Source organism: Cloeon dipterum, chromosome 3 (assembly GCF_949628265.1).
Source record: "Cloeon dipterum chromosome 3, ieCloDipt1.1, whole genome shotgun sequence".
Lineage (NCBI taxonomy): Eukaryota > Metazoa > Arthropoda > Insecta > Ephemeroptera > Baetidae > Cloeon > Cloeon dipterum.
The window spans coordinates 6,042,360-6,184,184 of record NC_088788.1 but is presented as its reverse complement, the minus strand read 5'-3'; the positions used below and the strand labels follow the sequence as shown (position 1 = coordinate 6,184,184).

The 141,825-nt window shown below is 35.9% G+C and overlaps 11 protein-coding genes, 2 long non-coding RNA genes and 1 pseudogene across 15 annotated transcripts; 6 read left to right on the top strand and 8 right to left on the bottom strand.

Moving 5' to 3' along the window:
- The first annotated feature begins 2,466 nt into the window (after positions 1-2,466).
- LOC135938503 (esterase E4-like) lies at positions 2,467-5,853 on the top strand. Its single transcript, XM_065482166.1, has 9 exons — positions 2,467-2,710; positions 2,882-3,019; positions 3,070-3,220; positions 3,575-3,760; positions 3,959-4,297; positions 4,628-4,794; positions 4,847-5,003; positions 5,238-5,370; positions 5,421-5,853. The coding sequence occupies exons 1-9, from the start codon at positions 2,498-2,500 to the stop codon at positions 5,680-5,682; spliced, it is 1,746 nt and encodes a 581-aa protein (XP_065338238.1). The 5' UTR covers positions 2,467-2,497; the 3' UTR covers positions 5,683-5,853.
- A 2,224-nt stretch (positions 5,854-8,077) lies between these two features.
- LOC135941061 (esterase B1-like) lies at positions 8,078-12,564 on the top strand. Its single transcript, XM_065486287.1, has 6 exons — positions 8,078-8,288; positions 11,167-11,306; positions 11,366-11,516; positions 11,791-11,868; positions 11,917-11,970; positions 12,419-12,564. The coding sequence occupies exons 1-6, from the start codon at positions 8,078-8,080 to the stop codon at positions 12,562-12,564; spliced, it is 780 nt and encodes a 259-aa protein (XP_065342359.1).
- Positions 12,565-13,795: 1,231 nt separating this feature from the next.
- Positions 13,796-17,152, top strand: LOC135940519 (esterase E4-like). The gene is made up of 9 exons (XM_065485439.1): positions 13,796-14,053; positions 14,282-14,419; positions 14,479-14,629; positions 14,975-15,160; positions 15,315-15,647; positions 15,953-16,119; positions 16,174-16,330; positions 16,566-16,698; positions 16,749-17,152. The coding sequence occupies exons 1-9, from the start codon at positions 13,841-13,843 to the stop codon at positions 16,987-16,989; spliced, it is 1,719 nt and encodes a 572-aa protein (XP_065341511.1). The 5' UTR covers positions 13,796-13,840; the 3' UTR covers positions 16,990-17,152.
- Positions 17,153-35,286: 18,134 nt separating this feature from the next.
- On the top strand, positions 35,287-41,475 carry LOC135938501 (transferrin-like). Its single transcript, XM_065482163.1, has 12 exons — positions 35,287-35,444; positions 35,583-35,673; positions 36,859-36,995; positions 37,407-37,659; positions 37,721-37,919; positions 38,222-38,531; positions 38,692-38,935; positions 39,628-39,776; positions 39,833-39,998; positions 40,053-40,205; positions 40,477-40,720; positions 41,214-41,475. The coding sequence occupies exons 1-12, from the start codon at positions 35,363-35,365 to the stop codon at positions 41,385-41,387; spliced, it is 2,202 nt and encodes a 733-aa protein (XP_065338235.1). The 5' UTR covers positions 35,287-35,362; the 3' UTR covers positions 41,388-41,475.
- A 10-nt stretch (positions 41,476-41,485) lies between these two features.
- On the top strand, positions 41,486-44,396 carry LOC135938505 (uncharacterized). Of its 2 annotated transcripts, none has more exons than XM_065482168.1 (11): positions 41,486-41,614; positions 41,664-41,703; positions 42,764-43,011; positions 43,064-43,256; positions 43,316-43,338; positions 43,394-43,432; positions 43,486-43,609; positions 43,660-43,695; positions 43,748-43,839; positions 43,899-43,929; positions 44,277-44,396. In XM_065482168.1, the coding sequence occupies exons 1-11, from the start codon at positions 41,585-41,587 to the stop codon at positions 44,333-44,335; spliced, it is 915 nt and encodes a 304-aa protein (XP_065338240.1). In that variant the 5' UTR covers positions 41,486-41,584; the 3' UTR covers positions 44,336-44,396. The 2 variants fall into 2 exon arrangements, with proteins under 2 accessions (XP_065338240.1, XP_065338241.1); XM_065482169.1 differs by having other exon boundaries at positions 43,397-43,432; positions 44,277-44,395.
- A 659-nt stretch (positions 44,397-45,055) lies between these two features.
- LOC135940501 (uncharacterized) lies at positions 45,056-47,570 on the bottom strand. The gene is made up of 4 exons (XR_010574882.1): positions 47,403-47,570; positions 47,118-47,335; positions 45,891-45,996; positions 45,056-45,830 (listed from the first exon to the last, which is right to left on the bottom strand). It is a non-coding gene; the product is annotated as an uncharacterized LOC135940501 (long non-coding RNA).
- Positions 47,571-51,028: 3,458 nt separating this feature from the next.
- LOC135938508 (uncharacterized) lies at positions 51,029-52,519 on the top strand. Its single transcript, XR_010574662.1, has 4 exons — positions 51,029-51,199; positions 51,254-51,667; positions 51,727-51,870; positions 51,926-52,519. It is a non-coding gene; the product is annotated as an uncharacterized LOC135938508 (long non-coding RNA).
- A 14-nt stretch (positions 52,520-52,533) lies between these two features.
- Positions 52,534-55,347, bottom strand: LOC135938507 (uncharacterized). The gene is made up of 4 exons (XM_065482170.1): positions 55,137-55,347; positions 54,475-54,806; positions 53,851-53,923; positions 52,534-52,975 (listed from the first exon to the last, which is right to left on the bottom strand). Exons 1-4 carry the CDS (start codon positions 55,185-55,187, stop codon positions 52,664-52,666), a joined length of 768 nt encoding a protein of 255 aa, XP_065338242.1. The 5' UTR covers positions 55,188-55,347; the 3' UTR covers positions 52,534-52,663.
- Positions 55,348-55,594: 247 nt separating this feature from the next.
- On the bottom strand, positions 55,595-63,682 carry LOC135938502 (maltase 1-like). Of its 2 annotated transcripts, none has more exons than XM_065482165.1 (10): positions 63,411-63,682; positions 59,026-59,205; positions 58,464-58,636; positions 58,008-58,133; positions 57,699-57,940; positions 57,233-57,431; positions 56,757-57,012; positions 56,027-56,225; positions 55,828-55,968; positions 55,595-55,766 (listed from the first exon to the last, which is right to left on the bottom strand). In XM_065482165.1, exons 1-10 carry the CDS (start codon positions 63,643-63,645, stop codon positions 55,697-55,699), a joined length of 1,821 nt encoding a protein of 606 aa, XP_065338237.1. In that variant the 5' UTR covers positions 63,646-63,682; the 3' UTR covers positions 55,595-55,696. The 2 variants fall into 2 exon arrangements, with proteins under 2 accessions (XP_065338237.1, XP_065338236.1); XM_065482164.1 differs by lacking the exon at positions 63,411-63,682 and adding an exon at positions 61,234-61,540.
- A 1,623-nt stretch (positions 63,683-65,305) lies between these two features.
- Positions 65,306-70,768, bottom strand: LOC135939434 (maltase A3-like). Its single transcript, XM_065483824.1, has 9 exons — positions 70,595-70,768; positions 69,907-70,086; positions 69,691-69,851; positions 68,740-68,865; positions 68,442-68,680; positions 67,755-67,953; positions 66,205-66,659; positions 65,490-65,633; positions 65,306-65,425 (listed from the first exon to the last, which is right to left on the bottom strand). Exons 1-9 carry the CDS (start codon positions 70,740-70,742, stop codon positions 65,350-65,352), a joined length of 1,728 nt encoding a protein of 575 aa, XP_065339896.1. The 5' UTR covers positions 70,743-70,768; the 3' UTR covers positions 65,306-65,349.
- Positions 70,769-74,185: 3,417 nt separating this feature from the next.
- Positions 74,186-77,040, bottom strand: LOC135941060 (maltase A1-like). Its single transcript, XM_065486286.1, has 7 exons — positions 76,887-77,040; positions 76,428-76,607; positions 76,211-76,371; positions 76,010-76,135; positions 75,331-75,569; positions 74,939-75,137; positions 74,186-74,458 (listed from the first exon to the last, which is right to left on the bottom strand). Exons 1-7 carry the CDS (start codon positions 77,038-77,040, stop codon positions 74,186-74,188), a joined length of 1,332 nt encoding a protein of 443 aa, XP_065342358.1.
- Positions 77,041-77,710: 670 nt separating this feature from the next.
- Positions 77,711-82,489, bottom strand: LOC135940746 (maltase A1-like; annotated as a pseudogene).
- A 933-nt stretch (positions 82,490-83,422) lies between these two features.
- LOC135939435 (maltase A1-like) lies at positions 83,423-87,964 on the bottom strand. Its single transcript, XM_065483826.1, has 10 exons — positions 87,770-87,964; positions 87,327-87,506; positions 87,107-87,267; positions 86,874-86,999; positions 86,493-86,731; positions 85,875-86,073; positions 84,452-84,707; positions 83,998-84,202; positions 83,789-83,938; positions 83,423-83,626 (listed from the first exon to the last, which is right to left on the bottom strand). The coding sequence occupies exons 1-10, from the start codon at positions 87,921-87,923 to the stop codon at positions 83,491-83,493; spliced, it is 1,806 nt and encodes a 601-aa protein (XP_065339898.1). The 5' UTR covers positions 87,924-87,964; the 3' UTR covers positions 83,423-83,490.
- A 554-nt stretch (positions 87,965-88,518) lies between these two features.
- On the bottom strand, positions 88,519-132,747 carry LOC135939433 (maltase A1-like). The gene is made up of 12 exons (XM_065483823.1): positions 132,650-132,747; positions 99,599-99,770; positions 92,450-92,634; positions 91,622-91,801; positions 91,400-91,560; positions 91,165-91,290; positions 90,775-91,013; positions 90,212-90,410; positions 89,555-89,810; positions 89,142-89,346; positions 88,935-89,084; positions 88,519-88,756 (listed from the first exon to the last, which is right to left on the bottom strand). Exons 3-12 carry the CDS (start codon positions 92,601-92,603, stop codon positions 88,621-88,623), a joined length of 1,806 nt encoding a protein of 601 aa, XP_065339895.1. The 5' UTR covers positions 92,604-92,634; positions 99,599-99,770; positions 132,650-132,747; the 3' UTR covers positions 88,519-88,620.
- Positions 132,748-141,825: the final 9,078 nt, after the last annotated feature.

Genomic DNA, 141,825 nt, shown 5'->3' with positions numbered 1-141,825 from the left:
TGGGAAAGGCAGAAAACGAGATAATGTTATGAAGAATGTTAAACCAGCCCGTTATTGGCTCGCATTGTTAAGGCATTCTCAGGAGTGTAAAAGCAATGTGAGGTATTTGAGCAGTTTGGAGATCTAATACCGGCTACCCAATGTCAGAAATGGCAAAAAGTGGTTGGTTTATTTACTCGAATTGCTCAAATTGCTCAACGGGCTGGTTTGCACCTTTCCAGCATGCGTGATTTGGCTTCACGGGACGAATGTCTAGCGTTTCAAGCAGCAGTCCTCGGTGCGGAGGCAAGTGGCCCTTGAGTGGGCTGGGTCCCTGTGCGGCCTGGTGCGCCCATTCAATCCGTTCGCGGTGTTATTGGGACCCGGGTTTCAGCATTCGTGCTAGTGCAGTGCGCGCCCTTCCCGGTCCTCCGGTCCTCGGACAGGGATAAAAAGAGCAAAAAAAAGAACTGTTTTCATTGAAATGAGATTGCGGGATGGAGCCAAGTGAGCTTTTATCCCAGACACTTTTTGAACGCAATTTTTCATTGCATTTGGCCTTGGTTTCGACTTATAACCAACAGACGTGGATAGCTTTTCAGTAATATTGACACAGAGCCGCTAATAGAAACTCATTTAACATGGGAAAAGATATGGACGTGGATCTGCGCAGGGCGAACGCGCGTTGGTCTGCTGAACAGCGCGACTCTATATATTAGGACCTATTGCCAGAGACTCGCTCTTTAAAGTATTTTTTATTGACATGAACTTTTTGGTGTATATGAACCATTTACACAAGATTTGGACTTCTTTTTCGGGCGATTTTTGTGTGAAAATAAAGCAAAGCTGAATTATACATTTAATTGTTCACATTTTTAGACAACAAATAGATTTGATTAGGAATATTCTAATGTTATTAATAATCTGGACGATAGCTTTGAGTAAAACAAAATTTAATTGAATTTAACTTGTTCAAATTTAAATCAAGGATTAATTACATTTTAGAAAATCCCATGATACAAAATGTTTGTTTTGATTTTTGCAGTATGCAACGCTATGCCATCAACAACTGAGAGATGAGACTGAAGAATTCAGAATCACACACTTCTTAATTTTCTACAAAGGGAAGCTCTTACTTTTTGCTGGGAAATGAATTGATGGTTTTCAAAAAAATTCCATCACGACTTTACATAAATATTTGTAATTGGATTAAATCGTGTCAATTAAACAAAAATTAAAAAAAAACGAATCAATTTTCTGTCTTGAGTTAAATATGAGGATGTAAATGTGGAAAAAAACTAGGCAACTTTGCTTCAAAGGTAGGAAAGAGCGATTCCCAGATGCCGTCCGAATATTCCTGCAGTGCGATTTGAATCACGAGGAGGAACATTTTAAGAAACCAATATGCTTTTCCTGTCGTTTGTTAATTTATTGAAACTATTTAATTTTTATTTATTTTCAACAGGTATATTCCCTTGATTCCACCCCAGGGATTTTTGCCTCTTGAATTCTTCTGGAAACAAACTCACACTTTCAGGTAATATATTTATATGATTTGAAAATCCCCTGGGTAGTTGAGTTTATTATGGTCTTGTATAAATTTTATTAAATTTGTTTCAGCATTCAAGATGATTCTTATGCATCCTGTTTTCGAAAAAATTGCAGAGGAAATAGCTAAAAGGAAGATGCTAGAAAAGTATGTGAACTCAGACGAATTCAATGATGACTCTGGCTTTTGTGTGATTTGTGAAGAAAACTCGATGGAGATCGAAGAGCACATGAATCTCGTGCATCACAACAAACACAATGATACACCATGCTGCTACAGCATTAATCAGTTTGAAGATAGAAGAATAATGGCACCGGTGGGAGTGTATCTCGACAGTGAACTTTCCAAATGCAGATTATGTAAAGGAGTCTATTACAATCACCGGCTTGAAAACCACAGATGCGGCAATCCTGGTGGCGCGATCGACGAAGGAAGCGGGTCACAATACTGTCTACTTTGTCAATACCGCACTGACGAGCTTGAATTCCATTGGATTGGATCTCATTTTGATAATTATTCATATCACATACGAATCATCAATGGAATTTTAACCCTTCTTCCGAGATTCACACAAGATTGTGACTTGGAACTAATTCCGTCTTGCGAATGTGGCTCATGTCAGCGATTTACCTACATCAAACGCATGAGACGTAAATGTAAAAAATAAGGAAGATCGAGTGGGGGAGGGGCTACTTAAAAATTTCATTTTATAAATTATCAGGTCCAAGTGATATTTAAAATATTAAAACGAAACTTGTAAATTTTATATTTTAATTCTTGGCTGCACACCATATTATACACTTTTTTAACCACTCGGGAATTTTGTTTTTGTCAATTCGACGTTTAGCTTTGTACAAGGTCAGTGCGGTGAACCGCATTCAAAATTAAAATCCGGAGCCACTCACAATCAGCATATAAAGGATTGTTGTTTTTTTTCCGGTCAACTCAGTAGTTGGCTTCTGATCGAAAATGAAGCTACATGGGTCGGTCCTGGTCGCCTTATTTTCTCTGCTGCAGCTTTCTACGCAGCAGAGACCAAAGCCGAGGAACTCCCTTACGGTGACCATTAAGCAGGGCACCCTGACCGGAAAGGTCATGCAGTCTTTACTCAACAAACGAGACTTTTCTGCATTCCAAGGAATCCCGTATGCGGTGCCGCCGGTTGGAAATCTCAGATTCACGGTTAGTGAATAAATAATTAAAAATAAAACAAAGCTTAAACATGAAAACACTATTAACCGCCCTTTTGGCTTTGAAATTATATGAAAACCACATTCGTAAAATAAAATGAACGTCTTTAACCCTTTTCACAATTAACCAAGAAATCAAGGAAGCTGATATTTTTAAATTTAGGACCCGGTTGAGCATAAGGGATGGAAAGGCACCTTGATGGCCACGCAGGAGGGTAATGACTGTTCGCAGTACAACCACATTACCCGAATCTTTTCTGGCTCTGAAGACTGCCTTTTTCTCAACGTCTACACACCCCAAGTGAGTTCAGAATCACCGCCCGCATCATTTATTAATTTTAAAGTCTGTAGATAAAATCTAAACGGCCGCTGCCGGTGATGGTGTGGATCCACGGCGGTGGAATGGTGGCAGAGTCGAGCAGCGCCCAACTCACGGGTCCGGAGATTTTGATGGACAAGGACATTGTCCTCGTCACTCTAAACTACAGACTCGGACTCGTTGGTACGTTAAATTTTATTAATGGGTGGTTGGAAAAATGAAATTATTCAAAAATAAAGGATTGCAATAATTAAAAAATAGAGTTTATACCCTCTAAAATATTCGTTTAACGGATGAAATTTATTTGTTTGGGTGCATTTTTTATTTTCTAAGGGATGAAAAGTTTCAAGAATCTTTTAAATTTTTTTTCTTATGCAAATCTCGTTCGAGTTTCTTCATTCCTTCAAGAGAAAAAAAATTAAGAGTCAGCAAAATAATTTTGTATTGATCTTGAAGGCTCCGTTTGTACTGGGAGTATTTGAATACAAAAAGAAGCAATATTTCCAGCTAAAATTCATGTTTTTTTACTCAATTTAGGTCTGTTGAACCTGGGCACTAAAGATCTGCACGGTAATTACTTAATTAGGGACCAAATCCTAGCTTTGAAGTGGGTTCAGAAAAACATTGCGGCATTTGGTGGCGACCCGAATTCTGTAACACTGTTTGGGTGGAGTGCTGGAGCAGCAAGCATTCATTTCATGCTTATTTCACCCCTGGCCAAAGGTAATACAATCCACGCATCATTTCCTTCCATTATTACGGTCAAATTAGACTCTCTAGAATTTTTATATACTCAAAAAGGTTTAAAATATCAAAAATTGAGATTTTATCTAGATTTCTGAGAAATTTATCGTCTCTAAATTATTGATTAATGAATTGGTTAAAGATTTTGTGTTTTTTGAGCCTACTGTAATTTTTCAGGACTATACCACAAGGCGATTTTGCAAAGTGGCTGTGCGTTGAACGACTGGGCATTCCAGGCGAACGGCTTCCAGGTTTATGCGCGAGCTGTGGAAAATCTGGGCTGCGGGAAAGGTGGGAATGAAGAAAAGCTGAAATGCCTGCGCGGTTTAGACATTCAGAAACTGGTGGACGAGGCGAGCGCCCTGACCGTTCGCGAGAGACGCAGAGACCCTGCTGTCTCGCTCGAGAGTGCCAACAAGCGAGAAGTGCTTTTCAAAAACCATGACATGCTTGCCCTGCCAGACGTGCCCATCATGGCCGGGGTCACCACTCGCGAGGGCATGCTCAACATGATTTGTGAGTCTATTTTATGATAGTAATTTTTTACTAAATGAAGTGAAATGAGTTTCTTAGTTTGACGTTTGATATTAATTAAAATTGCCTAAAATTAGGACGGACAACTCATTCATAAAATTTTAATTTTTACACAATAATATAATATAGTAAGAAAATTTTGGGAGAAAAATTTGTTTCAATATAAACATGTTAAATAAGTTTATTTCGTGGGATTATATTGCAATAGATTTTTGAGAAATTTCGAATGGAACATGACAAACACAAATTTTAGTATTTATTTAAAATTTCCTCCCAATGTTGATTAAATAAATCAAATTTGTGAAATTTTAGTGCTTCGTCCGCTCGACCTGACAAAGGAATTCACCGAAAACAGGGACTTCTATGTTCCTCGCTTGTTAGGACTAAAGAGAAACACTTCCCAGTTTGAAAATGCGTGGAAACAAATATCAACTTACTACAAATCCATGCCTGTTGATGAAACGGAGCAATATCTCCTGGTATATATTTTTAATTTCTAATAATTGAAGTTAAATTAATTAAATTCAACAGATGGCTTCAGACGCTGAATACACGCTTGGAGTGGACTGGCTGGTGAGAGACTTGGTTACCAAAAAGAACAGGAAGAGTCCGGTTTTCTATTATCAGTTATCGTTCAACGGCTCTATCACTAGTTTGATCAAGAGCCGCGTGCCAACCAACAGGACAGGTTCGTATCGATTTTAAATGAAAAATTAATCCAAATAAAATGAAAAAGAGGACAGATAAATCTCAATTAAGCTATTTTACGTGCACTATCTAAATTTGGTTTTGAATGAAAACTGGTTATCCAAATTTTAATTAATTTCTCAAAAATAATAATTCATTTAAGAGTGTAAATTTGTATTTTGAATATTTTTTAATTTTCAAAAACCAATTGTGAAAAATGATTAAATAATTATAGGAATTTCCCACGGCGACGACCTGGGCTATCTGTTCACGATGAACATTTCCGACTCGTGGCAGCGCGCTCCTGCCCGGGACAGAGCCTTCATCAGCCAGATCACGACCCTGTGGGCCAACTTCGCAGAGAAAGGGTACGAGTATATTTCCTCCCTTGAATATTTAAATAACAACACGCATTTAGGAACCCGACTCCGGACGCAACAAGCGGCGTCAAGTGGCTGCCGGTGCGCAAATCGAGCAACGCGCCAGAAAAAATAGTCACAAGCTACTTGGACCTGGGAGAAAAGCTGGTCATGAACGACAGGAGTCTCAACGACAAACGCATGCAGTTCTGGATCAAACTCATCAGGGAATATTCCGTGTACTTTAAAGGCCACGCAGATGTCTCTGACAGCGTATATGATGTCCCTAAACGCGTAAAACGAACAGCTGGGTTTCATTAAAACTAGTAAATCTTTAGCCAAGAACAGGAAAATGTATTATAAAGTCATATGCAAATTATTTTTTCTGAATGTCGTTTATTGTTAAATAATTTTTTTAATTTTAAAAAACGGTCTTTTAGATTAGCTTTTTCTATTCCATTTCAAATAAAAATAAATATTTCTAGAGCATTATAATAATTTGAAGTTTTTGTACTCACCACATTGACAAAGTCCTGAGAGGTGATTGCGGAGGTGAGTCGCTTTTACGCCTTTGCAGCCAGGGTTTGTTCGGCTCCGATTGCGAAACAAAATCCGGAGAGTGCATGGAGAGCGACGATGAAATCATCCCACGGAATTTCTCCAAATCCCGATAGGCCATTAGGTAAAAATTTATAAAATTAAATCAAAGCAGGTGAACTCTCCGTTAATATTTTTATATTAATCAAACTAATAAACGATTGCATGCATAAAAATAGCAATTATGCATAGTTTCATTCTAGTGGCTTATTTATTTTATCATTAATAAAAATATCAGTGAATCACGTAAATTTAGTGCCATATAGTCTTTCCAGATCAAACTATATATTTATCAACAACTCTGAGCCCAAAGTGGATATTTTTCTCTTCCCCGCGCCAACAACTTTTATTTAAACGCCAGACATTTGTCCCTAAAGCCGCTGAAAAGGTGCGAAAACCAGCAAGTGCCAAGTCCATTGAGCTATATTATATTCTAGCGTTTTGAAACAGTCGAACGATTAGTCCCCTTTAGCTATCACTAGCATTTGGCAACCATAGAGGAATAGATTTAAAAAGTACTCAAATATATCACAGCAGAACTTAAGGCGCGCGTTGGGGCAGTTCAAGCCGAGTATAATTTCACGACACCGTTCTAAGAATGCCTTTAACAGCATGAGCCAACGTTCTACTATTAAATAACACAGTTAAAGGATTGAAAATAAATAAATAAAAAAAAAGATAATACAATTTTTGGCAGTGCCTTCTGCGCTGATAATAAGAGCAAAGACCGACAAAAATCGCTTTCCTAATTCGATCGAAATTCCTAAATTATTCCCTAGCATCATTTTTGGTGGTATGATAGAATGCAACAAATTTAAGCAATGGACTTTGCGTAACAGGTATTTTTCTAAAGGGAGGAATCACTATCATTTTCCCTGCAAGAGAGCTGAAGTAAGGAGAAAATAACCCAGCACTACGTCGACATTGATATCCAAGAATAGGTACAGAAATTAATTTTTGAACGTCATTGAAATATTTATGTAAATTATTCTCACAATCAGCTCGACTTTCTGACTTTTTTTGATAATTCTTGCAGACCGTATCACTGGATCAACGTCAACTAGAAAATTCCGGGGATTTTTACCTCTTGAAAGAACTTCTTCTGGGAAAAAACTCACACTTTTCAGGTAATTTTTAAATGATTTGAAAATCACCAGGTGGTGTATAGATGAGTTTATTGTCCTCTATTAATTGTATTAAAAATTGTTTCAGAGTATTCAAGATGAATGCAATGCATTCTTTTTTCGAAAGAATAAACGAGGGTATAAATAAAAGGCAGATGCTAGAAAAGTATGTGAACTCGGACGAATTCAATGATGACTCTGGCTTTTGTGTGATTTGTGAAGAAAACTCGACGAACATCGAAGAACACATTGCTATCGTGCATCACAATGAACACTATGATACACCATGCTGCTACAGCATTAATCAGTTTGAAGATAGAAGAATAATGGCACCGGTGGGAGTTTATCTCGACAGTGAACTGTCAAAATGCGGATTATGCAAGGGAGTCTATTACAATCACCGGCTTGAAAACCACAGATGCGGCAATTCTGATGGCGCGATCGACGAAGGAAGTGGGTCACAATACTGTCTACTGTGTCAATACCGCACTGACGAGCTTGAATTCCATTGGATTGGATCCCATTTTGATAATTATTCATATCAAAAAAAGACGATCAATGGAATTTTAACCCTTCTTCCGAGATTCACACAGGACTGCGATTTGGAACTAATTCTGTCTTGCGAATGTGGCTCTTGTCAGCGATTTACCTACATCAACCGCATGAGACGTAAATGTAAAAAATAAGGAAGATCAAAAGTGGCATGATCTACTGAAAAATTTCATTTCAAAGAATTATCAAGTCTATAATATATGATATATTAAAAATAAATTAAAAACGAAATGATCTTGTAAATGTGAGATTTTAATTCGTGGCCGCACACTATGCACTGTTTTAACCTCTTCCTGGGTATTTTGTTATTGTCAATTCGTCATTAGGCTTTGCTCAAGGTCAGTGGTGAACCGCATTCAAAAATAAAATCGGGAGCCACTCGGCTTAAGAAGGATTTTCGTTTTTTCCGGTCAACTCAGTAGTTAATAGCTTTCTGATCGAAAATGAAGCTACATGGGTCGGTCCTGGTCGTCTTATTTTCTCTGCTGCAGCTTTCTACGCAGCAGAGACCAAAGCCGAGGAACTCCCTTACGGTGGCCATTAAGCAGGGCACCCTGACCGGAAAGGTCATGCAGTCTTTACTCAACAAACGAGACTTTTCTGCATTCCAAGGAATTCCGTATGCGGTGCCGCCGGTTGGAAATCTCAGATTCACGATTAGTGCATCAGATCTACAGCAAACCAGAAATTTAAAACATTGATTTAAACAAAATATAAATATTTACTTTTGTTTTTGTTTTGATCAATATTTTATAAATATATAATTTAAATTGAGGCTCTTTTAAGTGCTGGTGGCATTTAGGTACAAATTTGAGCAATATTACCAGCGTATTTTTTACTCAATATAGGTCTGTTGAACTTGCTGCAAGGCAATTATGCAATTAGGGACCAAAGCCATGCTTTGAAGTGGGTTTAGAAAAATATTGCGTCATTTGGTGGCAACACGAATTCTGTGAAACTGTTTGGGTGGAATGCTGGAGCAGCAAGCATTCATTTCATGCTTACTGCACGCCTGGCAAAAGGTAATACAATCCCTGCATAATTTCCTTTCTATATATGGTCACGAGGACTTGCTAAATTTTTTTCATAATCAAAATGTTTAAAAATCTTATCTGGAATTTCTACAAATTTATTTCCTCTTACATATAACAATTGAAAAAATGATTATTAGTCGATGCTATTTAAATTCTACGAGTTCTTCGAACCAAACGTAATTTTTCAGGACTATATCACAAGGCGATTTTGCAAAGTGGCTGTGCGTTGAACGACTGGCCATTCCAGGAATACGGTTTCGAGGTCTATGGGCGAGCTGTGGAAAACCTGGGCTGCGGGGACAGTTGGGATGAAGAAAAGATCTATAGACATCCAGAAACTGGTGGACGAGGCGAGCGCCCTGACCGTTCGCGAGAGACGCAGAGACCCTGCTGTCGCGCTTGATGGTGCCTACACCACCACATTTGGGTCTGCAGGCACCCGTTTGGGCAGTTCAGACCGAGTATTTATGCGACAAATTAAACACAAAAAAATTTATTTTATATTATTGTTGGTATTATATTTGCTATAATTTTTTGAGAAATAAGATGATACGAAAAAAACACACATTGGAATTTTTTTAAAATTCCCTCAATATTAATTATTAAAAATCAAATTCCGTTACTGATTTGTAGGGTACCTACACTTCTACGTTCCTCGCTTGCTGGGATTGAAAAGGAACACTAAATTATTCCCTAGCATCATTTTTGGTGGTATGATAGAATGCAACAAATTCAAGCAATGAACGTTCCGTAACAGATATATTTCTAAAAGGAAGGAATCACTATCATTTTCCCTGCGAGAGAGCTGAAGTAAGGAGAAAATAACCCAGCACTACGTCGACATTGATATCCAAGAATAGGTAGAGAAATTAATTTTTGAACGTCATAGAAATATTTATGTAAAATATTCTTACCAACAGCTCGACTTTCTGACTTTTGAACTTTGATCACACTAATGAGATACATTTTAATAATTGATAATTCTTGCAGACCGTATCACTGGATCAACGTCAAATAGGAAATTCCGGGGATTTTTACCTCCTGAAAGAACTTCTTCTGGGGAAAAACTCACACATTTCAGGTAATTTTTATAAGATTTGAAAATCACCAGGTGGTGTATAGATGAGTTTATTGTCCTCTATTAATTGTATTAAAAATTGTTTCAGAGTATTCAATATGAATGCAATGGATTCTTTTTTGAGAAGAATAAACGAGGATATAGCTAAAAGGGAGATGCTAGAAAAGAGTGAGTACTCAGACGAGCTTAATGATGCCACTGGCTTTTGTGTGATTTGTGAAGAAAACTCGATGGAGATCAAAGAGCACATAAATCTCGTGCATCACAATCAACACAATGATACACCATGCTGCTACAGCATTAATCACTTTGAAGGTAGAAAAATAATGGCACCGGTGGGAGTTTATCTCGACAGTGAACTGTCCAAATGCAGATTATGTAAAGGAGTCTTTTATAATCACCGGCTTGAAAACCACAAATGCGTCAACTTTAATGGCGCGATCGACGAAGGAAGCGGGTCACAATACTGTCTACTGTGTCAATACCGCACTGACGAGCTTGAATTCCATTGGATTGGATCCCATTTTGATAATCATTCATATCAAAAAAAGACGATCAATGGAATTTTAACCCTTCTTCCGAGATTCACACAGAACTGTGATTTGAAACTAATTCCGCCATGCAAATGTGGCTCTTGTCAGCGATTTACCTACATCAACCGCTTGAGACGTAAATGTTAAAAATAAGGAAGATCAAAAGTGGCATGAGCTACTGAAAAAAAAAATTTTTTTTTAAAGATTTATCAAGTCCAAATGATATTTGAAACATTAAAAATGATATGAACTTTTAAATGTGAGATTTTAATTCTTGGCTGCACACCCTATATATACTTTTTTGACCACTTTGGGAATTTAGTTATTGTCAAATAGTCATTAAGCTTTGTACGCGGTCAGTGCGGTGAACCGCATTTAAAAAAAAAATCGGCAGCCACTCGGCTTAAGAAGGATTTTCGTTTTTTTTCCCGGTCAACTCAGTAGTTAGCTTCTGATCGAAAATGAAGCTACATGGGTCGATTCTGGTCGTCTTATTTTCTCTGCTGCGGCTTTCTACGCAGCAGAGACCAAAGCCGAGGAACTCCCTTACGGTGACCATTCAGCAGGGCACCCTGACCGGAAAGGTCATGCGCAGTCTTTACTCAACAAACGAGACTTTTCTGCATTCCAAGGAAGTCCGTATGCGGGGCCGCCGGTTGGAAAACTCAGATTCACGGTTAGTGCACCTACAGCAAACAAGAAATTTAAAACATTGATTTAATCAAAATATAAATATTTACTTTTGTTTTTGTTTTGATTAAACAAAAAAACACTATCTCCTTGAAGTTTGAAATTATAATAATAACCAAAGATATCAAATTATATATTTAAAAATTTCTTAAGATATTACAATATCAAGGAAGCTGACCAGGTGATGTTTTTTAACTAGAACCCAGTTGAGCACGCAGGTTGGAACGGCACCTTGATGGCCACGCAGGAAGGAAGTGACTGTCCGCAGTACGAACACATTACCCGACTCTTTTCTGGCTCTGAAGACTGCCTCTTTCTCAACGTCTACACACCCCAAGTGAATTCAGAATTATATTCATGATTTGTTTAATTTTAAAATTTAATCAACCGTCGCAGATCAACTCAAAACGGGCACTGCCGGTGATGGTGTGGATCCACGGTGGAGGAATGGTCGAAGGGTCAAGCAGCGTCCAACTCACGGGTCCGGAGATTTTGATGGACAAGGACATTGTCCTCGTCACTTTAAATTACAGACTCGGACTCCTTGGTGCGTCAAATTTTTTAAATTATATCAGTCGGTGATTTTAAATAAGTTGAAACTATCAAAATATAAAAGGTTTCTATTAATTAAAATACATTTTTAAACCAGGTTTCTGTCTGAAATACTTGTTATTTTCAGCAAACGGATGAAATTTATTTTTTTGCGTTGAACAACTGGGTATTCCAGGAGTACGGCTTCGAGGTCTATGGGCGAACTGTGGAAAACCTGGGCTGCGGGGACAGTTGGGATGAAGAAAAGATGAAATGACTGCGCGATCTAGACGTCCAGAAACTGGTGGACGAGGCGAGCGCCCTGACCGTTCGCGAGAGACGCAGATACCTGGCTGTCTCGCTCGAGAGTACCCGAGCACCCGAGCTTTTCAGAAATGATAAAATGCTATTGCCAGACGTGCCCATCATGACCGGGGTCACCACTCACGAGGGCATGCTCAACATGATTTGTGAGTCTACTTTATGATAATTGTTTGGCTAAATGCGTTCTTTAAAAATCATGTTTGGAAACTAATTTAGAAAAACAAAATAATAGGGACGAAATTCTTCATTAATAAAATTGTAATATTTACAAAATTATTTTTGGGAGAAAATTTTGTTTGATTATGCGGCGAACACTGTCGCGCGCCCCGACACCCGGTAGTGGCCGCGCGTTGCGCCTTGGGTCTGCAGGCACCCGTTTGGGGCAGTTCAGACCGAGTATTTATGCGACAAATCAAACACAAATAAATTTGATAATGTATGTTATTGTTGGTATTATATTTGCTATAATTTTTTGAGAAATAGAAGATGATATGAAAAATACACACATAGGAATTTATTTAAAATTCCCTCAATATTAATTACTAAAAATCAAATTCCGTTACTGATTAAAAAATCAAATTTGTGATGTTATAGTGCTTCGTCCGCTCAACGTGACAAAGGAATTCACCGGAAACATGGACTTCTACGTTCCTCGCTTGCTGGGATTGAAAAGAAACACTAAATTATTCCCTAGCATCATTTTTGGTGGCATGATAGAATGCAACAAATTCAAGCAATGAACTTTGCGTAACAGATATATTTCTAAAAGGAAGGAATCACTATCATTTTCCCTGCGAGAGAGCTGAAGTAAGGAGAAAATAACCCAGCACTACGTCGACATTGATAGCCAAGAATAGGTACAGAAATTAATTTTTGAACGTCATTGAAATATTTATGTAAATTATTCTCTTAATCAGCTCGACTTTCTGACTTTTTTTATAATTCTTGCAGACCGTATCACTGGTTCAACGTCAAATAGAAAATTCCGGGGATTTTTACCTCTTGAAAGAACTTCTTCTGGGAAAAAACTCACACATTTCAGGTAATTTTTATATGATTTGAAAATCACCAGGTGGTGTATAGATGAGTTTATTGTCCTCTATTAATTGTATTAAAAATAGTTTCAGAGTATTCAATATGAATGCAATGCATTATTTTTTGAGAAGAATAAACGAGGATAAAAGGGAGATGCTAGAAAAGAATTTGTACGCAGACGAGCTTGATGATGACACTGGCTTCTGTGTGATTTGTGAAGAAGAATCGCCGGACATCGAACAACATATGGATCTCGTGCATCAAAATGAACAAAATTTTACACCATGCTGCTACAGACTTAATCACTTTGAAGGTAGAAAAATAATGGCACCGGTGGGAGTTTATCTCGACAGTGAACTGTCAAAATGCGGATTATGCAAGGGAGTCTATTACAATCACCGGCTTGAAAACCACAGATGCGGCAATTCTGATGGCGCGATCGACGAAGGAAGTGGGCCAGATTACTGTCTGCTCTGTCAATACCGCACTGACGAGCTTGAATTCCATTGGATTGGATCCCATTTTGATAATTATTCATATCAAAAAAAGACGATCAATGGAATTTTAACCCTTCTTCCGAGATTCACACAGAACTGTGATTTGAAACTAATTCCGCCATGCAAATGTGGCTCTTGTCAGCGATTTACCTACATCAACCGCATGAGACGTAATTGTTTAAAATAAGGAAGATCAAGTGGCATGAGCTACTGAAAAATATCATTTCAAAGATTTATCAGCTCCAAATGATTTTTGAAACATTAAAATTGAAATTAACTTTTAAATGTGAGATTTTAATTCTTGGCTGCACACCCTATATAATTTTTTGACCACTTTGGGAATTTTGTTATTGTTAAACCGTCATTAAGCTTTGGACGCGGTCAGTGCGGTGAACCGCATTTAAAAATAAAATCGGAAGCCACTCAGTTTATAAAGGATTTTGATTTTTCCGGTCAACGACCAGTAGTTAGCTTCTGATCGAAAATGAAGCTACACGGGTCGATCCTGGTCGTCTTATTTTCTCTGCTGCAGCTCTCAACGCAGCAGAGTCCAAGGCCAACGCAGTCCCTGACGGTGACCATTAAGCAGGGCACCCTGACCGGAAAGGTCATGCAGTCGTTACTCAACAAACGAGACTTTTCTGCATTCCAAGGAATCCCGTATGCGGCGCCGCCGGTTGGAAATCTCAGATTCATGGTTAGTGCACCAACAGCAAATACATAATCAAAAAAGATTTTGGTTGATGTTTAGTTTGGAATTATAAGAAAACCACAATTTTAACATCAAATTAACGTCTATAAACGAATCCGGACCAATGCTTTCCTCACCAAAATTAACCAAGATATCAAATTATATATTAAAAAATAATAAATCAAAATAATATTTCACAATTTAAGGGAAAAATGCATATATTTTTTAAATTAGAGCCCAGTTGAGCACGCAGGATGGAACGGCACCTTGATGGCCACGAAAGAAGGAAGTGACTGTCCGCAGTACGACCAAATCACCCGACTCTTTTCTGGCTCTGAAGACTGCCTCTTTCTCAATGTGTACACACCTCAAGTGAATTCAGAATTTAATTCATGATTTGTTTAATTTTAAAATTTAATCAACCGTCGCAGATCAACTCAAAACGGGCACTGCCGGTGATGGTGTGGATCCACGGTGGAGGAATGGTCGAAGGGTCGAGCAGCGTCCAACTCACAGGTCCGGAGATTTTGATGGACAAGGACATTGTCCTCGTCACTCTAAACTACAGACTCGGACTCCTTGGTGCGTCAAAATTTATTTATGGGTTATTTGAAGAAAAAATGAAACTATTAAAATATAATTTAACATAAGGTTTCCCCACTAAAACAATCGTTTTTGGTTATGTAACGTACATGAATTTATTTTCTAAGGGAGGAAAAGTTTAATAAATATTTTATATATTTGTTCTGCATGTCAAAAATGTGCAGTCAAAGCTCGGTCAAGTTTCTCCAATCCATCAGGAGAAAAAATGGAGAGCCGTCAGCAAAATAATTTTGTATTGATCCGAGCCTCCGTCTGTGTTGTTGGCATTTGAATACAAAGAGAAGCAATATTTCCAGCTAAAACTATTTTTTCCCTCCAATATAGGTCTGTTGAACGTGGGTAGTAAAGAGCTGCACGGCAATTATGCAATTAGGGACCAAATTCACGCTTTGAAGTGGGTTCAGGAAAACATTGCGGCATTTGGCGGAGACCCGAATTCTGTGACACTGTTTGGGTGGAATACTGGAGCATCAAGCATTCATTACATTCTTATTTCACCCCTGGCCAAAGGTAATACAACCCTCGAATTATTTCTTATTTTCGGTCCAATAAGACTCTCTAGAATTTTTATATACTCAATAACTGAGAATTTATCTGGAATTTCTGAGAAATTCATTTTCTCAAATTGATGCTTATGTTTTTTGAGCCAAATATAATATTTCAGGGTTGTACCACAAGGCGATTTTGCAAAGTGGCTCTGTGTTTCACAACTGGGCATTCCAGGCGGACGGCTTCAAGGTTTATGGGCGAGCTGTGGAAAACCTGGGCTGCGGAAATGGTAGTTATGAAGAAAAGGCGAAATGCCTGCGCGGTTTGGACATTCAGAAATTGGTGGACGAGGCGAGCGCCCTGACCGTTCGCGAGAGACGCAGATACCTGGCTGTCTCGCTCGAGAGTACCCGAGCACCCGAGCTTTTCAGAAATGATAAAATGCTATTGCCAGACGTGCCCATCATGACCGGAGTCACCACTCATGAGGCCATGCTCAACATGATTTGTGAGTATTTTATGATAATTATTTTTTAATTAATAAATTAAATGAAATACTAGGCTGGAGGTGGAAATTAATTCAGATTACCTAAAATTGGGACGAATTCTTGATTGATAAAATTAAAATTTTACACACGAATACAGCAAGAAATGTTAGGGAGAAAAATTTGTTTCAATATAAACACAGATAAACTTATAATAATTATAATGCAATAGAATTTTGGGAAATTTAAAATTACACAATAAAAACACAAATTTCGGTATTTATTGAAAATTTCCTACCAATGTATTGATAAAAAAGTGATGTTATAGTGCTTCGTCCGCTCAACGTGACAAAGGAATTCACCGAAAACAGGGACTTCTATGTTCCTCGCTTGTTAGGACTGAAGAGAAACACTTCCCAGTTTGAAAATGCGTGGAAACAAATATCAGCTTACTACAAATCCATGCCTGTTGATGAAATGGAGCAATATCTCCTGGTATATTTTTTTTTAATTTCAAATAATTTAAGTTGAATTAATTAAATTCAACAGATGGCTTCAGACGCACAATTCACGCTTGGAGTGGACCAGTTGGTGAGAGAAACGGTTGCCAAAGAGAACAGGAAGAGTCCGGTTTTCTATTATCAGCTATCGTACAACGGCTCTATCACTAGTTTGATTAAGAGCCGCGTGCCAACCAACAGGACAGGTTCGCATTCGTTTTTAAATGAAAAATTAATTAAATAAAAAATGAACAAAAAGGACAAATAACTCTCAAGAAAGCTATTTTCCGTGCCCAATCTGAATTTGGTTAGAAATGAAAACTGATGATCCAAATTTTAATTAATTTCTGAAAAACAATATTCATTTCAGAGTGTAAATTTGTATTTTGAATATTTTCATTTTACAAAAACCAATTGTGAAAAATGATAAAATAATTATAGGAACTTCCCACGGCGACGACCTGGGCTATCTGTTCACGATGAACATTTCCGACTCGTGGCAGCGCGCTCCGGCCCGGGACAGAGCCTTCATCAGCCAGATCACGACCCTGTGGGCCAACTTCGCAGAGAAAGGGTACGAGTATATTTCCTCCCTTGAATATTTAAATAACAACACGCATTTAGGAACCCAACCCCGGACGCAACAAGCGGCGTCAAGTGGCTGCCGGTGCGCAAATCGAGCAACGATCCTGATAAACTAATCACAAGCTACTTGGACCTGGGAGAAAAACTGGTCATGAACGACAGGAGTCTCAACGACAAACGCATGCAGTTCTGGGCCAAACTCATCTGGGAGAATTCTTGGATCTATAAACTTACGAGACCTGACCGCGTAAAACGAGCAGCTGGGTTTCATTTAAACTAGAAAATCTTTAGCCAAGAACAGGAAAATGTTTTGTAAAGTCACATACAAATTATTATTTCTGAATGACGTTAGTTGCTAAATTATTTTTTCAATATTCAATTAATGGTCTTTTTGATTAGCTCTCTATTCCATTTGAAATAAAAATAATCATTTTCAAAAGCAATTTGAAATTTTTGTATTCACGACATTATGACAAAGTTCTAAAAGGTGATTGCGGAGGTGAGTCGCTTTTACGCCTTTTCAGCCTGGATTTCTCGTTTGTTTGGCTCCACTTGCGAAGTAAAATCCGGAGAGTGGAGGGCGACGACGAATCATCCCACGGAATTTCTCCAAATCCCTCTGGGTCATACTGGAAAATTCAAAAAAAAATTATTGAATTATATCAAAGCATGCGTATATAAAGCGCTCCGTATATATTTTTTGTATATCAATCAAACACTTTTGCATGCAAGAAATAGCAATAATGCATAGTTTAATTCTAGTAGCGGCCTATATTCTATCATTATAATAAATATCAGTGAATTACGTTAATTTAATACCATATAGTCTTTCTAGATCAAATTATAAATCGAAAATTTTGGGCCCAAATAAGTGGCTATTTTTTTCAGATCCCCGTGGCAACGTTTTTTTTAAACGCCAGACATTAGTCTCTCAATATGTAATATTTTTCAACTGCATAGGAATAGATCCCAAAATGCTCAAAGGTATCACATTGCCTAAAGAGTACGATTAAAAATTCTGCTATTGAGTCATCAATAAACAAATAACAGAAAGGATTGTAAATGGATTTAAATAAAAAAATTAGAAAAAAAATGATTTTTGGGCTGCACTGATAATGAGAGCTCAGACCGACAAAATTCGCTTTCAAAAATCCTTTAAATTTTTTAATAAATATCCTGAGCATCATTTTTGGTGGTATGATAGAATGCAAAAAATGTAAGCAATGAACTCTGCGCAAGAATATTCCTAAAGGGAAAATTACTATCATTTTCCCTGCGAACGCCCTGAAGTAAGGTGGGTGTCTTGGAGAAAATAATCAAACAACACGTCGACGTTGATATCCAAGAATAATAGGTATTATATTTTGCCCCACCGTTGAAATATTATGTAAATTATTCTCAGCTAGACTTTCTAGCCTGGAATATGTTGACTTTTGAACTATATAAACCAAATGCTTTTCGGATTTCAGGTTCATTTGATCGACTTTTAGAGGGAAAGTCAAACCACGAAAGACACCGAAGCAGTTCAGAGAAAATCATGTGCGTTAACTAGTATTTAAATTATTTATATATACATATTAAGATCACTATATTTTTATTAATAGATAAATTTTAACTGAAAATTCTTGCAGACCGTGTCACTTGATCAATGGCTACTAGAAAAAGCAAATCCAACCCTGGACCAGGCGAAAAAAAATCTAAACCGACAAATGAAGTTGGCTTTTGTGTGATTTGCGAGATAGATTCCGTTGATGTTAAGACGCACATGGCTTTGGTGCATCACAATGAACCTAAAGTAAGTCCAGACCGATGCTACGAAGTCAAAGCTTTCAAAGATAAGTACATTATGGTGCCGATAGGGACAATGCTTGAAAGAGAGCTGGTCCAATGTGAATTTTGCCTCGGAATATTTTTCACTCATCGCCGTTTCAACCATAGCTGTAGAAATATGTTAGGCTTAATCGACGAAGGAAAGGGGCCAGAATACTGCCTGTTGTGTCAACTTTTAACTGATAATTTGTCGTTCCACTGGCTTTATGTGCATGGCAATAACACCAGTTATGAGGTGAGATCCATTCATGGTGTGACAACCCTTCTCCCAAAACATAACAAAGACGATTTGGAATTGATGAAATACAACTCCTGCTCTAATTTTAACTCCTGTGTGTTGTTTGGTTATAAAATGCGTACTAAACGGCAATGTGAATGAAAAGTTCATTTGTAAATGAGAAATAGCTCCAAGAAGAATTAATTCAAAAGTATGTGAATAAAGAAATTATATTCTCGTCATCGATTATTTTTATTACGAAAGAAATACTGAAAATATATATTTTTTTAAAGATTTTACGATTTAATTTTAGACAGCGGGGGCGAGATATGCGATAAAATTGGTTCGCACTGCGCAGATCCAAGATGGCGTCTGAATGTGGGAATCAAAAAGCTCTAATTGGATTCCTGTACGAGTGTCAAGAGTTTGTTTGTACGAGTGATGAAAATTATGTCACAATATTGACAAAAACTTAGCTCTTTTCGCGCATTTTAGGTTAATTGACCTTGCTCAAAGTGAATGGATTTTTTTTTCACTGGATGAGGTAAATAATCGGCTGCTATTTGTAAATATAATTTATTTTAACTTGTTGGAAAAATGTAAATAGAAATCAGTTCGTTCAATAGCCAAGCTAAAAATTAAAGCGGAAGCTGAGATCTCCATCAAAAATATATGTGTAATGGCACAATTTGATTTAAAATTTTCTTTCTTGTATGTATACATTGCCAAAATTTTATAAGTAATCAAAACATCTGTATACATAATTAATGTGAGGTACAATAAAAGATCTAGAAAATAAATGCTGCAAAAATGCGTTGCGTTTGATTGAATTTTTTCCAGTAAAAAATCATAAAATAAAATAAGCAAATTAAAAAAGTCATAAAAATGATCGCCCTTTTTCTTTTGAGATCGTGTCTTGTTAGCATAAATAACGACAAAATTCCCAGGACTAGGGATTTGGATGGCCAATATTCCACAAATTTCAAGAAAACACCGTAAATATTTTCCAGATTAATTGATATTTGATGGATTCCAAGAATGCTATATTCAGGTAAGAAATTTTTTGAAAGGAGAATTTTAGGGATAGCAGAAGAGCTCAAGCGATAAGAAACTAATTTCGGTATCACCCTCTGAATGCTTTACGCTGGCTCATCTAGATCATAAAGCTCGGCTGTTGTGACACTCTTTGGCCTGTTACTGACCTTAGAGGCGCCATGACCAGGCGCCAATATCGACAGTCAAGAGCACCGTATATTTTACAGAATTGGCATTTTTATTCTTTTGAGCGTGAGACGAGCACTGTTTAACTTTAACGTGATTTTCGCGCCCTCAGCGCACGATTTGTCTGAACCAACCACTGGCTGACGCGTGTAACTGGCGGCCAAGTTCACCCTCCCCCGAGTGATCGGAGAGGGCTGCATTTGAGCTTCCTCGGAGATGGTTTTCCGACCTCTGCCGAGCAACACCTAGCGTACGCGCCAGCCAGCCACAGTACGTCGTAATATAAGTAAGCATTTTGTCAAAGTCTCGTCTGCGTTTTAATAATTAACGTAACGGTATTTTCATAGTTTGCTAATTTGTGGAGAAAGTGGACTATTTATTTGAGTTTAGAAGTTGCTGAGAATATTTAGTCGCGCGCTCTTGCCAGGCCAGCAAGACGCAGATTTTATTCTAAGGATTTCGGACTGCTCACAAGCAGTGAGGCAATTAATATTTCTAAAGTCTCATAATTATTCCAACTCGCTGCCGCGCATGAGCAGCTGAGTTGGTAATAATTATGACCGATTGTTGGCATTTTTAATCAGCGTAACACCACGAAAAATGTTATGCCTGGCTGTTCCCTGTAACTTCCGGTCCACGCAGAGCCGGGAAGGCTGTTCGACGTGCCGAGCAGAGCTGCGCCTGCGCCGCGCCGCGCCGATATCTCTCTATTTTACTCTATCTGTTGCTTGTCCAAGCGTTAAATCTTGTCGAGACCCTGAGCGCGACCATTTCCGCCCCTATTTCAGGCCATCAATAACCCAGCACGTGTATTGTTGTACCGATCCTTTGTCAACGAATTTTTTTTTTGAAGGGAGAATTTTAGGGAAAGCAGAAGAGCTCAAGTGAGATAAGAAAATAATTCGGTATCACCATCTGAATGCTTTACGCTGGCTCATCTAGATTCGTTTGCAGTTTTAACTCCTGTAAATAATTTTTTTACATAAATTGTGATTGTCCATGCATGATCAATAATTTCATTTTTTGGAATGTGTGAATTTTTGTAAAAAATCACTTTTTGTCTCCAAAAATGTTACACATTCTTTTCTGCTTCAGGTTCTGCCAACGTCTTCACATTTTGGAGGAAGAATTTTGTAGAGCAGTCAAGTATTTCCCTGAAATGAAGCAGCGCAAGAGGTGCAGCAAATGCACTTTCCTTTTTCGCAAGGAAAATGGGCTTTGTTCAAATTCATTTTGCACCGATATGTAAGAACAAAATCCTCAATAATTCAAATTAGCCATCCTCAAATCTCTCGCACAGAATTTCTGATCAAGGAGATGGACAGGACTTGACGAAAAACGAGAAAGTACCGGACAATGCTCAAAACATGCCTGCAGGAAGTGAAAACTCGTCTGAGCTAGGAGCCCAAAGTATAATTCCAGGTGCGTAACTCGCCTTTAAAGTAAAATGAATTTCCAATTAGAAAATTTCAAGAACATACTTTCAAATAGCTATGCATTATTTTCCCAAGCAGGAAGCGTAATTTCGACTCCTCTCGTCACAAGCTATCCTATGCTGTGCAAATTATGAGTTTCCTGAATGTGCAATAAATTATTTTTAATTTGAAGACATAATGTCCAACCGGTTGATTTACATGCTAACTCTAACGGCCATTTTATCTGAAAATTGAAAAGCACAATCTGGATCAGCGGGGACCAGATGTGCGATATAAAATTGGTTCGAACTGCGCAGATCCAAGATGGCGTCTGAATGTGGGAAACAAAAAGCTTTCTATGGATTGCCGTGCGAGTGTCAAGAGTTTGTTTTTACGATCCAAAAGGCACAATTAGTACAAGTAATGCAAATTATACGTCACAATATTGACGAAAACTTGCTTCGCGCATTTTCACGTGACCGTTATTTCGCACCAAACTCCACCGGACGCCATATCTGCGCGTCGCACGAATCTGGCCCCGCTGATCTGGATTAATTTATTGTTCAGTTAGCTTTTAGTAAATTTTTTACATTATTACATAGAAACCACCCTAAAAATCCTTTCAGTTTCTATCGACTCAATGGATGCCCCTGTGCATAAACCGACTCCGACCGTTATACAAGGACCAGCAGGCGAGATGTTCGTCGAGAAAACTAACAGATCCGGCTTCTGCGTGATCTGCGAAAGGGATTTCCCATTCCTCAGATTTCACATGAGCACTTTGCACTTGAACGTTATCAGGCCGCTGAAGAGAAATTGCTATGAAATTTATATGTACAAAGGAAGGCGGCTGATGGCGCCGTGGGGCGTACGTTTCAAAACGGAACTCTCCGTGTGCGAAACCTGTCATGGCGTATTTTACAGTCATCGTCTGCTCAACCACGAATGTGGCAACCCAAGGAATTTGATCGACGAGGGACTGGGACTGAAATTCTGTCTCATGTGCCAGTTGCGCTGCGATGATCTGGACGATCACTGGACCGATGAGCACGAAAGAAATCAGATTTACGAAATCCTGGAAGTAAAGGGCATACGAACACTGCTGCCCAAGCTAACCAATTTAACGGCGGATCTGGAGTATTTTAAACCCTGCAGCTGCGGTGCTTGCCTGCAAATGAAGTACAAAGGCCGCATCAAACGTGCGTGTGGCAAAGATTGAAAACTATGATCGCACGACATTCCAATTTGTACAGGAAAATAGGTATAAGGCAATATAGATTTAATCATAAAATATATTTAGGACAACTGCTTCTTTTAGATAGCGGTAATATTAGGAAATTAATTTAGCGCGAGAAAAAATAAATATTAGCTAAATTTCAAGCGCATATAGTATGTAGATTTAAAAAAAGCTGTAAATTTAAAAATAAATTAGATTGTGTATAGGAAGAAAAATTAGTATATTTTTTCTAGCGTCTGTCAACCCCCAAAAAATATAATATTGTGAACAGGTATTATCTGCGAGTCGGAAGGTATATGTTTTTCTGGAGTAATTACTAAAATACCGACAGTACAAAAAAATAAAATAACACGCAATGGAAAATATGATGGATGCTTGGCTGATAAATCCGGAAATTAACACACGCGCGTCGTTCCAATTTTTTAAATCAACCGCTGCAATTCGTGAATATAAAAATTAATTGTCCTTAGATATAATTTTTATTTTAAATTTTTTAACAAAAGCTAAATACCTACTGGATGCCGTTTCTATTTCTCATCAAAAATATGATTGTAATGCAGTAAATAAGCTTCTAAAAATGAAGAAAATGAGTGTTACAAAAGTTGCTATGAAAGCGATGCAAATAATGTTGAAAAGTCAATCACAAACGTGTTCGGGTTGAGAGGCTGCGCGCGTAATTTGTGCTGCATTTGCAGATGGAAAACCAAATCTGTGAAAACTGCTCTGGAAACATTTGTGACGGAAGAAGCAATTTCTGTGATAGTCCTTCTTGCTTTACAGAAATGAACAATCCGTAAGTCTTGATATTGATTACATTAAATAATGAGTAAAAAAATCTTGTGGCCGTTTTGCTTGCATTGCTAGGCAATGGAAGATATTTGAGCAATTCGGGGATATATTTTCCTAGCTGCCCAATATCACAGATGGCCAAAAGTGGTTAATTAGGGGGCTCAAATAGCTCGCAAAAACTTTCGTACCTTTCCAGCGGGGTAAGAGAAAAATTCTAGCATTTAAATTGAAAGAACTTGGTGCGGGTAGCCAAAAAGACGGCCACGATTGGACCTAAAAGCCAATCTTTGACTACTTTGATATTATTATCCATTTATTGGCCATGTTATTAAAAGTTCAATAAATAAATAATAACTGTTGTTTATTTAGCTTTACCCCGCCAGAAGAGTTATTTTCCTGGCCATCTGGTAATCAGGGATTCCTTACCGAAGGCCAGACACCGGCCCCTGCCAATGAGAATGAAACTGAAACAGCCCAAAGGCCCTTCACTGACGGTAAGGGCTCAATATAAATAAATGTAATTGTTCTACTCTAAAAAAATAGTTGCAGTGTCCATCGCGGAGGGGCCTTCATCTCATCCTAGCGGCCTCAAAGGATTTTGCGTAGTCTGCGAATCCGAAGACAATTTCATCAAAGCCCATATGATTTACAAACACCAAAATGGATACGACCCCATTCCAAATCCGAAATATGAAATTATTATGTTTGGAGACAGTCAAATCATGGCTCCACGGGGAACATGTCTTGAAACGGAACTGATCAAGTGTGAAGCTTGCCTCGGAGTATTTTACGAGCATCGCATTCTACATCATACTTGTGGCATTCCAAAGCGTTTGATCGACGCGGGAAACGGACATCATTACTGCCTAATTTGCCAAATTCACTGTGATGGTATCCATATTCATTGGTACACAGTGCACAACTACAGTAAAAAATATAAAGTTCGATATATTCACCCTAACAATGGTTCAGAAAAAATACTCACCCTTGTCCCTGAACGCATGGGATGCTTCTCAAGGACTGAGTAAGAAATAAACCTATAAGAGTGCATCCATCATATCTTTTTTATTATCTGCTATCACCCACAAGTTGTTTGTTTATTCGTTCATTCGCTCATTAATTAGTCATAGAGACACATGTATGAGAAAAGGCGACATTTCAGGTAAGCAAGTAGATTAAGACCCTTTCCAGGAGGACAAAGCCGATATGTAAGCCCAAACTATAGTAAAACGTAAAAAGCAAAGACATAAAAACACTTTAAATTCTTTTGCTGTCATGTACGCCTTGCACACGGAGGGAAACTGTGCCGCCAAACAGTCAATGCACTCTTTTTAATGAAAGGAAAACCGAACGCATTTTTGTCGATGGGGTGGATTACGACACGGAATTTTAGCTCGATCTTGAAACACTGTTCAATGCCCAGCGTTGCCATTTTCTGTCAAGGTCGAGCAAAAAAACGGTGCCGCAATCCTTCCCAAAGAGCGGCTGCTGCACTCTTGAATCCCTGTGCGCAAACTGCGATTGAATGCGTTTCATAATATTAGATCAAGGTAAAGTAATTGTAAATAGAAGACTTTGGATTACAAAGGGGGTTTTTACTTTATTATTTCCTTCACTTTTGAGGGAGAAAATCTGACTCGCATGAAATTTTTTCAGGTGAAAGGTATTCTTAAAATTAATAGTATTCTCTTTCCGTTCGGTAGATATTGAAGTTTCGGGAGCTTCACAAGATGCCTCGAAAAATTTTAAAGGCATTTATTAGAGCACAAGCGTTCCGATCATATTTTTCAGCATTCGAAGTAAAACAAGAATAAAAACGCTGTCAAAAACAGGTATGTGCACATTTTCTGATACTCCCGAGTTAGATTTAAAAAAGATTCAATTGCGTTGTCTTTGTTTCAGACCAAACAATCAATTTAACTTGAATTAAAATAAAAATAACTGTTTAGCATAGGCTGAAAGCTGCTAAAAAATTAATTTCAATAGCCATCAATTACCATGCAGCCGGGAAATTGATATTGCTGCAGCAAAATTAACAGTTCAAAATATTCACCAAGTTAACTCTGCATAATTATTCAATTGTAATTTAAATTAAACATTTTATACTTTCAGATTCAAGACACCTTTGCACGTCCTGAGATGGAAAGAAAATATAAATTAAGAGGAGGTGACAACTCCTTAGGTTTCTGTTTGGTTTGCGAACTTCTCATTTCAAATATAACGGACCATATGGACAATACGCATCGAAATGATTTATGTGGCGTTTTATGGCACTGCTACGAGCTAAAATGGTTTTACGGAATTTTCACAATGATGCCGATCGGAACACGCCAAGAAGAGCTGTCTAAGTGTGAAACGTGCAAAGGGGTCTTTTACAATCATCGGCTTCTCAACCATATTTGCGGAAATCCAACTCTGATTATTGATGAAGGCTTCGGACCAGAATATTGCCTCATGTGCCAATTTCAATGTGATGACGTTGACTTTCATTGGAGGAATGAGCATTTCAAGAACTGGACTTACAGGAAAGAGAATATCTGCGGAGTCAAGACTCTTCTCCCCAAGTACACCGATTATAGAGAGCTGCTATTTTATAAGCCTTGCGATTGTGGACATTGTCCAAAATTTACATACATAAACCGATTAACGGCTTCATGTTTAGGCGCTGGAGCATATAGTCATGTCTGAAACTCATACCAATTCAAAAAAGTTGTATTACGATAAAGGAAGATTTTGTGTATTCAACGCAATAAATAAATTGATTTGCTAAATATGTATATAAAGGCGAATATGTGAATATAATGTCACTTTGTATGTCATGCCAAATGTGTATTTTTAGCTAGATTTTAATACATGCATCTGTATTTCATTGCTAAGATTCTCTTTTCTAGAAGATACAAAATATCAAAGAAATAAAACACACGCAGGTTTTAATCAATAAATAAAATGTATAATGAAAATGGCTATACACTGAGGTGGTCAGCTGGAAAATTAAATAACCCGCAGAATTGGCACCTTTTTAACTTGAGTTTCCTCATTAACAGTCAATTTTGCTTTTGCCACTTTTTAGCTACCGCATTTATGTGTAAAGTCAATTATTTAAAAGAGACTTGTGAATAAAACGTATAAAGAATATGTTGAAAATCCTTTCCTTTTATTTTTTTAAGCCTCTGCTCAGCACATCCCGTGGGCTATGAGCGCTGAGCGGATTTCAAGTGGCCGCAGAGGACCTGGGGCCCAATGCGGCCGCATCTTTTCGCCTTCCCGAACCGAGGTCTTTGATTGAAACGCCATAAGGCCGTTGGAACGGTGCGAAAACCAGCGCAAGTGGTGAGTCGGCCGGCGCCTGTGCGCCTCCCAGCCCGCGGAGCTATTTTTTCGAGTCATTTAACTAACCACCTTTTGCCATCACTGATATTGAGCAGCCCATTGCTTTGACCTTTGACCCTCCTGAGAATATGTTGTAACAAAGTGAGCCAACGGGTTATGGTTAACATGAATTTCGACTCCGCATTGCTCAATTGAATTATGAAATAAAGTTTTACCTACTTTGTTGAGCTTGACACCAAAAGTTTTATAAAAAAATTACGAAATAGAGGCGAGGAAGGAAAGGTTTTTGTAAAGCCCTGCAGCGATCCTATCGCTCACTCTTTGTTTGGATTTAGTAATGTTCAGTCGACGAATAAAACAGAGTTTTATAAAAATTCAAATCTGAGACCAATGGAAACAGCGCGATATTTAAATGCAAGTGGGTATGTATCTAAATTCATAATGTGTACAATGGATAATTCTCTCTCAGTAGAATTCCTTAAAATTTCTAGAAAATAATTATATTTATTAAAAAATGACAAAATTAAGCATGGTATTGTAAAAAATCGAAACCAATGAGTATTTAATAACTATTAATTGGAATGCTATTGAATGCTCGTGTCCGTTGCATTAATTGCGCCAGCAGGTGCGCCAAAAGCATGTGAATGGAAAAATATTAATTAACATTAAATAGAATAAAATTTATCCATCTTGAAAAAATTTACACAAGACTGACTGAGCTTATTAATTAATAATTATTAAGATTTGAGTGCAATTCTTGCAATGTTTCTGATATGAATTCTTGTAATATTTTTTGGAGCATTCTGGAAATTTATAAATATAATCTTTTCATTTGGAAATTCTATGGTATGCTTGACTTTCTTGAAATTCATGCAAGAAATTTTACTTATTCCGAATGAATCTCAAGAAGTGAGATTGATCACCCGTACAGGAAATGCCACCAAATCAGAGAGCCCACCCATGACAGAAGGACCAGAGCAAAACGAGTAAACCTTCTGCATCCCCCAGATATTGTTATAGGTATTCAATTTTTTATTTATTTTTTTTTAATCGAAGCTAACAATAGATTTGACATTTTCCATCTCTAAAAGATATTGCTTGTAAAATACCACGTTAAAAAGAGGTTCTATTTTTTACCTTTAATAAAAAACGTTTTTACTTTTCATTAAATTAATTTTCTTTAAAATTCAAACTGGGATGCGAAATGTTTTTGTTGATTGGCATTGAAATTCATTTTAACGTCAATGAAAAAAATGTTGCAGCAACGCATTCCAAGGCCTTAAGAGAGACTCTCATCCCTATCCTGACAGTTTATCATATATTTAGGGCTTAACCAACCGAGAAATATTTGGATTATATAATAATTATACAGATAATTATCACCAAGTTAAGGTATGGCGTATTGATTTAAATCAAAACATGTTTAATTGATTTATATCCTCCTTTCACATTTCCAGGTTCAAGAGACCTTTTTTATTCCGAGATATGGCAAGGAGGTATGAATTACCCGTCAACGATTCTCCCCCAGAAGATTCCTTACACGGCTTTTGTGTGATTTGTGAAAAATTTTCTACGAATATCTCAAATCATACAAACAATAAGCATCGAAATGAATTATTTGGTGAAGAATGGCGTTGCTACGCCATCAAATGCTTTGAAGGAACTCAAATCATGGCACCATTTGGAATATTTCATAAGGAGCTGGCTCGATGCGAAAGTTGCAGTGGAGTCTTTTACAAGCATCGACTTCGAAACCACAAATGTGGCAATGGCAGAAAGGACACGATCGACGAAGGCTCGGGAAAAGAATACTGCCTCATGTGCCAATTTCGGTGTGACGATGTTGACAAGCACTGGAACACCGAGCACTTCAATAACTGGACTTATAGAAGAGTGTTCCGCGAAGGGATTAAGACACTTCTCCCTATGCACACCAATGATAAAGATTTGTCATTTTACGAGCCTTGCAAGAGCGGTTGTTCTTGTGCAAATTTTGCATACAATGGTCGCATTATGCGTCTTTGCTCGTTGTCAGACAACGAATGAAGATCATGCCAACATTCTCGGGGAATTTGTTTGAGTGATTGGATTTTAAATCTAGGTTCTCATATTAATTTTACTGGTGTATTTTTGCAATAATTCAAGATGATGAGCTGATATGTAATAATTTTAAGCAATTAAATAATTCCGTTAGGAATGTCTTTTGCATAAAATTTTAATGAAATTGTTTTTGATAAAACGCTGCTATGCTATCATAAAATTCATTATTCAGAGCAATGTACTTAATTGCAACAATATGTATTTGATCAGTCTAATAAACTAAATATTGACATTGCGATTCATTTGATTTATTCAAATTTCACCCTCTGGAATTACAACTAAAATTGCGGCAATTATTTAATTGCAAGAGCTGACTTGGGGAAGTGGAAGAGTTTAAAAATTCACAGGGCCAAAAATGCAAATTTTATCTGTGAACATCCCCTGTTCATCTCAATGCAAACGTTGAAAATAACTCAAAAATTGATTTAGAAATTGCCACGAAAAACAATTTTAAAGTTACACGACAACAATAGCACAACAACCGCAAAATTGAATTTACTTTTTTGCAATAGAAAAGGGCAACAATGAATTCGAGAGAGAATGGGTGTGTTTCAGTTAAACACAACCAAAGGGTTGAATTTTAATTGTAGTTTAAATTATAGAGCGACTCGAATTTGTGTTTCAATGTGTGCAGCACTGGAAATCGCCACACAGCGGTTGTGTTTTGTAGTGCTATGCACATTAATTTGCTGCGGTAAAAGGACTTAACATAAACACAATTGTCAAGCTATGCGGATACCGTCTACCGCATCCTTTTCAGGCAATTATTCTCGCCGCAACTAAGAGTAGTTACTTTTTAATGCAAATTCTAAAATTCAGATTATAAAATACCGAAAAGTGAGCTGCCATTTACATATTTAAATCCAAACTTATGTGGCGCCCAAGCATCTGCGGATACGGATATTTTACGAACCAATCGTTTTTTGGGGTCAAATTAGGTAGCGAGAACTGCGCATGTCAGACGCTAACCACCGGCTGACGTCATCGGCCACATCTGCTCTGACGCATGCGTGGTTCTCGCATTTAGGTTCAAATTTTTTTGGCGGTAAAAAAGTTCTACTTATGCTATGCACTTCACGCTCGACTTTTAGGTCGGAAAAATATCCAGTTTACCCAATTCGACCCTCAAGAATCGATTGGTGTGCTGAGAAACTTCGCCATAGACAGTATTTAAAAATCAGAAATAATGAGTTTAATGCAAGATTATCCTTTTTTATTTTTAATTATAAATGCAGACAGCCAAAACGAATTAATTTCCTTTATTTTTTTAGTTAAAACTCTCGGCAGAGCGAAAAATTGTCCAATTATTTGAAATATGTGGAATAATAGATGTAAAATTCATCATATCTAAGATTCTTTCCTCAATGTTCAAGATTCACAGCAGGAACAAGCAATCCAGGGAATCTGGAATATTTAGCATTTCTTCGGAAAATTGTAAAAATTCTTGCACGTTTCCTCTGACGATTCTCCACTTTAGTGTGTCATCGTCGATGACACGAGATGGATGCATCGAAAATTGTATCTGAAAATATGAAGTCAGCCGAACCCAAACGACTTCTGGCCAGAATTAAATCAGACAGAGAACAAAGATTTCCGAAGTTGGAAAAATCGGCCATGTTCGTAAACATCACATCAAAAGAGATCCAAATGAAGCAAATGGAAGCATTCCGGTTCGCGAACAGTGCGTTTCCTTTCTTCATAAAAATGGCGTAAGTATTCCAACTCACAATCAGCGGGGGCCAGATGTGCGATAAAATTGACTCCCACTGCGCAGATCCAAGATGGCGTCCGAATGTGGGAATCAAATAGCTGTCTTTGGATTGCCGTACGGGTGTCAAGAGTTGGCTTTTACGATCCAAAAGACACAATTAGTACAAGTAATGCAAATTATGTCACAATATTGACCAAAACTTGGTTATTTTCGTGCATTTTCACGTGACCGTTTATTTCGCGTGACACTCCACCGGACGCCATATCTGCGCGTCGCACGAATCTGGCCCCCGCTGTTCCAACTCAACATTTGGTGTAGGTAAATTAACTTGAATTTGAACATAGGCACCACACAATGGATCCACTGCTGAAATCGGAAAATGAAAAGTATAAAAATGGAGAGTACTGGGGTGACGTAACTCATTTCCTGCTCTGCAACAAGGCGCATGGAATTCCATTATGGAGAGAGCTCCAGAAGCAATTAAGATCGATGGATACTACCTTTTCGTGCCGGCCGCATATTTCTACCAAAATGACCAACACCATTTTGAACGTAAGCTTAGACAATATTAAGCAACGCATAAATAATTTAAAACTGTTTTATTTCAGCATTTGCTCCACTCCGACAATGTGGTCGATAAATCATTCTATTTGAGTGATTCTGTTTTGGTTCAACTTCCGTTTCAGCCCATTTTGCTTCTTCAATGGCTTTCTGCGTCGTTGTTCACGGTCTTGGTGTTTGAAAATCAACTAACTGATTTTTACCAGTTTCCCGTTCCTGGAAAATTCAAGAACATTTTACTGAAATTGCACGATCTACTAAATGAGGCGCAAGTTGGACTTGGATATCTGTTTGACTACCTACAGCAGCAAATTGATCGCAAAAAGAACATCTTTGTTGGAAATCTGAAAGTGTTTGAAATGGCACTGAACAAAGTGATTCCTGGCGTACGACTTGGTGTGAATGACAACCTGTTTCAAGCTTTACGTGATCTGAAGAACAAATGCTGGGGCAATAAGGAACAGGAAAAATGCGACTTTGAATTGAAGAAGGGAAAGATGCGACTCAAAAAAAGAAACTTCCTGTTTAACCTAGATTTTTGGAAAGGACCCAACCCTGGCCTAGAAATTTTTGGACGCTCCAACGAACGACTCAAAAAGGAACGCACGAATGATCATGGATCAAGAGAGGTCAAACCTGATGAAATTAAGAAACATTTAGGTTCAGTGTTACCTGGATCACTCAGTGACGTCGAATTCAATGAACTGGAGATGAGCGAAGACTTTAAAAAGCGTGTGAGGAAAATGAATAGTAAGATTGGTAAGTGTATCTTATTTTTGTTTATTTATTTATTTATTAAAATTTTTCAAAGGAGTCTTTCAGTCCCTGATAATTGAAAATGACGACAGTGGAATCTTGTATGACATTTTATCTACAAAGGCTAAAATCGATAGTCAATGTGCAATTAAAGAAGTCAAATGCTGGATACGTACTAAGTTCGAGAAGTCACCGATGATCTTTGGACAACAAAAAAATCGAGAAGGCCCTGAGCCCGTTGATGTCAAGTCTTTGATATCAGAACATCCTCTATTTAGTTTTCAAGAGGCATTGGAAAGAATTCGCAATATAAACATCAATGACAACACCCTGCCTGAATGCGTCATAGGATTCCAGGTTGATGAATTTTTTTTAATAATTTTAGTTCGCATTTAAAAATGCAAACGGATCTAATCAAATAATAAATGTTCGTGATATAAACTGATGAACTTATTTCATGAACAAAAACATATTCTCTGATGGATTCAAAATTTTAATCGCATGAAATATTTTCTGTTGATTATAGAAGCGCATTAAGGATATGGTGCTGAAATGCATTGAAACTCATCTCAAAATGAATAAATTTGAAAAGGAGAAGGTTGTGTTGAGAGACTGGCAAGTGGTCCAGTATTTGCTGCCTTGTTTCGTCGCCTCTTACCAGGATATCTGTGCAAGTACACCGCCAGTTAATAAGGCTATAAAAGAGCGGTACTCTGGATTCATTGGCAAACTTATTGGTATGTATGAGAAAGACGGGATCAGACCGTCCACTTGGAAGAATATTAGGAAGGATGTGAAAGCAAATCCCATTCTGAAAGAATCGTATCAAAAGAAACACGAACGTCTGCTGAAATTCTTTAAGAACGTTTCGAAAAACTTCAACAAAAGGATTGGAATTGATCGTAACTCATCAATTGCTAAGTTCTGCCCAAATTTTGAGCCATTCTACGAAGTTCTGACGGAGAACAAAAACGAAGATCATTCGCCAAGTAGTGACATCGCCACTGAACCGTCCTTCTATTGGAACTGGCTCATGTGGGACTTTTTCAGTAAAATGCAAAAAGCGCTAAATGATACTCCAGAATACGTGTATCTAACTCACAATCAGCGATGAATGAATAAAAAACACAATGATCTTGTAAACATTTTATCATTCAATCACTGCCCATATCGTTAGATTTGTTAATTTTATTTCGTTTTTTTTTTTTAAATCTGCTGCCAATTGATTATCAATTTAATAGTTCAATATTTCAATTAGTATATATTCAAATTATTTTCAGTTGGTTTTTACGTGAATTTAAAATATTTATGATTAAAATTCCTATTTGAATGGTTTAAAACATTCATTTAAGATGCAGAAATTAATTTTATTAGTTTGAAAAATCGCGCACATCATTAAATTTGACCTTTGTAGATTTTTAAAAATATTTCACATATTTATGGCATATATTTATCAAAGGTTAGAAGCATTTGTGAACCGTCGAAACTTCTAGAAAACTATTCTCGAAGTGGACGAAGCTAAATTAAGCACAGTCTCGTAAAATTCGAGGTCACTGCCGTTAGTAAAATTCCCCAAATCTACTAAATTGCTGATATAAAAGCGCCTTTAAACGGTGGGAAAACTGTGCCGATTAGCAGTCGTGTTGCGCGGGTTGCATATTTTTCCTTGTTATCTGGAGGTGAATTTATATTAAACTCATCGGTCTCCACCATGTTGTAGGTGTGTTAAGAAATTTATACATCTTTTACTCATTAAAAAGAAGTGCTGAATAACTATCTAATAGCGCTAATTTCTAGAGAGCTAAAAATCCAAAACATCCGACGCTTCTGTGTCACTTGGTGATGAGAACTTCATGCTATTTTGGCTTTGGATATTCCAGATCGGTGATTTTTGGAATTACTAGAATATCTAGAGCAGTAAATGTTTGATGAATTGGAGAAATTCTTAATATTGTTTAGAAACATCCTCATTGCATGGAAATGATGCTGCTGGGAGTCATATTTAAACTATAGACCTAAACTTATCCAAAAGAGGGTGAGTTCTTCAGAAATGCCATCGAAACCGTGGATTCTGTCTATGATTTCGTATGATCGCGATGATTATTTTTCAGAATTTTTTTATTTTGAAGATTCAGTTTGATTCCAACAATTGGAAACTGGAGGACTTGGAGAGCTTTTATGCTCGTCACTTTCATTTAAGTGAGAGATTACTTAAAAATAATTAAAACTGATTCGAATAAAATGAACTTGGATTATAATTGTTATTAAACATAAATATTTAAAAATAAATTACCTTTGTATTTTTTTTCTGTTTCTTAGGAAGCAATAAAGAAAATTGTCCTGCACTTAAATGACTGGGACTTTTTCAGCAGAATGAAAAAGGCATTGGAGCTCTCCTCAGATACCGCAACCTCCAGTGACTGAAAAACATTGACTCTAGAAAAATAAAAAAAGGATGAAATTAATAAACGTTCACTATTGAAATTATTTTATATCTTTCTCGTCTGTTTGACGTTTTCCATTTCAAATTATAATTTGCTTATAATTTAACTGGGAAATATGGGGTGTTTTGAAGGTTGAAGTGCAGAAATAAAAAATTCCTGCAAATTACTTTTTTTAAATATATGAAAAAGTGAGAAAATAATATATTAAGTAGCTGTCGTGTTACAAATTAATTCACTTAGTAAAAACTAGAGGCCAGTTGGAGCGCGTGCATCCTCTGTTGCAGAATACTATGTCAACAAAAAATGTGTTTTTCCTTTTTGCGTGTCGTAAAAGAGCACAACGATATGCAACCCGCAATGAAATACCATTTGGCGGGGCTTATTTTCATATATTCTTTTAAGGCTTGTGATTTGATCTTCTCTTATCAAGACAAATCAAGATAAAAGAATCTGGTACCGTGACCCTTTCAGGCTGGTTGTTGAAACTTATTGGCAAAGAAATTTAAAATTTGGCAACAATAAAAATCATAACCGAGTACTGAGACGTCATTTCAAAACTAGCTGCCATATTTATTTTTTCGTTCAGCATGCATTATTTTTTCTAATGGCCCAGGATATGTCAAAATATTCTGAATTAATTAGTCTTAATCTCGCTTTGATTACTGAGATAAGATTTAAAATATAAATTTGCATATATTTTGGTTCTTTTTTGTCTCAAAAATTCCTTTTAAGCAAAATGATCAAAACAAAGTTCAACAAGAAGGAAATGACTTATGGGTGCGACGTCAAAGAGGCTGTTTTGTTCTGCGGTTTTGCTCAGCTCGCCTTCTTTGAAACGAAAATTTGTCACCGCACAGGAAAAAGAGCCGTTGGTAAGTAGAGCGGATTGATAAGAGGCGCGAGTGCTGAATAAATGTTTACTCAGTCAGAGAGGAGAGGATAACGGTTGCGTCGCTCATTTGATAAGCCGCACAGTTGATTTTTCGTGGATCGGCGCGAGATAAGTAAGCTTCACTTCTTATTCACCGGCTGCCGCAGCACCATGGCCAATCCAGCCCTTGTGGCCGGATTTCTGCTCCTCGTCGCGGCCAATTTGGCCTATTCGCAAGCCCCAGACCAAAAATGTGAGTATTTCAAAATAATAATATTTGTTTAAAATTATTCAAAATTAAGAAAAAAAAATTTTGTTGCCAAAAACATGCCAATTGGAGAATTTGTTTCAATTAATAATTGAATTGAAATGATTTTGTGATTTGCTTTAGTTAAAATATGCGTACTGAAGACGAAGACAAGGGAGTGCAACAATCTCGATCGAGCTGGGAGCGGTGTTGAGTGTGTGCCAGTTGAGGACAGGTAATATGAAATCCTAAAAATGGACAAATTTTTATCTCTCTCAAGAGAGGGAATTATTGATTATATTTTTTCAGAACAAATATTGACTATCACTACAGCTTGCTGAAATTATTCGTGTCCTTAAAAACTTATGCGACTTTTCACTGAAAGAGCATAACGTAATCGGAATTTCCTAAACATTTTCTCACTCGAAATTGGATCTAAAATGAAAGAACACGAAACTCACTCAAAAATATCCAGCATTTTTTTCGCATATAGGCTCTGAGGCTCACTTTAGGGCCAGACTCTCAAGGTCAGCATTGACCTTAGATGGTCTAATCTCTATTTTCCTTAAGCGTGCGGAACAGGACGCGACGAATTGATTTCCTCACAAATTCAGATCATTATTCTCATGCTCGGCAAAAAGGAAAACTATCGCGATTTTGCCACTAGAAATTTTTTTTTCACAGGCTACATTTTTCCTGCTATTAAATAAGCCAAAGTGAGCTATCACTCTAAAAATTAAAATTTTGCAAAAAATTGCAGGTGACCTTGACATTTGGCCTGCCAATTTTTCATAAAAACGAAAAGATTTCAGGATCATAAATTAGGCTGTAAATGGAAGTTTCATGATGATATCTCTGTGTCTAAAACTTTCGTAATTTATTTTTTCAGTAGTTTATTGGAATTACGAAAAAATAGGAAACGCGTCCTTTCCCAGGCTTCAAATCTGGTACTTTGAGTACATATAATTTTCACCAATCAACCAACGTTTTCGCCTGGAATTGCTCTAAAAGGATGTAAAATGTCCACATGACGGGAAATACGTCAGATTATCAGTCAACTTAAAGGAAATTGCTATTTTTTTTAATTATAAAAATAATTTACTAGAAATTTGTTTCTCGCGGTCTTACAAATTTTATTTCCTTTCGATTTCCCCCAATAACAAAGTATTCATAATGTGATGAGAGATGACATTCCATTTTTAAAGGATGTTAGCAATTTAGTATATATGTTAAACAGCATTAATCTCTTTTTAACCGTAAATATTTTTGCTAATTGATGGATACGTTTTTGCCAGCACTAAATTAAAATCGTCAGCTCCCGCTCCTTTTAAGATACTATCAGTAATCATTTCATGACACAAAATTAAAACCAAGCAGAGTTTAATTTAATTGTTAATTGATTACTTTCCGCATTCAACAGCACTGACTGCGCACTGAAAATGCGGGAACGAAAAGCACACTTTGGAATGTTCAAGGCGGAAGAAGCGCTTCTTGCGTCGCATATCCTCGAGGCAGTCAACGTTATTGGTGACATCAGGCATGAGGAATACATTCATGGTTTGTCAATTTGCTCAAAACAACTTTTAAATTATGAATTTTCAATACTTCCTATTTATTTATTTATTTAGATTTATTCACTTTTTACACTGATTGTAATTAAAAGCAAATATTGTTCTAATTCATAATGATACAAGCTTAGAAAAATCATTGAAGCATTAAGATTATAAATTAATTTTGCAAAAATTCAAAAGGAAATATACCCGCCATAAAAAGGCACGAGGAGGATTTTGTATCTCTACGATATTAATCTAATCTTTAATTGCACCGTCGGGCCACTAAAAACACTCAAAACGACGAATGAGACTATAATATGAAGCAATATCTGAAACGTGCAAAAAAAATATGAAAAAATCCGTTTAATGCAAATCAAAAAATTTTAACACCTAATAAAAATTATTTCATTTGCAGAAAATTTCAGTTTCAACGCGGTGGCGATCGCCCGTCGGAGTAGCGTGCCGAACAACGACCTTCAATATGCGCAAAACCTGTCCCTGTGCCACCCTGGCATGGGCCAGGTGCACACGGGCTGGTCGGACATGATCTTGAAGGAGCTGGACCTGACCTTGCTAGACAAGAAAGGTTTGCTCAAGTGCGACGAGTGGCGCTCCACCCTGCAGAACGAACTCTACTCCATCTCGCAAATGTGGGGCCCATCATGCAGGCGAGTATTTTTATAATTTAATTAATTTAAAAGAGTGTAAATTTTTTATTGGCTCTTTTAGACCTGGAAAGTGGTCCTGGGATGAAGAAATAGACGCGTCTCTAAAAAAGGATTTTAATTCCCTGTGTGCCAAGTGCCCTAATAAAGCCAACTGCGCTTATACAGACCCAGGAAACACGCACCAAGCGACCATCGCGTGCCTCAGAAACGGCGGGGACGTTGCTTATGTCGCTTTGCAAGAGGCCAAAGAATTCTTTCAGGTAAAATATGGTTTGAAAATTACGTCAAATTTGGAAAAAAAGTATAAAAAAATCGCCAGTTAAAAATTATTGATGAGTTAAACTGCTAGTTATCATTAAATTCTGCTCAGAAAATTTAATTTTGGATCACAATAATTTCAATTATTAAATCTAGTTAACTAAATTTAAATTAAATTAATAAATAAATGTAACAAATTCTCAATGAATGGGTGCTTTTATTATTTAACAAATGAATATTTAAAATTTAAGAATTAGGTAAAATATTAAATTTTTAATTTCCTTATTTGTTTTCATTTTTGCAGTCGACTGAGGGCTCGTACAAGGACTTTGGATACGTGTGCAAGGACCTGAAGCTGTCTTCCAACTACAGCGACGAGTGCATTCTGGCGAGGCAGCCGTGGTCTTCGATCGTGGCCGTGAGGGAGGTGTCACGCGAGCTGGGCGCAAAGCTGCACGAGTGGCTGAAGCCGCTCGAGCCGCGTTTGTCCATCGAGCAGGTACCGGAGCGGATGGAGGGCGGCTGGCAGAGGACGCTGATTGACTTGCTGCTCGAGAGCTACCACCTTTACTCCCCACTGCCGCAAATCGAGCTCAAAACCTTCGTAGGCAGAGGTAATTCAAAATTTACATCTTAATTTAATTTAATTTGAGTCCTCAAAAATATTATTAATGTCACACAAAATTAAATTTAGTTTTAGGTTGTCCAAAAATTGTTTTTTAGCATTTTAAATTAGAGCGAGTACAGCTTTTTGAATAAGAACTCATTTTTAAGGGCGCCGGTTGAAGCAAAAGCAAGAAGAAAACGTGGCATGCAACCGTCAAATCCGCTGGTGCGTGGGCAGGGAGGAAGAGCGGGCCAAGTGCGGCTGGATCTCGACGGCGGCCTGGTACGCAGGCCTCGTGCCCGAGATCAAGTGCGTCTACGCCAACGGTTCGCGCGACTGCGTCAACAAGGTGTCCTCTAGCGAAGCCGACCTCACCGTCGCCGACATCGACCTGGCGCATTATGGAAAAAGGTAAGTAATTAAGTCCGCAGCTTTTTCCTGCCCGATTCTAGAACATCGCGATAAGGGAGTTGCGTTTGCGTGCGCCTGTGTGGATTTTTGTACCGGTTTTTTTATAATAATAATAATTTGGTTAGATGGATCAGAGTGGCAGCTCTCAGTTTAGAGTTGGCACTATGCGATATAAGTAAATATGTATGCTGTGCTCTAATTTTTTAATTGATAATCTTGATTTTTAACTGGTTAAATTTTTATTTTATTATAATTTTAAACAAGACAAAATTTACTCAAACCGGAAATCTCTTTTGTAATTCATGACTTTTCGTTTGATGCGGAAACATTTCTCTATTTTATTTTCGGGAAATTTTTATGTAAACATAAATAGAGACGTTATTTGCCTAAATTATCTTCAATTAATTTGGATTCTGAACAACTTCATAAACGCTTTATAATATATGACAAGAATTATAAAATTTCCAACAACTTAAAAAATAATATGTAATAAAACTAAATTGTTGTGTTATTTAATTTCTACAATTTATCTCTAGTTATTACACACAGCATTAAAAAAAAATTTATTGGTCTATAATTAGCCCATTTTCTTTCAACACTTTTGATATTTATAAAAATATATAACTCATCACGTGACAAAAACGTACGTTTTATCGAACATAATTCACCTAATTTAAAAAATTCGATTTTAGCATTAAAAAATTGAAGACATTAAGATTCGTGGAAACCTCAGATGCAGATCTGTCGTCAATCGTGGCGATTGTGAAGAAAGACAGCGATGTCACCAAACTGAGTGAACTCAAGGACAAAAAGGCTTGCTTCCCGTCCTACGAAGGAATAGGTTTGCCTCAACAAAATTTAAATTAAATTCCAAATTTTCTAATTCCACCCTTACAGCGTTTGGCACGTTTTTGAAAGAGGGCGTGGAGCAGTCGTTGATCAATAAAGACACCTGCCCATACGGTGAATCCGTTTCCGAGTTTTTCGGCGACTCTTGCATCCCTGGAGCAAAAGACGATGGCGAGCAAAATCCCAGTATTTGCGCGGCATGTGAAAACAAGAAGTGAATTTTTCATTTTTAGTCGAATTGGAGTAAAAATAAAAACATTTATTTCAGCTGTCCTTCTCCGTCCACGAACTCATCAGAAAATGACGTGAACGCCATGAAGTGTTTGGCCAGAGACGGAGACGTCTCGTTTGTCCGGCTCTACGAGATTTTGAAAGCATTTGAGACTAATTTGCTCGAATTGTCGAGCCAAGCAAATTACGAGTGAGTGCCGCTGGAAATGACTTCAGCTATCTTATCTTTATTTGTCTTCTGATTAAAGTCAGAGGCCAAGGAAAATACCTGAACAAATATTTACTGATTGCTGCTTATGATTAATGCCCATTAAATATTAAATTCGGTGATGAGAATTTTATTTGAACAGCTTTTTAAATTTTTCATATTGAAATTGTCATCATAAATAGGTGAAAATCCCCTAAAAATTCAATTTTAGTACCCACATCGCTATTTCATTAATTTATTTTCGATTTTTCAGGGTTCTCTGCAAAGAAGGCTCAAAAGTTCCGCTAAACGCACAAGCCGTGAAATGTACATTGGCGACAGTGCCATCGCACGCGGTTCTGGCCAAACAGGACGACGAGCTGAACCACGAAAGAGACGCGAATATCGTCCTGTCTGGCCTAGATTCGCTCTTCGGTCTGGAGGAAACGGCTCTTCAGCCGCAGCCACCCTTCTACATGTACCACCCGTTCGGAAACAATCCGAACCTAATTTTCCCGGTAGGAGTTCAATAAATTAAATTAGATTTTTTAATAGAAACACACAAAAACGTTCAGGGATTGCAAAAAGCCTATTTTTACGGAAAAACCCCACTGCATTGCAAAAACTATTTTTGTTTTTTTTTTCTGCAATTTTGCGCATTTTTATTGCATATCAAAAACTCTTATGATGAAAGACCATAAATAGGGATTTTTACATCTTAAGACAAAAATTTTAACGTTGTTCATCGTGATTTTCCAAAATTTCTTACTTTTCTGACGCAAAATATGACTTTTTGGGGTTATAGTCGGAAAAATGTGGAAAACAGTGGTGCATTTTCAAATTTTCAAATTATTTTTATGTTAATATTTATTATTGTTGTGAAATTAAAAGTCCCAAATAGTTTTCAACATATGTTTAACTTTAAAAATCAACGTATTCATATTGATTTTTGCGACTGAAACGTTTTTAATTCAAATTTGATTTGAAATTAACAAGTTTCCCAATTTGTAGAAGTCGGCGAGCAGTTTGATGACCACCAAAAGCAATAACAAAAACGTGGAGCAATTTTTGAAACTAGTCGGATCAGTGCCAAGGCCTTGCGGAATCAGAAGCTCCGGCTTCGCCCTCAAGTCATCGTTCGTGTCGCTCGCACTCACCTTAATTGCATTTATTCTATTCCGATAGAAAAAATATAGTATTTTAGATATTAAAAGTACGTTTGTGATTTTCCTTTGAAAATAAAAATTCGAGCCAACTCACAATTCACTGCCGAGAGTCGATTTTTATTTCCCCACCGTGCTGGCTGGCTTCCTGCTCCACTTCTCTTTTCCTGTTTCACTCGGATTTGAAGCGCTGCGCTCGCTGGTAATGTCGAGCAAAATATGCTTCACATCAGACTGGTGTTCTTTTTGGTGAGAAATATTATGTGGCTTTTGTTTTAAATTTGAATCGAGATTTAAGGTTCTAACTCTGACCATTGCTGGCGCCCAACTGACCAAAAGTGAGATGATTGTTACTATTTTAAATTTAAATTACAAATTAGACAATCAATCAATTTTCACAGTTATTAATTTTAAAAATCGAAAAATAGGAGCCCGTTTATGAAACAATTTTTTTAAGCAAAATAGTTGGATTCTACTCTTTATTGCACCAATATACGCGTAGCTCAAACAAACTTGAAATGCTTTAGTTGCTCATAATTTAATTTAATTTAATACTGCTTGTGTTTTACTTAAATATGAGGGTACATTCTTGAAAAAAATACCGTCCTTTTAAAACTGTAATATGTCAATAAACTGTAACTGTATCACAGTTTTAAGACGTTACCTTGTAATACAATCCATTTTACAACTTCAATTAATTTTAGCTCAGACTGACAGAGCGTAAACATTTATTAATTATAATTTTTAAGAGCAAAACGCAAAACAATAATCTAAACTATTTTACTTCTAAATAAGTATAATTTAATTTTGTTAATGTTTAATTTAACCCATTTAAATTATATGTAACATTGAACTGTTACATTTTAACTAAATTTGTTTACGAAAATCTTCTTCGATTTTATCCCAGATCATTAATTATTACCATCTATTAAATTAAATTTCTAAAATTACTTGTAAATGAAGCACAATTTTCTTAAAAAATTAGAGAGTGTTTGAGATGTTGAATATAATTAAAACCAGGCTTCATCCTCGTTGTCAATAAAAGAGAAATTCGTCTTTATTCCTCGACCAGTTTCGACGTCATCACAAACGTCCTAATCATGAGTTACAATTACAATCAAATACAAACAATGCAATAATGTCACATCTAAAATCACATAAAGTTCTATACAATTCCTTAAAACACCCACCTATTCATGAGGCAGTTGAGGCAAGCTCCAAAGACCAAATGTACAAAATTCTAAGCCACCCCTTTGTTAAAAACACGCAGGAATAAAGACGAATTTCTCTTTTATTGACAACGAGGGTGAAGCCTGGTTTTAATTATATTCAACATGAAAACAACCTCGAGTGATCGCATTTTTCAAATAGTGTTTGAGATGTTAATAATGAGTGCAGATGGATTGCTGTTGAATCGGAACTACAACGCGCAGGAGTTTTACTGCGTGGCGCAATGCTTGGGTCTGGTGACGCCGACCAAGCCGCCGAAAAAGGTCATAGAAAGCAGCCTGTCCACCACCACCCAGACGCCCAAAAACGCCAAAATTGTGGTAGCGCCGCGGTCTGCGTCAATCAGCAGATCGAGACACATCAGACCACGAATTCTCAGTGGAAAACCTGATAATTGCTCCGCTCTGAGTTTCGTCGTGAGAAATATTCAGATTAAACCTTTCAAATTGAATTTTAAATTTTAAACAGAACATGGACGATTGCTGCTCGAAAACGCCGAGGAATTACATGTTCTCCACGGCGGATTTGGAGCAGTGCTACGGATCCAAAGCGAAAAACATTCCGCTCTCGTTTTTGGAGATTTTAGACGACTATGTTTTGAATCAGGTGCAAGGCAGCTTTCAAGGCCCCGGAAGCATTGACCTCAATTTACCCTCTACAAGTATTTCGAGTTGAATTTAATCACGATCGAAACTCTAACCTTTATTTGCCTCTCCCAAGAAAAACGTTTCGGAAACGCAATAGTAAGAATATTTTTTCAGAATGATCGAAACAACTTTGACTTGTCTTTAAAATAAGCAGTGTTTTGCTGAGTGCTTGTTGAAGAGGAAAGGATTGGTGCGTTATTCAGATGATTTATTGTTAATTTAATGATCTCTCCTTCTCCTCAGAATTTGGACAGGAGAGGAAAGGTTGACTATGCCAGATTTGGAAATGAAATCACCAAAAATGTCGCTAAGGAATGGAAGCAGATTATTATCACAGCAGTAAATGACTGCGCCACTGCTATTCCTGGTTGAATAAAAATATTGTTAGCCAACAATTATTATAAATTTCTCCTATAGTCGTGCATCCGAATAAAAAAGTGCAATCTGACAAAGGTATTACAAAATTTGAGCTCCAAAAGGTTGTTATTTCAGCTGGCGTCTATAGGTGGAAAGAGAGCGCGTGGAGGGTATAGAAAAGACTCGTGCTACACCCAGCCCTTTTTACTCTTGCAGTGCGTGAAAAAATCGGTCTTACTAGTATGAAACAGATTTTTCATTAATATAGAATTACTAATACATATCCTACCAATCCACAGAGTTGTCCAGCACCTAACCAGGCTGTGAAATGTGAGTGGTCAATAAAGGATATAATTATTTAATTAATAATTGTTTTAACAAGAAATTAATCACATCAATTTTTATGAAGTATACCATGGCACTGATAAATTGAACTGGTGTTAACGAACATATTATGTTGAATATTACCACTTTCATTTTCTTAAATTAATAAACAAATCTAACATAAAATTTGTAGTAAATACTGCAATTGATATTAATATCTAAATAAAAAAAATTAAATAAGTATTTTAAATTGAATAATGCATACTGAACAAAGCAATTAACTATTTTTCTTATACCAACTAGTAAATAAATAAATGTTTTATATATTATGTCTTATTTATCAAGTTTTGCAGCAACCTACTGTGATCTGAGTCGTGACAACCTGCGCTATTGTGATCCTTTCCGATATTGAAAAAATTCTATGAAAGTTGTAACATGTATATTGTTAACTGCTTCTGGTTTGTAAGATATACCGTTGAATTAAAAATTATTTGAGTAGAAAAAATTCTTCAATTTGCCCCAAATATGCAACCAAGTTTAAATTTTGGATAAGATTAGCAAATACAAAATGGAGTTGTAGATAATAGTCTTAAGTGAATAATTTATTCCATAATACGTAGAGTCTCTGTGGCCGCTATGCCAAAAGTTGTATATTTTTGTGTGTTTTTTAAACTCGATCATCTGCATGCTACATATTCTTGTTTATTCTTGCAATGGTCAATACAATAAATACATTAAATATAAAATTTAAAAGCAAGAAATGGCGAACAGCATTGGCAATATTTAAAATAAGCTCTTGCAGCTCATTTAACCATTTATTCAGAGCCTTATTTGCCTTTTTTGCATTGATTTTTCTCATTGCATTTAAAAATTAAAAAATAGCTACAATATTACGTCGAAAGAGTTAAAAATAAAAAGTAGATATTATGCAACCCGCGCTAAAGGGAAGCTCCACGGCACAGTATGAATCACTGAGCAAGGTGGATGTGATAGCAAACTGGTTGGTTATTTATATATATTTTTTGTTTATAATTTTTGGTAGACTTAGGACATTTTAGTATTTGAAATTGGAAAATTTTAGCTCTCATTGTTTGTAGAAATTAGAGTTGTCAACCAGCCGCAGGGGTCATATGGTCAGCCGCCAGCCACCGTGAATATAGCACAGCTGTGCAAGCCACACTGGTCAAAAGGTCGAAAAAATAGCCTACTGCCACCAAAAATTACTCACCGGAAACTACTAATGAAAATCAATTAAGCTTTGAGTTTCGTAGTGTTTATTTGGGGAAAGGAAATATGCTTCAAACCACAAGAAAGCGGAATTTGACTTTCAAAAATTATAAATTCTTTCAGAAAGCCTATTCTTTGGTTATTTTAGCTTTTATGAGGAATTAAGACATCATGAGTTGCGTTTTTTTTGGCAATATTTTCCTCTGGCACTGTAGATGGATAATTGCGAAACATCATCGCTTTAATTGCTTTATGAAAATCAGGCATGCGCCACGAGTACAGTAAAGCATTGAGTAATGAGCTGGATGAGGCCAACAGCAAGAAACAGTTGTAGGTAAAGTAAAGCTCAGGGTTTCTGTATTCTTCATGTTCGCGGCTGTCGTCCTTATTCGGGAGAGCGCCTTTCAACAAGAAAAATGTGCACACCATGTGCGGAAACCAGCAAATAACTTGGCACGTCAGAATCACGGCAACCATCTAAAAAAGAAAACGTCATTGAAATAAATTAAGTTAATTTTATTCAATAAAAAAATTTCCTTCATTGTTTTCGCGTTGTTGGTGAGTCGTGCGGCAACGACCCTGAGCACCTGGACGTAGATGAAAACCAGGCAGACCAGGTTTAATGCGTATGCAGGAACGAGGACGTAAATATGAAACGAATAGGTGAGGGTTAAAAGCGTCTAATTGAAAGAGAAAGGAGAAATTATTCAAATGGAGCTTTGTTGAAATGCTGGACTTACACACAAATTCGATATTCGTCCGTCTGGAAAGTTATTCCAGTAGATTGGCATCGAGCTTAATACAGTTGAAAACGTGAAAACGGCATATACTATACGATTTGCTAGCCTAAAAATAATTACAGCAAACTATTAATTTTTGTTACTGTAGGGATTTTTTTGATAAAATGTTGGTATGAATTGTTGCGTGATTACTCAGGCAATGAACTGAATGCTACAGCGAGCCATACAAAATTGGCATGTAAAGCTCTACTTTAAGTGACTGCCTCAAATATATTTTGTCCTTGAATAACAATTTTTAGTCTATTTTTAGTGAACATCTATGTTGATTTTACTAATTAAATTCTAAATTACTTTATATAAATGTCTTTGTCCCTCAAAAAAAATTATAAATTACGAAATTAAAAATCAGCATTTTTTTAAAAAAAAATCTTATAATGTTTTCAAACTTAATAAAATAATATTTTTTTGTTAAAATGAAAAATTAGATAGTGGAATTACAAAGTTAAATTAGAGCAGGTCATCAATATGCTAAAATAAAATAACGGTATTTTTTAGGAACATATTACAAAAAGACACTTGAAAAACCTAGTAAAACCATAAAGTTGAACGATTTTAAAGTGGAATGATACTGGGCAACAATTGAAAATTATTTAAATTGTTGGATGCCTTAAACAATTGACCGATAAACAATTGATCGAAAACAATTTGCATTATAAAAAAGGACCTTCCTACTGTAAAAATTCAAATTTTGCCAATTTTCTCCAAAATGTACAGTTCTTGAACATATTTTCTTGGCATATTCCGATTCCTCTGGTCGAGATATGTCCAATTGTGTTTGCCACTTATTGGGGAAACTCTTGGTTTTGAAATTAAATCGCATTTCAAGTAAGGAGACAGCCATTACCATTTGAAAAGCACGCTAACTTTCCAGCCAATTTTCTCAAAAAATTACAGCGCTCCTTTGGTCAATTTAGGCTTTAACTGAATCCTAAGGGATGAGTTTATGCATTGGCAACAAGCATTGTCTAGGCTTTTGCAGTATCATTATTCCTCTTTAAGCAACAATTTAATAACTCAGGTCCGGAGGAAGAAACATTTATTCTTCTTTTTAATTTTAAATGTTCTGAATTATGTTATCAATACATATTTCAATTTTTAGAAATTTTTTGCATATTTCCTATTCTAATTTTCTTCGGCGAATTAAAGTTTTTAAAGAAATTGATTTACCTCTCAGTGAGAAAGTTCTGGTGCAGCACAGGTTTCATGACGGACACGCACCGGTCGAACGCAATAATCATCTGCATGATATTGGAGGCGATGCACGAAGCCAAGACCAAAAAAATAGGCAAGAAGCAGTGGCAGAAATATTTTGAATAGGTGTCCTTCACATAATGCTGTTCCACGAAGGTTTTGTAGATTGCGTTTGCGGGGAGAACGATGCCGACCTGATTGTGAGTGAACAATTTTAATTGAAATTGAGTTGAAATAAATTAATATAAATTATTATTTTACCATGCAGTCTGCAATTGCTAGTCCGAGGATGAATTTGTATGAGGGCTTGTCAAGCGCCTTTCTCGTGGTCGCTGCGATGATTGTGATCGTGTTCACGCATATCGTGACGATAGATAAAGCGATCGCGGCAGCAAAGAGGCAATAAATTGAAATTGTATCCATGTTTTGTTCTGGTTTCTGTGAGGCAGTGGGAATAGCAACAAAATGCTATTTTCAGGCAAGACCTCCAACCAGGATATACGAGTTATATCTAACATACTGATTAAACTTATTTCCTTGTCCGTATCAAATTGATTCCAAAATTGGTGGATTAACTATATTTTTAATTCTAGAAAAAATCGCAATTAAAGGAAAACAATTTTTTGTTTTGTTTTGTAATAAGATTCTTGAGATTGAACAGGTTTTAAAATTACGCTTCGCATTCTAATGTGAAATTTTTACAAATTCATATCGAATATAATAAATTGTACCTTCAAATTAAATTGTAGCTGGCTACATAAATGTCGCTTTAAAGTGGGGTCATGAGGAGCCGATTCGAAGCAATCTGCACCAACTCACTCCCATCAGGGCTCTTCTGCCAGAAACTGAATGTTTAATTTAAATGACACAAATTTTGAATGCATTCAAAATTATTTTCTATGCTTTTTAATGTGCTCTACAACAAAAATAAGCGGAGTTTCCATTTTCTGTATTTTTTTTGTGATGCATTTATTTATCAATAAACAGAGTCTACTGATGAATTTACATAAAATCGAGGAATTGCGATCGGTGTCTTGCCGAATTATCAAACGGAATTACTACTACTTTCTTGCGGCAAATTATCTCAATAATTGCAGCGCGAAAATCAGGCATTCGCCACGAGTACCATAAAGCATTCAAGAAGGAACTGGACATGGCCAACAGCAAGAAGCAATGATAAATCGAGTAGATTGTGAGATTGTACTCATTATGCACGTTGAGGTTCTCTTTTGGTTGATCGTCGCTCAACAGCAGATACGTGCCTACCATATGTGGAAACCAGCAAACAGCTTGACAAGTCAAAATCACGGCAACCGTCTACCCAAAAAAAAACAGGGTTTGAGAAATATTTTTTTAGAATTATATTTTACTTTCAAGGGTTTCGCACTGTCTGTCAATCTCGCGGCAGCGACCCGGTATACCTGGACATAGGTGAAAAACAAGCAAGCGAGATTTACGGCAAACGCGGGGATGATGATGTAAATAAAGTAGGGCAAAGATAGCGTCAAGAGGACCTGTGGAACATTTATTAATTTAGAGGGTTTGGTTTTAGTCAGTGAATCATCATCATCAACTCACGCATGAGTAGAAAATTCTGTTGCTCGGGAAATTGTTCCAGTATATTGGCATTGAGCACAAGAACGCCGAAAATGCGAACACGGCACACACTGCAAAGTTTGCGAGCCTGCAAAAAAAATTTACTACAATTTCATTTTCTATTAATGGTTTTAATTACAGGGTTTAAATGACTTTATATGTAGTTTCGAACGCTGAGGCTGCAAGAGTTGCGGTAAATTAATAATTATATTAAATTTTTATTATCTTTAAAGGAGACGAGAAATTAATTAAATAAATATTATTAACAGTTTTAGTTTAATTAGTATCTTTAGTTAATTTTTAGGTAATATTGAATAAATATTTATACACTTCAATAAAATCACAATATTATTATAAACAAATTTAAAAAAAATAAATTACTAATTTTTCCCATACTAAAAATAAAAGTATCACCGAATAATAATTAAATATTTAAATAAGTATGTACTTTATTTATTACCTTTTAGTAAGAAAATTCCGATGCAGCACAGGATTCGTGATGGAAATGCAACGGTCAAACGCAATTACCATCTGGAAGACGTTAGAGGCTGCGAATGACATTAAAACCGGAAAAATAGGCACAAAGCAGTGGTAGAAATATTTTGAGTAGGTGTCCTTCACGTAGTACTGTTCGTACAAGGTTTTGTATATCATGTTTGCAGGGATGAAAACGCCCATCTGTTTGAAAGAGATAAACTAACTCACGAGCAGGGTCAATTTAAATAAATTTATACCATTCCGTCCGAAATAGCGAGTCCGAGGATGAATTTGTATGACGGCTTGTCCAGTGCCTTTTTCGTAGCTGATGCGAAAATTGTGATGGAATTCACGCAAATAGTGACTACGCCTATCGAAATTGTGGCAGCAAAGATGCAGTAATTTAAAAGTGCCGACATTATATTTCTCCTGTGAAATATGTATAATTTTGACTGGCCTAGGAGAGTGTGGAATGAATACTGACTATTTTAGGAGGTAATGCAAGAAACAGGAAAAGAAATATCTCTAGTATACATAAAAACCTGGTTCCTTGTTCCAATCAGAAATTTCAAAATCTAATTTTAAAAATAGATATTTTTGAAACCTAACAATTTTACGTGCAGATGTCTAAACGACACTGAACAGAATCAATCACAGAGAGTCCAAAACTTATTACCAAAAGTCCGCAAATATCTCGTGCACGAGAGCAATTATTCTAGCCAATGGAGAGAGGAATCCAATAAATACTCAAAAATTTAAAAGCTCTATCAAATAGCACACGGGGAATAGGAACAATAAAATACAGTAAAAGGCTTGGAAGAAGAGTAGGCGTAAGCAAAATCAATTGTTCTGAACTGAACGAGCGTGACTTTAAATTAAACCATGGAAGATGCATCAAATTTTTCTTATTTTATTAAAAAAAGGCTTGAGCAGAGTGGAAAAAATTAGAGGATTTTTCGTGCACTTGCCCTCTTGAAGCAAGTTTGGGGACGACAGAGCGAAACAGCAACCAAATAAAAGCATGCGTGGTGAGAGTCTCGCGAAAACAATTCAAATAGTACGTTTATTAAACCCTCTTCAAATTTTAAATATTTGAAGTGCTTGACGAGTTCCCCAAGGTAAATATATAGATTTAAATAGACGGTTGTTGGGAGATTCGTTTTTTAGGTTCCACATTTTTTATTCTTCAGAAATAATTTCAAATCACTTAGGCCAGTCACATAGAAACTGAACAAGGAAAAAGATTGACGTGTAGAAATTCCCGAAAAAAAACTGCTTTATGCTGACCCCAAATACATATATAGTTTTTTAGATTATACCGAATCGAAATGAACCATCGAGTACCTGCATTTGTTATTTCCCTCGTGACGAATGCGTGATTTGCAATTCAAAACTAACAAGACCAACTGTTTTGGAAAACACTGCCCTAAAACAGGAATAAATGAATGGAAACTAATATATCAAAAGTTGTGTCAAGTTTGTTAGATGGATTCAAAAGATGGCAGGATTTTTGTGAAGATTTTGAGTTGAACTAATTGTAAGAATATATGCAACCCGCACAGCGATACAGCTTTCCGACTCTCTGCAAGGTGCATGTGATACTTACTTTTCAAACATTTGTTTCTTAATTTCGTACAATGCTTTGTTCTTTTTAACAATCGTAAATTTGTATCTTAAATTACACCTAAGGCAATGAAAACTTTAAGCACGAAATGTACACACGGAAGTGGTCTTTTCCGTTTGTTTTATATATTTCACTTCCTGCGTAGTTGCTGATTAGATATTTAGTTTCATTCAGTGGTTCAGTTATATTGGATTGAAAAATGACGACTGCTTCGAATTATTGCATCCTCGCCGCTACGATTTTAATATCTATCATCACCTTAGGAGTGAACTCGATAACCATATTCACAGCGGCTACAAAAAAATCGCTCGACCGACCATCACACAAATTCATCCTTGGACTCGCAGTTTCAGATTGGATGGTGAATTCAGGTTTCAAAATCAACACATACGAATTAAACAATTTATTTTAACAGATGGGCTTATTCCTTCCTGCTGACATTATATACAAACTCCTTTACGAAGATTATTACAAGAAGGACACATACTCTAAATATTTCTGCCACTGCTTTTTGCCGATATTTTTTGTCTTGATTTCATGCACATCCTCCAATATAATGCAGTTGGTCATTGCGTTTGATCGATGCATGTCTGTCATGAAACCTGTGCTTCATCAAAACTTTCTTACAAAAAGGTAAAACAATATTTTTATTTAAAAAAAAAAAGGAAATTATTTATTGGAGAGGCCCATGACGCTTAATTACTTTAAAAATTTCTGTTGCAGAATTTCAAATCGTGTAGTATGCGCAGTCTTCTTGTTTTCCACAGCTGTCAGCTTTCTGCCGATGTTTTGGAACAATTTCCCAAACGAAAGAATATCCAAGTCTTGCGTAAGCTCCAAACATGAATAATAATTAAATCTAAAAAATAATGATTTCACCTCTCGCAGACTCTTTTAACCCTCACTTTGGAATACTACAGCTACGTAATCGTTCCGGTTTTTGTAGTTAATCTCGTCTGCTTGGTTTTCGTCTATCTACAAATATACAAAGTCGCTTCCAGAAGACTTAGAGACAACGCAAAAACGCTCAAAGTAAAATTTTCCTGATCAAGTAGAAAACTGGCTTGATTTTTCTAATTTTGTTTAGATGGTCGCCGTGATTCTGACTTGTCACGTTGTTTGCTGGTCTCCGCACATGGTGTGCAGGTTCTTCTTATTGAGCGATGCCCTCCCAGATGAGAACAACAATGATAACAAAGATTACGAGAATCCGGAGATCTTTTTAATTTATGATTGCTTGTTGTTGTTGGCTCTATCCAGTTCGTTCTTGAATGCTTTGTTGTATTCGTGGCGAACGCCCGATTTTAAAAAGGCACTAAAAGAGATTATTTACTGCAAGAAACAAAATTATCCGCTGGAACGAGATGTTGCGTCAACAAATGTTCACTCATGATGTCTCTCAATCAGTGGTTTAAAAATAGCGACTATAATAGCTAACTCAAAATTAATGTGAAATAATTTTAAATCTAATCTATAAAATGATATTTAGCTACCAAAAAATTGGTCTGACTTTTAGGAATACAAAACAAAGTGATTTAATTGAAAACCCAATTTTTGCTTGCACATTTAAAACTATTTAGCTTGAAGAACAAGTAAAAGCAGGATTTATAAAAATTGTTAAAAATTATTTGAAGTGAAAATTAATATTCAATTAGAAAAAAACCAATAAAATTATCACAAAGTAAAACTATAAAAAACCCCTAAAGTTCAAAACAATATTTTTATTAAAAAAAATTTAATTGATTCGATAATAATAATGAAATGTTCAATAAATCTACATGAATTATCAACAGAAGAAAAATAATATTATTTGTGCCAAACAATTTTAGCATCTGACGTTTTCTAGGGCATCGCACGCTCCTGCAATGGGGTTGAAGGCCATTCCCTCAGGGCACGTCTCGATCTCTTGGTTGAAGGAGCCGCCGTTTCCTTCACACCTGTAGTAGGAGAAGCAATCGTCGTGAACGGCGAACAGGCCCTCCCGCTCGCATACGAATTGACAGCCCTGAGAGCCATCGATGAACTGCGTGTTGCCAGGGCACGAGTAGATTTCGCTGCGGCCAGCCGACATGCACAGCAAATAGTAGCGAGGATCGCTCGGGTAGCTCACAAGACCAATTATTCCTCCACACATTGGCTAAAATGACATAATAATTAAAATAAATGCTATTTAATGCGGAAAATTTTGAAGGGACAGTTTGAAAAATGGAAATAATCGCGGTACATGCCGGTGTTTTGAGAGCAAATTTTCGCAGTTATCATGTTTTTATTTTTAAGAGGATCAAGTAAAAATAGGGCCAGAAAATGGCAGCCGAAATCTTTCCCTGGGAAAATCTTTTTAATGGTCATTTGTAACCGACCCTTTTTAAAGGTGAAAAATACACATGTTTGCTTATTAAAGCTGTTAAATAAATACCAGGAAATTATTTTTTACCCTTGATTGTTAATATTTTATAACTTTTCTTCAGCTTTAACTCTTTCTAAAATGCTAAATGAGCGAACTTTTAACAGACGTGCTCCTTTTATGTGCTTTTCACGTGTAATATTATGCATTATTAAACTTTGGCTTTATTTAGTGCTCTTGGGAAAATTTACAAATGAAATATATCAAAAATGCGTTTCCACCATCTAGTTTAACTGATGATGAAAAGAGCCAGAGACTCATCTTTCTCAGCACGTTAGTTAGACTTTGTTTCACAAGATAATGATCTATTTTAGTTTGATATTGTTGCAATAACTATATCGCCTTTCATAACACCACCTGCTCTTTTATCATAAAAACATTATTCACCGTGTTTTGTTTAAAATCAGTCAAATGTCGGCAATTTTCTTCTTGAAGATTTTAATTGATCTAATCGGTTTTTTATGTCGTTTCTTATCTCAAGCATTTAAAAACAAATTTAACTATAAAAAAATATTACTGAGAAAATATTCTACTACGGTCGCTGTGCAATCCTATCAGCATTGCAAAACACTTAATGATAAAAATAATTAAATATTTCTAAGACTTACAGGTTCACAAATAGAGTCATTGCTGCATCTGAATTTCTGGCTGTTGTACAAATTGTCTGTTGGAGAAGTGCATCTGGAGCAAAAATAATACAAATTATCTAAATTAAAATTCAAATATAAATGCGATAAATTTCAGTAGGGGCCAGATTTGCGCTAAAATTGGTTCACACTGCGCAGATCCAAGATTGCGTCTGAATGTTGGAAACAAAAAGCTCTCTTTGGATTGCCGTACGAGTGTCAAGAGTTTGTTTTTACCATCCAAAAGACACAATTAGTTAAGAGTAATGCGAATTATGTCACAATATTGACGAAAACTTAAGTTCTTTTCGCGCATTTTCACGTGATCGTTTTTTCGCGCCATACTCCATCGGACGCCATATCTGCGCGTCGCACGAATCTGTCCACCACTGATAAATTGTAAAATTATATAAAATATTTTTGTGCTACTTGTTTGTTTGATTGCAAATGCTATGAAATGGAGACGAAAATGGTGATTAGAATAATTAAAATATATAGGAATATGTCAAAAAATAAAATAACTAAGCTATATGGATATAAATTATCTTAAAATAAAATTTAGTCGATTTGCCATAAGAAACCTTTTCTCTTTGTAAAAACGCTGACCTGAAAGATTCGTAAGTTAGCGTGTCGTAGCAGATGTGGTAAATGTTGCAGGATTTGGTGTCGGGGAAGAAGCCAACGGAGGTGCACACGAATCCGAGCACCTGGCAACCCTCGGGCAGCAGCGAGGTGCAGGCCCGCACGGTCGAGTCACAGTAGGGCGCGGCGCCTGATGTCGACGTTGCGCAGTCCTCGTACTGCGGATTTTGGTATTCCTCGCCGATCAATTGACAGAAGACGAGGTGCGTGCAGTTGTTGCAGTGCACCGCTTGGTCCTCGCACGCGGGGTCGCTCGCCATGGGGGAAATCAGACCCCTGTACTCACACTCCGCGTCCTAATTAAGTATTAATAAACAGGATATACAATTTTTAATTAAATTGGTCAACTGAAATTGTCAAGATTAAATTAATCATTAGTCTTAATGTTTTTATAATCTAATATGTATGCGTTTGATTTATTAAAAAAATATAGTAAAAATGAAGATATCGAAAAAAAACATGTAAAATGCACTAAAATCACACAATTTAAAAAAAGTACTATATGCATTTTGATGATAAATACAAGTAAAATTATTTTTTCTTAACAATTTTCTAGTTTTTACTACCGTTTTTAAATTTGAAAGCATTTTAACAGCATTGTTTCTATTAATTAATATTTCCCTTACCTCATTGCCTGCGTAATCAATGCACTGGTACTCCGTCTTGCTGAAAATCATTCCATAGGGGCATTTGTGTACCGTCTGCTTGAATCCGTGAGCTTTAGATCCGTGGCACGTGTAAAATCTCGTGCAATCAGTTGGGTGAGAAAACACGCCATAATCCGTGCAAAGATCATTCAAGGCGAGAGCTGATCCAGACTTAAAGTAAAATTTTAAAAATAATTTTCATTAATATTCAGGATAGAACTCACCAGGACCGTAAAGAGGGCAAAGGTTTTTAAAATCATGTTTAATAAATGAATCTTTTCCTCCTAAGCAAAAACACTATTTATATGTAGATTTTTATCTGCCCTCTTTTGAACAGATTACTTCAAGCACTTGTTTTCAATTTAAATTTTTTGATAAAAATGTGCAATGACGTCTCTAAGATTATCAATGATAACTGCGTGGATAGAAATTCTTGATTGCGCTGTTTATATGAATTTATTTCTTAAAAGGCAACAAAATAAAACAACTATCAAAATGAGAAAATACTGAAAACACATCTATCTGCAAACTGGCACTTGTCACTCTACGTCTACTTTAAAGAGAAGAACATCAGCCTGATACGGTGACTGCCCAATGGAAGACTTATTCCTGCAATACAAAAAATACTCATAAACCAATAACAAGGGGAATTCCAGGAGAGGAAACTTACATAGATTTTCCAATAAATTCTTGTTTGCTGCTCAGATAAACAGTTAGCTCATCAGGTACGTCACTGAGGCTTGAGAGATCCACGTTAGCTGTTTCATTGGACATATTGATCACAGCCAATATTCCAGAATCGCCAAAAACCCTGAAAAAGGTGTTTTATAGATATAGACGTGAGATTTGAATTAAAATTCAGCTCCTACCTCGACATGACGAAGGTTTTTCCATCGTTGAACACCTCAGTGTGTAGGCCGCCCTTTAGAAAGGCGTCCGTTTTCCTTAGTTTGATCAGAGAGCGATAAATTTGTAGATGAGAAAATCTATCCTCTTGATCTTCGACGTTGATTCCGTTCAAGTAGTTTTGATTCACAGGAAGCCAGGTGCTACTGCTCTCAGAAAACCCTGAAACACAAAATTGAGAATTTAAGAAAAATTAATTCAACGTAAAATTTGAAATTGGTTAGCTGTTTTATTGAAATAATAATCTAAATCGTAAGTGAAATATTAGTATACTTAGAACTGTGAGTCACCCTAATTTTCCATCGTCAGAATTATTCAAATAGATAATTAAAATAAATGAATGGACAAAATATTTCAATGACATATTTAGTCCTTAAATCAAATTACAAAACAATGTTTATTGCGTGGATGGTATTATAATATTCAAAAGATATTCAGTGTTAATACAGTTTGAATTTTGAGACTTTAGCACAAATATATAAAAATATTCAGTCGTTTTCTAATTTAGTGACTTTGTAGCAATCTTAAAAAATATATATTATTAATTTAAAAAAAATATAATAGGTAAAATATAAAGTGTTTTAGTATTAAATTTTGTTTAAAAATGAAGCTGATGATACAAATTTAATTCTATTTAGATAGTGTTTAAAAAAATGCTTGGTTAAAATGAATTAAAATGATGAAAGAGCTCACCAGCATTCTTGTTGATGCTCCACTGCATGGGGCTCCTGGCCGGATCCCTGGAGATCTTCATGTAGTTATCCTGGCCCGCATTTATTCCTGCAGGGTCGACCGTCTGGTCCCACGAGAGGTTCACGTCCTCCATGCCGATCTCCTCGCCATAGTAGGTGAATGCCACTCCTGGCAGCAGCATAACGACCATGTTCATGCTGTCAATATAGTTCAGTCCGATTCTTGACGCGACACGGCCTTTGTCGTGATTCCCCAACTGAAAATTTAGTTAATAATATTAATTTTAAAAAAATAACAATTTAATTTTGGGTTATTTCTGCGTCAAAGTGTGATGAATAATTTTTTAAACTTTAAAACTTTTTAGCCCTTTGTTTCAAGTGAATTTTTATTTTTATTTAAAATAATTTCAAATGCGACGTTTCCTTTCTCTTGAACTATGATAACAACTAAGTTTTAGCGAGGGGTTTGAGACTTACGACCCAGTTCGGGCAGCCGCCAGTGGGTATCGCGTCCATCCAGCGGTCGATCAGCTCCTTCAGGTGGTCCGCTCTGGGATTCCGCTCCATCTCGCTCACCAGCAAAAAGTTGAATGGGAAATCTGCAATCGGCTGGTCTCCTTCGCCGTAGTATTTGACCGTGTTTTCCACCGTGTCGTAAACCTCAGCTATCAACAGTCTTAAACAGAAAAAAAATTAAAAATAATCTGAAAAGTGTGCAAAATTTTTATTTCTGAATCTTAATTACTGCCGAAATTTGGAAAAAATTGTTACCAAGCAACATTAAAATACAAATACCGACGAGAAATATAAATTTTAAATAATTTGTAAAAGGTATGGTGAAATTTTCACCATTTTTATGTAAGAAAATTACATGAAATTAAAAATTTTATTTAAACAAACTGCTACTGTGCAAAAATATTTTTTTCCATGCAAAATAAATTACCTAGGAATTTTGTCCGTCTTCTCGGAGTAGCTGTCGAGGGTGTTGCGGAACTCCTTCATGATGTCAAACACCTCAGGCAGACCGTGCGTGTAAATGTGGTCGAGAAAATCGTACTGCCCGGCCTTGGAGTCCTCCTTGTGCGAGTGGGGCTCGTCCCTGAGCTGCAGGTCCTCGAAAAGGTGCGGCACGGCGTCGATCCTGAAGCCGTCCACGCCCATGTTCAGCCAGAACTTGAGCACTTGCTGAAATTCACACGCGAGAAGGAACACCATAAATAGTGCAAAGTGCTGCTTGTTGTTTGTTTAGCACCTTCATGGCGGAGACGACACGCGGGTTGCGGAAGTTCAGGTCAGGCTGGTCCTTGGCGAACTGGTGCAAGTAAAATTCGCCCCGCTCGCTGCTGTACTCCCATGCCGAGCCACCGAAAACACTGATCTGGTTTGGAAAAATAGGGAAAAATTGTTTTAAAAATATTATGTTGATTATTTCAAGCAGATAACTTTACGATTTTTATAATAAACTTTTGTTTTTAATAAATCCTCAAATTTTGTTGTCAAATTTGCATAATTTTAAGCAGATAAAACCGTCAAATATAAAAAATTAGCAATATCCGAAATATTTTTAAGCAAATTATACTAATTACAATTTCACGCTATAGTTTACTATTTTTTTGATTAAATGCGTCCAACCTATCAGTAAAAAAAATTACTTTTTTAAAAAATTATGCTTTTCATATATTGTTATCAGATATAGAAATTTTATTACCCAATTATTTGGTGGTTGTGGCACGTATCCCTCTTTGCCGGCCTCTGAAACGTTTTTCGGCTTTGCCCAAACGTAAAAATCAGTGAATGGCTCCTCTTTTTTGACAGACATCTTAAACCACTCGTGCATGTTGCTCGTGTGATTTGGTACCAAATCCAAAATCAATCGCAGCCCTAAAGAAATTAAAATTAAGTCCAGAAGTCATGAATTTATAATTTATCTTGCGATAGAAATAAGAATTACTGTGACAAGGCTTACTAAAGAAGGTAAGAAATTTTTTTTTAGTACATAATATAGTTTACTTCTGACAACCAGTTTAATTTATTTAAAAAATTAATTACAAATTAAAAATGTGTAATTTATAGATAAAGAAATTATACGAAAATCAACTGTGTTTGTTAAAGTAATTAACTTATAAATTTATCTTTAAAAAAAATAAATATGAAAAACAGAGCTTTAAAATAAATGGCACAAAACAAAATCTGAAAGTTTCATAGCCGGTGCACAGTCTTATAAATGTGGGCCACGTTTTTATTCCCCTGTTGTTCAAAATTTTAATTACCTAAAAAGTGCATTTCGTCGATCAAAGCCTTCATGTCTTTCAAATTGCCGAAAACCGGGTCAATGTCTCTGTAGTCGGAGATATCGTATCCGAAATCCTTCATCGGCGATTTGAACACGGGCGACAGCCAAATGGCGTTCACGCCGAGCTTCGAGATGTATTGCAGTTGGGAACGGATGCCTGCGAACAATAAATAATTACGTCAGCAACTTTTCTGTTTGTCTTCGTTTTCCCTTGACTCCTATTTAATCTTGTGAAGTCTTATGCAATTTTTTTTGCAAATCTGCAAAACTATTATGCGTCTCTGTGTTTTTAAACAACAATAACATCTTTGTTATTATGCCAACCTCTTATAAATAATGAACATGCTCGTTTATTTTTTCCAATTTGAATTTAATTTCAGGCAAGTACAATTTTAATTTGCTTCCACGCTTTTGTTGTTGGTGTTAAAATACTATCCGAAGTGTCCCGACCCAACGATTAAGGACAAATGAGATCGACTTGTCGGCACTTAATTATCATGAGAGGTCAAAAATTGAACTTGAACTAAACTACTTGAACTTTTTACACTTGGCAGAATATTTTTGCGACGTGACCTCGTGTCTGGCATTGCTGATTTTTATTTTTAGTTTATGGTCAATTCTGATGGATATCTAAAAAAAAAAAATCAAATTCAATCTGGAGCAGGCGCCAGGTGATGAAACTTGTTTGTGTTCCGTGTTGAGAAACATTTAAGTAATGAAATTCTCTGTTTGACGCAACCATTTGAACTTCTAAATGTAGAACACACACCTAACACGGAGAAGATTTTTTAATCGGTTCTCGTTATAAACAAAATGTGGTATATTTTTTGTTGTTTTCAAAAATTGGAAAGAAAGACTTTTTTAGTTTGAAATGTGTACCCTGAGAAAGCAAAGGAAAATCCAAAGTGCATTCTCACAGCACGTCGCGTCTGTCACTTAGTTTATTTATGGAATTGATGCTGAATGCGCGTCTCTATTTCTAACAAAGTAGAGCGAGACCAGTTGCTAAATAAACTGTCACTTTCTGCAGCACACGACCGTAAATAAGAGGAGAATTAAAGCGTTATTTCACTGTTTATTGACTAATGGGAAATATTTTGGATGTTTAATTTAAAGATTTGCATGCAGCAAACATTCTGAGGTTGATTTAGCTCATGACTTTAAGAAAATGGATTATTTCTATAAATTAAAAACTAAATTTAGTAGGGTTTTCGGATTATTAAAATTAATAATTTGATATTTTAAATATAAAATATTTTAATCAAAATGGAAGCTGAATTTATTCGTAATTTTTATTTAAATCATACGGAAATGTCAATTATTCATCTGTATTGAGCATGCAACGTAGAGGCCGGTAGAGACATTTTACTTAGTTCAAAAAGATATTTAATATTTTACTCGTGTAAATTCAAAGTGCGCTCGATATTAGCATTTATACAGTTATTTTTAAGTTTTCCTCCAATCTAAGATGCTTTCGATTTATATTTTTTATGACCAAAAAGGCATTTTTCTCTATATAATTGAAATATGAAAATTCTGTACATCACAGAAGGCTTCCAAGAGATGACATAATATGACAAAGTTAAGAAATTCTTTATTCCAAAAGAGGCGTACTGACCCCCCAATAAAACAAACATTATTTGGCTAAAACCGGTCTAGACCAGACACTTGAAAGTTTTGAAAAAATGCTGACAAAAAAGATGACTCACATTTTATTTTTCTTTTCAGGGTGACAATGTTGAGCACATATTAGGAGAGCAAAATGAAATATTTAAAAAAAATCGAATAAATCACTGAATTTCTGCTCGTGAAAATTTCTGGTAAAAAGTGGTAGGGCAGATTTTAATTCCTGTTAAATCATTTCCCTAAGGAAGAATATACCAGTTTAAAAAAAATAGAATTTAAATTTTGAGACAGCTATAAATAGTTCAATTATAATTTTTAAAATGATTATAAAAGAAAACGAAGCAGGGAGCAGTGTATAATTTTGGTTGCGAGCACCACAGGACAACCTTTTTAAGCTGAAATTCGGTAAAACAAATACGAAAAAGCGTATAATCGCAGTCTGAGATTCGTCGAGCTAAAACCTTTACAAACAAGTGGCGTCAAAACACCTTGGATTGCATCACCCGAAAATTCCTTAGATTCACCAAATAAAAAATAAAATAAAATAAAGAAACCCCACCTGGCTGGGAGACGGGTTGCTGCAGGAGGTCCATTTTGCAAAATACGACCTTAGGGAAGAGGGCGACGTCTGGCCCTTGGACGACGCAGCCTGGCGACGCGGCGACGATGGCCATGGCGCCGCAGAACATTGCCAGCCACCAGAGCACCACGCCGAACGTGATGATCATACGGAGCCGGACCCAAGAAGGGTCGTTTTCCGTCTTGAGCACCTCGTCCAGGCTGAGCGACACCAGCGGGAGGGCCCGCTTGTTCAAGGGAAGCAATGGCTCGTTCTCGTCGTCGCCCGCCATCTCCGCTACTTTACTGATCGACTGAGATCGACTGACGAGTGACTCGAGACTGACAGCAACGACGCCCAATGCAACTGATTTTATGAACGCAATCCACCCCCACGACCGGCAGCAGATTTTTCGATTCCAAGGCGACCGAACGAACGCGACGCGTGGCCCGCACTGACCTGGCTTAACACGTCTCTCTACAGCGCACACGTGATCCCCAAGCCCCAAAGGCTTGGTTGCTCTTTGGTTTACTAAATAAGCTCAAATATTTGTTCTCGAGCAGCAACGGCAGGATTTGTTAAATAAAGAAGTGAGAGTAAAATTTGTTGATTGAAAACAGTTTTGTTTGACAGGGAAAAATAATGTGTTAAATATTTGGAGGAAAACAAATTTGGGATTCATTTCCCAAATTTAATAATCGTAATTATTAAAATAATTATGTACAATTTAAATGAGATCACGGCTATTTGTAAGTAAACAATTTGAAAGCCATGAAATTTTCACTTGAACTTTAAACCTACAATTGTATGATAATGAACCTTTGACATTACTTGAGGCGCAGTTTGTCAATTTTTTTCTCTGTTGCCGTTTGGTGGTACTACAAATTTTTTTATGCATAGTCAAGCACGTAATATTTTAAATTTGAAACATGAAACGTAAAGGAATGAAATTGTTGAAAATATTTTAAAGAGCTTAAATTTTCTGGGAGGTTTTTGTTCGCTCAAAGATGGTCAAAATATTTTCATTGTGCCACGTAAACCACATTTTCTTCTATCCAGATTAAAAAAAAAACATGATAAAAGTCGTGAAATTAAAAAAAAAAACGCCTGGAAAAAGATTAAAACAAGCTTTGTAATTGCAATCATAAAGAGTGAAATTTTAATCCTGATAGAATTTATTTCGGTTTCAACTTTAAAAATCAATATCGATTAAATCTACTGACTGTATTTTATTATAAAATATAAGAGTCTTTATTATGATTTAAAAATAATTATACGAAAAATTTATATAGCAAGTGAACCATTTAATTGTGATTGGAAATTTGAAATATTTGCTTGGACAGGAAACTTAAATAAAATTTAATGGAGTAAAGTGAAATTTGATGGGAAAATAAGATCTACTTGTGTAAACTAAATAATATTTTTAAATCAAACTTAAACTTTTATAGTTAAAGATTATTTCTTTATTGAAAATGCCATCAAGCTTCGTAAACAAATTTACTGTCGGTTCCACCGTGAAAAATTTTCATTATACAACAAAACAAAATTCTCAAAAATTAGTTAAGAAAGCATTGTTTACTTTTTCAAAAGGTTCGAAGGTTTCATTCTTGATTTTCCTCTTATTCAGTCAATATTTTCACTACATAATTGGAAAATAAAAGCTTACCCATTCTTTAATTTTTTCACTACAGAAGAACAGAAAATAGAATTCATATGAGGAAATAACTATAAAAACGATATTTTGTTAAAATAGGGAGACAAAAATTGAAATTGTAAAAACAAAAAGGATTCCAATATTTGTAAGAAATAATTTAGTTCTTTTTTTATAAGAAAATACCTTTTTAAACAGCATATTGGAAATTTTAAACCTATGTTGACAGATTAAATGGCTCAAAAATGCATAATTCGTCCTCATTATATGATCCCTTGACGGTAAAAAGCAACAGTAAAAGAAAAAATTAATTCTTACAATTTAAAAAAATCATTTTAATTTTTTATTTAATTTATTTGTGCCCCGTCACCATCACCCAGCGCTTCTGGAATTTCTTTATATCGCAATGCGACGCTGCCCGGCGCCTCCCTACGCGACTGTGTAATTTTACTACACACAAGAGTGAGTGCGGCGTTGTTTAGAGTTGCGTGTGTGTGTGTTTTTAAGTTGTAGTACGCTCTCTCACCATTGATGTCTCCGATGCCGTTGGCAGTGGTGTCTTTAAACGAGCGCGGGTAAACCTGGTAGACGACCGCGGAGCGCCACCACTGGGCGCCGGCGTCGAGCACCACGAGGTCACGCCGAGGTCGCGGCGGCTCCCCTTGTGCAGAGGTCACGGGCCGCTTTTTGTCCAGCGAGCTGCCCGAGGCCGAGTCGTTCGTCCTCTTCAGCTTGCGGCTGCGCAAATCCATTTTGTACATCTTGCGAATCGGCGGGGCTGAATACCAGAGCAGAGCAACAACTGCGGCGAGCGAGATCGCGGCTCCGACTGACACGCCGGCGCGAAGCTCGCGCGCGCGGCAACAAACTCGTGCCGAGCCCAGAGCGGGAATATCAATTTTCAGCCCGAGAGCTGCACAATGGGGCCTGCTCGGTGAGCGGAAAAGAGCTGGAAATTCAACAGCCGCGGCGGATCGGGTGCCATCAGGTTTTCATCACCGACACTTAACACGTGTAATTGTGTAAATTTGCTCCGGCGTCGCAGTCAAGCCGGCAAGACGAGAGCCGCGATCTCGTTTCTTCTAGGCTATATTTATCACGCCTTTAACAACAGAAATTTTGCTCTGCTGGCTCTTTGATATTTATTTAAAAATAAAAAAAACACTCGCAAAATCTTATAAAAATTGTGTAATCATCATTTTGCCCTCTATTTCGGTAAGAATTGTGAAATTTGGTTCATTACGCCCAGTTTCAGTATTTTTATTCAATTAAAAGGTATTTGATGCTCTTTTTTCATATTAATTTTGATTAAATTAAAATTACACAGTAAATTAAAATTTGTGAAATTTGGTTCATTACGCCCAGTTTCAATAATTCGTCCTGGTCCCGGTAAAATTGCGCAACTTTCAACGACCAAACGCGAATTTCCTTGTTGCAAGAAAATGTCAGCAATCAATTCGACAGTTAAAATTTGGGTGATTGTTGAGCGTTGCGCAATTTTGCCGGGACCAAACGAATTGATGATTTTATTTGCAAAAATAATATTTGAACAGGCTAATAATTGTATTCTATACTATCTTTTTCAAATGGTTGCCCAGTATTAATTTTAAGTGAATTATTGGAGAAATACAAAAATTGAATTTTCGTATTTTAATTAATACAGGGTGATTTTAATTGTTGGATGCATTAAGCAGTTAATCGAAAAACAAATTGTTCTGCAATTTGCAATAATCAAATAACGACCTTGGTACATTAAAAAATAGTTTTTTGTTATTTCTTCTCAAATTAACAGCGCTTTTGACCACAATTTCTTGGCAGATTTCGATTTCTCTCGTTGATATCTGTCCAACAGCGAGGGAAACTCTTTTTTTATGGAAATTAAATAGGATTTCAACTAAGGAGACAGTAAAGAAGAAGTTTGAAAAGAATTAGCGCTTACTTTGCAGCCACTTTTCTCAAAAATTGAAATGTTCCATTGGTCAATTTTGTCTTCAACCGAATCCTAAGGGATGTTTTCATGCACTGGTAACCAGGAATTTCCAGGCTTTTGCAATATCAAACCTCTTTAATTTGTTAACCACACAGTTATTATGAATATTTGTTAAATAATCAAATTCGCAGCAATTATAACTAAATAAAATATAAGATTATCCCGAATTTCTACAAAATTATGTGGTCAATTACTTTTTGCTTATTTTCGTTTCCCCTAAATTTCCTCTCTTGCGAAATAAATACTGATTTTCAATCAAAGAAGACAGTTCATTTGAAACTATGAAGATAATTTTGTTATGAGCTCTAAACGTAACTATAACGGCCAATCTGAGCTCCTTCTCATTTTTATTTTAAATATTCAAAGTGAAGGTATAAATTAATATTCACATATTTCAAGCTCATGAACACTTTAAAAGAGAAAGATGTATGTATTTGATTAAATCCTTAAATTTATTTAGCACAGTTTCTGAGAATTAAGCCAAGGCGTCGTAGATGATAACAGCGGCTCCGCGAGCAGACAGGTTCACGCTGGACAGAGAGATCTCCTCACTGGAAAGAATGAAATAATTTTTGTATAAACAAGGATTTAACTACAAAATTAAATATTTCGTACTTTTCCACGTAAACGGATTCCAAGCTGCCGGTGTAGTAGGTACCGATGGCCGGCAACGTACTGCCAGGGTTAGCATCAACAACCTGAGTGAAATTATCCATGTTGACCAACACCAACACGCTTGGATTTCCAGAAGGAACCTCCCTATAAGAATTAGAAAATGATTAGGGAGATTAATTCTTTAAATGCTCTTGTGGTATTTTGTTATTTGCAGTTTGGGAAATTTATGTGGTTTTGAAAGAGCTGTTGCTTACCTTTATTTGAATAATTTCTGTATTAAAAATACAATTTATTTTTACAACTAATTTAATAATATATTTTTGTTGCAATTTTAGAAGAACAAATATGATTACGAAGGAAAAAAGATAAATTTGACAGCCATATTATCTTAAAAAATATATAAACTAATTGACCAGTTGCATAAACCCTTAGTTATTAAAGCCGCCAACAGATGGCGCAACCACAAACTTTTTAAAAATTTTGTTTTAAGCGGTTTTAAGGCATTTCTGCTGCGATTTCAGACTCAATCTAGCTATTTTGATTTTTTATAATTAATTTGCTAATTTTTGACGTGCTGAAAACCAAAATCGGTTCAGCCATTCGCCGTAGAAACGTTGAAAAAGATTTTTTTATTTCAAAAAATAGTCAATTACTTTTCTTTTCAAAAATTGATAGTTAAGATTAGTTGGCTTTTGGCTTAACTAAATTTTCTTACCTGACAAAAGCAAAGACATTGCTGTTGAGGGTGAGCATCTTGAACTCTCCAGTCTGAACCGCGATGATGTCCCTCCTGGCTGCAGTCAGCTTCTGGTAAACCTTGTAAGGGCTGACGGCGGCCGCCTTCTGCGCCTCCAGGTTCAGCGTGACGTAATTCTCGTTGATGGGCAGCCACGTGGTGCTGCCCGCGGTGAATCCGGCCATGCTGTCGGCGCTCCACTGGAACGGCGTGCGCTCAGGGTCTCTGGAGAAGCGCCAGTACTCGTCGGGGCCGGCTTGGCACCCTGAAGGGTCCACGGTGTCCTCCCAAGAGATGAAAGTGTTCTCCATGTTGATCTCCTCGCCGTTGTAGGTGACGCCTGTGCCGGGAAGGAGCTGGCTCAGGATGATTGCCGACAGGCCGAATTCGTTGCCGAACCGACCGGCCACGCGCGGCTGGTCGTGGTTGCCCACCTGAGAAACACAATTTTTGTTGTCAGGGTGGATTTAAATATTGCATGAAATATATAGTACTAGTTAGGAAAAACATTGAAATAAAATTCATCTAATACTTAAATAAATCCTACGAAATTTAAGTTAAAGGTTTTGCGGCTTTTTATTTTTATGCCACAAGAGAGTTGAAAGATTTTATTTTAATTTGAAGCAAAAGATCTGCATGATCAACATTTTATATTTTTGATGTTTTCTCAGAAAACTGAACTGGAAGACTGATTATATTTTTCCCTTTTAAAAATCCATAATAAGTCACCCTATGTTTGGAGTGAGGTAAACCCTCATACCCTGCATATGCACAGTAATATCATATTTGGATTTGTTTAAATTAAAAAATATAGAAAAATCGTAATAAATTATTTGCTCGGAAAAAGATCAAAATATGATACATATTGTTGGATGAAAAATATATGTGTTTATTTCATTTTTAAAAATTCAAAATGTTTTAAAAAATCTTTAAATACAGTAGCATAAATCGATAATATGTATAATTAAAGTGGAATGATACAGGCCAACAATTGAAAATTATTTGGATTGTTGGATGCCATAAACAATTGATCGATAAACGATTTGTTCAACAATGTGCAATAATAAAAAAGTAAAAATTCAAATTTTGCCAATTTTCTCCCAAATGTACAGTGCCTGAACATATTTTCTTGGCATATTCCGATTCCTCTCGTCGAGATCTGTCCAACGGTGTATGCCACTTATTGGGGAAACTCTTGGTTTTGAAATTAAATCGGATTTCAAGTAAGGAGACAGCCATTACCATCTGAAAATCACGGTAACTTTCCAGCCAATTTTCTCAAATAATTACAGCGCTCCTTAGGTCAATTTAGGCTTTAACTGAATTCTAAGGAACAAGTTTATGCATTGGCAACAAGCATTTTCCAGGCTTTTGCAGTATCATTCCTCTTTAAATAAAATACAAAGTGTTTGAATCAATTCTAATTTTTGATCTTAAAGAAAAAAATTATAAACCGCAGGAAAAGGTGTAGGAAATTGTCTTCTAAATTAAAAGAGAGGATTTTGAGAAGAGTGTGTGGTCAAACTCACCACCCAGTTGGACCAGGCGCCGCTGGGCAGGTAGTTGAACCAGTTGCTGATCACGTTGCGCAGGCCAGCAGCGTCAGTGTTGTTGTTCAGGTTGTTGATCAGCTCGAAATTGAAAGGGAAGTGGGCGCCGACGTGCGTGCCATTGCCATAGTACAACATGGTGTTGGTGATGTTCGTGTAGGCCTCAACCATCATGACTCTGGGGGACGGGGAATTGAATTGATTGATTATCATATTTTTTATTGAACGCGATTAATCTCTGAAAGAAGTGAATATCAATTTATGAAGAATATTATTACGTTGAATGTTACCTGTACCAAAATTTATTAATAAAAAGTAAAAATTTGGTTGAATCACTATCAAAAAACCTTTGTAGACATTGTAGAAATATTTAAGTTAAAATATATTTATGACATTAAAAACGTTGTTAGCTATTTTATAATTTAATTAGAAAATATTAATTAACTCTGTAATTTTAACAATTTATAACTAAGACGAAAATTGTATTGATTTCTTGGTATTATGTACACGTTATCAATTCATCACGATCGCGGGTTCATAGAGATAAAAAGAGTACACTCGACAGACAGCAGTATTATCTCATCGTCCGTGAATCAAAAGATCAACCTATTTCGGTAAGAATTATTTCTCGATTTTAAGAATGTGTTATTGATACGCGAGACTTACAAGGAACGTCCCAATTCACCCTGCTTCTGGTCGACGACATCTCTGAATCCGTAGATGAGGCTGTACAGCTCGGGCTGGTCCTTGGTGTAAATGTGCAAGAGGGAGCCCCACTGGTCGGGGCCGTAGCTGGGGTCGTTGCTTGGGGGCTCGTCGGGGAAGGTTTGGTCCTCCATCAAATGGGGCACGGCGTCCAATCGGAAGCCGTCGGCGCCCTTGTCCAGCCAGAAGCGCAAAATGTCCTAATTAAATGCGGCATTAGGGGAAAATTTAATTATTGGAATGTAAGGGTATATTTTACGTTCATTTCCTCCACGACCAGGGGGTTGCGGTAGTTCAAATCGGGCTGGCCAGCGTGGAACTGGTGCAGGTAGAACTGTTGCCTCTCCTCAACCCATGTCCAGGCTGGACCGCCAAAATTGCTGAGCTATAAATTTATTTAATATTTATATGGATGATATTTATATTTTTTTCGTTTTTGAATGGACATCAATAAAAATACTAATTTTTAAACATCTTTCTTACGTTTGAAATACCTTTTTTTCGAAAATAGGGATTTTTTCCAGATTTCAACACAAATAATTTAAAAATTAAGACAAGTGTCTAAACACCATTTATCTAACTACTGAGAAGAACAAATTTATCTTACTAACTATTTATGCTGATCTAGAATTGGCAAATCCTATCAGGAGTAATAATTTTTCCATTTTAAAGTAATTAATTATAACATAAAAAGAAAATTTTATTATAAATTTATTATGTAGTTTGACCAAATTTATCTTATTACAAGGAAAACAACACTACAATTTGTTACTATTTGTTAATTCAATTTGAACCTATTTTATTATAGTATAATGGGGACACCTGTAGTGAGAATACAATGGTGCAAAAACATTTCTCTCTCAATTTTTTGTATTTAAAAAAATGTTAAATGTCCAATTTTCCAGCAAGAGTTATAATGAATTATATGAATAACAGAACAACCAAAATTGCATGAGAAGAATTTTGACAGATTGACTAAAGATTAAAGTATGCAAACTTCGAAGCTGATTTTTTTTTGCAAATTTAACCGGCTAGTTGGAAAAATTATATGAGAACTGTAACATAATTTTCAAAACAATTTAATAAAATTTACGATACTTTTTGAACAGTATTTTTATTTCATAGAAAAAAATCATTCCATCTTTGTAAATCCCCAAAAATTATTTTTAATTAAAACGCCTCTTAAAAATGGTTTTAAAATAAAACTCACCCAATTGTTGGGAGGAATGGGCGATCCAGAAGCGTTGACTCCCACCGGGTCCTTCCAGGTGTAGTAGTCGGTGTACGGATCTTCCCTGGCCTTGGAGCGAATGAACCAGTCGTGCTCGTCGCTCGAGTGGTTTGGCACAAAATCCAGAATCAATTTAAGTCCTGGCAACAAATTTAAAATTCTGCTTTTTTTCTTTTTAATTCAAGTAAGCCGCACCTCGGGCTCTGCAGCCTAGGACGAGGGCGTCAAAGTCAGCCATGGTGCCGAAAATCGGGTCGATGTCCCTGAAGTCAGAGACGTCGTAGCCGAAATCCTTCATCGGCGACTTGAACACCGGCGACAACCACACGCCGCCGATTCCTGTCTCAACGAAGTGGTCCAGCTTCTCGATTATTCCTAAAGAGCAGTGGTGGGAAAATAAAATGTAATTAAACCCTTGTTTTAAAAATTGCAATTTTCAAGCTGATAAATAAATCAGGCCATTCGACTGCGTAAAATTAAATTTAAATTAATGGTCTCTGCTATTACTAACGGTTTTTCTTTGTTTGTTCCTTTTCTGGCTGGTGTTTAAGTAAAGCAGATCTGATTTTAAATTTACAATTAATTATTGATATGATATTTAAAAATTTTGTTCTTTATTTTCCTGATTAAAGTTGCAGAATAACGAAGAAAAATTCTCAATGGTGATTCTTTATTGTTAGTAAAAAAATCAGAATTTGCAGTTTAATTATTTTAATTTGACCTCTGAAGCCTCCTTCAACAAACAGAAACATGATGCAGAAATGAATATGCAGTAAAGTTATGATATAATCACTTGGAAAAACTAATAAAAAATAATTGTCTACTTAACCTCTCAAAAATCCTCAACTCTATCAATCTTTATACATATATGCCAATTCTTAACCTGGAATATCGCCGATTCCATCGGTGCCTCCGTCCTTGAAGGACCTTGGGTAGACCTGATAGATGACGGACTTCTGCCACCAGTCGAGCTGCGCGTCGGCCAAGGCTGCGAGGCCGAGCAGGAGAAGCGCCGCTACTGTTGCCTTCATCCTCTTCCTATAAGGTGCTTTTCGACAATGTACTCATGCGGCGTGCAGTTCGCGCTTTTTTATACCCGCGCGATTGCGTGGCGTGAGCGTTTTAATCGCTGTCACATTTGACTCGGTTACTTAATAATCTCGACACGGCTGCCATGCGTCGTTATATAATTTTATCTCGACAGCAGAGGAAAAAAAGCAGGAGTCAAGTGGCGGCAGCTGCTGCTCGTCCGCGCGTCTCATTCGTGTAAGCCGTGTTCCTGTCGTTACTTTGCATGATTTTGCATTTTCGCCAAGTGTCTTACGACCGCGAATCTCAAGCTATAACTTTGAGTTCGATCAGGTGGGGAATTTTGAGATTTGTTGCTGAGCGATTTTCTCAGTTATCACTTAGTTTCATAATATTTTGTAATTATCAAAATTATATTGATATTTATATTATAATTTCATTTAAAGTGGAATGATACTGGGCAACAATTGAAAATTATTTGAATTGTTGGATGCCATAAACAATTTGTTCAACAATTTGCAATAATACAAAAGGACCCTCCTACAGTAAAAATTCAAATTTTGCCAATTTTATCCAAAACTTACAGTGCTTGAACATATTTTCTTGGCATATTCCGATTCCTCTCGTCGAGATCTGTTCAACGGTGTATGCCACTTATTGGGGAAACTCTTTGTTTAGAAATTAAATTTGATTTCAAGTAAGGAGACAGCCATTACCATTTGAAAAGCACGCTAACTTTCCAGCAAATTTTCTCAAAAAATTACAGTGCTTCTTAGGTCAATTTAGGCTTTAACTGAATCCTAAGGGATGAGTTTATGCATTGGCAACAAGCATTTTCCAGGCTTTTGCACAATCATTCCTCTTTAAAAAATAAAAGTGGATATATTTCTATAACTGGCGATTTATTTTACAATGCTAGAAATTTAAATTATTTAACAGTAAAATAATTTTATAACTCAGTCATTCTGCTAGTAAAACACATTTTTGTAAATAAAAGTAATACTCTAAAAATAATTTGATGTTAAACCTAAATCTAAAAAATTTCTAAAATTTGGAAAGAGCTCAATGTTTTTCACAGGTTGCTATTTAAACTGTCGAAAAAATGGCTCCAAATAATCAATCAGGATTTAGTTTATCATTCAGGAAATTAACCATAATAATTCGCATAGTTGGATAGATCGCGACGAGTGGTATCGAAATCAGACAAAAAATTAGTGACAAATCCTTTTTAGTTTCTGATATTATATTTGAGTAAAAATAGAAATTTAACTGTTGTGCTCAAAAAGCTTTCTTATTTTTTAGTCTTTAAAGCTTCACCAACTTACTTTACTTTATTGAATGCTAATTCCTCTTCATTACACCTACAATGTCTCTATATTTTTACTAACACATGTGTATGCTTGGAAAAACATTGTACAGCTATAAAAATAAGACAATGCTGCATCCAACTACGCATGCCTTTCGGATACTCTTTCCGTTATTTTGATTTAAACTAAAATTAGAAAAAAATTCATATACAGGAAAGTTAAATTATTGTTTCGCAGGTGAAACTAAAACAGTTTTCTTAAATCAAATGTTGAAATTTTGAGGAAGTTCATAATTCCTTTTAGAATCTCTCACGTAGAAAAAATTGACAAAAATACCCCTTTTATGAGGACAAATTAAAAGTATCTGATAAAAACGTTTCCATTTTCGCAATTATTAAATTTTTTATCAATGCTAGAAGTTTTATCAATGCTCGACCTGATAGATTTTGAAGTACACGAAATGTAATGTGTAATGTATAGTCCTATAATTTTTAAGTTCTAACACTATTAATTTTTTCAAACTTTAGATATTAAATTTGCAACTGTCGCAACTATAAACATTATGGTCGCAGCACCTTTAGAGGCCCGAATGTGACCTGCGCGGCTGAAGTGCCGTGACTTAGCACTTTAATTTCAAGATTAAATCGACAATTTGTCAGTCCTTCTACCAAAGTTAAACGATATGATCTTATTATTCAATTAAGCGACACTGGCCGTGAGAATCACGTTTGGCTTAAACGCGTTGATAGAAATAAATCTGACGCCACAGAGAATATGGCAAAAGGGGATCGAGAAAGTTCACAATAAAACGAACCAAAATTTATTGTAGATCCAAGCTGCAAAATAAAATAAAATTCAACCCTTAAAACTGATAAATATCCTGTGGTTTTCATTGGTTGAAAAGAGAGTTAATCTCCAATTTTTTCAGTCAGTTAAATTCATTGTATTTCTGGGATCATGGTCTTTTAATTTTACATTCTTAAAAGTACAGAAGAGATTAGATATTATTTAAAAAAATTGATCTTTATTTCTGATTTCATCAAATAAATAAATTAGGTTTTAAATATATAAGGAAAAGTTGATTGAAAATATTCAGAGGAGTCTCAGGATGACAGAGATAGTAAAAAGCATTGGAGCAAGAGCCGCTGAGTTTGCTGCGCTGGTGTAGAGGAAAACCAAAGACCCTCTGGCTGGGATATGCACAGAATTTGGAGACAGATCTTGGCTAAAAATTAATTTAATTTAATTAAAAATCAATAATACTAAAACCTCGGATTTATAAAAAAGATATTAAATGGCAAACTCTATAGAATTAGAATCTCAGAGCTTATTGCTAGTTAGTTTCCAATTCAGAATTTTGTTTCATGAGAATGTATATGCAACCGGGTTGGCAGATCTGTAGAGCAGGTTGCAGAAGTGTAATGTTTTTAAGAATTTGTACCCGGACGTGTATGACGAGTTGACGCCGATGTGATAAGTTATCATTCCTCCAGATTTGAGGGTGGGGATTGTGGTGAGGTCAGCTGTGACATCATCTTGGTCCAGGTTGACCACCACCATGACGTTCCTTTCATTAGAATTTTGCAAGAAGTGTCTGTCCAAGAAAAGAGTAAATAACTTGTCAAAGAAATATTTAATCTTAATGAATACCTGGTGAAAACGAAAATATTTTCTCCAACAGTAAAGGTTTCCAAGTGTCCTGTTTGAACCGCGTTCATATTCTTCCTCATCGCGGTTAATGCCTTGAAAATGGCATAAGGGCTGTTTGGGTCCTCCATTTGTGCTGCTAGGTTCACTTCTTTGTAGTTTTCGTTGATTGGCAACCACGGTTTCCGCGATTCAGGGCTTGAGAAGCCTGAAATATATTCCTGGATTTTATTTTCTTATCTTTTCAGTACTTTGGTTGATTTTGAGACACTTCAAAATTATCTTAGAGCCTAAGAAAAATTTCCATTTGATTTTTATAGAACAAATTAACCCAATGCACCTTTGATTGAATGAATCATTTAAAACAAAATGAAAGGGCTGTAATTGGCTTACTATTTCTAATTAAAGGAATGCTACTTTTATTAATTTGCTTTTTAACTTGTATTTAATAACATTAATTTATATTGACCAATTGTGAAAAAAAGAAATAATTAATTGAGAAATTCACCGGCAAATTCTGCATCGCTCCACTGAAACGGCGTGCGTGACGGATCTCTGGAGAATTCAGTGTAATTTTCAGGTCCAGCATCGCATCCAAGCGGATCGACCGTGTTCTTCCACGAGATCCATGTATCCTCCATGTTGATCTCCTCGCCGTAGTAGGTGATCGCCGTGCCTGGCAGCAACTGACCCATGATCACAACTGCAGTGCCGAAATCGCGGCCGAAACGTGACGCTGCCCGCGGCCTGTCGTTACTTCCTATCTGTGGAATTCGGTTAATGTGGAAGATTTCAGTTTAAGGACGATACTTGCAAATAAATGTGAAGTGTCTCTTGTTCATTTCATTCAAAGATGCAGTTTTGCTGAATAATCAATAGTATTGAAATTTATAACTTAATGATTGTTTATTGCAAATTTATTTCTATAATGTTGTTTGTTCTAGACAACATTTCAACTCGGGTTGAGTGACTTTTAAATCTGGTCGCACTAAATGAAATGAAGAATCTTCAAAATTATTTAAATTATAATAATTTAATACTTTTGCAGTTGTATTCTTTAAAATACTCAAAATAAAGAAATAATAATAATAAACAACATATTAAAAAATTTAATAAAAACAGTTTAATTTTTTAAACAATAAAATTATAGTGTCATTTTTTTAATTTTATATAACTGATTAACTGTTTCTATAAAGTATTTACTAGTATACATATAAAGTTATTAAAACATATACTGTATTTACCATCCAATTCGACCAAGCACTGGTAGGCACGGCACTCTGCCACATGTCAATAATCTCCTTCAAATCTTTGGCTGTCGTCCCATTCTTAAAATGGGTGATTAAATTCAAATTAATTGGGAAATGTGCTCCATCTCTGTCCTCTTGGCCGTAGTACTTCATCGTATTATCCAGACTGGTCTGCGCCTCCACCATTAACACCCTTGAAATATTTTTTTTTTAATTTAAGTCAAATATTAATTGCAAAATGCCACAAAGTTATCAATTAGTTTCATATAAAATAATGTACGTACACTGAAAAGTACATTGAATTCCCTCAATGAATAATTATTTTTAATATTTATTTATTAAATTTGTCGCTGGATTTTTTTTTAAACAAAGCTTGAATTATTTACAATGGTCTGCCGAGCTCAGCTTGCTTCTCGTCGATGACGTCCCTGAAGCTGTAAATGATGGAGTACAGCTCTTCCAGGTCCTTTGTGTAAATGTGCGAAAGGGAGCCCCACTCATCCGGAGAAAATTGGGAGTCGTTGGAGAATGGCTCATCGAGGAAGTTTTTGTCCTCCATCAAGTGCGGAACATTAACCAAACGGAAGCCATCAACACCTTTGTCCAGCCAGTATCTCAGAATGTCCTGGTTTACAATTCAAAAGGAAATAAAAATATCAATATTTAGTTGAAAATTAATAATTTAATGTTTGTTTATTATTGCCAAAGTCATACAATTAAAAGTAATAGGTATAAAAATTGAAAGATAAATCAAGTTTCTTTATTGTAATTCTCAAACGATGGGCGAGAGGGATATTTAAATTTAGTAAAACACTATTTAAAAGTGGATCTCCGCAAGGAATTTAAAACATCAACATTTTTTCAGTTTTATAAAGATCATTTTCTCTCAACGTAAAGTTATTTATTTGTTAGTGTTTTAATAAATTTAAATTAAATAATGTTTCATTATTATAATTTAATTATTTTCTAAACTCATAATTTTAAACATCAAATATTTAAAATCAAGAGAATTTTATCGAGTTGAATCAATTACAATTCAAGTTGATCTCTCAGCCTGTAACTTACTTTCATTTCTTCAATGACAAGGGGATTGCTGTAATTCAAGTCCGGCTGTCCAGCGTGGAACTGGTGCAGGTAAAACTGTCCACGTTCTTCGTTAAATTCCCAAGCGGAACCACCATAAACGCTCAACTATTAATTAATTAAATTATTAGAGCTAATTAAATTTATATATAACTTCGGCTCAAAGCACAAAAATAAATTTACCCAGTTATTTGGTGGGACGGGTTGTGCAGTCTCGTTAAAACTCTTTGGATCTTGCCAAATGTAATAATCAGTATACGGATTTTTCCTTTCGATTGATTTTTCAAACCATCGGTGCTCATCACTCGAGTGATTCGGCACAAAATCAAGCACCAGCTTCAAATCTGCAAGAAATGTAGTTTTTAATATTTTTCCTCCTTTGTTTACATAAATGAAGAACCTCTTGAATGACATTCCATTACAAGTGTGTCAAAGTCATCCTCGTTGCCAAAAGTGTAATCGATTTTCTCGAAATCGGAGATGTCGTAGCCCAAATCCTTCATTGGCGACTTAAACACCGGTGCTAGCAACAGGCCACCAACTCCGAGGCTCACGAAATAGTCCAGTTTGATAACAATTCCTCAAAATCAACCAGCATTTAAATTGGGTTAATGTATTTTTTTAAATTTAGGCAAAAACATTATCTGATAGCTGCGCACACTCGTCTAAAATCAATATTAAAATATCTGGTCTATTGTGATTTCTTTTAACCAAGAAAAAAGATAAAAAGACAATCGGTTTGCCCTTTGAAGTTCAAACGCCGCTTCGGCAGCTTTGAAATTAATTTGTTATTAAAAAAAAATTAAAAAAAATAATATTTTGTATTACTTGAGTAAAATTTACATCTCATTTTCTATACCTAACAGATCTCCAGTTCCATCAGCATCGGTGTCCCTGAACGACCTGGGATAAACCTGGTAAAAGGTGGTCGTCTTCCACCACTCAAGGTCAGTCTGGGCGGCGGCCAGCACCAGCACAAAGGCCGCGAGCAAAGCTCCCACGATAATCCTCATAATTTGCGCGAGTGAATGATCAGAGAATGCCGCAACGATTCCGTCATCCAATAGGACACGCATTATACATCAATTAAATCGATATTGATTAAACTATCAGATCGCATTCAAAACACTCTAAAAAATGATAAGCAAAGAAGACAAAATCTCTGAGAGTGCGAATGATTTCATGAGTCATGAGTTCAAGCCAACGGTCTGGTCTCGTTTACTACATTAATTTATTGATCCTAAGATGAACAGAGCTGACTCTCCACTCACCAGTAAATATGAAAAATATATGCATTTATTTTTTCTCTATAATCGTGGTTTTAGACCAAAAAATGTTCAGTTGCGGTTCTTCTTTAGTCCGAAAAAATCAGAATTTCCCAGTGAAACTATTGTTGATATGACTCTTAACCTCTTTTTACTAATTTTCTAGGCGTTCGAAAAAGAAAATTTCAACGATTAAAAGATTAAATTGCATGAAAAAATATTTGATATATGCTTCAGATTCAATTTAGAAATATTTTTGATGCATAACAATATTATAATGTTCTGCAAGTAATTTTTTACTCTAAAATCTCAAAAAATTTAATAGGATTAAAAAGGGTAAGTCTGTAGGTCAGAAAAAATCAATCATTTTGTTTATTATTTTATATTACTTTATTATAGGTCTCTATGATTCAGATATGTACAAGGCACTATAGAATATTATACTCTATTTCAGTGGAGCAGAGAGAGGATAACAGAGAAAACGAGAAGCAGGGAGGCGAGAACAGTTGTGCTTGCTGCATTGGTGTAGAGGAACACCAATGATCCTCTGGCTGGAACATTCACCGACGATGGCGACAGTTGTTGCCTAAAATTTATATTCCAAAATTATATAGGAAATTATTCCTATTTAAAGATTTTTATTGTGAGAAATATAGAAATTTTCGTTGAAATTAAGAAAATAATATGCAACCTGGTTGGCAGCTCAGCAAACCAGGTTGCATATTTTATCAATGTTACCCAGATGTGTAAGACGAGTTGACGCCCACGTGATAAGTGATCATTGCTCCAGACCTAAGGGTTGGCACGCCACTAAGGTCAGCGTTGACCTCATTCTCGGCCAGATTGACCACCACCAAGACGCTCTTTTCGTCAGCACTTTGCAAATACCTATAGAAAAACTGAATTTGTCAAATAATCTGGGAGTTAAAACTTCCTCTTACCTGGTGAAAACGAAAATGTCATCCCCGACGGTTAAGGTTCCCAGCTGTCCTGACCTCACGGCGTTCATGTTCTTCCTCATCGTGGTCAATTTCTTGTAAATGGCGTAAGGGCTATTTTCCTCTAGCTTCTGTGCAGCTAGGTTCAATTCTCTATAATTATCGTTCACTGGCAGCCAGGGTTTGTCGGAGTTAGCAGTCGTGAAACCTATAGAAAAGAAAATGTGATTGAATGAAAATTTAATTTCTGTGATGGTGTTTTTAGAATTTTCCGCTGAGTGAAAAGTATTTAAAAGGAACAGCACTTGTGAAAAGTCACATCAACAATTGATTTTTGTCCACACTGGACCCTCAATTTGTATATTTTTAAATAACTTTATCAAACAAATATAGTATTAATTTTTTTATATGAATTTTTGTGATTTTTTGCACTTTTTCCTCGTATTTTTTAAGACTTGACGGATTTACCTGCATAAGCTGAGTCATCCCACTGGTAAGGTGTGCGAACAGGGTCTCTGCTGAAATTTTCGTAGAATTCAGGTCCAGCCTGACATCCCTGGGGGTCGACCGTGTCTGTCCACGATATCCATGTATCTTCCATGTTGATTTCCTCGCCGTTGTAGGTGATCGCCGTGCCTGGCAGCAACTGACCCATGATCACTACTGCAGTGCTGAAATCGCGGCCGAAACGTGACGCCACCCTCGTTCGCTCATTGTTTCCAATCTGTGATTCAATTACAAAATGTTTAAGTTAAATTTCACATTTGCGTTTCAGTAGCAAAGATTCTTAAAATAATATTCCCCATTCGCTCTGAAATGCAAAATTGCAAAGCCACTCTCTGCCTCATTTTTTTATGCATTAATTATCTAAAGTAAAATCACAAAAGTACTTACTGAACATAAAGGAGAACTTGTCAACAATTACTGAAAAAGTTTAGAAATAATTTTAAATATAAAAGATTTAATGATATTTTTGAAAATGTACACAACCTTGGGAAATTTCTTATAAAAATGTTGATTGATCACATTTATTATTTTACACGAGCCCTGATTTTCAAGCTGAGTCATACATTTTAAAATTTAAATTAATCAGCCTATGAAGATTGAACATTTATTAAAGGGCTTGTTGCAGATTGCATGAATTTCGTTCAATTTTGAGCCACACAATTTGTTTAAGAAGCATTATTACAGTAATATATATATATTTTTTAAATAAGTATGCTTTTTATGGATCTTGAAATGATTACTTACCACCCAATTAGACCACGCACCGCTGGGCAGGGCGTTTTGCCACCTGTCGGTGATTTCTTTCAGTTCAGAAGCGGTGGTCTCGTTATTCAGTTGGTGATGAACTCGAAATTGAAGGGGATGTGGGCACCCTCATTAAATCCATCGCCATAGTATTTCATCATGTTTTCCAGGCTGGTGTACGCCTCAACCATCATCACCCTGAAATAAAAATAGTGTTTTTCCTGATATTCAAAAACAAGAAATGAATAGCTATTTTTAGAAATGATTCAGTGGCTCTTAAAAATATTGCTCGCTTAAAATATCAATTTATAATCATCTGGAAATACTCATACATGAAGCTTAAATTTAAATCAAAAGAATTGCTCACATTTGTCTGCCGAGCTCTTCTTGCTTCGAATCGATGACTTTTCTGAAGAGATAGACGTTATTAAAGAGTTGAGGTATGTCGGTGGTGTAAATGTGCGAAAGGGAGCCCCACTGGTCTGGCGTAAACTCGGTGTCGTTGCTTGGGGGCTCGTCACGGAAGGATTGATCCTCCATCAAGTGCGGCATGGCATCGAAATGGAAGCCATCGGCGCCTTTGTCCATCCAGAAATTCAAAATATCCTAAAAAATCATCATTATAGTACATACAATAAAAAACCAAATTGGCAGTTCACTATTAGAAAATATTATTTTAAACCATTCATCTTTAATTTAAAACTGCTTTTGATTTTAAATTTCTAGAATTGGTTTCAAAGGAGTATAGTACTTACTTCCATTTCCGTCAAAACCAAGAGGTTGCGGTAGTTCAAATCAGGCTGTCCAGCGTGAAACTGGTGCAAATAAAACTGCCCACGTTCCTCATTGTACTCCCAGGCAGAGCCACCAAAGACGCTCAACTGCAGAAAATTTAGATTTTATTTATTAATTTAAACACTGATTCATGAACAAACCAAGCATATTGATATAAACAAAGCTCATAAATTTAAATAAAAGCAACAGGGTTTACCCAGTTATTGGGTGGAATGGGTTCTCCACTAGTCTCGTTGATACCCTTCGGATCTAGCCATGTGTAGTAATCCGTGAATGGTTCTTCTCTCGCAATCGACTTGGTAAACCATACGTGCTCGTCACTTGAGTGGTTGGGCACTAATTCCATAACCAGCTTAAGTCCTGAAAAAGAAAGCCATATAATTTTTGGTTTTAAGCATTAAAAAATTATTATAATTACCTCTATCCTTGCAACCTTGGGCAAGCTCTTCAAAATCGGCCATTGTGCCGAAAATGGGATCGATTTCCCTAAAGTCAGATACGTCGTAGCCGAAATCCTTCATCGGCGACTTGAACACCGGTGACAACAACAATGCACCGATTCCAATGTCCACGAAATGATCCAATTTCAGAGTTATTCCTATAATTGAAAATAAATTTAATATAGATGATCTAAATTAGGGACTGAAAAATATATGATTAAATTTGCAATTGAAATAAAATTTATATCTCTCTACATAACAATCGCCAAATAGCCGGCCTGTAATTCAAAATAAAAAAATTGTTACCATTCATCATTCATCAACGTGGATTTATTAACTCTTTTAAAGAAATTGATTTAAAATTCCGAAAATTTCAGTAGTGTAATAAAACCACAGTCCATCGATTTCATTATTTTTTTATGTGTAATTTCTTAACAACAATTCAAGAATTCAAAATTGTAAATCATATAGAAATCCACAATGCAAGAAGTTACGCAGCTCATTGAAGAAACAAATGTTTCATTTTATGATAGGAAAAACCATTGCTTGCGCTATTTTTAGACGGAAAGAAAGTTTTTGAATCGGTGGATAGAATTATAATTTTCAGGAAAATTATTGAGTCAAACAAAATGTCAATAGTAGAACTCAAATATCTAGATCATTCTTTAGTCTTAATTTTTTTAAGAATTGTTGACGGTGTGACTGACAATGAGTCAGAAATAATTTTGCAGTCTAATGGTGTACGTCAGGGTGGCTGTTTATCTCCTTTTCTTTTTAATCTTTCAATCAATGATATTAATGAAGTGATTAATCATATCCCTGGGCTTAAAGCTATTTTATTTGCGGATAATATTGTGCTGACAAGTGAGACACTGAGTGATTTGTGCATTGCATATGTTGCTGTAAAGGAATACTTACAAAGTAGAAGTCTTCAGTTGAACTTAGTTAGATAAATGTAAAACAATGAAATTTAGAAATAAGGGACGCGGTCGTTGCGCATTGAAGGAGAAAATTGAATAAGCGAGAAGGTGTGAATGTTGATTTTGTCACAGAATTTTGTTATTTGGTTGTGTTATGCTTCAAGTATCAGGAGTATCCTTTGGTTGGCATGAAAAGAAACGAGCGAGGGCAGCCCTTATGGCAACTTATAGCATTAAAAACTTGCCTAAAATTTCGATTGAAACGGCAATTAAACTCTTTGATCTAAAAGTTTCTCCTACTGCCTCTTACGAATTTTCATGGAATCCGGCATTAATTTCATCTTAATAATGTACACTAAACTTGTTCACACAAAGATAAAAACATGTAATGAACACAGAATCCCATTTTTTCAAAATTTAAAGAGCTTTGAGTTATTGGTATTGCAGGAGATAATAATTATTCCTGTTGGCATTTTTATCTTTCCAACCATAATTATCCTATTGTGCTATTCATGACTAATATGACCTACAATTTAATCTTATTTTGAAAATTTCCCGTCCCTTTATGATTAAACTAGAAAACAATTAAATTTTTAGAGCGAATATTTCATTTTGATGTGTTAGATAATTGAAATTCAGCATAAAACTAAAAGTTTTCAAATTGTTGTGTACCTTTGAGGTCACCAATTCCATCAGCATTGGTATCCTTGAATGATCTGGGGTAGACCTGGTAGATGGTGGTCGTCTTCCACCAGTCAACATCAGCCAGCTGGGCAGAGGCCTGTTGGGCCAGCAGAGTGGCCAGGACCACTCCAATTATTCGCATCTTTAGCGAGTCTTTGGACAAGTGCAGCGTTCTGAAGTCATTTGTTGGCATTTGTACAAGTAGGGCGTTGCACGGACCCGATAAGTCAACTCATGACACTTATAAGCTTAGATAAGATAAACGCGGTTGCGATTGCAGATGTTTTATTATTAGCTAAATGACCAATAGGATCAGAAGAGGTGATTTAATTTTTGTATTTTTATTGTGATATAATTTTATTGTAAAAAAGGCGGAACGCATTAATTGAAATATTGCGCACATACACACTGCAATTTTTCAAATTATTTTTTGTCAACGGATAACTTCTTTATTGGAATTACCATCTTATATCTTTTATGACACGTGTATTTTTTCAGATATTTAATAAATTTGGCATACTTTACATGTCCCCAAACTAGGCAATCCGAAACCTATTTTTTCTAGTTTTAAAAATTTGGTAATTTTGGACAAGAAAAATATTTTAAAAATGGCTGAAATTTAAAGAGATAATAATGATTTCCATATGGAAATTATTTTTTGAATATAAAGTATCCCTAGTAGCTAACAATCATTTATCGATTCATATAATTTTGGTCGAGGGTGCAAGTTCTAAGGGGTAGATGGCGTACAAATCCAGCTCTCTCACGCTCAGATTGCAATAGCGATTGGCAAAGCGATTTCAAACTAGTTTAACACTAAAACGTTTTTTAATTCACCAGTTGCATAAACCCTAAGTGTTCGAAGCCGCCAACAGATGGCGCCACCGTAGACTTTCACTTTTAAGGCACTTCCACTGCGATTTCAGACTCAATCTAGCTACTGTGCATTCTTCAATTAAGTTTCTTTTTTGACGTACTGATAACCAAAATCGGTTCAGCCATTCGCCGTAGAAACGTTGGAATATTTTCGCCGCGACCATTGAGGTTGAAGCTCAGAATATGGATCCAAAAAATTCAATCATTGTGTTTATTATTTTGTATCTACTTTATTATCTGTCTCTATGATTCAGAAATGTACATAGCTAGAAAAATAGAATATTATTCTGTTTTTCAGTGGAGCAGAGAGAGGATAACAGAGAAAACGAGAAGCAGGGAGGCGAGAACCGTTGTGCTTGCTGCATTGGTGTAGAGGAACACCAATGACCCTCTGGCTGGAACATTCACCGACGATGGCGACAGTTCTTGCCTAAAATTTAAATTTCAAAATTAAATAAATAGGAAATTATTCCAACCTGATATTTACATTTTAAGATTTTTATTGAGAGAAAAATACAAAATTTTCGTTGAAGAAAATATGCAATCTGGTTGGCAGCTCAGCAAACCAGGTTGCATATTTTATCAATCTTACCCAGATGTGTAAGACGAGTTGACGCCCACGTGATAAGTGATCATTGCTCCAGACTTAAGGGTTGGCACGCCACTAAGGTCAGCATTGACCTCATTCTCGGCCAGATTGACAACCACCAAGACGTTCTTTTCGTCAGCACTCTGCAAGTACCTATAGAAAAATTTAATTTGTCAAATAATCTGGGAGTTAAAACTTTTTCTGGCATTTGCCTGGTGAAAACGAAAATGTCATCCCCGACGGTTGAGGTTCCCAGCTGTCCTGACCTCACGGCGTTCATGTCCTTCCTCATCGCGGTCAATTTCTTGTAAATGGCGTAAGGGCTATTTTCCTCTAGCTTCTGTGCAGCTAGGTTCAATTCTCTATAATTATCGTTCACTGGCAGCCAGGGTTTGTCGGAGTTAGCAGTCGTGAAACCTATAGAAAAGAAAATATGATTGAATTAAAATTTAATTTCTGTGATTGTGTTTTTAGAATTTTCCGCTGAGTGAAAAGTATTTAAAAGGAACAGCACTTGTGAAAAGTCACATCAACAATTGATTTTTGTCCAAACTGGACTCTCAATTTGTATATTTTTAAATAATTTTATCAAAAAATATAGTATATATCAATTAAATTTGTTTGAATTTTTGTTTTCCAGCTTTTTTGAAGACTTGACGGATTTACCTGCATAAGCTGAGTCATCCCACTGGTACGGTGTGCGAACAGGGTCTCTGGTGAACTTTTCGTAGAATTCAGGTCCAGCCTGACATCCCTGGGGGTCGACCGTGTCTGCCCACGAGATCCACGTATCTTCCATGTTGATTTCCTCGCCGTTGTAGGTGATCGCCGTGCCTGGCAGCAACTGACCCATGATCACCACTGCAGTGCTGAAATCGCGGCCGAAACGTGACGCCACCCTTCTTCGGTCATGGTTTCCAATCTGTGATTCAATTGCAAAATGCTAAAATTAAATCATACATTTGCGTTTCAATAGCAAAGATCTTTAAAATAATAGTCCCAATTCGATCTGAAATGTAGAATTGCAAAGCCACTCTCTGCCTCATTTTTTTTGGATGCATTCATTATCTAAAGTAAAATCACTAAGTTAATTTTTAAATCAGTATTAATTGAACATAAGGGAGAATTTTTTTTAAAAAAAATTAAAACGGTTTAAAAATAAATTTAATTTAAAAGATTTAATGCGAATTTTGAAAACACAAACAACTTTGGGAAATTTCTGATAAAAATGTGGATTGATTGCATTTATTCCTCTTACACGAGCCCTGATTTTCAAGCTGAGTCATACATTTTAAAATTTAAAATATTTATTAAGATTGGTCTTTTATTAAAGGGGTTGTACTTAATAGCAGATTGCATGAATTTCTTTCAATTTTGAGCCACACAATTTGTTTAAGAAGTATCATTATAGTAGCATAAACTCTTCGACCTTAAAATCTCGCCAACAGCCTCATATGGAATTGAAATTATCTGGCCACATCTAACTAACATGGATTTTGTAAATCTAGAAAGAGTGAAAACTCGCTATTTTAAAAAAGTGCTTGGAATTTCTAAGTATAATAGATCTCGTTATGTTTATGAATTGATTGCGAAAGACTCCAATTTATATGTAACTGACTTAAAGGTTAGATTTAATCTACCAGAGACTGATGTGTATATAAAGTTCTGTGAAGAAAAGAAAACAAATAGACTGTTAATTTGTTCTGAGTTTTTTGAGACTGAAACTATGATTAATGACAACTGGCGTGGCCCTGATTTTCCTGATAGACATATTTTTGCAAGATTTGCTTGTCATGGCTATCACTATATTTTCTGTAATAATGCAACGTTTCACTATGAGCCTAATTATGATTGTAGATGTAAGTTCTGTGGCGAGACTTGTGAAAAATATCATATCCAAAAGTGTACAGCAAGAAGACTTACTTTGAGAGAAGCAGCGAAAATGTGTAAAAATTGATTAACCTTTAGATGTAGAGTGTTGCACGCATATTTTGCGTTTAATAAACCATTAATAATAATTATAGTAGCATAATTGTTTTTAAAAAATATGTATACATTTATTTTATTGGATATTGAACTGATTACTTACCACCCAATTAGACCACGCACCGCTGGGCAGGGCGTTTTGCCACCTGTCGATGATTGCTTTCAGTTCAGAAGCGGTGGTCTTGTTGTTAACGTTGGTGATGATCTCGAAATTGAAGGGGAAGTGGGCATATTCAATATATTCATCGCCATAATATTTCATTGTGTTTTCCAGGCTGGTGTACGCCTCAACCATCATCACCCTGAAATAAAAAAATGGTGTTTTTCCTGTTATTCAAGAACAATTAATAAATGATTGGGGTTTCAATTAAGAATAAACTTTGATTCAAGTTTAATTCCACGCATGCTGAGCTTTTTGAAACGGGGGAAATGCAGGCGTTAAAATCACGGAGAGTTTCACTTACGCAAACATTATACTTGTTTATTCTTGGCGTATCAATACACAGTTAAAATAAATGAGATAAGACAGCAAGAATGGGCACACAATGCATGAAAAATTATGGTAATCTCTCGCCGCACTCTGATTGTGAGCTTCAATTTGGCTCCTATTTTTAGAACTAATTCATTAGCTCTTGAAAATATCGCTGGCTTAAAATATAAATTTATTCATTTGGAACTACTCATATATATGAAACTGAAATTTAAATTAAAAACTGCTCACATTTGTCTGCCGAGCTCTTCTTGCTTCGAATCGATGACTTTTCTGAAGATAAAGACGTATGAATAGAGTTCAGGTAGGTCGGTGGTGTAAATGTGCGAAAGGGAGCCCCACTGGTCAGGCGTAAACTCGGGGTCGTTGCTTGGGGGTTCGTCGGGGAAGGTTTGATCCTCCATCAAGTGCGGCATGGCGTTCAAACGGAAGCCATCAGCGCCTTTGTCCATCCAGAATCCCAAAATATCCTTAGTATCATTAGTACATACAATAAAAAACAAAATTGGCAAATCACTATTAGAATAGATTATTTAAACCATTCATTAAATTTATTTTTAAAACTGCCTGTGATTTAAATTTCTAGAATTAGTTTCAAACAAGTTTACTTACATCCATTTCCTTCGTGACCCTGGGGTTGCGGTAGTTCAAATCAGGCTGTCCAGCGAGAAACTGGTGCAAATAAAACTGCTCACGTTCCTTATTGTACTCCCAGGCAGAGCCGCCAAAGACGCTCAACTGCAGAAAATTTAGATCCAAATCTTAACTCAAACATTATTTAATCAACAACCAAGCATATTTAAAGATACAAAGCTAAAAATTTTAAAAAAAGCAGCAGGATTTACCCAGTTATTGGGTGGAATGGGGTGGCCACTCGCGTTCAAACCCTTTGGATCTCGCCATGTGTAGTAATCCGTGAATGGGTCTTCTCTCGCAATCGACTTGGTAAACCATACGTGCTCGTCACTTGAGTGGTTGGGCACTAATTCCAGAACCAGCTTAAGTCCTGAAAAAGAAAGCCATATAATTTTTGGTTTTAATCATTAAAAAAATTATTATAATTACCTCTATCCTTGCAACCTTGGACAAGCTCTTCAAAATCGACCATTGTGCCGAAAATGGGATCGATTTCCCTAAAGTCAGATACGTCGTAGCCGAAATCCTTCATCGGCGACTTGAACACCGGTGACAACAACAAGCCGCCGATTCCAATGTCCACGAAATGATCCAGTTTCAGAGTAATTCCTAAAAGTGAAGATAAATTTCATTTTTGAGTTCTAAATTAAGGGCTAAAAAGAAAATAGTTTAATTTGCAATTAAAATTAAATTTATTTGTATAGCAATCGGCAAATAATCTGTAATTCGAAAAAAATTGTGTATCTATTATCAACTCTTTTAATGGAATTGATTTAAATTCCAGTAGTGTAATAAATCCATAGGTCATCGATTTTATTAAAATTTTATTTGAAATTCAGCATAAAACTAAAAGTTTTCAAATTGTTTGGTACCTTTGAGGTCACCAATTCCATCAGCATTGGTATCCTTGAATGATCTGGGGTAGACCTGGTAGATGGTGGTCGTCTTCCACCAGTCAACATCAGCCAGCTGGGCAGAGGCCTGTTGGGCCAGCAGAGTGGCCAGAATCACTCCTATTATGCGCATCTTTAGCGAGTCTTTGGACAAGTGCAGCGTTCTTGAATCATTTGTTGCACGGACCCGATGAGTCAACGCATGACATTTATAAGCTTAGATAAGATAAACGCGGTTGCGATTGCAGATATTTTATTATTAGCTAAATGACCAATAGGATCCGAAGGTGATTTAATTTTTGGTACTTTTGTTGTGATACAATTTTCTTTTGTAAAAAAGGCGAAACGCATTAATTGAATAAAATCTACAGTAATTTTTGGTGTAAGTCTGGAAAATCTTCAGGACCATTAGCTATAGAAAATCGGGTCTGGCAATGTCTTAGATAAAAATTAAAATTGTTTAATTATGTGGCGCTAGAGAAAATTGTTATTTATTTTATTGAAATCAGGCTCCAGCATTTTTTACTATTTCCCAAACAAAATGACAACCATTTCCATATGCTTAATCATTTTATTTAAGTTCCGTAAAATTGAAATAAACATAAAATTAAATTAAAATACTGTTTGAAAACTTCTCAATATGGAGGTTTTTCTCAACCTTTTGTCAGATCAAACAAGCATGTTTCAGAATTTATAAAAATCTTGGATTAAAAAGAGTAGTCTTTAGGTCTGAGAAAAATAAATCAATTTATTTGTTATTTATATCTACTTTATTATCTGTCTCTATGATTCAGAAATGTACATGGCAATATAGAATATTATTCTGTTTTTCAGTGGAGCAAAGAGAGGATAACAGAGAAAACAAGAAGCAGGGAGGCGCGAACCGTTGTGCTTGCTGCATTGGTGTAGAGGAACACCAATGACCCTCTGGCTGGAACATTCACCGACGATGGCGACACTTCTTGCCTAAAATTTAAATTCCAAAATTAAATAAATAGGAAATTATTCCAACCTGATATTTACATTTAAAGATTTTTATTGTGAGAAAAATACAAAATTTTCGTTGAAATTAAGAAAATATGCAATCTGGTTGGCAGTTCAGCAAACCAGGTTGCATATTGTATCAATCTTTTATCAATCTTACCCAGATGTGTAAGACGAGTTGACGCCCACGTGATAAGTGATCATTGCTCCAGACTTAAGGGTTGGCACGCCACTAAGGTCAGCGTTGACCTCATTCTCGGCCAGATTGACCACCACCAAGATGCTCTTTTCGTCAGCACTTTGCAAGTACCTATAAAAATCTTAATTTGTAAAAAAGTCTGAGACTTAAACTTTTTCTGGCATTTACCTGGTAAAAACGAAAATGTCATCCCCGACGGTTGAGGTTCCCAGCTGTCCTGACCTCACGGCGTTCATGTCCTTCCTCATCGCGGTCAATTTCTTGTAAATGGCGTATGGGCTATTTTCCTCTAGCTTCTGTGCGGCAAGGTTCAATTCTCTATAATTATCGTTCACTGGCAGCCAGGGTTTGTCGGAGTTAGCAGTCGTGAAACCTATAGAAAAGAAAATATGATTGAATTAAAATTTAATTTCTGTGATTGTGTTTTTAGAATTTTCCGCTGAGTGAAAAGTATTTAAAAGGAACAGCACTTGTGAAAAGTCACATCAACAATTGATTTTTGTCCAAACTGGACTCTCAACTAGTATATTTTATTTTATTTGCAATTTTTCCGTTTTTTGTTTAAGATTTGATGTATTTACCCGCATAAACTGAGTCATCCCACTGGTACGGTGTGCGGACAGGGTCTCTGGTGAACTTTTCGTAGAATTCAGGTCCAGCCTGACATCCCTGGGGGTCGACCGTGTCTGCCCACGAGATCCATGTATCTTCCATGTTGATTTCCTCGCCGTTGTAGGTGATGGCAGTGCCTGGAAGCAGTTGGCCCATCGTGATGGCCGCAATGCTGAAATCGCGGCCGAAACGTGACGCCACCCTTGTTCTGTCATGGTTTCCAATCTGTGAATCAATTACAAAATGTTTAAGTTCTACATTAAATCACAAAAAAAATATATTTGCATTTAAAAATTTAAGTTTATTACAATAAGGTTCCATATTTCCTCTGAAATGCAGAGTTGCCTCTTTTTTATGCATTAATTATCTAATATAAAATTACAAATTTGTATAGAAGTAATTGAACATGAAGGAGATATTTACAAAAATTACTAAAACGGTTTCAAAGTTATTTTTAATTAAATCAATTTATCAAGCATTTAGAAAAGAAAATATTTATACTAGCAGATTGCACGAATTTCATTAAATTTTAAGCCACTAACCTCGTACAAAAAGAATTATTATAGATGCATAATTGTTTTTAAATAAAATGTATACATTTATTAGATCTTGAACTGATTACTTACCACCCAGTTAGACCACGCACCGCTGGGCAGGGCGTTTTGCCACCTGTCGATGATTGCTTTCAGTTCAGAAGCGGTGGTTTCGTTGTTCACGTTGGTGATGAACTCGAAGTTGAAGGGGAAGTGGGCACCCATTACGTCTCCCTCGCCATAATATTTCATCGTGTTTTCCAAGCTGGTGTATGCCTCAACCATCATCACCCTGAAATAAAAATAGTGTTTTTCCTGTTATTCAAGAACAATAAATGATTGGGGCTTCAATTAAAAAAAACTTTGATTTAAGTTTAATACAACGCATGCTGAGCTTATTTTAAACGGGAAATGCAGGCGTTAAAATCACGGAGAGTTTCACTAACGCAAATATTACACTTGTTTATTCTTGCCGTATCAATACACAGTTAAATAAATGAGATAAGACAGCAAGGATGGGAACACAATGCATGAAAAATATTACAAAAATGATGGTAATCTCTCGCCGCAGCTTTAATTTAGCTCCTATTTTTAGACATGATTCAGTAGCTCTTAGAAATATTGTAACTATACTCATATATATAAAAAATGCTCACATTTGTCTGCCGAGCTCTTCTTGCTTTTCGTCGACGACTTTTCTGAAGCCATAGATGATTGGATAGAGTTCAGGTAGGTCGGCGGTGTAAATGTGCGAAAGGGAGCCCCACTGGTCAGGCGTAAACTCGGGGTCGTCGCTTGGGGGTTCGTCGGGGAAGGTTTGGTCCTCCATCAAGTGAGGAAAGGCGTCCAAACGGAAGCCATCGGCGCCTTTGTCCATCCAGAATCTCAAAATATCCTGAAAAAAATCATCATTAGTACATACAATAAAAAAACAAAATTGGCAAATCACTATTATTAGAATAGATTGTTTCAAACCATTCATCTTTAATTTAAAACTGCCTATGATTTAAATTTCTAGAATTATAGTTTCAAAGAAGCATACTTACTTCCATTTCCGTCACAACCAAGGGGTTGCGGTAGTTCAAATCAGGCTGTCCAGCGACAAACTGGTGCAAATAAAATTGCTCACGTTCCTCATTGTACTCCCAGGCAGAGCCACCAAAGACGCTCAACTGCAGAAAATGTAGATTTTATTTATTAATTCAAACACTAATTCATCAACAACCAAGCATATTGATATAAACAAAGCTCATAAATTTAAAAAAAAGCAACAGGGTTTACCCAGTTATTGGGTGGAATGGGGTGGCCACTCTCGTTCACACCCTTTGGATCTTGCCATGTGTAGTAATCCGTGTATGGGTCTTCCCTCGCAATCGACTTGGTAAACCATTCGTGCTCGTCACTCGAGTGGTTGGGTACAAAGTCCAGAACCAACTTAAGTCCTGAAAAAGAAACCCATATAATTTTTGTTTTAATCCTTTAAAATAAATATATTATAGTTACCTCTATCCTTGCAACCTTGGGCAAGCTCTTCAAAATCGGCCATGGTGCCGAAAATGGGATCGATTTCCCTAAAGTCAGAGACGTCATAGCCGAAATCCTTCATCGGCGACTTGAATACTGGTGATAACCACACGCCGCCGATTCCAATGTCCACGAAATGATCCAATTTCTGAGTTATTCCTATAATTGAAAATAAATTTAATTTAGAAGTTCTAAATTAGGGACTGAAAAATATATGATTAAATTTGCAATTGAAATAAAATTTATATCGCTCTATAACAATCGGCAAATAGCCTGTAATTCAAAATAATTTTTTTTAACATTCATCAACGTAGATTTATTAACTCTTTTAATGAAATTGATTTAAAATTCCAAAAATTCCAGTAGTGTAATAAAACCATAGGTCATCGATTTTATTTATTTATTTATTATGTAATTTCTTAACAGCAATTCAAAATGGTAAATTATTTTGATTGTTCATGGAATTCGGCATTAATTCCATTTCAATAATGTGTACACGTGTACATATATGCAAAGATTAAAAACAGGTAATGAACGCGGAATCCATTTTTTCTTGCTTGAGCTATTGGTAATTGATGCAGATAATAAGTATTCCTGTTGGCATTTCTATTTATCTATTAATCATAACTATCCTATTGGCTTTTATCCATGTCTAATATGACCTATTTAAATCTTATTTTTGAAAATTACCCGTCCCTTTATGATTAAACTAGAAAACAATGTATATTTTAGAGCGAATATTTAATGTTGATGTGTTACATAATTGAAATTCAGCATAAAACTAAAAGCTTTCATATGGTTTTGTACCTTTGAGGTCACCAATTCCATCAGAACTAGTATCCTTGAACGATCTGGGGTAGACTTGATAGAAGGTGGTCGTCTTCCACCAGTCAACATCAGCCAGCTGGGCAGACGCCTGTTGGGCCAGCAGAGTGGCCAGAAGCACTCCTATTATGCGCATCTTTAGCGAGTCTATAGTCAAGTGCTGCGTTCTAGAATCAATTGTTGGCATATATAAGTAGGGCGCTGCATGGACCCGATAAGCCAACTCATAACACTTATAAGCTTAGATAAGATAAACGCGGTTGCGATTGCAGATATTTTATTATTAGCTAACTGACCAATAGGATCAGAAGGGGATTTAATTTTTTTACTTTTATTGTGATACAATTTTGTTTTGTAAAAATGGCGAAACGCATTAATTGAAATAATGCGCACATAAACACTGCAATTTGTTCAAATTATTATTTGTCAACGGATAACTCTTTGTTGGAATTATTATTTAATATCTTCTTTTGTGACACAAGTATTTTTTTCAGATTTTTAATAGTTTTGACATATTTTACGTATCCCAAAACTAGGCGGTCTGGAACCATTTTTTTCTATTTATTTTTTTAATTTTAGCATTTTTTGGAAAAAAAATATTAAAATAATACCTGAATTTTCAGGAGATAACAATGATATTATTACATGGAAATTATTTTTTTAATACAAATTATCATCCCTTGAAGCTAACAATCATTATTTATCGATTCATATAATTTTGGTCGAGGGTGCAGGCACAAAGGGGTAGATGGCGTACAGATCCAGCTCTCTCACGCTCAGATTGCAATAGCGGTGGCAAAGCGATTTCAAATTAGTTGAGTACTTAAAAGTTCTGGAAAATGAAAGCTCTTTTACTTAAAAAAATTGTTATTAAAAACGAATTATTTTTTTCTAACAATTAAATAAAATAAACTATTTACAAATAAATTTTATATAATTATCCATATTTTAATAGATTATATTGGAAAAAAATTATGACCAACTTTTAGGATCAGCATATAAATATATATTATGGTTTCAACATTGATTCTAATACCTTATCCTTTGGGAGTTTTTTGAGACTTCTCCTTTTTGTTCTTTTCTAAAATACGCATAATGATTTTTGTGTAAATCTGGTAAATCTTCAGGACCATTAGCGACAGAAAATCGTTTCTGGCAATGTTTAAGATAAATTAAAATTGTTTGATTATGAAGCGCTAGTGAAAATTTGTTATTTATTTTATTGTAATCAGGCTCCAGAATTTTTTTACCATCTCTCAACCAAAATGACAATCATTTGCCAAGTTCCTGAAGGACGAAACTTGTAATTTTAATTAATAATAGGATATTTCCACACATTTAACGTTTTTTTAAAATACGTTAGCTAAATAATCAATATACACATAAAATTAAATATTCAATATGAAGAATTTTGAAATAAATGAATATTTGTTTGAACGTATTAGCTTGATGTATTGTGGTTGAGCACTTCATCAAAGCAGTGACCACCTGAGACAAATTTGGGTGACTGCATGATTTAATCATTAAAATATAATCGAATCAAAACCACGACATTTCAATAATAACTGGTTAAGATGTAGACAATTTTCAATTTTCATTTGATTGTCTTGAGTATAAGAGTGAAAAACCAAATAAAATAATGTAAGAATTTTTCGGTAATGGTATTGCATTTTCAGGAACCAGAAAAGTATAGCAAAACACTAATAAGTTCTGAATTGCTTTTAAATATTTTCTTGTCCAGTAAAGACACTCTATTCTCTAAATACACCTAAAGACACAGAAACTATTTAAAGAGGAATGATACTGCAAAAACCTGGAAAATACTTGTTGCCAATGCATAAACTTGTCCCTTATGATTCAGTCAAAGCCTAAATTTTTTTGAGAAAATTGGTTGGAAAGTTACCGTGCTTTTCAAATGGTATAATGGCTGTCTCCTTACTTGAAATCCGATTTAATTTCAAAACCAAGAGTTTCCCCAATAAGTGGCATAAACCGTTGGACAGAACTCGACGAGAGGAATCGGAATATGCCAAGAAAATATGCTCAAGCATTGTAAATTTTGGAGGAAATAGGCAAAATTTGAATTTTCACTTTAGGAAGGTCCTTTTTTACCATTGCAAATTTTTGAACAAATTGTTTATCGATTAATTGTTCATGGGATCCAACAATACAAATAATTTTCAATTGTTGCCCTGTATCATTCCACTTTAATACACCACCATTAAGCATGCTCTTCTCACTCTTCATGTCTAGTTCACAAAAACCTTGAACATTTACACCGAAAATTGACGCTAGAAGCGACGGAAAGAATCATCCAATTGGGAAAAGCTGCGTTTGAAAAGTTGGCCGGCCTGGGAAATTGTTTCGGAAAATGCATTATGGATGACCCGGGCCAGTTATTGCTGGTTATTACCGAGCGAACTGTCCCTGGAGAGGAAGACGAGTAGATAGCCACTTTTTTTCCTCGCCCGTTCACTGCAATACGCGCGTATATATATATTTTATATTTTTCCTCCAGAGAGCTAGCGCGGCGGCCAGTGGCCAAAATAATAAGCGCCAGGCTGGCTTTTGTTATCGTTTCGCTGAATTAAATTTAGAGAAACGGCGCGCCGCTACGGAAAGGAGGAATAAAAATTTTTACGAGAGCGTGTGTGTGTTTCTGGCCGTTGTTTAAGATAAATGGCCGGCTGTATTGTGTTTGGCTCATGCATTACACATGAAACTCCCTCAAGCGAGCAGAGTTACTGCGTTTTCGGACTGCCAGGGGTTGTGTTTACATTTTTCTCTATACGCCCCGCCGCGACTTTTTTATTTCACTTTGCTTGTCAGCGCCAAAAAGCACGACTGCTTTTGGCAACCGTCCCACCTAGTCCGCCACTTAATTTCAATCTGCCAGATTGAGTTATCGCGACTTTCTGGCTGACAATATATATTTTTATTTACACTTAATCTCAGGCACTACACTCCGTGCTTTCAAATGATGTTCAAAATAAAAAATGGCTTTTAAAGCCAAAGAAGGAGATAAATCGCTGATAATACAAATTAAATATTAAAATATAATTTTTTTGCTCTAAATTTGTTGCATCCGTTTTATTTTTTTGCCATCCAATCAACCCAGGACCTGTTCAGTTTCGAATATTAAATGAGTAATTGCAAAAATTAATGTCTAGATGGGATGCTCAGTATTTATCTTAAGGAATTTGAGTTGGTCGAACGATTTTTCAAAGATAATTCCCAAAATTTCAAGACGGAAAGAAGCGTAATATTTTACTTTTAAAATTTTCATCCCAGCACCGATTTTTTTACCAATTTATGAAATATAAATCACGCAATTTTAATTTATCCGTCAATATTTTCATTCTGAAACTTTTGAAAGTGTTATTGACCATTTTATTTCATTGAAAGGAGACAAAAAAAAATTAAATTGGTTTCTGAAAAAAATATTCAGAACTTTAATAAAAATTTCTAGATGATTGAATTTAAATTTTCACTTAAAATATCCAAATATCAAATGACGTGTGAGCGACGTGATTCAAAAACAAAATTCCTAGGGAACGTGCGACCCAAAACAAAAATCGATGCGTTTTCGCTTTCCAAATATCCCACAATGCAACTTTGCCGAAAACCTCTTTACGCAAATATTGACGGAGAGAGTGGCCTGGGGTGGCAGAGGCAAAAGTGGAAGTGCAGCGGCCAAATCAAAATAAAACAAAGGCTTTCAGAGATGAAGCAAAGTGTTGTCAATGGCGAGGATTGCGCATAATTAACCCGGGCAGACGGACGGGCGGGCAGAGGCAGCCGGCAGTGCAGGGGTTACCAGCACACACACACTCGCCGGCTCCCTCATGAATATGCATTCGCACACACGTCTTACTCGCACGAGTATTGCACTCGCTCTTTCGCACGCAATATATATAAGCGCACGGCTCCCTTTTGATTTCGCCAAACTAACGACCAAAGCTGAAAACTGTGCCCGCCGAAAGCAAAAGTTTAGACTAGATTGGACACTGAATATCCAAATGAATTATTTCTCTAAAGCTACATCAATTTAGAGGCACCTGATGTTGATCTTTGTTAGTATCCCAGGTGCCAAAATCCACCGCGGCATAGGAAGAATCAACATTGAATCCACCGGGATTCCACCTAGATTCACCGGGATTGGCGACTGGAGAATTTAAAGTAAATCTTTTTACATAAAATTTGTGATAGATGCTCTTTATCTTAACTTGAAATACCTGAAAACTACCAAAACACGCGGAAAAGGGTAAAAAATTTAAAATTGTATTTTTTTAAATTAATTATTATTGACAAAATATCAGTGCAAAATCCAGGTGCATATAGTCCACGTAATTTATGCAAAATGAGAGGGAAATAAAACAGGTTACAGCGGGAGCCAGATGTGAGATGAAATTGGTTCGCACTGCGCAGATCCAAGATGGCGTCTGAATGTGGGAAACAAAAAGCTCTCTTGCCGTATGAGTGTCAAGAGTTTGTTTTTTCGATCCAAAAGACACAATTAGTTAAGAGTAATGCAAATTATGTCACAATATTGACGAAAACTTGGTTCCTTTCCCGCATTTTCACGTGACCGTTTTTTCGCGCCGAACTCCACCGGACGCCATATCTGCGCGTCGCACGAATCTGGCCCCGCTGACAGGCTATTAATTTTCTGTCCTTTAGCTGATCTCTCTTGTTTAAATCAGATTGTTGTCTTTTAGACTCATCGATCAAACTATAATTTTTTGCGTGACTTTATCTCTCTTTTCCAGTTTCATTCAAGCTATTTTAAATCTAATAAAAACATAGTTTGCTATCTTAATGTGTCCAGTAGAGAAATGAGTTCCAATCTCGTGGTATCTATCTATCTATCTATCTATCTGGCCGCGTTGAATGCATTTCGAAGCAGCTTTTTCTTTGCTGCCTTGGCTGCGTGCGCCGAAATAACGAAGAGAGACAATCTAAATCCGCGCGCGAGCGGCAGATAAAGAAGTAAATAAAACAAGAGAGATTTGACTTGACAAACACTAAATCTAATGAAAGACTTTTCAACAAATGAAGTTTCCCCGCAGCTTCTTTCGCTCGGCGCTCGTTCTCTCGTCGGCTGACTTTTTTATTCACCCCACTTGTTCATTAAGCGGCAACTTTCCTCTTTTCCTCCAACTTTTCTTTTTAATGAACAACCCTCCCTTCCTCCCTTTCCGCGGCCTAACAACCCTTAAATTGACTCGCAAATTTTTCCGCTGCTTCCTTCTCTTTCTCTCATCGCGGCAACAAATCCAACCGCACTCGCTCCAAATATGTCAAAGGACGAGCAAAATGCAATAATTGTTGACTCTGAATTTTCATGTAATTTCTATCTCTTTCTTGTTCCGCCCGAGGCAAGGATTTTTCCATGAGAAAAGCATCACCTGCCTGCCGAAAGCAAACATCTTGCGGGCCAATTGGACAGAACAAACACAAACAGAGCTGTTTAGCCAAGCGTGAAACCAAATAAAAATATCGGCCTTTGTTGGAATAAATATACGCCGTCGGCACACTTTTTGCGCTTCGCAAGGCACAAATCGAGGGTGCGCGCGTGATTAGGAAAAACGACGTATTTTCTTTGATGTGCAGGATTTGAGATGTTTTATTTTTTACTCTGGAGTGAAAATAAATAAATTTACTGAATGCTAATTTAAATCGATAAAAAGATGATCAAATACAATTGTGTTGTATGTAGTTTTTTGCGATGGTTTTTCGTTAAAACTGTAAGGTCCCTGTAAAAACGTAAAATGAAATTGGCTTGGAAAACTTATTAAGAAATTCCTTCAGAAAAATGAAATTTTTTTGTTAATTCATTAATAACAGCTGATCGACCGTTAGATTGCACATCACGCTAATGGAAATGTAACAAAATACGCGGGAATGAAATAATTAGGTCGGCACGCCTCTATTTTGACGCTTCTGATTGGCCGCTGGACTGTCTCCTGATTGGCCTCCATTATTACGACGCCATATTGTCTTCTGACCGGCGGGAACCGACACAGATCGCAACCCGGACCCCGGTGATAAAATTAAATATAATAATCCTTTCTTAATTTGATAACAAAATTTATGACCAACAAGATATTGATGCAAAACAGAAAAATAAAGATGAATTATTATTTTACAGCTGCAATAAAATTGTCAGTTTTGAATGTTCAAATTTCTCTGTCATAATGAATGATTCATGCGGTTGATTTATCATCTCTCTTCAACTGATAGCAATATATAAAAGGTCTGGAGCTGTTGCAAAACATCGAACTTGACGTCGATTGTGTTGTCTTTCAATGAGAGAAAGAGGCTTTCAGTCGATAATGAGCGGTGGTGGCAGTAAATTTGCGATGCGTAAAGCCAGCTACAAGTGCGACGCGACGGAGAGAGCACTGCAATTACATATTTATGAACGCGAGCGCGCGCGCGGCACTCGAGGGACTCATTCAAATTAATTCAACTTTCGCACTGAGCGCGTTTGACAGGCTCATATAAATTTAAACGCGTGCCGGCGAATAAACACATAAATTCGCCTTCTCTTGAGGTGATTAGTAGCAAATTTATTCCGGCGAAGAAAGAGATAGAGCTTTGTATTCCAATCAGGACGGCCACTCGGCGCCGAATGATAATTAATTACACTCTCGTTAACCCTTTGCACAGTGGCTGCTTTTTGCGAGCAGGCGCGCGGGAAAAAGGACCCGGCATGAATTTTTCATGCGCGGCTGCCGGCAAAAAAGTGTATCATACGCGCCCGGGTCAGAATATAAGTTTGATTGAAGGCTCCCAATTTCTTTCTCTTATTTCCACCGGTTGGAACAATATATAAAAGAGGAGCGACCCGTTTTTAATCTCGTGTCTGCGGGAAAACAGATGTTCGCGTTCCATCTCATTTCAGAATTCAGCAGCTGCTTGCTTTCTTTCGTTCGTTTCTTTCCTCTGGATTCTGCAGCGGCGGCGGCACACAGATTCTTACTTTGGTGTTATTGCTTTTGCCCCTTGGAAAAAAGCCTGCTTCTTTGCTGATACAGTCGCTCTCCATATTGAGAACACACAGCCAGCCAGCCTCTCTTTCTCTCTCGCTTGGTATTATTGCACGCGGCCATTAGCAATTCTAATCACCTTCAGACACGACTCCTCTCTCTGTGTACACATGCTGCGCTCCCGCTTTTCTTTCTTCTTCTGCTTCTTCTTCTTCTTCTGCTCGGCTCTTGTTTCCAAGCTGCAGGGTTTATCTTCAGGTTTTGCTGCGCCTCCACCTTTCACCCTCGCAAAGCCGCTGCTCTCTCCATCCCTGCAGGCAAAACGGAGAGAAATGTCTTTTAACTTCTGTTCTTGATATTTAAAATAACGAATTTTCTGTTGTGCTGAGAACCAACAATTTTTTGCCTTGATTTACGAAAACTTAAGGTAAAAATCATTCACACGGATTCTTAATTACAATCTAAATCTGATGAATACACCAGAAGTTTTATAAGCCCTAAGTGTACGAAGCCTCCAACAGATGGCGCCACCGTATACTTTAGTAATAAATTTAGTTTTAATGGACTTCCGCTGCGATTTCAGACTCAATCCTGTCAATGTGCATTCTTAATTAAATATGCTTTCTTTTGATGCACCGAAAACCAAAATCGGTTAAGCCAATCGCCGTAGAATCATGAAAAACTATTTTTTAAAATATAAAATCATTTCCAACGTTTCTACGGCGAATGGCTGGAATGATTTTGGTTTTCAGCACGTCAAAAGAAAGCATATTAAGTGAAGAATGCACATTGGCAGGATTGATCTGAAATCACAGCGAAAATGCCTTAAAATTAAATTTATTAAAAAAAATACACGGTGGCGCCATCAGTTGGCGGCTTCGATCACTGAGGGTGTATTTAGACATATAATGTACATTTTTTTACTGATTGCAATATTTATTTTGAAAGTGCAATTCATTAATTAAAACAGTCATTGCACCCGATTCTCAAAATTTATAAATTATACGGTTTCGAGATAATTCTAGAATCCATTATCATCTTTTGTTCTCTTAAATATTGATAGATTGTAAAAGTGACATAGCAGGTGTTATCTCAAAGAGCCAGAATCAATATGGAAGTCTCCCTCTGCTCTGCTGGCGATGTCGACCAAAATTATCGCTGGGTGGCGCAAATCCAGACGATAATAATATTCTGTTCGAGTCGATTTTTCACTCGGCGTCGGGAAAATAATGTCAATTCATCAAGTGATAAGGCACCATTTATTTATTTGCGCGTGACGTGTTTGCGGCCTCCCGCTCGTCCATTATTTCAGCGTTTTGCTTTATCACGCAGCTTTTATTGTTGTTTATGGGAGAAAAGCCCTTTCTCTTTCTTCTCTCTCTCTCTCTCTAACTCAGTCAGCCGACTTGTCCGAGCAAAATAATGAATGTCGGAAGCGAAAAGATGCGATCGTGGACTGGTGTATAAAAGCGAATTTCTCTCTGTGTTTAGTCTTTCTCACAGCTCTGCAAGCGAATCTCGAGTCGGAGAGCGATTATTCATGCGGCAGGAAGCGCGCACCATTTATTCGGCACGTCATTAGAGAGCAGTGATGACGCAAATGTGTGCACCGCTTTATCTCTTATATATATGCTCTCTGCTTAACAGATATTGCGATCTTTCAATTTCAACCGGTGTGAGTCAAGCTAATTTTACTGTTAAATCTTTTATTTAACATTTCACGCCGAAGAAATTTTTTTTTCAGTAAATTCACTGAATGTATTAATTTATAAAGGAAAAAATAAGCATATTTGAGTGAAACAATTGGACGGGTTGATGGGACGTTTGGATACTGAAACTAAATTTTGCGTGTATGGTCTTTTCTATCCCCAAGATGTCATACTGGAAATTCGCCTCTGGTGTCGATGAATTTGACTATATTTGTTTCACATAACAAAGCATATCAACAGGATTTAAATAGGACCCTTTGAGCTCATGTAAAACCTTCAGGGCCCAACCCTGACTTTGTGACTTTAAGCTTAGCTTCAAATAATTTACGGTTTCTAGATAAAATCAACTAGGTTTCGTTTTAAAGATTTTGGTCACGCTGCTATCAAATTTGGTTACATATATAATTGCTTGAAGTCGCAAGGTTATCATATTAGCCCTGATTTATGTATAAAATATTTTCATTTGTGCGGATCTTAATAATGATGTTGATTGTTACTTTTTTAAATAAATAAACTAAAAATAATAAATAAATAAATAAATAAATGGATGTTTTAGAAACACCTATTTATATACATATTTCTAAAATCATCTTTTTCATGATAATTAAATAAATATAAGTAGTATTTAACGCTTAAAGTTTGGTAAAAAATATTTTAATTGATAAAACCACCATTTTTTTTGTTAAAAAAAACAAACTATGCATAATATTGTTGCTATTATTACATTAGTAGATTACGTAATGCACAAATATTAACAATCGTGATTATTTCAATTAAAATTTGGGCATATTTAATTAATATTTATTACCTTGTTTTATTTCATGAAAGGGTCAAGATAATACGAAATATAATTTTTAATTGTTTTACTACGTCTATTTAGTCTTAAATTCCCATTCTTTAAATAATAAAAAGATTAGTTTTTGCATTTCCCACCGATGACTTATAAAAACCTATACAATAATATTGTTTAAGTAATTCGATGAGAAAATATCCATACCACTATATCAAATAGTTTCCATGTATTGATTACTTTCCTTGAGTATCTCAATTGATTTTACATTTTGTTAATCCTTCGTTTTGGTTTTTAAGTATGCGAATAACATGTTTTGTAAAAAGAATTAAATAACTAAATTTTGGATCGCACATTAACGAAAGATATTCGTAAACACCAAAACCTCGAGACTCAAGAGTTTAGAATTGTGTACAAATATTATCAATATGCAAACTAACGAAATAGAATTAAACTCTATCGTTTTAATTCAATCCATACGTTCCAATCAGTGTAGACAATCTTTGAAAATAAAAATACACTAAATTTAACAATTAATCGTTATTTATTTAAATATGAAAAATAGGCAAGTGAAATTAAATTTAAAAAAATCTAGATTCTATAAGTTTAATCAAATATTGCTTTTGGAAGAAACCTGTTCAAAATTCAAAATGATTACTGGTTGGCATTCAGCAGTGTTGGCGTGTTTACCGGATGCTTGAGGAATCATTTCCAAATTTAGTATGGATTGTGTGTGCCGACGCGGCAGGTAGGATTTATTTATATTTTCCGGCGCCTTCTCATGAGCTGCGACGAGCATGAAAATAGAGAGTGCGCCCGACGAGAAGCGAAATAAGCGCGGCTCTTCGCTCGCTCACTGTCTATCTCGTCGCTCTTTCGGCGGCAAAGAGGATTGCTCGGGACACTTCATGAATTATTAAAGTGGGCTTCAAAAACGTGATGGACCGCATTTATTTCCACGTGTGTGTGTGTGCGGTTGGCGAAGTTGCGAGTTCACAGAGAGAGAGAGTGGGATGCCTTTGATCCGACAGCCAGGCGAATCTACAAATAAATGAGAAAATTTATACAACATTACCGAGCCTTCAAAAGCCCCGGGGCTTATTTTCTAGCTAACTCGCTGTCGTCGTGGGAAGGAGCAGATTTGTGCTCCTCGGTTGTAAAATTTAGAAATGATGCCTGCAGAAGATTTTTGATCAGAATTAGTTTAAATGTGATTTGAGAAAAAGAAAATTGTGATAATATACAGGGAGCAGAAATAATTTCTAATTACGAAGCTTTGACATGTGAATTTGGGGTTCCAATTTTTTAAATTTTAAGGGAATGAAACCTTTTTTAATTTTCTGACTTAAATTAACTTTTTAAACTATTGATTTCCCAATTTTAAAAGGGAAATACGAATTTTCTTTTAATAAAAATTATATATTGATAGAAATGTTGTTGTCATTAACTTATTGTACAAAAATTTCTTGAATAATGTAATAGGTAGATTATGCGCCATTGACTGTCTCAAAATGATGAAGTGTTTTAATCAGACAATGACGAGGTTTTTAATTGATACTTAAAATTTTTATCTAATGAGCCAGTTCTCAGAATTTAAAGACGCTCTTTTTTAAGGGCGTAATATTGAGAGATCAATCTTCATTCAAGGCCTTTTTTCAATGAGTTGCTCACAGAAATTGATGATGATGAGCCAAGAAATTGTTATGAAAATTAATATTTGCATTGAAAGGAATTTTGCAGGAAAATAGATACATATTGCTGCATCATATATATTGAAGGTTGGCTCGCATTGTTTTCATTGTGAAAATCCGAGCAATTTTTGGGGTCAAGTGCGGGCTGATTTGAGAATTCATTATTTTTGTATTTTGTGGAATCTTTAAAAAGTGCAAAATTTAAATCATGAGCAAGGAAGAACAGATAATTCTAGATATTACCGAATTTCTCGAAAATTAAACAGTTTCTCAATTATTTTTCGCTTGATTTTCATCCCTTTCATCGCAATTTATCTATTCAATGGCGTCTGAATTGTGAGCTAAATTTCCAGTCTGGTGAAATAAACCATAATTTCCTACAAGGGGACAGTGCTCATTTCTTAAATAGCATGCAAACTCTAAAATTTAAACTGTTACTTGAGAAAATTAAATTTCTCCAATTTCCAGAGATTATTCCAAGCAAATATTTTTATTTTTAACTCTTATTAAGTCTTAATTTGATGATTACGCTTTGTTAAAATTAATATTCAAACTTACGATTCGATCTGCTGCTAATTTAATCAACAATTCGAATAAATATTAACTGTAGCCCTCTATAAATCCACTTTTATCAATGATTCCTCACTATATATCAACCTCTCTTTATCTAGTTTGTAATTCCTATTTATAGATTATGCCATCCTTCCTATCTAAAAAAAATATATCATCCATCTTTATTTTAATTGCACTATAATTTCCCAATTATTGCTTTCTCTGCCGTTGTCGCGGTGCTCTGTTCCAATCGCAAACGCGCATAGCTATAAAAGCGTTTGGTTAGCACACCTCTGGGGCACAAAAATGAAACGATCGGAATTAAAACAGCTCACGTTCATTAATTAACTAATTAATCGGCGAAAAACGCGCGCGCGAATGGCTCCTCTGCGGCTTGAGCTGAACGAATAAAATAAAATTATGACAATGAGCGGTGGGTTAATTTATTACTCGCTGCTGCAAAACGCTGAGTGAGTTAGTGCACCCTCCCGGCCACCCCCTTCGGCCGTCCCATCAAATATTTTATCCAAACATCACGTGAACCATAAAACAAACTTGTGCTGCTGCTGCTGACCACACTGCCATTACACCCCAATGATTCTCCATCGATAATTTATTATTCGACCAGAGCAGCGAGCCAGCCAGTGACCAAAAAATCGCTCTTTTTCGATGCCACCCAGCGTGCAAAACAATAATATTTTCCCAGCGCACTCGCCTGTCAAAGCAAGCGCTTTTTGTTTGCTACGTTCCCTGCGGAGAAAGGCCCATTGCCAATATAACCACCACTGCTGGAATGTTTTTTTAGACCAAAAATCATTTCATCACGACAGAATTCAAGCTAGACAAGTTTTCAATTATTTTATGGCTTTTATATTATTTGTAAATATTAAAAAAAAATCATACACCTGAATTTTTCAAGTAATTTAATTCATAACAATATTTGGCTGAGACTAATTGCATCAAATTTCATGTCGATTCAATTTGTTTTGAAGAAAATGATCAAATGCACTCCAATTTTATATTGTTGATCGCAAGGAATTTGAGCTTATTATATTTCTTATTAAGTGTAAAAAATATTTAAATTGTTTGTACCTTTTGATTGTATTTATTAATATATGTTTAACAAATGCCTCACTTAATTTATCAGCAATAAATAAAAAATTAATATTTCTTGAAAATGATCGGTTTGTCAGAAGAAGAATTTTTAATTATTTTGATAATTGTCTGAATGACATCTTACTTAGCAAATTTAAATGAAAAGCAGCGGGGGCCAGATGTGCGATAAAATTGTTTCCCACTGCGCAGATCCAAGATGGCGTCTGAATGTGGGAAAGAAAAAGCTCTCTTTGGATTGCCGTACGAGTGTCAAGAGTTTGTTCTTACGATCCAAAAGACACAATTAGTACAGTTATGTCTCAATATAGACGAAAACTTGGTTCTTTTTGCGCATTTTCACGTGACGATTTTTCGCGCCATACTCCACCGGACGCCATATCTGCGCGTCGCACGAATCTGGCCCCCGCTGATGAACAGTAAAATATATATTAAATAAAACTAACAAATTTTTTATTTCTCTATTATAAATTTCAACATTTATTCTAAAAATGTTAAATTTAAACTGGAAATAGTATAAAATTTTGTGTATTTTGTAGAATTAAAGAAAACTACAGATTTCGAGAAAAATATGCAACCTGCGTGGTTTTTGTGTCGTGCCGGTTGCTAATCTCAGTGTTCGCTAGGGGCCAACATGCTCCTCTCTCCTTTTTATCGCGACAACCTCGCGTTTCGACGCGTTAATCCCTCGGCGTACTTTTTTATGCAAAATTCTTGTAATTACAGCCTCGTCTGTGCATTATGTGCAGCAAAAGAGAGCGAGGGTGCGTAATGAATGCATATCGGCTTATGAAAAGCTTTTTATTTAAGAGCGTCGCTTAATTTTTTGAGAGCCGTGCGCCTTCCTTCCATTAAAGGCAAAAAAGAAACTTCTCTTTTCCAGCGGCACAAAAACTGGTGCATTTCAGCCTTTTAATTACTTTTCTCTCGGCGGCCGACACACAACATTATTTACATCTAAATTAAGCAGCTGCCTCTCTGCGTGTGTGCGAGAGCCAGAGAGACGGCAGCAAAATAATTTAATTAAATTCGCGTGAGCTGCACTTTCCTCTTTTGCGCCGCGCGCGCGGAAGTGAAAAAGTGGAGGAGCCAGGCCGCGCACCGTGCAAAAAATTCGCCACACCCAACACACTTTTCTCCGCCGTGACTCCGCCCCAGCATCTTTGCTCCGCGCGCATCCACAGATGCACACAGCACTGCTGGTATATCACGACTGGAATTTTTGTAAAAATAAATTTACCTGTCCGTGTGTATTTAAAAGGAGGTTACAGGGTCTATAGAGATTTTTTTCCTCTTTAAAAGTTTGTGATTAGTTACTTTAAAGCTGATAAAAATTATAAACAAGTGCTCAATGAACTTTAATTGACTATCAAAGTGTTTTTTATCGCCAAAAAGCATTTTTAATTGTACTAGAAATGATATCAGCCTAAAACCCTTAGAAACTCCCTTTAAAACTCTTTAAAAAATTTGATAAGGATAAGACTGCCAAGGAGGATTTATAGCATAATTATGAAATAATTTTATTTTCATGGTTTGAATTGAAATAACTTAATTTTTATTGATGGACGGTTTTCAATCTTGATCAAATTCAATTCAAAAATTAGGGAATCAAATTAGTATAATTTGCTTTAGCAGCGAGTTTAAAGAAATTACAAAATTGCCTAAATTTGGCATTAAATTGAATTTTCTAGCAAAACTGAAATTTCAAAAATCATAATTAATTTATCAGGAAGTATGATTTTGTCTGAAAATAATGAGACGAAAGCCGAATCAAAAGTTTAATTACAATTCAATCCATTTTGTGCCCTTTGAGAGGTCCCTGTATATATTTAAAAAGGCTTTAAGGGTGTTACACTGCTTTCTAAGTTTTTGAGATGTATGTCATTTGTGCTGAATTGATGGTCCCTCTATTAACTCTAAAATACTAGTAAATATTAGTGTATAATGCAATGTTATTAATTAGTAAATATGCTTGAGAAACCAAAACTTAATATGAATTTGGCGACACACAAAGGATCTATTAATTTTTGTTTTATTTTAAATGTGCTTAATTTAAAATGTGAAGTAATTTAAATAAAAAATTTAATTAAAAGTTCAAAAATGATAAAAATATTTTATTGAATAAATTAATTACTTAAATGATTATGTTTATAAATTTTTAAAACTTTTAAAAGTTAATAATATTGTTATGTTGATTTTTGCCTGAATATAAAAGTAGTATTAGTGCTAATGGAAATGTAAAATTTTTATTATTTATTATAAATAAAAGCTTACATGGGTGTCTACTTTGAATTTTTGAGTCCATGAAATGAACCAGACATTCTCAAACGAATTTTTGGAATTCTCATACTGTACAGTAGTGGCGTTTTTCAAATTTTCTCTTCCTTTCAACATCCAGTAGGGGATGTGGTGTTGCATAGTTTAGGTGCTGCTCGTTCCTGACTCTAAGCAAAATCTTCTTTTAAACAGCAAGAGAGCCCTGCAATGTCTCGTCACCTACAAATTTCAGCGTCTGATCCCACACAAAAGCAGCATGCTGAACAAATTTTAACCGACGAAAGATGGGCCGCTGTCCACAATTTGTAAGTATATGCAAGTTAAAATAGTGAAATTTGCTGCAAAAATTCTTGTATTGCAGGCTCTCGGCTATTACTAGCACTCAAGAAGATCAAAGACACTACATTCCTAAAGCCCAACAATGGGAGGCAGAGGCATTTCAGGCAGCCAACGATGTAAGTCATTGTAAATTGGTGAAAATATTTTTGATATTTTTAGTTTTTTATTCACAGATATCAATGGTTTATTTCAATCTGATTGCTGAAAAGATAAAGAAGATCAAGGTTGCCAAGGGTGAGTAAGAATTCTGATTTTAACCAGCCAGAAATATTTTGATCTGAAGCTATTACACACAAATGCTGGAGTTAGGCCTCCAAAGAATTCCATTGTTTGTTTACTTTTTCAATATTATTTATGAAATGGGCCAAATCCATTTTGAGCAGTTTGAAAAATATGTTTTTTTTAGACAATTCCTGTAACATGGCATCATGATTGTTACGTGATGATAAATTTGAAAATTTATCAAGAGGATAGTTTTTATTATTAAAATTTCTTCATATTTTACTTCAGAATTGATTAGACAGGAGATGGTGCAAACTAATGGCTCTCTGAACCATATTGAAGTATCAATGTCAGCATTCGCCGCGAGCGCCAGACACTCCAGAATCGCTGAAGGCGTTTTTCCGGAAAATATCAGCCACCAACAGTTGACAGCCAGATTTGCAGACTATTTTAAAGTACAGTAAATATATGCTGAGAGGCTAAAGTTTATCACTGACCAATATTTTTACAGTCAGCTCACCAATTGTTTCGTCAAAGGATCGAGAGGATCCAGTTTGAGTTTGATCGTGAGTAAAAATATTAAACAAATAACTTTCAGTAATTAACAATTCGTTTATAGAGTTGATGCATCGAGAGGGGGCAAACTTAAAACTCAACAAGGATGATCTGACATTTTTGTTCAACATGCAACAGCAGAGATTTCATCTGCAATTGGGTCAAAACGCCCCTCTCGCCCAAGAAATCGAAAATCTGACGCAGACTGCCATAGATGAGACGAATTTTGAGCCGCTGCCGTCGACCAGCCGCGGTACAGAAAGGTTTTATCGCAGGCGCCAGGCTGCTGAGCAACAACAGGCCGTCGACCAACAACTGCAGTCCCTGTTTGAAGAAATCGAGCAAGTGCAGTACCAGTATAGCGAATCGATGGCGAGGGCGTTATTTGCATTTCAACGAAACCGTCAAGACAATTGATGCTGGCAGAAAGAGGTCGAATTTTGGCCGAATATTGCGATTGGCGTCAAATGTCAGTTAGCCAGAAACGAAACAATGAAACAAAAAAACTGGCACTTCATTTTTTTATTCCTTAAATCCATGTAGCAATTTAATTATTTAATAATATTTATAGTTTTATTCTCAAAAAAGAAAAAGTTAATTGTTGTGAATAGAAATTATGTTTTATATGGCATATTTTATGAAGGATTGAAAGGAAATTGAAGCTATGACCATCAACAAAATTAAAACCAATTTTTATTATTATAGTTTCGGGGAAATCATAGAGATGATCTTTCAAGAAAATGATATTTGTTTTGCTATTTTTATATAAATGCAGTTTGCACAAAAAATCATTTAAATATAAATTTTCTTTCAAATCTGTAAATTTTTGAACGCGTCCATAAAAGTAATCCTTTCAAACCATTTCATTACAACCTCAACATTGGTCAAATTAAGCACTCGTGAAGATTTGTAATTTTTAAAATATAATTAAGCCTGACAAATTAAAAAAAAGAAACTAATGTTTCATAAATGCACTCGTTTCATATTTTGTTAAATTGCTGCTGATGTAGCAGCTGAGCGAGAACCAGCCGATAATTCATTCTGAATTGGCTGGACTTGTAAAATTTTCTAAATAAATAAATATATATTTAAAAAAAAATATCCAAATAATAAATTTTAGCTGGCGATTTCTGTGAGGTGAAATAGTTAAAAATAGTTTTATCGAATATGATGAGATGTTTACAAGGAAAATACCAGAATTCCTCTCCCTGTAGTAAACATTTGTTGAAACATAACGCCAACTTAACCTATTCGACGACAATTCAACCCCTAAAAGAAATAAATTCCCATTCCAATGAGGGAATAGCAACTAGCAACAGGGACATTGAAGGTGCATCCGAAAACTTGCGAAATAAACCGCAATCCAGATTTCAGTCCAATTTGTGCCAAGCGAGAGCATTTTGCGAGTGTGAGGGTGCGAGTCGAGGGTGCTCGCTTTCGGAGGCACGGGGTCAGAGGGTCGGAGCGCATGCTTGCCCGCGGCCAAGGGTTCACACCTCCTGCGCCACTTATTGGGCACCGGCGCGCGCCAATCAGCTCGCGCGTTCTCCAAGACGTGACCTCCAGCTCTCCGGCCGGCCGGCCGCTCTCTCTCTCTCTCTCTCTCGCTCTCTCTCTCTCGCACCCCTAATTGCAATTACTCGCGGCGGGAAAGGAAAATTCCGTGCGCCATCCAACCCGATCGCCGCACACGCTGTTGATTTATTATCCGTTCTTCCTTTATATATCGCGTTCGGTTTCTTTTTCGGGCGAAACCGCGATTTTTAGCTTGGAGAATGCGGAGGCTGGAGACGTGCACGGTGGGAGGATTCGCTAAATGAGCACCAGCAGAGAATTCAGTGCGTGGTAAATGTTTGTGAATGAAATTTACAAGCATAATTAAAGCGATTTTAAAATAAAGCTGCAATTAGCAATTAACATTCTTGCAAAATGAAGTTAAAATATAATATTGAACCACCTAATCAATCAAACACACTTCCCCAAATTCAACGAGTATTTAATTTAATCAATAACCCAAACATATATTACTGCAATCTTATTTTAAAAAAAATTGTCTCCTAAAATATTAAAAATCTATAAATAAAACAATAAAACATGAAGTAAAATAACTATAAATTATAACTTATAATAATAACAAAATAAAAATTTATCTAAAAACTAATATTATGACGAAAATTAAAATTAATGTATTAAACTTCATTTATTTAAATTTAAATGAGAGCTTGGCTTGATCTATATAAATAAAATAATTTTTAAAAACTAACAACATTAAATAATTAACATCACCTAAAATTCCATTTTTTTTTGTTGAACATGACACAGGAAATCCTTATATTGTGTATTTACGTTCTACATTTTTAAAACTGTAATTAATAAATTGAAGCTTAATTTAACCATTGCACGAATGCCCAACGTTGCCAGCATGGAACAACACATAATTTTTTTTAACAATTTCAAAATGCTATAAATTAGTATCAGAACTAAATTTTTACTTTTATAGGAGCACTAAAAGCTTTCATATTAACAAAAGCGAAGCATTGTTAATATTCGTCAGTATTAGTTTTTTTCAATTTTGGCGATAAATATAGCTATGAGTTGATTTAAAATCAATTTCAAGCTTGCAAGACGTGAATGAATTAATTTGTTAGATTTTCTAAGGAAGAAAAATCTTTAAATAATATTGTTGGGTAGAAATTGTGAACCTTAATCCACCTTAATCGACAGAATTATTTTGAAAAGACCGCTTGATGCGAGGAATATTTGAATTTTTAATTATAAAATTCTATAAAATTCACTAAATCTACAAAAATTTTCAAAATCAAATACACGCTCTGAAGAAAAATCGATTAAATAAAATCCAGAATTTCATAGAATTAGTTTATTACTGTTGTTCTACGTTATCAGCCAATTATTTTCCATAAATGAGGTACAAAATTCGAAATTAATCATTAAAACATAATTTCAGATTGGCTTACAACTGCACCTCCAGAAAAATCATTGCAACAATTATTAATTTCCTAATAAAAAAATCATGGATCTATATTTTAAGAAGACAAATGAAAAGAAAAGTCACAGCTGCAGCAGCAGGTTTTCCATCTGTGACAATTCCATAATGCGTTATTTATTTTCATCTCTCCCCCGGTCGCGATGAGCGAAATCCGCTCGGATCAAAAGCAGCGAACGCGGACGGAAAAGACGGACAACCGAATGAAACGAGAGCGACGAGCAGCAGAGGCATCAGCAGGTAGCAACGCGATAAATTTCCACGGTGATTGAGTGCAGATGTTGAGGATTGGAACGCCAAGGGTGAATATATGATGAGCCGCGTGCACACGCTCTCTCTCGTTCGCTCGGATTTACCCAAATATTGTTGCAAAGGGGGATGAGAAAAGCGCCCGGCAAAGGGGTGCAGCCGACCGACTTGTTTCAAAACAAACACCTACTCGTGCGGTGCTTTTACTGAATCTTTTCAAGTGGCTCATCACAACCAAAACACTGACTTGCTCTTTAATTCGAGATGGGAGAGAAGAAAGAGGGGAGGTTGCAAGAGAAAATTTGATTTTGCTGATATAAAGTTTCAAATGTAATACGTTTGCATTATTTTTAATTCAAAAAACTTTTATAACACTTAAGACGTGTTTTAATATTTTAAAATTGAGACTAAATTCGTTGATATTTTGCTGTGAATTTAAAATATCAAGATCAATTGTAAATTTGTCTGTTCTAGCATCATTTCATATTTTAGATAAAATAAATAACTTGATTTGATGATTTTATGTTGTTAGGATGTAAAATCTTTTTCCCGACTTTCACGGCGTTTCAGATAAAATTACTTAAATTAAATTAAAAAAATATATATAAATAAACGGAATTGTCTACCCCTGTAAAATACTGATGCCACGATTTATTAATTTTACAATTTGTTATGATTCGTAGAGATTATACCAAACAGAATTCCCAGCATTCTGCCAGCACTCTCTTACTCCGAGGGAGCACCCACTTATTTCCCTGAGCGGCAGGGGGCTGACTGAGAATCGATATACGCAAATTCAGTGCGTTGGCAAAGCGGAAAATCGCCGGAAAAAGCCGCAGCACACGCAGCATTGTGCGCCGAGCGACCAATCAATCTGCATGCATTATCCAGATGTATATATATTCGGCAAAAATTTAATAACAAACTCGAACGCGCGTGCAGTGCGCGGGAGTTTATTTACGTCTCTGCAGCTCGAGCACTTTAATAATATACGCGCCGCGCCGAGATAGATCTGGATTTCCGCTCGGCTGGCGCGGCCAAATATTTGACTGCTGTGTTGCATGCACATCAAACGCACACAGACAGCAGACAGATCACACAGAGTGTGCATGGCACAATGGGACTTCTGACAAATTCAAATTGCACCACCACCACCACCACCAGCAGCAATTGCAGAAGGCAATATACGTAGTATATGGATGCGGATGATTCTCTCAAAGGGTGCATTTGCAAATTGCACTCGTCTCGCCAGGCGCAAAGTGCACGCTCAAGTGCCAGCCATTGCACCACCAGACGCAGTTTTTCAGCTGGAGATAATGTATACAGATGGATTTCTCTAGTTGAAATAAGAATAATAAATTGGCTTTAAAAATTCTTATTATTTAAATTGCAAAATAGGAGTACTCTGATCATCTGTAGGCTCCAAAAATTCATTTTTTTAGGTTAATTCAAAGAGCTGAAAATTACGATATAATCAAAATTAGAGCACCGATTTTATTTCCTCTATAAGAAACGTCATTTTACTGGATGGCATAAAAAATTGCAGGTCAAAGGGAAAAACATTTTTTTTTCAATTTTTACCAGTTTCTTGCAGGCAATATTTTCATCTCAGTTTCCAATAATTTCTCTAATTATTATTAGCTTATGACCTCGACTTGAAAATTTGTCTGAGATAAATTTTTGGAGGAATTGAGCCAGCAAATGGCAATTTGAAAGAACAAATCTTCACAGTAGAGGATAATATTTAGACCACTCTTATCGCAAAATTTAGATTTTCACAGGGGAAATGTGGAATAAATACATTTCATACATTTCTTGCCATGAAATCAGTAAAAATTGAGTTTTAAAACTGTTAAAAACCAGGTGGTAAGCAAATGCAACCATGTAATTGTAAGTTTATTATTATATCCAGCGGGGGCCAGATTCGTGCGACGCGCAGATATAGTGTCCTGTGGAGTATGGCGCGAAAAAAACAGTCACTTGAAAAGGCGCAAGTTTTGGTCAATATTGTGACATAATTTGCATTACTAATTGTGTCTTTTGGCTCGTAAGAACAAACTCTTGACACTCGTATGGAAATCCAAAGAGAGCTCTTTGTTTCCCACATTGAGACGCCATCTTGGACCTGCGCAGTGGGAACCAATTTTATCGCACATCTGGACCCCGCTGCATCATATCATTTTTTTATTTTTTGGAAGTAAATAATGTAAGATATTATCCAAGACCATGATGATCTCTAAAAACAAAATTTTTCTCAAAAAATACGAAATTTACCTCTTTTCTGAAAAATTAGAAATCCAAAATTAGAATTTTTCAGATCATTATTGTACTCTCAATTACGGAGAGTTGTAAAGCAACGGCATAAACGTCATTTGAGAAGCTTCAGTTTATATTAAAACTTTGAAAATCAATTAAATATATTTTAAATCGTGAGTTGTAAGTGAGAAACCGTTTATTTGGTATAGTAATTTTACATTAACAGATGGTGCAATGCTTCGACGTATGCTAAATATATTATGCCATCAATTATTGTAATAATGCTGAATTTAATAAATAAATATAATTAAACATCTTTGCTTCGTTCATATATAATAAAAACACGTCTTTTTACTGTTTATCTATAAAAATATAAATAACAAAATATTGTACACTTAAAAATAGTCCCGATTGTTAATTTACTGGCAGAAATAAAAATGGGTTTTGTTTTTTAACGTTTAATGTAATAAAATCTTTACTTGCATTTTTCATTATTTGCACATTTACCATTGCTAAAAGGTGCATTTTATCAGATAGGGAGAATCGCAGAGGCATCAAAACTCGGCAGCTCGTCAAACACAGAGTGCGCGGACCGAAAATCAACAAAACAAAAGGGCTCACTGGGAGCAGAGCTGGAGAGCAGAGCAGGCAGGTGACAAACAAAACACCACACCACTTATCTGGCATATCATGGTGCAAATATGTCTGCGGTGCTTTAATAAGGGAGCAGAGGGGGTGGTTCGGGAGGGTGCGTTTGTTGTCTCTCGTCGTCGTCGGCGGCGGCGGTTCGGAGGCAGCAGCTCGTCTTGATAAATAAAGAGAGAGAGAGAGAGAGAGAGAGAGAGAGAGAGAGAGAGAGAGAACGGTGCAATGCATCAAAACTGCCGCCACCGCTGCTCTCACTAGAGAGAAAGAGCAGGAGCACCCACCCCCTAGCCACCCCCGCCCACCCTCCGACGAGAGAGAGAGAGAGAGAGAGCAGCACCCTCTTGCGCTCATCTGAATTGCAAATCTCGACTCGATATCTCTTGAATATGCACGAGGGGGTGGCCGGGGGTGGCTCTGCACTGCTCTCGGGGGCGGAGGTGGGTTGCCTTTCGGTTTCGAGGCGCCGGCGACCGGCAGGCCGAAATAATTGGGTGACGTCACGTGGACGAGCAGCACTCATTGTTGGGCCCAATTATTGTTGGAAAACGCCGTCTTTGAGAATCTTTCTTAGGAATATTTTCTACAACACAATTTTCTGCACGTCTCGAGCATTGAGAGCAACAAAAAGCCCAATTGATGTTAATTTTAACGAGTTTAATTATTAAATTTGAGCATCACATTAACGTAAGTGTGTTATTTATTTTAATTTAATTTTTAACACTTATTATCAAGAAAAAAATTCTATTTCTTTAATTCTTTTTGTATACAGATTTGGTGATACATTCATATATTTTATAAATATTTAAACAGCGTAATTAATACATGAATACAATGTGTTTTTTAAAAGAAAAACTGAGTCATGTGCTTTTCATTATTGCGAAAACTAAAATAGATTTAAAAAATCTTCTTCTTCTGAGAATGTAGGTATTTAGAGATTTCAAATCATTATGACATTTCCCAACTCTATTTTAATTTTAAATAACACTTTTAATAATTTAGTTAAATATGAATCCCGCTCATCACTTCATTTTTTAAATAAATTCTGTAGTGGTACAAAAGCGTGGTCTTGCTCTTTGTTGGGAACCAACAATTGTCATCGGTTTAAATTATTGTAATTTTTGCATTATTGTTTCATCGGTCTTCATCATTTCTACCTTGTCATCGCCCAAATTTCTAAATTTAAATCTGGATTCCCTAAATTATAGGGCTCTATTTTTTGCAATTCAATCATTTTTTTTATTATTTAGAGATATTAAATTTAATAAAGAATAAATCACTGACATCAGCTCAATACTGACTGGCAATGCAAGAAGCTGAGATTTTACTTTAAAAAACACGAGAAGATCAGCTTCAGACTTACATCGAGAAAATTTTCTCTTGATTTATTCTAGCTTAAAAAAACATCAAGCTTTTCAGAAGTGTGCGACCAAGATATCGTGATTTATTTCGCTTAAACTGAGAAGCTTAATAGTTTAATTTACAAAGATAATAATTAAGTAAATAATATATTTGTAACAACAGATTTTAAATTTAATCATACTTGCATTCCAGCTATTTTGAAACGTTAAATATAAATAGAAAGTTGCTTATTATAATTTTTATATTCTAACCATTATTTTGCTAAAATTAATACATCAAACTAATTGTCCATTTAAAGTACAATCAATTTATATATTTTAATTTAATTAGTAAATAATTTTATCATGTGTTAATGATTGTGCAAAAGTTAGCAGATAACTGTAGTAAAAAATCAAAGAATTTTATTATTTGTTATCGTTCAATCGACGAATTTTGTCGCAAGATTTAGTTCCGAAATTCCTTCCAAATACAGAGAGATCAGATAAATCATCGACGCACAAAAAGCTGATATTTTCATAACGTGCGCATTTGCACACTCCATTAACCTCCAGAGAGCACGTCCTTAGGGGCCGCCGCCGATGTATTTTTTTTTACGTTTTTCCCGCACAAATATCTAAAACGTCTCAATTTGCGCGACACGCACTCTTGCGAATCAATGAAAATCACTTTTCGGTCGGTGCGGCGTGCAGTGTGTCAATTTGCGCCGCAAAAATGGCAACATGATAAATGCGGCGGTGGCGGCGGGCGGACGGACGGACGGAAATTTATTCTGCGCGCGGGCTGGGGTGGCCGCGAGGTCGGGTGAGTGATGACGCTTTTTGTCATGCCTGTCCCGGCCACAGCCACAGCCGAAGACACATCATAACGCACGCATTAGACACGCGAGTAAAAAACAGACACTCGCTCTGCTCTCTTCTCTCTTCTCTCTTTGCTTTGCATGGCCTGCACTCGCCTTTTGCGCCGCAGTGAATATTCATGAGAGCGATTCTGCCGACCAAGCCGATTCCACGCGGAAATGCTATTGAGAAATGCTTTCAAGCCCAGTCATCTCGATATTTGGGGCCAAACAAAAGGATTTTCAGCATGTGAGGGCTGACCATGGACACAAAGGATGATTCATCAGGGAATTTATTTATTGTTTTAAAATCTATAAAATTATCAAATTAAAATTAAATTTATCTTGATCCTAGGCCCTTTTTCTAGGGGTTGGAATTAGGAGCAAATTTTCAGAATTATGGAGACTGAATTGATAGCTTTGTTGCCTCCGTAAAATTTTATAAATCTTCGTGTGTGATTTGGAAGGAAAGGGTTGATTTAAGGTTGCAAGTACCCTTAGAATGTCTTTTGCTCGTGCTATCTAGTGGAGATCATGACGAGTCAAATACCTAATTCTCTTTAAAGCCAAAATTTGGTGAAAAACATCTTTTACTTTTAGGAACCTCGTAGTATATAATTAATAAAAAAGTTTGTCAACTAAACCTCCGTTCCTGAGAGTTAAATATAGACATATTTGAAAATACTTTTGTCTAAAATTCACCTCATATGAATATCTGAATTGGTTTTAGAGCGGAGGGTAGTAAACTCTCGACCACGTCTCGCTTTGAAGTGTAAACAGCAGCAAAACAAACAAAATTTACGATTTTACACGATTTTCGAGGTTACACAAAAGGGGTTCAAGGGGAGCCCAGATACCTGGTTTGCAGCAAACAGAAGTATATAGGCGAGTGAAATTATAATTCAACATTGGAAGTGGCTTATACTCTATGTGAAAAACCGGAATTGTCGAGGGAGTATTAACGTTGGTCTCAAAATTGTTCTGAATATCAAGTTAAATTTTAAATTGAAGCAATTGTAAAATGCTGTGGCGATGCTATACTGGGTTTATCGCTCAGAAACTGCAGCGATCAGTAAGAGTGAGTCTACTTATTACGAATTTATACAATTTGAAAAATCTCTGCCCTGTTTTTCTCAAACTTTAGTGTAGAAATAGCATTTTTATCAGTAAATTACCTTAGTGTGACTTTTCAAACAGTTTATAACTAATATATAAATTGTAAGATAAAGAGCTAGTCAAAATATAATTTGAGAAAAATAAATTTTAACAGTTTTAAGTATTTAATGATTTTAAATATTTTAAATAAACGTAAAAATTCATTTTATTGGTGATTTTGAATAATAAAAAAAATATTAATTAATTATAAATAACTGTTTTTCTGCACATAGTTAGGGAAAATTTATAAATTAATCTGTATGCATTTAGTTTTATTTCAAAATAGAAAAACTACATTCTTAGCAAATTTTTTGTTCCTATTAAAGTAAGATAATTAGAAATTTTCTTAAATATTTAATTCGCATCCAATCCAAAATAGTTACTACTGGGAAAACTATTTAAAATCCAATTAATCTATAACAAAATTAACATTTAAAAAATCTGCGCCGCGAATTTTTTAATAATTTTTTCAGAAGCACAGGATAAACAGTTAAAAATAATTATTACGATTTTTGTATTTAGATTTAGTCATACATAATTTAGACCTGTAAACTTTTAAACGTTTTTTCGTTTATTTTTAAACAGTAGATATTTAATTTATATAAGGAATTATAATTATTTTGCAATTTAAGAATAAATGATACAACAGAGGCACAAACAGCAATTATTTATCAATAGAAATAGTAGCTTGTGTTTTTTACCTATTATATACTTGAGCTGCTTCAACAATACTTCTTAAAAAAATAAATAAAAACCATTTTTCTAAGTCTAAATCATATTTTAAAGTGCTCGTTAATTTCGACCGATCGCTGTAAAAGCAAGCGTGCGTTCAAAGTCCTCTCTCTGCCGAGGCTGCCGTGCAGTTGACATTCCTCTTTTCTACTCGCACACTCACTTTCCGCTACACGCGTTCCTCACCTCTTATTTACATTTTAATACAGCTCCCCTGCGGAACGCAAATCTAGAAGCGTTCAAGCGCTAATTCTCTCCTGGGGATTGCCAGACGCACACACACACACACACAGTCACACACACGGCTGACGAGCACATATGAGCAGTAAAATATCCGAATTCGCCATTGCTGCGGCGTCTCCTTTAAAATTTCAACGCAAAAATGTATTTTGTTTAAAAATTTAGATTTTTAAAAATAAAATGTCAGTTTTGTATTAAATTCCTGAAGAGAAAATTCGTATTTCTTTGAAGAAGAGAAAAATTGAAATTAGCTTAGATGATTTTCAGATTAATTAAAGCAGAAAAAAATATTTTAGACTCAAAATTCCAGAAATCATAACGAAAATTAGCAAGTCAAATAAACATTCATGTTTAGGGGTTGTTGACGGGTTTATTTGAGTAGTTTTGAATAGGTTAACATTGACATTTCTATATAAATATATCGTCGAGTGTTTTTCTTCCCAATATTGTTGGGTCTGATTCTGATGGAATGCGAAATTCCGTCAGGATCGAGTGGGAGGCTGTGTGTGTGTGTTGGCGGTGCTGCGTGCTCGATTGGCGTAACCTCGTCCGTGTTTTTGATCCTCGGGGAAAAGTCTCAAGTGCTCCCTAACGAGCGGCTTAATAATATTCAAACGCGGGCAAAAAATAAACTCGCCTTTGCGCATACATCTTTTTGCCGGCGACAGCTGCTCTCGGGCTAGCAGGAGAGAGAGAGAGAGAGAGAAGAAGGAAGAGAGAGAGCTCTCGCCAAAAATATGTATTATGAGGGAGGGAACAGGGCGCGCAGGGGTGCAATATTTCGCCGCAAAAAATCAGCCTGCGGAAAATTGGAGTTTGAAGGAGGCCTGCTTTCCTTCCTCCTGCTCCGGCACAACTTATGTGTACGCGATATATAAAGTTTCAATTTCGTAATAATCCAGAGCAGAGCAGAGCGCAGAGAACAATATTAGGCGTGCGCTCGCGCGCTCTTTACGGCGGCTTAAACTTTTATTATGTGTCTGCTGTTATATAATTTAATAAACTCGGCGCGAGCGCGGCTCGAAAAATAATAAAACCACCAGCGGCAGCGGCGTTGGTTGCCGAGCGAGCGAGCGAGCGAGTGCGCTTTACGATGCGGATTACTGCCTGATAAGTATGCAACTTTTCGGTCGTAGGTGTGAGGCAGTTTGCATAATCAGCAGGAGATTGTCTTCCAGCCAGCCAGACGAGCCGCTCGCACAGGGGGAGTTCGAGTTGGCAAAAGCCAGTCACATAATATAGAGAATGATACTCGCCGATATTTAAATGTGTGGCAAACCGACGAACAATTATTTTGAATGTTAATTATGTAAAATGTGAGCTTTTTATTTTACCAGAGACCGAAAGATAAATAAATTTTGCATAGTTTGCTAAAATTTCTTCTATAGATTTCAGTTTAAATACATATATACCCGGGATTTCAGAACTGAGAAGAGTTTAAACTATTTCTCCACTGCCATTTTTTTATATAAATTAATGGCAAAGAAAACGTTCCAACAGTTTCCCAGCGTTTAAAATTTGAATCAAAAAATATCCGGCCTCTTTTCCTGAAATTTTGTTGTCAAAACAACTACTATTTTAGAAAATTTAACTGAAATATTTAAAAAATAAAATAAATTACATATAGATTTATTTAATAAGCAAGTCATTTTGATTTTTATAAAATATATTTAAAAAATTTAAATAAAGAATTGTTTTTAATAAATTAAAATTGTTATTTTATCTTATTTATTTTACAAAAACACTTTATTAAAATATCCTGAGTAATTGTTTTAATACACTTTGCGTAAAGCTAAGGAAATTATTTATAAATAAATAATCATGCTGATGTGAAGAAGATAGAAAACAGCTATAGTTAAATGACCCGTCTCCCTCAGTTGGATAAATTGAAAATTTCTTAAATGTTTAAGTTGTGTCCGATCCAGAATATTCTCATGAAAAACTTTCATGGAAATTTAAAACAAAAATAAGATGGAAGATTTGTGTTTCTCTTTTCTCTATCCAGAAATAAATATTTCCCGAGCACTGGACTTTCTGAATAGCTCAACGAATTTGATATCAGGATAAACTTAAACTTCTTGAAATTTTCTGGTAAAATCAGGCACAGTATTCATGGGTTTAACGCGACTTAATCATAAAATTTGACAATATTAAATAAGAAATTAATACCACCAAAAAACGATAACTGCGAATTTACGCCTAATTGAAGGCTAATTTTCAATACAGACACCTAAAAGTTTTAAAAACAGTCTAAACACAATTACTGGGCGATCCATCCAATCCTTACTCAGCAGAGAAATGCTTTAAATATTCTGAAAAATCGAATTATTAGTTCAAATGCATCTAAAATTGCTTATGATTCATGATAATCTTTTCTATTAAAAAGGAAGCCAGACGCACATAATTATTCCATCATTTTTAATTTATGGAAACTTCCGTACGAAAAGGATTAGTTATTTTTCATTATTTTCTGTCCAATTCAACTGAGAGAACACCAAATGTGGATAAATCAATAACGTAATAATTATTTTTAGTGTAAATAACCTCATCTTGCATGTAATAATTCTTAGTCAGTAACAGCTTTCAATTTATTTTCTCTCTTTACAATTGCTCATTGACACAATTACTGTCCCCTCATTGTGTATTTCCTCGGTAGCGGATCGAAATGAGCTCAGCGATTTCGAGGCGTATAATTATCGAGTGGGTGGTCGTGGTGGCTAATGAGGCTAATCGCAGTTGGCGCATCAATCCGAGCCAGGGGCCGAGAGCAGCGAATAATTCGCCTGCTCCAAAGTGCTGCTTGTGCGAGATTCAGACGATAATAGCTGGCTGCTTGGCTCTGTGTGTGTGTGTGTGTGTGTGTGTGTGTGTGTGTGTAATTGGCATGAGGAACGTGCCGACCAAAGGCACACAACTTTTTTCAGCAACAGCAGTAGACAGGACAAAATCTGTAAGAATAGACTAGAGCCCTGCGCAGTAGCGATTTCTTTAAAGGAAAACATATGTAATAAAACAGTAATTGTGGTTTGAAATTTTTCGCTGTGGAAAAAACAGCATTTTCTGGGTAGTAAATATAATGCATTGCAAAAGCTGTTTTCATTTTCATATTTTTACGGCAATTTTGTATTTTTTTTAGTTTAATTACCATGCAATTTGATTTGTTTCATCCAAGTACATTGATTACACACTCAACAAAAATTAAATTGTTTATATTTTCTGTCTTATTAGAGGATACAAGTGACTAGCGACGCTTGGCCCTGAGGGAAACTGTCCGTCGAGGTGGCGAAATTGACCAAAAAGACTCAAATATATGTGACGGTGCAGGTAAAACTGCAACAAAATAGTTCTCAGGTCACGCGACCTGAGGAAGGTTGATGAAAAATCACCGCCGTTTATCGCCAAATGTACTTGAAACTCTAGAAAGTACTAAAAAATAATTAAAAACAAGCATGGGAATGGATCTCAGGTCGGGGTACCCTGAGAAAGGTCGTTTGAGTTCCGCAGGTCAATGCCCTTTTCGAGACCAGTCCGATAAGGGGTTGTGGTCTATGATCGGACGAATGGCCAAATTTAAATAAAAATAAAACTATTTTTTTTATTTTGACCTTTTTGAAAACATGACCGAAAATAAATTCGTTAAAATTCGAAAAATGGTCTGATTTTGGAAAACTGCACACTCGCGGACTTATCTCACTGAAAGGCATCGATTGGGGCCGGAATAAGTCCGTCCGACCCAAAAAGGCCCCGCCTGGGCCCCGAAAACTACAGTTGACAAGTGTCACATTTTGCGTTTTTTTTACTTTTAAAATTTGCTTTTATTGGTCGTAGAGTAAAAAAACAAAGATAATCAGACTTGCTGTAAATTTCTACCTCTTTTAGACCCCGATTGCCCCCGCCGACCGCCCCTGGCGCCAAAATCTGGGCTATTTTGAATGTTTTTTTTTTTTTAATTCACCAACTAGCCAAATTCGGTCTTTGACTTGAAAATACGTCTCCCCGCGACGAAACGCGTTGATTACTCGGGTTTTTGGGTGAAATTCGTGGTTTTTCGAGTTGCAAATTGTGAACTGGTGTTTTTTCCAGTTAATTATTGGCAAAAAAAGAATTGTGCATTAGTGCACATTGCAAAATATCCAGTTCGCCGGTAGAAACAAACAAAATGTAGATTTTTTTAAACCCGTTCATTACGATTGAATTTAAATAAAAATTTAATAAAACAAAATTAAAAACACACTAAAAATTTCCTAAATCGAAGCAAGCACTTAAAAGAAAATTCTGCAACTCTTGAAAATGTAAAATGCAAATTTTTCTTTCCAATCAATCATCAAATACATACGACAAGAAACCCAAATTTTAACTACTTTTTAAATTAAAATGCACTAATTTTGGCGATTTTGATTAGAAGACCTACATGAAAGGTTTTGACTTAAGAAATCGGCTGCCGGGATCATTAAAAATCGCACCGCACCGTTCTCTATTCTAGAAGACGCAGAGACAATTTTCGGGAGAGGCGCGCGGTGCGGTGCGGCGCGGTGCGGCGCGGCGCACAGAGAGACGAATGGGCCACACAAATGAGGGAATTCGCTGTAAAAGGAGCTGTTTGTTTGTACCTGTTTGTCGGACACAATCGGCCGTGGCACCGCGGCGACGATGCTGGCTCATAAATTAGGCCTTTACTGCCTGTTACTCTCTCGCGTAATGGCCAGCGAGTATTTCATTTTTACTGGCGCTGACCTGCCCGTTGCCAGCGCGTAATTGCGCAGCCATGCGACATTACCTGCTCTCTCTCTCTCTCTCTCGCGCTCTTTATTGTCTAGCTGCGAGGTGGCTCCTGCCGTTTGCGCTTTGATTTATCGCCGTGTGCGCGAAACTCGGCTTCTTCGGACCAAAAACGGACATTCCCGCCGAGATTTATGAGGACGCGTTCGCTCGCTTAATGCGCCGAGCAGCTTCTAGCTCTCGGAACTCATTGCCAGACGCTGCTGATTGGCGCCACGTTCTGTCAAACGAAATTAGAGGTTTTTAACCCGGCCATACTCGAGCTTATTCATTAAAAAGGATTGTTATACCTAAAAATTGGAACTTTCAGATGGGTAAATATTTTTATTTTCCCTTTTATATGGAAAATGAATGCTTTAATTGCGAAGAATATCTTCGGACCAATAATATCATGGCTATGATTCTAATAAAAAAGGCATAGGATTATTTACGCCCTTTTAATACGTCACGGATCCATCAAATAAGCAGAAATCATGCGATTTTATTACAGAAAAAAATCACAGAAACTCTAAAAACAGTCTAAGAGCATTTTTCAAGTTTTGCAGGTGGAATTTTCCAACCCAGGAAGGAGGGGAACAATGATATGCCCCAAAAACTGGATGTGTTAATTATGTAATTAATGGTAAACAAATGAAGAGGATATTCTTTGAAAAAATAAAATAAAATATAACATTACAGACTCAAGCTCGTGTAATTTATGCTTCGAACGATGCGCTTAAAAAGAATTTCTAAGAAATCGCTTTAAATCTTCTATTCCCTCCCCCTCCCCAAATTAGACTAATTTCTCCTAAAACATGTTTGCATTTCACTCGCAACCCTACTCATACGGATTGGAGAATTTGCTGAATTGAAAAGATAGCATGACCTATTTTTGTTTGAAATTGCATCAACGTCTTGGACGAGGAAAAAATATGAAAACATCGTAAAGAATTACAGAGGCAACTTTTTGTGTAAATACGCATACCAGTTCTTTAAGGACAGTTCAAATAATAAAAAAATTGTCCATTTGTTCCCAAATCAAATAAACAAATTTGGTTTATTCATTTAAAATTTTTAACAGCAATGAATTTTAATGGGTTCAGTTGGAGAAATTTTCCAAATACTTATTTATCTATCTAAAGATAATGCTGCACTTTCTTTAGACAGTTTTCTAGCCAAAATAACGGTTTTTTGGCACAGTTGACTTAGAGGAAACGTAAAAATTTCTTAAATAAATAATTTCAAATTTATCAAACTGTGGGAAAAGCCATTTCTTCACATTTTACAAAATTTTGAATTGAAGTGAACTGAAGAAGCCTTGTCATTATGCAAATCTATTATTTTTAAACATTAAAATTAATTTGATATCAAGTACATACTGTCTAAAACGTGATTTTTAATCAATTGCAAATTGGGCATTCAAGTTTAATTTTACTGTTGTTTATTAAATAAAACTAACATTGTAAATAATTAGTACCTTAACCAAAATAATTTATTATTTTAATGTTTTTTTTGTTAATATTATATTTGAAGTAAATTAATAATTTTAAATTTTATTAAATTAATTTAAAAAAGTTTTATTGCACTTAATAATATATCAAATTAAAAACAAATGGGGTTTACATATTTTTGACAATATATAATGTAATTAATATAAAAGTATATATACAGACACTCAATTATTCAAACCCACTGTTTTCAACCGTAAAGTAATCTATCCCTGCTTTGCATGTTGCGATAGTATAATTTAATTCTATACAATTTTCGTTTATGATGACCAATGAAAGCTCAAGGAAATAGTTGGCAGCTCAATGTCAGGTCTAAAATTGCCAACCCTGCATTGTTATCTCAGGTTTGAATTCAAATAAACTGAAGATTGGGCTTTTAAAAAATGAAGAAGCCTCGTCACGATACAAATGTTAGGACGTTACAAATTGGGCATTTTAGAGTAATTTCCAACTGCTATTCACGCTCATTCAGTGAGAGCAAAACTTAAAATTTGAGGTGCAAACTCAACAGCATTATTTTGTTTATTTAAATCAATAACGCAAATTATTTTTTGTGCAAACAGCTCTTTAATTAAAGTAATAAAAAAAGAGTACGCTATTATATATGATGCATTATTACGCCATTGTAATTGTCGAGAAAACGCATGCGGTGAGCAGGCGGTGCTAATAAAAATTCCAAACTTGTTTCGGAATCCAGATTGCGGATCACCTAATGAATGATATGACCACATTCTCGGCGAAAACCAGTAGCCGCGGCTGAGAGATGTTTATCAATCGAAAACATCGCTCGAAACAGGAATTATTCACGCAGCGGCTGCTGTTCTTCCCCGTGAAAACGACCGGCGCGGCTGACAAATTTATAAACGCTCTGCTCAAATTTGATCCGCTCTGACTCTCGTTTTCTTTGCACGCAGAGATAATTTATTAAGCAATTAGCTAATAGCTCGAATTAAGTTTGCGCTTCGGCGAATGAGGGCCAATTTGGCTGGTCTCGTCGGCGCGGATCGCTCAATTTCGTGTCACTGGCCGGCTTCTCGGAAAAGGAGACGCATTTTGAAACTCGCCCCGAAACAGGAAATTCATCACCAGGGTTGCCAATTGTAGACAACGCTTTTGCACCAATTGCAAATGAAAATAGATATTTCATCGTAATTTATAAAATTTGTCTTGAATTAAAATTGGGAAAAATAAATTGATCATAACTTGCAATGACAATAAAGTTTTAATTCAGTTTTATTAAATTTTAAGATTTTTGGGCAGAAAATCTTATTATTAGTGGCGGTTACCAAAATTAGCAATTGTATCTAAGTGGAAAGATACAGGGCAACAATTGAAAATTATTTGAATTGTTGGTTTTCATAAGCAATTGATCGATAAACAATTTTTTCAACAATTTGCAATAACAAAAAAGGATCTTCCAACAATAAAATTTCAAATTTTGCCAATTTTCTCCAAAATTTACAGTGCTCGAACACATTTTCTCGGCATATTCCGATTCCTCTCGTCGAGATCTGTCCAACGGTGTATGCCACTTATTGGGGAAACTCTTGGTTTTGAAATTAAATCGGATTTCAAGTAAGGAGACAGCCATTACCATTTGAAAAGCACGCTAACTTTCCAGCCAATTTTCTAAAAAAAATTACAGTGCTTCTTAGGTCAATTTAGGCTTTAACTGAATCCTAAGGGATGAGCTTATGCATTGGCAACAAGCATTTTCCAGGCTTTTGCACTATCATTCCTCTTTTGCGATTTTCGTCCTTGTTTTTGTACCACTAAATTAAAAATTTATTGATAAATTTCTATCATTTCCTAAATTTTAATCATTTATTGCAGGTTTTTAATGAGTTAATTTTTTTACAAAATGCCCTAACCCAGCCTAAAAATTCAGCGTTTCAAAGAATTTATGGTACTTCTTAGTAAAATGTTTGCTGTACCCTTGGAACTAAGAAAAATGACCAGAGATAATCTAGTCCACACAGCCTACAAATTGGAAACTTTTTCAATTTTTCCAAAAAGTAGGACACGGGCTTGCAATTAGGTCCCATCGCAATATCATAATATCATTGAAACCTTTTACATTTAATGACGTGTAAAACAAAAAAAATAGATTAAATACGTTTTTAATTTAAAGCTTTTTAAATAATATTTTTTGTGACTTTTTTCTTATTGACAAGAATTAATTTTATTTTATTTATACAATATTTATTGTTATTTATGATAATAGATTAAATTTTAATAATAAATTACGGTTTGAAAATTTAAAACACTGTATAAAATGTAATTAAAATAAAAATATATTTACTCATTGTCAAAGAATATATATATTTAAGTACTATAAATCACGACATTAGACTGAAATACCTTTCTATTTCAATAATTCATTACAATTATCTATCAAGACGGCAACCAATGAAAAGCTAAAGGAAATATTTGGCAGCTCAGGTCTAAAATTGCCAACCCTGGCCGTGACGGCGCGTGTAATGTCATCTCAGGTTGCCGCGGTTTTTTGCGTGTTCCTGGAAGCCGAGACGAGCAAAACGAGCCAGCTAGCCAGTGAGTGAGTGTGTGTAACATATAACGACGTACACGTTGATGTGTATTGTCTGCGCGTTGCTCGGTGGAGGAAAGAAAATAACGCCGGTCGGTCGACTGGAGGACGCCTGAGGTGATCGTGCATGCCGAGCACGTCGCGACTCAAAGGAGAAATCCTCCGGTTGACACAATCAAAGCTTGAATGGTCTCCGTGCTGGTCCCGTGGGAGAGTCCGCCGCTCAAAATCGACGCAAATCGCCGTCTTTTTTGCCGCAAAACGCTGTCATTCATCGCCGAGTAGACGCTTTTTTCTCGCCCGACTTCAGCTTTAACTGTAAAACGGCGGGCGTGCGTACGTTTTTAAAACACACAGCATCCCAGCAACGACGGTTTTATCTTTACTGGGAATCCGTCATTTCACGTCCGAGGAGAAGACTGGAAGACTCACGTTTCTGTTGAGTTGTTTTAAAAGGAGATTCATAAATATCTATAAAGGAAAATTTGGAGCAACCCATTTCTGGCCATAAGAATTTTTAAGAAAAATAGAATTGAAAATTAAATTCATTAACTATTCCAAAAATATATAATGATTTCAGACTCTGAGAAAGGGTTTTCTTTGAGAAAATGCCATTATTTTTATCTGTTAGTGTTCAAATTTGCACTGTTAATTTTTTTATAAAATAAATTAAGCAAAAAGAGTCAAACCAAAGGAATTTAAACTGATTGCCATGTTTTAGTTTGCATTTGAATTCAGAGGAGGGAATTATTTAAGCTAAGAAAACATTTCATTTCAAACCAAAGAGAATTATTCATTTTTAATAGATTAATAAGATTTAAATTTACTCTCAGACTAAATTAAAGCTAGAATAATTGGAATTAATTAAATAAAATAGGATCAAATTTTGTTTATTTTAATTGACCAGTTGCATAAACCCTTAGTTATTGAAACCGCCAACAGATGGCGCAGTCACAGACTTTCTTCAAAAATTTTGCTTTAAGCGGTTTAAAGGCATTTCCGCTGCGATTTCAGACTCAATCTAGCTATTTTGCTTTTTTTAATTAATTTGCTATTTTTTGACGTGCTGAAAACCAAAATCGGTTCAGCCATTCGCCGTAGAAACGTTGGAAAAGATTTTTTTATTTCAAAAAATAGTTTTTCACGTTTCTACGGCGATTGGCTGAACCGATTTTGGTTTTCAGCACGTCAAAAAATAGCAAATTAATTGAAGAATGCACAGTAGCTAGATTGAGTCTGAAATCATAGCGGAAGTGCCTTAAAAACAAAAGTCTACGGTGGTGCCATCTGTTGGTGGCTTCGAACACTTAGAGTTTATGCAACTGGTGAATTGGCTAATAAATTTACCTTATAATTCGCACACCGTTGGATAAATAGCAACAAAAATAATCTAGATTGCACGAAAATCGCTGATAGATTTTTGAATAAATTATGTATAGTTGAAAATTGATATGTAATTTTATAACAGAGAGTTTCCCTAAACGCTGTTGGACAGATCTCGACGAGAGGAACCGAAATCTGCCAAGAAAATGTGGTCAATGCACTATAAATTTGGAAGAAAACTGGAAAAAAATTCAATTTTTACTGTTGCAAGGTTATTTTACTGTTGAAAATTGTAGAACAAATTGTTTAGCGATAAACTGGTTATTGCATCTAGAACAATCTTTGATTGATGCTTTGTTTTTATTTATTTTGAAGTACAAATAACTTTATGTTGTTTAGTTTTGGGTAAAGTTATTGATATACAGTAAAGCAAAATGTACTAAATTTTTCGTATTAAATTATTTGTTTTAAAGTGTACATTTTTCAAATTATATTTTGCTATTAAATTTATTTTACTATATTTGGGGATTTCAAGTTTGATTTTTTTTAAATTAAATACATGATTTGTTTCAGGTTTTATTTATTTAAAAATGGTAAGAGTACAAGATTATGTTATTGCTAATCTCCATTAATTTTAATCGGTGTGGGAATTGTTGTTTCCTGGTTATCGTACTGACAATTACATTCCTGAAATTTCCGATAAATAAAAACAAAATTCAAATAATTTTTTATCTTCACCCTGTATCTTAACTTTAACATAATAAAACACGAATGAAACGAAGTTTTAGATTCGCAAAGCCATAATATACAATCGAGCATTTAGCGTTGGGATCGCGATAAGAGCGTGCGTTGTCGATTTTGCGTTGCGACAAGGAATTGATTGCGTTGGTGCAGCTTTAAATTCATCTGTTATGCAGATGGCGGCGCATGCAATATTATTTTACATTTTGCCGTGTCTACTTTGCATAATGATCGCCGCCGACACAATGTGCCGAGTACTTAAGAGTAAGCCCTCTTAAGAGCGGAGGAGCGCAGGCGAGTGAGTCTGTGAGTCTGTCTCCCTGCTTCACCTCCTTTCTCGTTATCTGCGCGCCACTCGAGAAGCAAAATTCATACTTAACTCGGTGCCAGCGCGAACAAAATATTCCGCTGCAGCGACACCGACAGCACCCCCTCCCCCGCCAGATACAACGAATTAAAAACTTTTCGGCGTAAAAAAAGAAAAGTTGACGCCGGAAAAATCAAAGTGAAATAATCTAAAATGGAAATAACTCAGCGCGCTGCTCTCATAAAAAATGCAAATTCGCTCGGCGCCCTTCAAAAGACGCGACTTTCTCCCCGCCTGATTCTATTAGCCAAACTTTTTTGCTAAAAGGAATTAAATTCATATTTTTCGGCCTGTGGAGTAAATCACCTGGACGCCGGCTAATGAAACTTCTTTCCCCTCCAGATATGAGAAAAAGCAGCTTGTCGCAATGCTGTGTTGGAGATCCTGATGAAAATTATTTTAAAGGTTGTTCGATATGAAAATAAAGCTTTTCTGCTGGCAATTTTCATGCATGACAACCATCCATTTATCCTTTTGTTTTATTTCATATTTTAGTAAATATTGGGGAAGTGTTTAATTTTTAGGATATGATTCTCTATATAAAATGGATAAATCAGCGGGAGCCAGACGTGCGATAAAATTGGTTCGCACTGCGCAGATCCAAGATGGCGTCTGAATGTGGGAAACAAAAAAGCTCTCTTTCAATTGTCGTACGAGTGTCGAGAGTTTGTTTTTACGATCCAAAAGACACAATTAGTTAAGAGTAATGCAAATTATACGAATTTTCACGTGACCATTATTTCACGCCAGACTCCACCGAACGCCACATCTGCGCGTCGCATGAATCTGGACCCCGCTGGGATAAATTTAGCTAATTGTTAGAACTGCTTTACAAACTTAAAGGATTTCAGCTAGAATACATTATATATGTGCTCAGAAATTTATAAATTTATACTTTTAATATTTTGAAGTTTTTAAAAATTTCAATCAGTAAAACATCTTTTTGAATAATATATAACATTTCATATTATTAAAATTTATTGAAGAGTAAACTTTTTTTTTGTAAAATCAATTACACAATTATAAGTACTTTGTAGATATAATCAATTGTATATTATATAAATATATGTCATGGCACTTAACCATATATCAATGTCAAATTTACATAATTAATTGAGACTATATTAGAGATTAATTTGAAATATTAATGATTGCGAAAAGCTCATTTGTATAATGGTGAAGAATTTGAAGGCTCTTTGTCACTGTCAAATAATTGCTCAGTTTAGGGCAGAAGTTGTATAGACATCAGAAAAATTTACGTTTTTTCCCGTTCAATCTATTTTGCTTTTAATTCTTAAAAATCTCTTTAAACTGCAGGATGCAATATAGGGGTTTTGATCTTTCAAATGAGGAGTTGAATCACAGTGAAGCCGACTGACATTTCATTTAGTGCTCAGAAATTATTAAAATCGAGACGGTTAAAATTCAAAATCCTCTGCTGCTAATCCTGAAGCTGGTATTATGTTTTTGGAGCTGAAGTGCTGCTGACCTAAACCCTAAAGGGATCGAACCAGCAGGAGCTCTATAGTGAAGAGAATGCGTAAAATATTATAATTGAGTCTAAGCTTCAAATCCCTAGACAATTTCAGGCAGGATAAAAACCTAACTGGACTTGCTGCAAATACGTTCGTGAAAATAGGCCTCTAGTAAATTTATTCGACAACCGTTGATCGAGGCAATCACCCCTCTACCCCCAAAACAAACTGAAAATCCTCTATTTTATTTAATATTAAAATGCCTTAATTATATTATTTGAATATTTTGTGGTCATTATTGGATTAAATTAAAATTAATCTTTGGCATCCTAAAGGATTAATTTTAAAATGACGTCAAATAATAGAAATGTATTTTTATTAGCAGAACCTCTGGTGTGTCCACATCCGCAGAGATAATTAAGTAGGGAGCGAGATCTTTTTGTCATTTTGTATATTTTAAGGTCGGCAGCTTCGGAGTCAAAATCGTGATCGCGCTTTCGTGGCTCTAACCACCTTAATTATCCGTGAGCGAGCAGCAGTTAATTAAAAAAAGGTGTGAAAATCTTCGGATGAGATCTCACTCTGGTGCTGCTCTGCTCTGCGCTCGTCGTGTGTGTATCTCATTTGGCGTGCAGGTGTGAGCGCAGAGAAGAGATGCTGAGCTATATTTTCATTTAGTTTACACTCAGGCGGAGGCCACCTCGCGTCGTCGTTGCCGCGCGCATGCATATGGAAATCACTCACGCTTTTTATTATTGGCTCCAGCTCCCGGCATAATCCACATTCCGCGGGGCAAAAAAATCTGCCGGCCCTCGTGCCACCCGCGCTCTCTTGAAACCGGAGAACTCTATCTGAAAACAGATACACACCAACTTGCTAAATTAAATTGTAGCACAAAATTCATTAAACATAAAACAAATCGGACAAAACAAATCTTATTTAATGATTGCATAAATTATGAACATGTTTTAATTTTTTAATTTTATGGTTTTGTTTAATTTATTTAATATTTAAATTTAGTCAAGATTTATGGCAAATTAATTTTATACAAAAAACTTTTTTCTTTTTTAAATCAAAGCGGGCAAACTGACAAAGATATAGTTTTAAAATAATGTTCCACACATGCACCTGAATTTTGATGTAGGATAAGATTATTTTTCTGGGATTCATGCGATTAATATTAAGAACAGTTAAAATATAAATTGTCAGTAGGGCAAGCACTTTTCCATTATTAATGATTTATATGCTATGAGCTTTTGAGAAAACAATAATCAAATTGAAGATATATATGTATTTGTATATATGGAAATGATTATTTCTGAAATTAACAATATAATTTAGTGAAAATATTCCACTAGAGTAAAAATGTGCTATTTTAACTTTGTTCGACGGTGATGAGCATTTCAAAGTGCATCACAATAAAGAGATAAAATAGATTTTGCAGTACATAGCTATACTCCCAATTTATTCAACCTTAGATCGTGTGATAATATACTTATTTTTTTATTTCTTAGCCTCTCTTGGAAAAGCTTTCTACAATCATTTTTTTTAATTCATTCTAATCCTAAAGGAATATTATTCATTTTAAAAGTTTAAAATCACAGAGGAACTGTCCAATTTTCCTTTTTACTCTTAAAATAAATAGCAAATCAACTAAGCATTTTGGTAAATTGATACTTCGTTTCGCTTGTTTGTTTAAGGCAATGATTTTTTAAATACTAAGCAAAGCAAAACACCTATCCATAACTTAAAGTGGGAATTGCAAAAATTTGTGTTTTCAATTCTTTTTATATGATATGTGTCATAACATTGTAGAAATTCTTGGTAAAATCATGCTCAAATACATACGCTAGGTGTTTTTTAAAATTGCAATATTTTTTTAAAACATTTTTTACCATCAATTTCTCAGGGAGAACATCGCAAACCTCTCGAATGTAATGTGAATTAAGAAACTAAATTGATGTTTGTTTACACGTGGACGAAAAAATATATTTTTTACCAATTTTCGAGAAAATATTTAATTAATATTGCAGACAAAAGCAAAAAAAAATCATTTTAATAATATTCTATAATTAAATCTGGACAAATCACTTCTTATATTTTTAATTTTAAATCTCTATGGTAAAATTAAACGTTTTTTTGTCCAGTCATCACGATCAGTCCAACAGTGTGTGAATTATGAGGTAAATTTCCCTAAAATGCTCATCATGATATTCAGTTATAAGAGACAGTTGCTCACAACTCTGTTCACAAGAAAAGCGTGGAGCCCATTTTATTCAAAAATTAAAACGGCAATCAAGGCAAATCATAACATTTTCACAATTTTTTCAAAATAAAATACAGATTAATTTCAAAAAATATAAATCACATTGTTTAGCAGGCAGAGATAACACTCTTTATTAAAGTAGAGAGAGTATTTGCTCGTCACTTGAAAACCACTTGGTATATACAGTAGAGTAATTGAGGGTATAGTCAGTTTAGCTGAGTGATGCAGAGCAACTTCAACTTATTAATGACTCCTGGACTTGTTTTGAAAGCCTCAAAATGTCTAGAATTTTCATTTCTTAAGCAATCTGATTTTTTCCTAGAAAACAATTATTTTTACTATCGAATTTGAAAATAAAGAAGTTATTATTTGATAGCATGTATTAATAAGGAAATGACTAAAAAACTGAATTGTACAATCACCCTTCTTTTGCATATTATTAAATTTCCATTTAAATTTTCAAAACTAAAAGCTTAAAATTTCAGTTTAAAAGTAAATACACTCTGGAAATTTCTTGCCAAAGTGCAAACGACAGTTTTGGAGAGCGGCCACCTCTGCTTGGCGCTGATAAGAATATTCATGAGCGAGCGAGAAGACCACTTTGAGCCGTGCATCTTGGCAGCATCTCGTGGTCTATTTCCTTTGAAATGTGATCAAAGGAGTGCAGCTGAGCTCTAGGAGACGCGCTTGCTCGCTCGCTGCTAATGAGAGGCACCTGGGGTCAGATCAAAGGTGACCCTTTGGCCCCGCTCGTGCATAAAAATTGTCGGCGGCCGAGAGCGAGAGACGAGAGCAAGAGATGAGATGGGATGCTGCGGTGCTCCAGATCAGCGAGGCGGGTTCACGTCGCTGATTGGTGAGCGGCGAGTACCTTCTTAAGACGCACTCAGCCAATCCGCCGAGCCGCTTTCGCTGTGCAAGACGTGTGTATGTGTACCTGCCTGCCTGCACACCCACCGCCACACACACACACACACACTCGCACACACCGCGCACTTTTCTTTTTGCACAAACTCGCCTGCCTGCCTGCCATCGAGTTTTCCCTCTGCAGCCTAGCGCCAGCGGCCGCAAAACTAAACCAAAGTGCTGCATCTTTTCCTCCTCACAGCCCGAGTTTCTCATTTCTTATTAGGCTGAATTATAAATTAAAGGACTTTTTTAATCATCACGGGACCTTAAATTGAGCTCGACTTTTGTTGTTTCAACCCTTTTAAAAGTTAATACGATAGTTTTGAAATGCAAAAATGATCCATGTAATTTGGCAAAATATTGTTAAAAAGCTCAACTATATATTTTGACCAAATTAAAACTATTTGTAATAATGGGGTAGATTTAAACTGGAATATATGAATCCCAAAATCTTAATTATTTTTCTTAAATCCTTTTTTTTAGCAAACCCTTGGTAACGTTACAAATTTTCATACTTATTTAGCATTTCTCGATTGAACTCATTAATTTCTAATAGCATATCATTTTAAAAATATCTTAGATCTGCAACAATTTGATCAAGAAATTATTTTAAATATTTCCTCAATTATAATTAATTTTAAATAAATTTTAATAAAAAATATTGAATATTAAAGGATTATTTCCTTAAGAAAATGTGCCGTATAAATCCTATATTCTGGTGTGATAAAATTTTTATTATACTAAACAACCACAAGAAAACCAAATATTTTACTTCTAAAGACGATTAAGCTTGGATACTGTAGTGGATGAATTCCATTAAATACCTATTTTAATTTCAATTTTTCGTTTTCATTTGTATTTTATACAGATTAAAACATGAGTTGATCATGAAAACTGTTGGCACACACCATAATAAATTTCATTTTCAACATTTTTGAATTTTAAAAATTTGGCTTTGTAAGCACGACCATTTCCACTATGCAGCAAACCGCAAAATAAAATTTGTTTTCTAGGATACCAAAATATTGTCAATGCAAAGAGAGAAACTCGTACAATTATTAAAAGACAAATAGACATATATAATTTCTCCTATGTATGGTCTTCTGAAAATTATTGACCAAGAAAACTGTTTGACCTTTAAAATTAATTTTTCTGCGATCGATTCCCCCTTGAATAAATTAATATGAAAATAAATCAGAGTATTTGTATGCCTCTTGGAAAGGATGAAATTTTAAAAATGCTTTAACCAAATTAAGATAAGTGTAGAATTGCGGTCACTGGAATATAAAATTTCCCAATATAAATCTTGAAACGGCTCTTCTTCAATATTTATTGCAACTAAAGGTATGCCAAAAGTTAAATTTTTCATCATAGTGTAATTTGATTTTTGGTATTGTGAATAAGAATATTCAACATGTCTTTAATTTAAGTGAAAGCAGAGTGTGAAAGAGTATGAAATTAGTAGATGAATTACTTAGTGACTGTCTAAATGGCTGGAATAAATTTATTTTTTGGAAAAATAGCAATAAAAATTTTTTTTAATAACTTCAAAGTTAAATGTATTAAAAAAATGCAGATATATAAATCAAATATGTTAGTTATTGAAATTAAATTCCTTTGTATTTTTAAATTAGAAAATTAAGTAAAGCAAAATATAACTTTGTTAATTAACTTATACTTTTTATTTACTGCAGTAAAAACATATATATTTAGGTCTTAAACTAACATAGAAAAAATAGCAGTGAACGTTGGTGATATTCATGCCTTAATATTTATTTTAAAACAATTGTATTTTTCTGCTCTTCACTTATCGTGTATAATATAGTTTTCATTCAATTTTTGTACTTTAATTTTTTCATCATAAGAATCTGCTTGCTTACATCTTTTGAAACACGAGACACGAGGAAAAATTTAATTTATGAAAAAATAACTTTTTATTTTTCAAGGCTAAAATGTTCACTTTTAAAAGAAATTCCGCTAGTTTATCTATCGTCTTACGGGTTAAATTGCAACAAGTAGAATTTTAATGGGGCCCTCACCTGTTTAAAGGGCCGACAATTACTCTCACCTACAAACAAAATTAGTAATTTTATCTCTCACCGAGCCGTTAACCGCCAACAATGGTGCAATTTTTCGGTCGACGGCCCGCCAACAAAGAGGCTGCACGAAGCAAGCATCAACACAAACAACACACACATAATATACACACAGGCATATTTCACAGCATCAGATAGCCGCCGAAAGCAGCGAGAGCATTATCTGGATTGTTGCAGGCGCGATCAAGGGTGCAGTGTTGCAAGCGTCTTTGTTGTCGGGCCATTAATCACACTCGGCCTGACAGCCGTGCCTCGATATGCACAGCCAGAAAGAAGAAGAAAAAAGCGTATTTATTATGATGCATTTCGCACGCGGGGGGAGGAACGGGCGCGCCCGCTACTGCCGCAGCAGCCGCGGATTTGTATTCAGATCAGCGAGGGACCCGTGAGCGAGCCGTGAATAAGAGGGATCAACCAGTCAGTCTGCATTGTTGCGGCGCAAGCAGACACGCTGCCAGACGACCGAGATAATTTGATAACGGCCAGTACATCGCGAAAATCCGCAAAATTCACAACCAATTTTTACTGATTTTTTTCGTATTTTAACATTTTTAAGATAAGGATTTTCTCTCTCTATTATTTTGCTAATTCCTAAGCAAATCAATAATGAGCTAAACCAAATTTTGTCAATTTATTGTCATTTTAAATTAATTTGGCGCACCGGGGGTCGGGTTCACGCGACGCGCAAATATGGTGTCTGATAAAGTACGGCGGGAAAGTTCAAAACGTAAAATAAAATTGATTTTATGAAAATTCCGTCAGTACAATAAATATTTCTCTTGTTGTTTCTCTACAAACAGCTGATTAGCCCGGAAATTGGCGAATCGACCGTTAGATGGCACATCAGGCCAATGGAAATGTAACAAAATACGCGAGAATAAAATTATTAGGTCGGCACGCCCCTTTTTTGGCGCTTCTGATTGGCCGCTGGACTGTCTCCTGATTGGCCTGCATTATTTCGACGCCATGTTGACTTCTGACCGGCGGGAACCAACTCAAATCGCTACCCGGCCCCCGGTGATTTGGCGTGATAATCTAATTGGTGGCCACATAGTTATTTTCGTCATGAAAAAATATGATTAAAGACATTTTTTTTAAATATTGGGCAACATTTAGAAAAAAAAATTTCTTTTATTGGTGGGCAAATCAGCTGTTTGCCGGTCCATTGTTGAGCGGGATTGACACGGAGGCTTTAGCGCGGCGTTGGTCTATTCCATGCCGAGTGCATGGGCATCTTTAAGCTGATAAAAATGATAATTTAAACGCACTGGGGGTAGCGGCAAGGTCGCATTAATATACGACGAACAAGTTGATGAATATGAAACGAACTCATTTTAATATATAGGTCAGTAACCCGCCGCTCGATGTCTGCAAGCCAACACATAGCAGAGTGGAGAACCACGCTTGAAATTCATTGCATTTGCATTGAATATCTTTAAATTTTAAATCAACCGCCTGTTGTGCTTTTCGGCCCGGCGAGAGAGAGTGAGCGAGTGAGTGAGTGAGTGAGTTGAGCGGCCGGGGCGGGCAAACGGGCTGACTCACAATCAGTCTGCGCCGCGCTCGCCGATGAATGAGCGCAAAACTACTCAATGAAAATGCACTTTGCATATCCGCGCGCCAATATACACTCGTCACACGCACGTTGCGATTTATATTCCAACCTAGCCACACCTGCTAATGGAATATCAATTTTGCATCTGATGACGCGCTGCTCACACAAAAAAGTGTCGGTTTTATTGACTCATTTTGCAGCGATTTACTTTTTATGCACAGGTCTTACCCTCTTATTAGTTTTTGATCTAAATAAGGTATCGCATTTTTACAAATCAGCGTAAAGAAAGTTGCACATTTTAAGAATCTATTTCTAAAAATACTGAAGTTAACTTCGATCTTATAGTGGGGTATCCTGAAATAGGTCGTCAGGGTACGTTGGGTGGTAGGGCTCGCCGATACCTTTTGTTTGAGACTTCGTGGCTTTAAATCCATCAACCAGTTGAATTTAAACAAAAATAAAACCAATCCATATCTCCTGTGAACTTCGGAAAACCGTAAAAATCGAAATTTAATTTTTCTGTGGGCGCGAGAATGCTCAAAATCGGTCTCCTGATTTTTTTCATGCCTCTGTGTGTGCGGTGGATAAGCAGAGTTCGCAATCTGGGTCCCCGTGCGGGAAAAGTGGCCAATTTTCCATTTCTCATGTTATTCTTAAATAATGGAAGTGCAAAAAACACGTTTTTCAAACTTGATAATGAAATGGAACTTGGGGTTGTGGTCGGATCAGCTCGCAATTGGTCTCAATCGATTCCCAGATCAATTTCGCGTCTTTTAATCGGCGTGTTTTTTAATTAACATAATTGGTCTAGTTTCAATAGAGATCTGAAACAAAATTGAGATAGGAGGGATTTTCCTTCTAATTATTCAAAGAAGATATGAGTATCAAAATTAATCAAATTTTCAATTTTTCCCTTTATAATTGATTAGAAAATAAAAAATATATCATTTTTTACAATATTGTTATTACGAAATATTTTAGCAACCACTTTAAAAACAATAGAGCTCAATAACAAATCCATCCTGGGCTCGGCAATTTTGCAATGTGCAAAAATGCACCACTGTTTTTTAGGCGCAAAAACAGCTAAAAATTTTACAAGTTTGGTTTTTTCCGCATTTTTCTTAAAATTATCCCCGAAAAGGTAAAATTTCGCGCCCAAAATGGGAGAAGTTTTGGAAAATTACGTTGAATAGTTTCAAAATTTTCGGTCTTTTGGTGAAACAAGTGTATAAAATTTGGATATCCATCATGAGTATTTGTACCTTTAAAATTGCATGTGCAAAATTGTAGAAAAAAATCGCACAAGAGGTTTTTGGCAATGTAATGGAATTTTTCCGGAAAAAACTACTTATTGCGAACCCTGAATCCATGCCCATAACCACAGTTTAACATATTTCTTATTTATTAATTTTATTTTTAGTAAAGGCATAGAGAGTATTGCATACAATTCTCACTGGAACCCCGATTATTCTCAAGAGTTGTCAAATTACCCTTGAATATCAAAATAAATCAATATATTTTGTTAAAATTCTAATTTCATTCTTAAATTGAAAAAGTACCAAAATGCAAATAAAGTCACAGACATGAGGCATAAAACTAATTGAATTTGATGGCAAAATCCAGTTGTGCGTGTGACCCGACTGCATAAATCTGCGCGGCTAAACAACACACAACACACGCGGTCTGATGACTTTTCACTTTTGATTTTGACGCGAGCGCGCGCGAGTGTGTGACTGGTGTCAAAACACCGATGTTTGTTGTTTGCTCTTTCTCTCTCTTTCTCTCTCTCGTCGGCAGCAGCGGATTTATCATTTCTCCCGTCGTCGTCGGTATATATACAACCCTTTATTTCGCTTCTCAAACTGCTCTTTTGCGGCTCATTGTGTCGAGCGTGCGTGCATGCGACACACAACAATAAATAAAGCAGCAACAACAATGGCCAAACGTCAAACAATCGCGCGCAGGCAGAGGCGTGTGCGTGCGTTTTATTATTTTAGCCATTAAAAGTGGCATGGCCGGCCGTGTCTCTGCGCGCCGCGCTCTTTGTCACTGATCCTGAACTGGATGGACCAATTTTTTGCTATCGCCTCCGCCGCTCCCCTTCGCACACACTCACACACACGCATGCACCAACGCCTCCCTAATAATGGGAACGCAATATAAACGATAATCACTCTTCCTTTCGGTAGCACAGTTAATTTTCCCCTTTTTACAGCAGTCTATTCCTGCGAGATCAATTATTAACAAAAATTTAAATAAAGGGATCAATTGAAAAATTAGACATAAAAATTAAAGAGGATTGATTTTATGGAAAATCCTTGTTGCCAATGATGCATGAATTCAGCCGAAGCCAAAATAGACCTATAAGGAGCACAGTTATTTTTTTTTTTTTTAGAAAAGTGGCCACAAAGTTAGCATGTTTTTCAATGGTAAGGACTGTCTCCCTACTTGAAATCTTAATTTATTTCAAAACAAAGGGTTTCCCAAAAATTTTCCAGATCTCGACGAGAGGAATCGGTATCTACCAAGAAAATGAGGTCAAAGTGCAGTAAATTTTAGAGAAAATTTGAATTTTTACTGTAGCAAGTAGTATTTATTTATTTGATAATTGAAAATCGTAGGAAACATTATTACTGATCAACAACTAACTAACTGCTTATTGCGTTCTATAATTATAATAATTTTCAATTTTCGCCCTGTACCGATCCACTTATAGTGTTTTTTTCTAATATCTACATTTGAATATAACTTGTATTTTTAAATTACGTAGCTACCAACTGAAGAGATCACACCGTACTAACAATAGTTCTAAGTTTAATTTCTTTCAATAATATAATTATTGTGTAAAGCTAGCAACTATATTTATATAAAATTTGCCAGCTGTCATGAAATATTAATGGAATACAAATAATTTTTTAAAAAGCTGAACATTAAATAATGCGCAGTTTAATAATTAATCGTTTAATATTATTAAAAATGAAAAAATTAAATGGCATAACAAAAATAAGATGACAAATCACGTAGGAAACCCGTTTATAATTATATTAGAAACATACTTTTTGTTGAATACCCTTGCTTGTCTAAAATTTACTGC

Excerpts from the sequence above, each read along its gene's own strand:
- LOC135938503 (XM_065482166.1), top strand. The coding sequence starts at position 2,498 with ATGAAGCTACATGGGTCGGTCCTGGTCGCCTTATTTTCTCTGCTGCAG. Across the intron at positions 3,761-3,958 it reads TATTTCACCCCTGGCCAAAG|GACTATACCACAAGGCGATT; the intron begins GTAATACAATCC and ends GTAATTTTTCAG. Across the intron at positions 5,371-5,420 it reads GCCAACTTCGCAGAGAAAGG|GAACCCGACTCCGGACGCAA; the intron begins GTACGAGTATAT and ends ACACGCATTTAG.
- LOC135941061 (XM_065486287.1), top strand. The coding sequence starts at position 8,078 with ATGAAGCTACATGGGTCGGTCCTGGTCGTCTTATTTTCTCTGCTGCAG. Across the intron at positions 11,517-11,790 it reads TTACAGACTCGGACTCCTTG|ACGTCCAGAAACTGGTGGAC; the intron begins GTGCGTCAAATT and ends TGCGCGATCTAG. Across the intron at positions 11,869-11,916 it reads CCTGGCTGTCTCGCTCGAGA|ACGTGCCCATCATGACCGGG; the intron begins GTACCCGAGCAC and ends TGCTATTGCCAG.
- LOC135940519 (XM_065485439.1), top strand. The coding sequence starts at position 13,841 with ATGAAGCTACACGGGTCGATCCTGGTCGTCTTATTTTCTCTGCTGCAG. Across the intron at positions 14,420-14,478 it reads TCAATGTGTACACACCTCAA|ATCAACTCAAAACGGGCACT; the intron begins GTGAATTCAGAA and ends CAACCGTCGCAG. Across the intron at positions 15,648-15,952 it reads GGCCATGCTCAACATGATTT|TGCTTCGTCCGCTCAACGTG; the intron begins GTGAGTATTTTA and ends GTGATGTTATAG.
- LOC135938501 (XM_065482163.1), top strand. The coding sequence starts at position 35,363 with ATGGCCAATCCAGCCCTTGTGGCCGGATTTCTGCTCCTCGTCGCGGCC. Across the intron at positions 35,674-36,858 it reads TGTGTGCCAGTTGAGGACAG|CACTGACTGCGCACTGAAAA; the intron begins GTAATATGAAAT and ends CGCATTCAACAG. Across the intron at positions 37,660-37,720 it reads ATGTGGGGCCCATCATGCAG|ACCTGGAAAGTGGTCCTGGG; the intron begins GCGAGTATTTTT and ends TGGCTCTTTTAG.
- LOC135938505 (XM_065482168.1), top strand. The coding sequence starts at position 41,585 with ATGCTTCACATCAGACTGGTGTTCTTTTTG. Across the intron at positions 43,257-43,315 it reads CCTCAATTTACCCTCTACAA|AAAAACGTTTCGGAAACGCA; the intron begins GTATTTCGAGTT and ends GCCTCTCCCAAG. Across the intron at positions 43,610-43,659 it reads CTGCGCCACTGCTATTCCTG|TCGTGCATCCGAATAAAAAA; the intron begins GTTGAATAAAAA and ends TTTCTCCTATAG.
- LOC135938507 (XM_065482170.1), bottom strand. The coding sequence starts at position 55,187 with ATGATTTTCAGCAAGACGGAGTACCAGTGCATTGATTACGCAGGCAAT. Across the intron at positions 53,924-54,474 it reads CTAACTTACGAATCTTTCAG|ATGCACTTCTCCAACAGACA; the intron begins GTCAGCGTTTTT and ends TTTTTGCTCCAG. Across the intron at positions 52,976-53,850 it reads ATGACTCTATTTGTGAACCT|CCAATGTGTGGAGGAATAAT; the intron begins GTAAGTCTTAGA and ends ATGTCATTTTAG.
- LOC135938502 (XM_065482164.1), bottom strand. The coding sequence starts at position 61,525 with ATGGCGGGCGACGACGAGAACGAGCCATTGCTTCCCTTGAACAAGCGG. Across the intron at positions 59,206-61,233 it reads GCAACCCGTCTCCCAGCCAG|GCATCCGTTCCCAACTGCAA; the intron begins GTGGGGTTTCTT and ends TATTGTTCGCAG. Across the intron at positions 57,432-57,698 it reads AAGACGGACAAAATTCCTAG|ACTGTTGATAGCTGAGGTTT; the intron begins GTAATTTATTTT and ends TTTCTGTTTAAG.
- LOC135939434 (XM_065483824.1), bottom strand. The coding sequence starts at position 70,742 with ATGAAGGCAACAGTAGCGGCGCTTCTCCTGCTCGGCCTCGCAGCCTTG. Across the intron at positions 70,087-70,594 it reads TGGAATCGGCGATATTCCAG|GAATAATCGAGAAGCTGGAC; the intron begins GTTAAGAATTGG and ends ACTGCTCTTTAG. Across the intron at positions 66,660-67,754 it reads GCGCCTGGTCCAACTGGGTG|GTGGGCAACCACGACCAGCC; the intron begins GTGAGTTTGACC and ends TGTGTTTCTCAG.
- LOC135941060 (XM_065486286.1), bottom strand. The coding sequence starts at position 77,040 with ATGAGGATTATCGTGGGAGCTTTGCTCGCGGCCTTTGTGCTGGTGCTG. Across the intron at positions 76,372-76,427 it reads AATGGAATGTCATTCAAGAG|ATTTGAAGCTGGTGCTTGAT; the intron begins GTTCTTCATTTA and ends CATTTCTTGCAG. Across the intron at positions 75,570-76,009 it reads TTGTCATTGAAGAAATGAAA|GACATTCTGAGATACTGGCT; the intron begins GTAAGTTACAGG and ends ATTGTAAACCAG.
- LOC135939435 (XM_065483826.1), bottom strand. The coding sequence starts at position 87,923 with ATGCGCATAATAGGAGTGATTCTGGCCACTCTGCTGGCCCAACAGGCC. Across the intron at positions 86,074-86,492 it reads GAAGAGCTCGGCAGACAAAT|GGTGATGATGGTTGAGGCGT; the intron begins GTGAGCAGTTTT and ends TTTTTATTTCAG. Across the intron at positions 83,627-83,788 it reads AACTCGTCTTACACATCTGG|GCAAGAACTGTCGCCATCGT; the intron begins GTAAGATTGATA and ends TTTAAATTTTAG.
- LOC135939433 (XM_065483823.1), bottom strand. The coding sequence starts at position 92,603 with ATGCGCATAATAGGAGTGCTTCTGGCCACTCTGCTGGCCCAACAGGCG. Across the intron at positions 89,347-89,554 it reads GGATGACTCAGTTTATGCGG|GTTTCACGACTGCTAACTCC; the intron begins GTAAATACATCA and ends TCTTTTCTATAG. Across the intron at positions 89,085-89,141 it reads GACATTTTCGTTTTTACCAG|GTACTTGCAAAGTGCTGACG; the intron begins GTAAATGCCAGA and ends AGATTTTTATAG.